General features: G+C 34.7%; 8 protein-coding genes, 1 long non-coding RNA gene and 8 pseudogenes across 10 annotated transcripts; 13 read left to right on the top strand and 4 right to left on the bottom strand.

Moving 5' to 3' along the window:
- Positions 1-25,393: 25,393 nt before the first annotated feature.
- On the bottom strand, positions 25,394-32,047 carry LOC145605495 (GTP-binding protein BRASSINAZOLE INSENSITIVE PALE GREEN 2, chloroplastic-like). Its single transcript, XM_081661558.1, has 3 exons — positions 30,591-32,047; positions 26,409-26,576; positions 25,394-25,881 (listed from the first exon to the last, which is right to left on the bottom strand). Exons 1-3 carry the CDS (start codon positions 31,848-31,850, stop codon positions 25,537-25,539), a joined length of 1,773 nt encoding a protein of 590 aa, XP_081517684.1. The 5' UTR covers positions 31,851-32,047; the 3' UTR covers positions 25,394-25,536.
- A 1,348-nt stretch (positions 32,048-33,395) lies between these two features.
- On the top strand, positions 33,396-37,561 carry LOC145604441 (sodium/hydrogen exchanger 4-like). Its single transcript, XM_081660331.1, has 14 exons — positions 33,396-33,578; positions 34,402-34,520; positions 34,596-34,693; positions 34,780-34,839; positions 34,939-34,985; positions 35,080-35,268; positions 35,419-35,465; positions 35,555-35,621; positions 35,863-35,963; positions 36,120-36,221; positions 36,542-36,695; positions 36,785-36,847; positions 36,962-37,045; positions 37,231-37,561. Exons 1-14 carry the CDS (start codon positions 33,396-33,398, stop codon positions 37,492-37,494), a joined length of 1,578 nt encoding a protein of 525 aa, XP_081516457.1. The 3' UTR covers positions 37,495-37,561.
- Positions 37,562-38,037: 476 nt separating this feature from the next.
- Positions 38,038-45,707, bottom strand: LOC145605402 (uncharacterized). Its single transcript, XM_081661445.1, has 6 exons — positions 45,032-45,707; positions 42,323-42,434; positions 42,070-42,241; positions 41,580-41,986; positions 39,551-39,682; positions 38,038-38,378 (listed from the first exon to the last, which is right to left on the bottom strand). The coding sequence occupies exons 1-5, from the start codon at positions 45,508-45,510 to the stop codon at positions 39,560-39,562; spliced, it is 1,293 nt and encodes a 430-aa protein (XP_081517571.1). The 5' UTR covers positions 45,511-45,707; the 3' UTR covers positions 38,038-38,378; positions 39,551-39,559.
- A 2,517-nt stretch (positions 45,708-48,224) lies between these two features.
- Positions 48,225-50,429, top strand: LOC145604440 (rho GDP-dissociation inhibitor 1-like). The gene is made up of 5 exons (XM_081660330.1): positions 48,225-48,413; positions 48,707-48,773; positions 49,016-49,234; positions 49,985-50,109; positions 50,352-50,429. Exons 1-5 carry the CDS (start codon positions 48,225-48,227, stop codon positions 50,427-50,429), a joined length of 678 nt encoding a protein of 225 aa, XP_081516456.1.
- Positions 50,430-52,416: 1,987 nt separating this feature from the next.
- LOC145604962 (putative mitochondrial adenine nucleotide transporter BTL3) lies at positions 52,417-59,954 on the top strand. The gene is made up of 4 exons (XM_081660956.1): positions 52,417-52,939; positions 54,177-54,480; positions 55,023-55,490; positions 59,370-59,954. The coding sequence occupies exons 1-4, from the start codon at positions 52,536-52,538 to the stop codon at positions 59,436-59,438; spliced, it is 1,245 nt and encodes a 414-aa protein (XP_081517082.1). The 5' UTR covers positions 52,417-52,535; the 3' UTR covers positions 59,439-59,954.
- Positions 59,955-62,857: 2,903 nt separating this feature from the next.
- LOC145603586 (fimbrin-1-like) lies at positions 62,858-69,429 on the top strand. 2 transcript variants are annotated; one of them, XM_081659515.1, is made up of 15 exons: positions 62,858-63,138; positions 63,417-63,585; positions 63,872-64,042; positions 64,311-64,549; positions 64,651-64,822; positions 64,912-64,950; positions 65,071-65,139; positions 65,229-65,345; positions 65,849-66,060; positions 66,217-66,372; positions 66,644-66,843; positions 66,943-67,100; positions 67,204-67,300; positions 67,409-67,500; positions 68,839-69,429. In XM_081659515.1, the coding sequence occupies exons 2-15, from the start codon at positions 63,499-63,501 to the stop codon at positions 69,085-69,087; spliced, it is 2,058 nt and encodes a 685-aa protein (XP_081515641.1). In that variant the 5' UTR covers positions 62,858-63,138; positions 63,417-63,498; the 3' UTR covers positions 69,088-69,429. The 2 variants fall into 2 exon arrangements, with proteins under 2 accessions (XP_081515641.1, XP_081515640.1); XM_081659514.1 differs by having other exon boundaries at positions 63,414-63,585.
- Positions 69,430-70,980: 1,551 nt separating this feature from the next.
- LOC145604563 (protein ENHANCED DOWNY MILDEW 2-like) lies at positions 70,981-88,421 on the top strand. Its single transcript, XM_081660452.1, has 20 exons — positions 70,981-71,044; positions 71,470-71,888; positions 71,968-72,064; positions 73,697-73,750; positions 73,848-74,041; positions 74,746-74,842; positions 74,960-75,058; positions 75,671-75,918; positions 76,002-76,091; positions 76,212-76,652; positions 76,817-76,967; positions 77,104-77,205; positions 79,914-80,006; positions 82,055-82,096; positions 82,817-82,927; positions 85,246-85,317; positions 85,420-85,538; positions 85,625-85,688; positions 85,770-85,927; positions 87,156-88,421. The coding sequence occupies exons 2-20, from the start codon at positions 71,479-71,481 to the stop codon at positions 88,171-88,173; spliced, it is 3,660 nt and encodes a 1,219-aa protein (XP_081516578.1). The 5' UTR covers positions 70,981-71,044; positions 71,470-71,478; the 3' UTR covers positions 88,174-88,421.
- Positions 88,422-88,867: 446 nt separating this feature from the next.
- Positions 88,868-89,980, bottom strand: LOC145604439 (long-chain-alcohol O-fatty-acyltransferase pseudogene; annotated as a pseudogene).
- A 1,972-nt stretch (positions 89,981-91,952) lies between these two features.
- On the bottom strand, positions 91,953-94,539 carry LOC145606159 (uncharacterized). The gene is made up of 2 exons (XR_014105224.1): positions 94,234-94,539; positions 91,953-92,458 (listed from the first exon to the last, which is right to left on the bottom strand). It is a non-coding gene; the product is annotated as an uncharacterized LOC145606159 (long non-coding RNA).
- An 88-nt stretch (positions 94,540-94,627) lies between these two features.
- Positions 94,628-95,629, top strand: LOC145604437 (long-chain-alcohol O-fatty-acyltransferase pseudogene; annotated as a pseudogene).
- A 1,187-nt stretch (positions 95,630-96,816) lies between these two features.
- On the top strand, positions 96,817-98,292 carry LOC145604436 (putative long-chain-alcohol O-fatty-acyltransferase 5 pseudogene; annotated as a pseudogene).
- Positions 98,293-99,022: 730 nt separating this feature from the next.
- Positions 99,023-100,096, top strand: LOC145604435 (long-chain-alcohol O-fatty-acyltransferase pseudogene; annotated as a pseudogene).
- Positions 100,097-101,408: 1,312 nt separating this feature from the next.
- Positions 101,409-102,527, top strand: LOC145604434 (putative long-chain-alcohol O-fatty-acyltransferase 5 pseudogene; annotated as a pseudogene).
- Positions 102,528-107,153: 4,626 nt separating this feature from the next.
- Positions 107,154-109,308, top strand: LOC145604433 (cytochrome P450 71A1 pseudogene; annotated as a pseudogene).
- Positions 109,309-111,844: 2,536 nt separating this feature from the next.
- On the top strand, positions 111,845-112,462 carry LOC145604432 (uncharacterized). Its single transcript, XM_081660329.1, has one exon. It carries the CDS (start codon positions 111,845-111,847, stop codon positions 112,460-112,462), a length of 618 nt encoding a protein of 205 aa, XP_081516455.1.
- Positions 112,463-121,026: 8,564 nt separating this feature from the next.
- On the top strand, positions 121,027-124,784 carry LOC145604431 (cytochrome P450 71A1 pseudogene; annotated as a pseudogene).
- Positions 124,785-129,009: 4,225 nt separating this feature from the next.
- LOC145604430 (putative long-chain-alcohol O-fatty-acyltransferase 5 pseudogene) lies at positions 129,010-130,040 on the top strand (annotated as a pseudogene).
- The last annotated feature ends 2,595 nt before the right edge of the window (positions 130,041-132,635 follow it).

Here is a 132,635-nt window from a genome sequence, read left to right as displayed (position 1 = left end):
CTTATCCTTAAACATATCAATGTCACACCGCCCTTCACAATACTTATAACGCAGCACTCTCGACCAAAGAGCTTCTGGCTCCGCAAGAACCCTCCATCCTAGCTTAGACAAGAAGGCTGCGTTTGCTTGCCTCATTGATCGGATTCCCAAACCACCTGCATTCTTCGGTTTTGTGACATTCTCCCACGCCACAAGATGACACTTCCTCTGCTGAACCACCCCAAAGAAATCTCCTTGAAATGCGGTCGATTTCATCACACGTTGACCTTGGCAGCTTCGTAGTTTGCATTGCATAATATGGCATTGAACTAATGCAAGATTGAGCCAATGTAGCTCTCCCCGCCATTGAGATTAATTTTGCTTTCCAACCAGCTAATTTCCCATTGATTTGGTCAACCATGAATTGATATTCTTTCTTTGAGGACCTACCATTGATGGTTGGGACCCCAAGGTAGGTACCCAGGTCCTCCGTTTCCGCAATATTCAACGCCTCTTAAATGCTATTTCTCTCCCCTGTTTCTGTATTTTTAGAAAAAATACACGGGACTTAGCACAGCTCACTTTGCTACCTGACATGTCACAGAATTGGTCCAAAAAAGCAGCAATAATCTTAGCTTGATCCGAGGAAGCTTCCGCAAACAAAATTAGATCATCCGCGAAGGCAAGATTCGAAATCATGGGCCATTTCTACTAGCTCTCACCGGTTTCCACGCTCCTAACTCAATAGCTTGTTCAACTAAATGTGCAAAACGTTCCATACAAACAACATAGGGAAATTCTACATGGTGGCCTCATGGTTTTCATTTTTCTACGTGGAAGACGAAGTTTTTTCTAACTCTCTAAAGTGGCCCCAAGGTTTTGAAGTATTATGCATAGTGCCTATTTTTTGATTTTTTGGCTAACTTTTTTAGCTTTTGGTTAGCCATAAGTAAAAATAAAATAAAAAAAAAATATTTAAAAAGAAAAAAATAAAGAAAACCACCAACCACCAGCGAGCCACCCACGGTAGCCGGTGCGCCACCACCCCCTTCCCCCCACCTCACCGCACCCCTCCCCGAAACCACCAGCCGCGTCGCACCACCACCCCCTACCCACCGGAACCCTTCCCCTCCCTTTCCCGCAGCCGCCTCGCCCCCAAAAACCACCAAACCCAAAAACGCACCACCACCCCCTACCCAAAAACGACCACGAATTTGGCCTTAAAAGGCCGAAATCGGCCGATCAAGGCCACTGAGCCCCAAAATCGGCCGATTTTGGCCAATTTCGGCCAAATTCGTGGTCGTTTTTGGGTAGGGGGTGGTGGTGCGTTTTTGGGTTTGGTGGTTTTTGGGGGCGAGGCGGCTGCGGGAAAGGGAGGGGAAGGGTTCCGGTGGGTAGGGGGTGGTGGTGCGACGCGACTGGTGGTTTCGGGGAGGGGTGCGGTGAGGTGGGGGGAAGGGGGTGGTGGCGCGCCGGCTACCGTGGGTGGCTCGCTGGTGGTTGGTGGTTTTCTTTATTTTTTTCTTTTTAAATATTTTTTTTTTATTTTATTTTTACTTATGGCTAACCAAAAGCTAAAAAAGTTAGCCAAAAAATCAAAAAATAGGCACTATGCATAATACTTCAAAACCTTGGGGCCACTTTAGAGAGTTGGAAAAAACTTCGTCTTCCACGTAGAAAAATGAAAACCATGAGGCCACCATGTAGAATTTCCCAACAACATATAAATACGGCGAAAGGGGATCCCCTTGCCGTATTCCTCTAGTGGGTTTGAAGCTCTCCGTCGGTTCACCATTCCACAAAACTTGGAGACTAGCCGAAGTCACACAATTCATGATTAATTCTATCATTACTTGCGGTAGTCGAAGTTCCATAAGTGCATTCCGAATGAAACTCCATCTCAATCTATCGTAAGCCTTCTCAAAATCGATCTTAATAGCCATGTACCCCACTTTTCCTTGTTTCTTGCGCATCGTATGTAGCATCTCTTGGACGATAATAATATTGTCCGTAATTTGTCTCCGCGGAACAAAGCTGCACTGAGTAGGAGAAATAACCATTGGCAGCATATTTTTCAACCAATTAACCACCACCTTCGTGACCAATTTGTAAACAATATTACACAATCCTATCGGGTTTGTTTCCTTAGGAATTAACACTAGGAAAGCCTTGTTCAAATTTTCTGGAAAGTCCCTGCCCTCAAGGATATCAATGACTGTTCTAGTAACCGACGGCTCGACTAGCTTCCAAAAATGTTGATAGAAAACCGGTTGAAAACCATCGGGACCCGGAGCCTTATAGGGCTTCATAGTCATAAGAGCTCTGTAAATTTCGCAAGAAGCATATGGTTTTATCAAACTCTGCCACTCCTCATCAGGGATATGGGGAAAACGATTTGGCATGAAGTCTACCACTCTCAAATGCGGGGTTTCTTCTTGAAAAAGACTCTCCCAATAGCTCTCAACCATATTCTTTACTTGAGTTGAATCAGACACCCAATGACCATCATTATTTTGAAGCATATCAATCCTATTTCTCCTCCTACGAATAACCGTGCATAGGTGGAAGAATTTAGTATTGCGATCACCGTCTCGAATGGCTTCTAATCTGGATTTCTGGAACCAAAGGAGCTCCTCTTGCTGGAGAACTTGTTCCATCTCCTTCCGAAGCTCCTTCTCCAGCTCTATTAGCCTATCTACTCTTCTCACAGCTAACACCTTTTGAATACCTTCTAACTGAGCCCATAATTGAGATTTTCTCCGAAAGATGTTCCAAAAAATCTCTTTATTCCACATGTTTAACTTTTCAGCAAAATAGCCTTGAAAAGGCACCAGGGGCTCTGTATTATTCCAATTATCTTGCATGAATTCCTCGAATTTATCATGAGTAAGCCAAGCCGCTTGAAACCGAAAAGGTTTTAAGGACATTGGGATTGGAGCAAAACCACAAGTACTTAAGATGATGGGGCAATGATCCGAGTTTGCTTTAGGGAGATGCCTAACAACCCCTTCTTCAAATTTTAGTCTCCACTCTTGATTAGCAAGAAATCGATCCAGACGAGCGGATATAAAGGTGGCTGCACTCTCACCTCTAAACCAAGTATGATTCGGCCCTGAGAAGCCTAAATCAATTAGATCATTATTCTCAATCCAATTGCTAAAATTCATACACCTTCGCTGCATTTCCGAACCACCAACACCGTGCCTCTCATTCATTGAACTAGTCTCATTAAAATCGCCCGCAAGCAACCATGGACCCGAGAAGTTATTCTTTATGTTCTCCAATTCACTCCATAAATTCCTTCTAAGAGTAGAGTCGGGGCTAGCATAAATAGCCTTAAAAATCCAAGGGACCTCTCCTCTTCTTGAAATTTCTACAGTTAAGTGTTGGCTATGAAATTCAATAGGGTTAACATCAATTTCTTCCCTTCTCCAAAAGAACCAAATTCCCCCACTGAATCCAAGGGCATCAACTAGTGTTTGCCCCGAGAAACCTATCCTATCGCAAATGGTTTGAGCTCTCTCTCCACTGATATGAGTCTCAACAAGCGCCAAAACATTAGGTTTATTAATTCTAATAATCTCTTTAAGAGTAGTCAAGAACGACAGCTTCCCTGCTCCTTGAACATTCCAAATCATAATCTTAATAGACATATTAAACATTGGAAAAAGAGGGTACCGATCATAAACGTTCAAAGGAATGTTAGGCGTGAAGGCCCTTGAGAGGTCCCTCAGAGGATGCACCAGCTCCATTGGAATCTTGATTGTTGCCAACAAGTCCTTGGGAACATGTACTAGAGGTAGAAACGAACTCACATTGAGATCCACCCTGTGAAGCAAAGGGTGAACTGTCACCATAGTTGGACCCTCGGTCTGGTAATCCAGAAAGGTTGTGTAATCCGGGGGTAATTTCACCTCTAGAGTAATCGGGGGATGAAGAGGGTTCATTGCTGCTCAAAATTGCTCCAGGATCCGGCGGAATATTTTGATGGAACTCAGGAAATTCTGAAGTACGAGACAAGAAATTCTCTTTACCCATTATACCAAGAGCATTAGCATGTGGGAAAGGAACTTTCCTAAATTCTTGAGTTTTATTTCTAGTTTTATTCCATTCTGTTGACTCGAATGAACAATACAAGAGGGGGGGTGAATTGTATTGTGGAGGAACTGGGGTAATTTTTTGCGTGGTTCTAAAAGAAACTTGAACAAAAACTTTAAAGTGCAAGAGAGATTTTACGTGGAAAACTTCTTGGCCCTAATCAAGAAGAAAAACCACGACCACAAGGGATTTTAAACTCAATTCTTAATAATAATAGGGCAAACAACCTATTACAAATTAAGACTCTAAACTCAAGTTCCTCTACGAACTTAAGTTCCCCCTCAACTGATCCCTCAATCAGTTGAGCTCTCAAACCTCTCTCTTTCTCCTTGCTTCACTCAAAGCAATCTACACACTCTAGAGTTTACCCAAACTCTTCCCAATACAACTCGAATTAAAACTCTAAGATGCTAAGTACAAAGACACTCAAGGACTTAAGTGGATTTTGACTCTTTTCGAAAAGCTTAGAATATTGTAATGCTCAAGTGTGTTCTTCAAAATAGAAAACCAATTCTATTTATACTAGAGGAAATCAGTTGAAAGACTCCCACGTCTGCCTTGACTTCCACTTCACCACAACTTCCATGAAACTAGGAAGTGCAGTTCGTGGAGGCTTGGGCAGCAAGCTGAAGTATTCTTGAGGAAGTGGTTTACTGCTTCCTTGAATTTCTCAACTTCCTTGACCAAGTAAAAGAACCGTTAAAAAGAGTTTCAAAGAAGATTTTACCAAGTCAGATTTTCCAAAACAATAGGATAAGGTTAAAACAGAAAATCTTTTAAAATAAATAGAATAAAAGATAATTTTCCGAAAATAAAATAAAATCTTTTTAAACAAGGAAAATAAAATCTTTATAAACTGAAATTAAATCCACTTATCATCCTATCAATAATCAACGTACTTAACATATATACAAGAAGCCTAAAATAAATATTAAAGATACAGTAGACTCCTTGGAACCTAGTGAAGCTTCGACTCTGGAGCTTCAGTTCCTCACTCAAGGAACTTAGCTTCTGATTGTCTTCTATCCTTGTCCAAAGCTCTTCTTTTGACCTTGTTCCAAGCTCCATTCTGACTCTAGAACTTCGTAGCATTTAAAACCTGTCAACACATCAAAGCTAATAGACAAATGTTAAAGCCCTTATGGGTTTGCTTAGGTTCCTTGAGTCATCATCAAAACTTAAGATCAACAATATTCCCCCTTTTTGATGAATGACAAACCTAAGCAAACTCATGAATAAAATTGAAAGACAATCAGAAAAGAAAGAACTACTTTAAAATAAAAATGAACTAGCTTTAAAAATTAACAAGGAACTGAAATTATACCTTCTAGTTTTAGATGGATGGAGAGCTTGTCAACAATTGAGTTTGCCTTCTTTTCCCCCTTTTGGCGTTCATCAAAATTAATGCACACAAATATATATATCTAAACACAGCACCATGATAATGGTTTGTGTCCAAAGCATAGAACAAAGCACATATAGGCAGAAATAGTATGCAAATAGTCATAAAGCAAGCATGCAACATCCATATAAACAAGCTGATGCTCCTCCAGAACATCCAAAAGCAAACAAAATACCCTGTTTTAAGTGTTTACAGACCAAAAGAAGCAGAATTAAACAAAGTTCAAACAAGACCAAGTTCAAAAGTCAAGCAAATTTGGAAACAGAACAGAAGAAAAATAATATTAGGCTTCAGGGGCAGTGGATTGGTGCTCTTCTCCTGCATCTTCAATAGGCACCTTTTCCAGCACCAAGTCTTCCAGCTTCTTCAGAAGATCAGCCTGCCCTTGGGAAATGGTATCAGTGCTCTGCTGAACTGTTGTAGATAGCTCTGTAGAAGCTTTTGTCAGATCAGACACCATCTTCTCCAGAGTCTCAATTTTTTGAACCATAGCAGCCTGTGCATCCACCAGTTTTTGCACTGTTCCCTTGAGATTTTTCATTTCTAAAGCAGCACTGACATAACTGAACCCTGCAAAGCCTACACTTTCTCTTGCAGGAACTGACTGACTTTCTCCTGTTTCCTGCACAAAAGTCCCCTGTTCCCCCTGAACTAGTACTTTCTCCTCACTTAAATCAACAAAAGTAGGAGCTCCAACTTTCATTTTTGGCTTAACAGCCAGTCTTGTGCTCTTTCTTTTCCCTGTAGTAGGAGCACTACTTTTCTTCTTCTCAGAACCCGAACCTTCTTCCTTTTCTTTCATTTTTCCTTTCTTCTCTCCCTCTTCCTCACTGTTCTCTCCTTCCAGCCACTTATCCAACTCCTCATCTTCAGTCATGACCTTCACCTCTTCCTTGGCTTTAGATTGTTTTGGGATGAACTGAGTAACACCATCAACCACATGTAGGTTTCTGCTTTCAAGGGTTCTAGGTTGGACAAAGTGATTTGTTTGGAGTTTGAGGCTCTCACAGTTTTCTACGGAAATCCCAAAACTTTCTATGAGAGTGATGATCAGGTTTGCATAGCCAACTTTCAGGTGATTTGTGATGCAATGAGTGAGGTGTTTAATCATGATGGATGGAAAATTTATCTGAATTTTGTTTTCTAGACAATACATAAGCACAGCATCTAGGTGATTTGCTTCATGCCTATGCTGGGTTCTAGGGACAATGGCTTGATGGACAAAGACAAACAGGACTTTCTGAAGGGGAGAAAATAGATTATGATTGGTTTGGACTTTGGACACTTTCCCACCAATTGATTCCACAATTTCTTTTATAGACACATCACCTACACCAATTTCAGTGGCTCCTTTAAAGTATTCTTCAAACCCCTCATTCGGAGTACCAAATATAGCAGTCAAATAATCAGCATCAAAACTAATTTTCTTGTTTTTGACTTTAGAAACACACACACCATCAACATTCTTGAAATTTGCACAGAATTCTTTTAAAGGAGCATGAGCAAGCACATTATTATAGCTTTCACTAAACAGTTGAATCCAATTTTGAGCTTCTAAAATCTCAAGTAGTTCAGTATACTTACAGACTTCACACCAATTTAAATTGATGCAAAAACCATGAATGAAGCGATCAGAACTTGCTTCGATTCTCTTGACAGTGGGTGGTTTCTCCAGTTGAATCCGTTCTCCCATCTCTACCCATCCTCGTTCCTCTGGTTCCTCTTCCTCCAGCTTGCGTTTCTTTGTTTCACTTCTTTCTCCAGGCAAGTTCTTTGGCTTTTCAGGGGTTGCTTTGGGTTGAGTTTCTTGCTCAATATCCATGGGTGAGTCCTTTTGTGAGGTAAATTGTGTTTTAGGTGAAATATCCATGGGTGAGTAAGATGAATCGTTGAAATGCAGTATGTATTTTACGGATTGAGGAGGTGAGGAATAGTGATTAGGGTTTGGTGAGTTTGGCTTCATTTTATAGTGGAGGTAATTTCTAGGAAAATTGTGAGACGGTGGAAGAGTGTGGAAGGTTAATTGCATGGGGTATGTGTCGTTTGAGGAAGGATTTGAGAAATTACTTTCACTTGGTCAGTTTAAAAAGAAAGATTCAATTAATGTGATTTGACATGAAGGGTCTTGATTAAATAGAAAGGTTTTGATCAGAAACTCGGATTTAATGTCGAAAAGACTAGGGTATTTTAATTTAAGATAACTTTGAATTTCAAAAGATAAGCTTGAGAGAGTAATTCAAAAATAAGATTTTTCAGAAGATAAAATTAATTAACTGACTAGCTAATTAATTCAAGAAAAGATAAGACGAAATCTCATGACAATATTTGGAGGAACTTGGAACAAGTCAACATAGCTTGTTAGTAATATAGATAAGCAAGTGCAATTTGATTTCTTCACATACAGCCACAATCCCATATGTATTGCCATACATTCTAATGCTCAGGACTATGTTTTCACATATACAGATTGTGTAAGACACATATAATGCATGCATGATTGACTTATACCTTGGGGAAACTTGAGGTCTTCTAACTCAATTGTATCATACCAAGTTCCATGCGCATCTTTTCAAATTTGTCCCTGCTCAAAGGCTTAGTAAGAATGTCAGCAATTTGATTTTCAGTCTCACAAAAATCTAATTTAATTAAGCCTTTTTCCACATTATCCTTAAGGAAATGATGCCTTATATGAATATGCTTTACACGAGAATGATGAACTGGATCTTTTGAAATGCATATGGCACTAGTATTATCACAATAAATAGGAATGCAATTATACTTCATACCATAGTCTCTTAGTTGTTGTTTTATCCAGAGTACTTGAGAACAACAGGCAGCAGCTGCCACATATTCAGCTTCAGCAGTTGACAAGGCCACTGTGTTCTGTTTCTTGGATCCCCAAGAAACTAGACATGGCCCAAGAAACTGAATCATCCCTGAAGTACTTTTTCTGTTCACCAGATCCCCTGCATAGTCAGCATCTGCAAAACCTTTTAACTCAAAAGTATCACTTCTAGGATATAAGAGACAAAGATTGTCAGTTCCTTTGAGGTACCGTAGGATCCTTTTTACTGCTATAAGATGTGATTCTTTAGGAATATATTGAAACCTTGCACATAAGCCAACACTAAATGCTATATCAGGTCTACTAGCAGTTAAGTATAAAAGAGATCCAATCATACCTCTGTATCCAGTTTGATCTACACTAGTTCCTTGTAGATCTTCATCTAACCTTGTGCCTGTTCCCATAGGTGTATGGTAGGTCTTTGCTTGGTCAAGATTATATTTCTTCAGTAGTTCCTTGACATACTTTTGTTGGTGAATTGCAATACCTCTTTCTGTTTGTTTGATTTGTAGTCCAAGGAAGAAGTTGAGTTCCCCCATCATGCTCATCTCGAATTCACCACTCATTAGTTCAGCAAAGTACTTGCACAAGTTTTCGTTAGTTGCTCCAAAAATAATATCATCAACATATATTTGAACAACTAGTAAATCAGTTCCTTCAGATTTTAAAAACAGAGTTTTATCTACTTTTCCTCTTTTAAAATCATTTTGAAGAAGGAACTTAGAGAGCCTTTCATACCAAGCTCTAGGTGCTTGTTTCAGCCCGTAAAGAGCTTTATCAAGCTTAAAGACATGATTAGGAAATTGGGGATTTTCAAAACCAGGAGGTTGTTCTACATACACCTCCTCTTCAAGAAAACCATTTAGAAAAGCACATTTAACATCCATTTGATACAGTTTGAAACCCATAAAAGAAGCAAATGCAATTAATATTCTAATAGCTTCTAATCTAGCAACAGGAGCAAAAGTTTCTTCGAAATCAATACCTTCTTGCTGATTGTATCCTTTCACAACAAGTCTGGCTTTGTTTCTTACGATTGTTCCGTATTCATCCAGCTTGTTCCTGAATACCCACTTGAGCCCTATCACCTTTTTGTGTTCTGGTTTCTCTTCAAGATGCCAGACCTTGTTCCTTTCAAACTCATTGAGTTCATCTTGCATGGCAATTATCCAGTCAGCATCCTTCAGAGCTTCTTCATGATTCCTTGGCTCAATTATGGATAAAAAGGCTTGGAAGGCACAGAAGTTCCTCATCTGTGATCTGGTCTGAGTTCCTCTACCAATATCACTTATAATAAGATCTGTTGGATGAGAGCCTTGATATTTGAATGGCTTTGGATGAAACTCTCTGGCAGGAACTCCAATTTGAGGCACTTCTTCTTCAGTTTCTTCTGCATTTTCCTCGTTGTCTGTCTCTTCATGATCTTGTTCCTCCGTGGTTTCTTGATCAGGAATTTCAGCATTTTCTTGATGTTCTTGCTCAGGTTCCTCTCTAGCTTCCTTGGTTTGCTTGGATGATTCTTCTTCTTCTTCCCTGTCTCTAATCATTCCAATTTCATAATCATTATTGTCTTGTTCCTGTACATTCATAAACATGTTAGATTCATCAAATATCACATGAATGCTTTCTTCTACACACATTGTATTTTTATTGTAAACTCTGTAAGCCTTGCTATTTGATGCATAGCCAAGGAACACAGCTTCATCACTTCTTTCATCAAATTTTCCTATGTTCCTTTTTCCATTATTATGGACAAAACACCTGCATCCAAAAGCTCGAAAGTGAGAAATATTGGGTTTTCTGCCCTTAAACAGTTCATAAGGAGTCTTATTGATGATTGGTCTCATCATAACTCTATTAATAATATAACAAGCAGTGTTTATAGCTTCAGCCCAGAAGTTCCTTGGAAGACCACTTGCTATGAGCATAGTTCTTGCCATGTCTTCTAATGTCCTGTTCTTCCTTTCAACAACTCCATTCTGTTGAGGAGTTCTAGGGGCTGAAAAGTTATGATCCATGCCATTTTCTTTGCAAAAGTCATCAAATCTTGAATTTTCAAACTCTGTTCCATGATCTGAACGAATATGGACAATTTGATTTCCACTTGTCTTTTGGACTCTTTTGGCAAATGATACAAATTCATCAAAAGTTTCATCCTTGCTAGACAGAAAAATCACCCAAGTAAATCTAGAAAAATCATCAATTATAACTAAGACATATTTCTTTCCACTTCTACTTTGAACACGCATGGGGCCACACAAATCCATATGGATTAGTTCCAATGGCTTTGTGGTGCTTACCATGTTTTTGCTTTTGAAAGAAGACATGACTTGCTTGCCTCTTACACATGCATCACAGATATGTTGTATGAGGAACTTGACTAACGGGAAGCCCTATAACCAAGTTCCTTGCTCTAAGTTTATCCATGAGTGAGAAGCTAGCATGTCCAAAACGTCTATGCCATAATAAAGGATCATCATTAATGGCACTCAGGCAGGTAAGGTTGTTCCTTGGAACAGAATTCAGATCCACAATATATGTGTTCCCTTTTCTAGTTCCTTCAAGAACAACCCTTCCAGTTTTATCATTAATGATGTTACATGAATCAGATGTAAAACTTACAGAGTTTCCTTTATCACAAAATTGTGATATGCTCAGCAGATTGTGCATTAAACCCTCGACCAAAAGTACATTTTCTATAGAATGAGAACTGGACCTTCCTACTCTTCCTTTAGCAATTACTTCACCCTTCTTGTTATCTCCAAAGGTCACAGTTCCTCCTGGATAGGCCTCTAGTGAGAGAAACTTCGATTTATCTCCTGTCATATGCTTTGAACAACCACTGTCGAGGTACCATGTGTTGTTCCCCCTCACTAGGACCTGCAAAAGAACTTACTGGTTAGTTTCAGGAACCCAGGTTTCCTTGGGTTCCTTGGACGTTGAAGCAATATCAGATTTCTTTACCCAAACTTGCCTAACATTTTCGTTAACAGATTGTTCCTTCTTGTTGCAAGTGGCAACAAGATGGCCAGTTTTACCACAGAAGGTACAAACTTTATGACTAGGCAGGTCTACATATTTTTTCTTGCACTTATGCTTAGAACGTATGAATCCTAGACCTTCAGTTCTTTTGGTTTGAGCATTTTCAATCCACTTAGGAATTCCAACATGACTAATGCATCTTTCTTTTCGAAGCTCAAGTTCCTTCTCCAATCTTGCCTTTTCAATTCTTAACTCATCAAGATCAAATTTTAATTTTTCAAAATCCTCATTAAATTTAGGCAAAGATTCTGAGGAGGAACTTGGAGATATTTCAGCATTAGCTAGTTTATATTGAGTCAATTCAACATTAACCATAATATTTTCAAACTTGAGTTTCTCATTCATTTCTTTTAAGAGAAGATTTTTGTCAAAAAGTTCAAAAAATCTGCTTTGCACATCAGTTCGTTGATTTTCAATCCACGTACTGTGTTCCTTGCAGACTTTGAGAGCTCTTTGACACTCACCTAGACGAATACTAGTGTGAGTCCATTCATCTTCCATTTCAAACACTAAATCAATGAGAGCATCTTTAGTATAAGTTTTAAGTACATTAGGATCAAGGAATACCTCTTTAGCAAGCTCATCATTGTAAGCCCTGTCATCACGTTTGGCCATCAAACACAGATGAGCTAATTCTTCTTCAGGTTGTTCCTCTTCATCCTCACTTTCAGAATCTCCCCATGCAGCTATCATAGCCTTCCTTATGTCTGTTTTGTTGAAAGGAGTTTTGTTGTGGTTGCTCTTAACTTGTTCCTTTGCCTTCCCTTTACCTTTCTCTGTTTCCCAAAGTGGACACTCACGAATGAAGTGTTCCAGTGATCCACATTTGTGACAACCAGAGTTAGCCTTTGAAGTAGAGGGTTTCTTGGTGAAGTTCCTTGACCTGTTGTTTCTGTTGAACATTCTTTTGAACCTTCTCACCAGCATAACTGCCTCTTCTTCATCAACTTCAGATTCTTCTTGATCTCCAGCTTTGAGAGCCAAGCCTTTTCCTCGGTTTCCTTCACTGTTGCTTGTTCCCATGTGCAACTCATGAGTCATGAGGGAACCAGCAAGTTGCTCAATGTTGAACTTTGTGAAGTCCTTTGTTTCTTGTAAGGCTGTTACCTTGGCTCTCCATCTCTCATCTTGAGGGAGGCTTCTTAGAACTTTTCTGACCTGCTCATCAATAGGGATTTGCTTTCCAAGAGAAACAAGCTCATTAATAATGTTAGTGAATCTGGTTAACATTTCCTGAATTGATTCTTTTGGTTGCATTTCAAACCGTTCATATTTTGACATGAGCAAGTCAATTTTAGAGCGTTTCACTTCGTTAGTTCCTTCATGAGTTACTTGAAGTAAATCCCAAATTTCTTTAGCATTTTTACAGCCCATAACACGATTGTGTTCATGGGGTCCAAGACCACAATGAAGTAATTTAACAGCAAGTGCATTAATTTCCATTTTCTCAAAATCTTCCTTATCAAACTCAGACATAGGTTTAGGTACTACCTCATTTTCACTGTTGGTTTTGGTAATTTCAAAATCACCAACTTCGATAACTCTCCAAACTTGGTAGTTGTCAGCTTTGATAAAGATTTCCATCCTGTTCTTCCAATAGGTGTAGAATTTCCCATTGAACATAGGAGGACGCTGCGTAGAGTAACCTTCTTCCAGTTTCTCGTGATTGTTCATCTTGATTCCAGGAACTTAACTCGTCAGGGTTTCCTGATTTCTTCGAGGAACCTGCTCTGATACCAATTGTTGACTCGAATGAACAATACAAGAGGGGGGGTGAATTGTATTGTGGAGGAACTGGGGTAATTTTTTGCGTGGTTCTAAAAGAAACTTGAACAAAAACTTTAAAGTGCAAGAGAGATTTTACGTGGAAAACTTCTTGGCCCTAATTAAGAAGAAAAACCACGACCACAAGGGATTTTAAACTCAATTCTTAATAATAATAGGGCAAACAACCTATTACAAATTAAGACTCTAAACTCAAGTTCCTCTACGAACTTAAGTTCCCCCTCAACTGATCCCTCAATCAGTTGAGCTCTCAAACCTCTCTCTTTCTCCTTGCTTCACTCAAAGCAATCTACACACTCTAGAGTTTACCCAAACTCTTCCCAATACAACTCGAATTAAAACTCTAAGATGCTAAGTACAAAGACACTCAAGGACTTAAGTGGATTTTGACTCTTTTCGAAAAGCTTAGAATATTGTAATGCTCAAGTGTGTTCTTCAAAATAGAAAACCAATTCTATTTATACTAGAGGAAATCAGTTGAAAGACTCCCACGTCTGCCTTGACTTCCACTTCACCACAACTTCCATGAAACTAGGAAGTGCAGTTCGTGGAGGCTTGGGCAGCAAGCTGAAGTATTCTTGAGGAAGTGGTTTACTGCTTCCTTGAATTTCTCAACTTCCTTGACCAAGTAAAAGAACCGTTAAAAAGAGTTTCAAAGAAGATTTTACCAAGTCAGATTTTCCAAAACAATAGGATAAGGTTAAAACAGAAAATCTTTTAAAATAAATAGAATAAAAGATAATTTTCCGAAAATAAAATAAAATCTTTTTAAACAAGGAAAATAAAATCTTTATAAACTGAAATTAAATCCACTTATCATCCTATCAATAATCAACGTACTTAACATATATACAAGAAGCCTAAAATAAATATTAAAGATACAGTAGACTCCTTGGAACCTAGTGAAGCTTCGACTCTGGAGCTTCAGTTCCTCACTCAAGGAACTTAGCTTCTGATTGTCTTCTATCCTTGTCCAAAGCTCTTCTTTTGACCTTGTTCCAAGCTCCATTCTGACTCTAGAACTTCGTAGCATTTAAAACCTGTCAACACATCAAAGCTAATAGACAAATGTTAAAGCCCTTATGGGTTTGCTTAGGTTCCTTGAGTCATCATCAAAACTTAAGATCAACACATTCTTTAAAAGGGTAGTACTTAGGAGAAATATTCTTCTTTCCTAAATTATCCAGTGAAGAAGATCTTCGAAGAGGACCACCGCTCTTCAAATTTTTCTTTTCCTTATTTGAAGGGTTAGCTTGTGAATTTAAATTCACAGTATCTTGACTAATTTCCATCATTCCATCAATCAATTGATTACTATCCTTCTGAGTATTCCAATCCAAGCTGTCATTGCCTAGCTCAATCGTAGCTTTTTCTTTAGGAAAAGTTCCCAAACTATTATCTTGCCCCAAATCCATCTCTCTGGTATTATTTCTTTCCAAAATCTCACCCTGAGAGTCAACACTATCCTTATTTCCAGCATGAAAATTCTCTCTGACTATTCCCATATCCTCTTCATTACCTAAAGCAGAAAACCTTGACCCTTGAATTGGTCTTTCCTTATTTATATTTCCACTAGCCAATTGTTTGTCCTTCAAAATTGTGTTACCCTTTTAGAATCCGACTTAGGCCCCGAACCATTGACCACTCTTCCTTTACCAGGAATAACTTTTCCTTTGGGATTCCTCCGATTTGGACGTTGAACTAACATCCAAGCTCCGTATTGCTCCTTCAAGTCATGTTGCTTTTCTTTCGTTGCAGGCATCCCTTGTACTTTATTGACTTCTCCAGAACCGCTGCTTTTAAAGAATAAAGGAGGACAAGCTTGATAAAATTGAATAGGGGAGTCACCTTGTGTTGGGACTTGGGAGGTCATAAGTTCGATTCCCACCAATTATATCACTTGGTAATGGAGAAATTTCCTATATTTCCGCTGATGTTAGTTTAGTGTGATCCTTCATCTTATAAAAAAAATAGGTATTAATAATTTAAATTAGGAAAATTAGTAAGGGGTCGTTCGGTTCACACGAGGGAATCGGAATGGAATGAACAAAGGGAAAAGAGAAGAATGGGATGAAAATACCCTTTTTTTGCTTTGTTATTTGTTTTTAAAACAAAGGGAATCAATCCCACCACTACACCACCACACCACCACCATCACAACCACCACACCACCACACATTTCATCTTTCTCAGCCACCAAACTCCTCGTCGGCCTTCCCCTGCCCCTCGCCGACTCTCTCCCTCCCCTCGCTGCCCTTCCCCTCCCCTCGCCGCCGCTAGCCGCGTGAGCCACGACCTCCCCTCCCCCGAAAAAACCTCCCCTAGCCCCGCAAAACTCTAGCCCCGATCTTCCTTGACCCCGAAAACCGCCGCCCACCACCCTCGAAACCCTAGCCGCTAGGGAAGGTTTTTTCGGGGGAGGGGAGGTCGACGAGGCTCGGGGGAGGGGAGGGCGGTGGTCTGGGTAGGGGCGGCGCTGGTCTGGGATGGTTTTCCGGTGGTGATGTAGTGGTGTGAAGGTGGGTAGGGAAAGGGAATGGGAAAGTCTAGGTGGGGTGGGGAATGAAGTTGGAAGGATTTGGGGTAATGGGGAGGGTAAAGGGAATGATTAAAAATGCTAAACAAACATCAACAAAGGGAATCGAGCCAGTTGATTCCCATTCCCTTTCCTGATTACCCCAAACCAAACAACCCCTAATTATTAATCCCAACTTTCGCCATTTACTTTCATTAATCCCAACTTTTCATTATTATTGAATAATCCTAACTTTGAAGGTATGTAGACCTAGTTAAGGATATGTATCGGGATGTGTCAACAAATGTGAGGACATGCGGAGGGTTGACAAAAGATTTCCCTATTACAATCGGATTGCATCAAGGGTCTGCATTAAGCCCTTTTCTTTTTGCAACGGTTCTAGATGAATTAACTAGACCAATTCAAGATGAGGTTCCATGGTGTATGCTGTTCGCAGATGATATCGTTTTGGTGGATGAGACTAAGGATGGGGTTAATGTCAAGTTGGAGCAATGGAGGCAAAGGTTGGAATCTAGAGGGTTTAAGCTAAGTCGGAGTAAGACTGAATATTTGGTATGTCGTTTTGGCACTCAGAGGGGGACACGCAATGAAGTGGTGAGTTTGGATGGAAAGGATTTGACCATGAGTGAATGTTTTAAGTACCTAGGGTCGATCATCCAGAAGAATGGTGACATTGATCAAGACGTGACCCACAGGATTAAGTCAGGGTGGCTTAAATGGAGAGCGGCCACGGGAGTGTTATGCGACCGCAGCATTCCCTTAAAGTTGAAGGGAAAATTCTACAGGACTGCCATACGACCAGTGTTGCTCTATGGTACAGAATGTTGGGCTTCTAAGAAAGAGCATATTAAAAAGATGGAGGTTACGGAAATGCGCATGTTAAGGTGGATGTGTGGAAACACTTTAAGAGATAGAATCAGAAATGAGGTTATTCGCAAGAAAGTAGGTGTGGCGGGCATTGTAGATAAACTAAGGGAAAATCGTCTGCGTTGGTTTGGACATGTAAGACGGAGACCCGAGGGTGCACCGGTGCGAAGAGTGGAAGAGTGGGACCATGGAGGGATTAAACGAGGAAGAGGGAGACCAAAGATGACTTGGTTGGAAGGAGTGAGGAAGGATATGAAGTGCATGGATTTACGTGAGGATGAAGTTTTGGATCGTAAGGGATGGAGGAGAAAGATTTATGTTGATGACTACACGGAATAATCAAATTTGGTTCATGTTAGCCGACCCCACTTTTGGGATTAAGGCTTTGATTGATTGATTGATTGATTGAATCCTAACTTTGAAGGGCATTTTCTTTTATCAGGTCAAATGACCGGTGACCTGTTTAAAAGGTAACTATTTTTTTTTTCTTACACAGAATCACGCCATACCATTCCAAAATGAGTCAAATATTTCTATCCTACGTAGTATATTGGACAATTTCACTTTAAGAATCATAAGTGGGCAACAAAGATTCCTAGCTACTAAATTGAGGTAAAGATGTTCACTGTGATTTGAAAAGTGACATACACAAATTAGACATACCCAAATTGTCTTGGGACTTGGGAGTGAAAAGTGACATACACAAATTAGACATACCCAAATTGTCTTGGGACTTGGGAGGTCACAAGTTCGATTCCCACCAATTATATCACTTGGTAATAGAGAAATTTCTTATATTTCCGCTAATGCTAGTTTAGTGTGATTCTTCATCTTATAAAAAAATAGGTATTCATATTTTAAATTATCATCATGAACAAGAACAATGGTTGTCTAAGCTAAGTCTCTACATAAACGAATGTACAAGTAGTCTAGTATATAAGAGACATACATTAAGAATACTTTGTTTTGAAGAACATATAATACTCTCATAGTCTCATTATTAAAATTATGGATGAGCAACGCAGGGTTTCTTGTCAAAAGCCTTTGAATAGTACGGGTAACTAGAACATACTACACGAAGTTCTTGAAAATATGAGAATTGGAACCTTTTAAGGTCGTTTTACCCCCTAATTTATCTTCCAATAGATCAAGTTGGTTGAAATCTCCTAAGGGAAGACTACTAGGGAAAGTATGTAAGTTGTTGAGCATGGTACTCCAAAAAACAACTCTATCTTCTAACAAAGGCGGTCCACACACAATAAAAATACATTTCATACTGTAAATATTAGAGAATAATATACTCGCACATATTCAAGTGATCATATGGGTCACACTTACTTTAAAGTGGAGGAACTATAATTGAAGTCAGAAATTTGACGTGGAGAATGATATTGGGTTACTATATATAGTCAAAAGTTAATAAGGTAAACTTTCCAAAATTATATCACGATTAGGGAAAGGGCACAGGAGCCCAATACCTTTCTTTACTTTACTAAAATCTCAACTTGTTGCTGTACAATTGTACATGATTTTTGTGCATCTAGGCGCATAGCACCTATATGTTTAGCATGCATATAGGAGGGTAGTATGGGGTTTTTATTATATTTTTTCATTTGATATTTTTCTACAGTGGTACATTTTTGTGTATTATAATGTACCATTAAGGTATAAATTGTATTAATAGTACTTTTTCTGTACTATTATACATGTGGTGGTACTTTTTGTTATCTTATGTCGTTGATTATTTTCTCCTAAAATACCTACCACCTATCACTTATTAGGCTATAGTGGTACATTTTGTCATCCTATATATTTCTAAAACATATAGGTGTTATGCGCCAATACTTAACCATCATGGTCCCACTTCCATTCCTAAATTAAAATGTTAGTCCTTTAGGTTAAAATGACAGCAAATATGGATACTACGAGTTATAATGTTGATGATATTTATGTTCTCAAGTCGGAGTAAAGCATTAGATTAATTGGTTGAATTACTGGACACTTAATGTGTAGTACTAATTAAATGTCAGTCATAAATTTGCTGGAGAATTGGGAGCGTTGTAATTTTTATGTAGGATGTACCACACTACCACTTGTATAGTTGTATGTGTTGTTAGTTGTACATTTGTACCCAAAGTAATGAACTTTTTCAAAGTAAAACTTATTAAATTTTATAAAATTTGTAGTTTTCTTGCAAATAAAATAGAGAATTCACAACATACTTTACTCTTTTATCAATTTGTGCATGCTATGTTGCCAACTTGTGTTGTAATGATTATTGTCTAAAATATCAAAAGTTTTGGAAAAATGCATTTATAAAGTTTTATCAATTTTGGAAAAAATTTAACTACTTCACCACCTTACATCAAGTTGCCACTATCACGTCCCCTGTCCAATCTCTCGTAACAGCCCCCAAGCCCACTCCACCATCACTAAAGTAAGCAGCATCAGCATTAACCTTGTACAAATCCCACCATCGAATTTGTGGTAGTGATTAGCCACATTCCCAATTTTTTTTTTTTAAACTACAAATTCCAAATTTCTTTATACTTAAAAAAAATGGCGGAAGTAAAATTAGTGGCTTTCCTTTTTTTCATCTTATTCGGGCTTGTGGCATCTAGCCCACAAGCCGACCCACTACAAGAATTCTATTTTCAACAAACATTAGATCACTTTGGTAGTGGCAATTTGAGTACTGATTGGACTGGCCCAGAATCCAAAAAGCCTCTCATTGTTTTTTTATTTGGGGGCAAAAGCCCAATTGATCTAATTTTACAACAGCCAGGAATTCCTAATGAAGCAGCTTCCACTTTTGAAGCTTTAGTTTTGTATATCGAGGTAACTTATTTATTTATAGTTTAAGTATTTATGAATTATAAACTTAACCTAAAATAATTATATATATATATAAATAATACATAATATATAATATATAATATAATACATAATATATAATATATAATACATAACACATTACTGTCGGGGCACTAGCCTCCTCTGCTCCCATTTTCTATTTCGATATAGAAAAGCCGTGGGAGTACGAGTATTGCTCGGTAGTTAGCCGTGATTACAAGGTATGTAACACAATTTTTATTTTGTTTTTTTTTTGACGATAATATGGATCACTTTGATGGGTAATATAATATAATAGAACTTATTTTATTTTTTTAAAATTTTTTTTTTTACAAATTGTCAATGAAAAATGTTACGAGCGGATAAGAAAGTCTTAGGACATCATCGACAATATCGGCTCACAACGAGCTATCGACCATTCTTACCTCTCCACGCTTTTCAAAACATGCAGGTTAGTTATTTTTATTATACAACTAATTATTATGGAACATTAATTGAATATGAGTATGTATTTTTGACGCAAGGTTTAATTAATTATGGAATATATAAAAATACTAAGATAGTAACATACGAAATATAAATAATTACATCAATGTACACAGAAAATGAGATGTAAAGCAGAAACCAAAAGGTAAAAATCAGGAGCACCGTACCCTACCAGCTGTAAAAAAAAAAAAAAAAAAAAAAAAAAAAAAAAAAAAAAAAAAGGTAGTGATTCCAATATATAAGAACTAAAGTGTCTTTCAAAAACAAAATTCATAAGAACTAGTTAGTCCAAAAAATGTGAATCTAATACTCATCATAGTATGAAATAGATATTCCCATGATCCCCACTACTAATAACGTAGTCTGAATTAGTTAAACATCTATGCCTTACTCCGTATTAATAACTAAGTAAACATAACTACTCGTTATGATTAACCACTGCGTACTATTTTTTTTAATTTTTATTTGATACTATGTATTATTTATATTTTGTATCACAAATTGTAGCTTATTTTATTGATAAAATAAATGGAATAATTTATAACAAAAAATAGGTCTTGGCCCGTCCTAAGTTGGGTACAAGAAGTCCAACCTAGGCAGGCTTGTTTGAATCCACTTACGGTAAAATAGTCTTGGACAAATGACTTACGTTTCTTGTTCTTTGTTTTCAAGAATTCACAAGACTTTACTTAACCTAAAACTATTGTATTATTCGTTTTAAACTTTTAATAAAATTAAAACTGGACAATTTTCTTTATTTTTTTGTGCAGTCCATTATTATCGGTTGATGAGTTAAAATCAACCTTGGTTGGTATTTTCTCATACACAGCACAATATAACGGACGTTTTGACGGTGGAATCAATTTGATTTGCGACGAGATTGTTCGAGCTGCCGATGATGACATTTTAGGAGGGGTAGCTCGTTCCATTAATAAGGTATCGATGTGCCTCAACGTAAATTATTTTATGGATTCCAACTCAACTGGAAGTCTTCCCAATTCAAATAATACATTAAAGGCGTGGAACTGGCAGGTTTGATGACGTAAATTTAGTATTGTCTATTTTTTACTTTAATTTTTCATACATTTATATAGAGGAGTAAATATATTTATTTGAACTGCATGCTGCAGCTTTGTGACGAGTTCATTTCCCGCCAAGGTTGCGGAAATGACACTATGTTTCAACCATTTCCGTTCAATCTAACCAAGAAAATTGAATCATGCACTTCAAAGTATCATGTTTCACCTCGCCTCAAATGGGTATCAACCTATTATGGCGGATATGTAAGTATATATTATCTTTATTAACTGATTTTAATTCTTTTTTATTTATAAATTATATTTTGAATAATCATTATTTCTTTTCAACTAATAGGAGGACTTGCGATCAACACTCAAGCATTTCGGAAGCTTATGGACCCTATAGTTCTTTCGGGTAATTTAAACCTAATTTAAATTAACTCATTTTATATTTAGTTTATTTTGATTTTAATTTATTTTTTGTTGGAGTAATAACTCATTATTTTTGGTTGATTTTATAGAGTGTTAGAAGATCTGTCGAAAACTGTGATGGCTTTGACGACAAAAAAAGGTATTTTTGTTGGCAATTTTTTATTTTTACGATACAAATAATATCTAATAAGCCAATAAAAATTAATTTCTTTTGTGAAACATACTTTATATTTATCTAATTTTTTCTTCTGTTTATTAATGAATATATTTTTGATTCAAGGGTCTCATTGCTTAGATTACGGCAGGCCCGTATCTGAGCCGGGGCAACCGGGGCGGCTTGCCAGGGCCCCCAAACAGAGAATCCTTAATAGGTATAAATAATATTGGATCCTCACATTACTATTACATGTTAGTGTAGCTTAGTGGTAAAAACATTTTGTGAATCCACACATTCCCCTGATGGCACGGGTTCGAGCTTCAAATTGCCACTTTTTTTTTTTTTTTTTTTTTTTTTTTTTCCTTTTTCTCTCTTTATTACTTTAAACCCATCTCTAAGTAAGACCCATAAAAATTAGATACGGACTACTACAACATATTTTCTAAATATTTGAACTTTATAACTTAAGCCATAAATTAATTGTAGTTCTTTTCATATACTAATTTGGTAAGTTAATTATTTTACTATCGTATATTTTTTTTTGAAAGACATTTTACTATCGTAGCTAGTATACTTAACTTTCTTTATTTTTAATACAGTTGGTCAGTTGCACCCAAATATTGGTAATATAGTAAATTTAAAAAAGATTCTCGTAATAGATTCTCAACATAATCTATTAACGTATCTACATAGAGTGAATGATTTCTTCTATTTCATGAATTCATGTATTATATTCCATTTACACCAATGATATAGTACAGACCTTCGTTTCCGAAAGTTTTGTACACTTACTATTTAACAGACTCTATAGTGATATTAAACCATTAATTATCTAATTTTATACGTGAAAAAATTATTATAATTCAATATTTGAAAAATATAAATCGAGACACGTCTAACAAGATGCCACATTATTATATTTAAAAGTATACAATAATGAGAATTTATGGTAAATAATTTTTAACCAAATTGGAAACATATTCTAAAGTGTCAAAATTTTTTAGTAATTTAATTCAATGGAGGTAGTAATTGGATTTTTATAAGGTTTTCTTTCTAAATAGATAAACTAATTAAATTAGACAATTTGTTCAAAATACTCGTGTTAAGAAGAATTTTTCTTTATATACAAGTATTAAACAAAATTATTGTTATGCACTTATGTTTATAGGGCCCCAATATATTAGTTCGCCCTGGGCCTCCGAAATCTCAGAAACGGCCCTGAGATTACCACAACAAATTTGATGATGACCCGAAATGGCTAATACACCAGCGGGCAAAGAAGTTGAAGATAATGTCATGGTGGATAAAAAATAACCGTTCTTCGTCTAACACTCCCCCAAATTTGTTTTTATGGTTTGTTTTTAATTTTTGAGTTGTTACCGATGTAAATAAATTAATTTTCAACTTGAATTGTACTTAATGATGTTTGAGAATATGTTGTGTAATTAATTTAGCAAAACTTAGATAAATTTTGTTCTTAGTTAATCACCATTTACGCTATATATTTTACTACCTTCGCTTCTTATTACTCGCAACAAAGTATAAGAATGCGGAGGCCGAGGCAAAAGATTGAAGGGGGATTAATTGAGGGGAGGGGTAAAGTATTAGGGGAGTTAAAAGGGAGGGAAAGGGAAGTGGTCCATGTGCATGAGAGAGAAAGTGAGGGAAGGAATCTTTTTGAGTGGGGATTTCCCACTCTATTTTTCTGATTTATTCCAAAAGGCTCCAAATTTTTTGGCTCCTTTTTTTTTCCATCCTTCCCCTTTCCACGAAAATTCAAACTTATCCCCAACTTCAAATTTGTCATTGATTTCAAACAAAAAGACCTCATTATATAAAGAGGTCTCCCATCCAACTTACCCCATATTTTTAAGCAAACTGTTTTGAGAATGGGATAAGTAGGGGGGGGGGGGATATTTTCAGTATCACAGTATTGTTAAAACACCAACAATTAGTTAGCAAAATACAGGCAGCCCTACAAATTACATCTTCCTACATAATCAAATTAATCCTAATTTCCAAAAGCTGTGTTAATTCCATCAGCAGCATCATATGTACAGAAATCAAGCTCCATTGAAGATCGCAAAAAAAAAGCCACAGCCGCCATATCATCACCTTCACCTAATCTGAAAAAAAAGGACTCATGGATGATTTCTTTGATGATGATTTCTTTCACATGCATCATCTTTATGCACAAGAACAGCAGCAGACAAAGTTTTACAATGAGGGACTCCTGTCCTTCTAGAAGCCCAGATCTGACCCTCTTGACCCCGGAACTAGGCTCAGCCCCAGACCTACCCATCATAGAATGGGATGGAGGTGGCCTAAGGACCTCCTCAACAGTTAGCTCCACAGATCTAGAATCTCCAGTATCAGATCTAGCATCAGGAGCCACATCAGTAGGGGTAGGAAGTACCGCAACCATGGGACGGTTCCTTTTAGGGGGTGAATCAACCAGATCTATCACCGGAAGACTGGGAGAAGGGGCTTTTGATGCAGAAGGCTTAGGGTTCTCCTCCTCGTCATCACTAGAAATGTACTCAACAAGCTTGGCTCCTCGAATCCTTCGTCTAGCAATTATAGAAGCACGGTGAACGGGCTTCAGCATCCCACATCCTCTCCGAGGAATATATCGAGTCACACCAGGAGCAGGAGAAGAACCTTTGCTGTTTGAAGAAAGGGACTCGTTGCAGCGTAGATCTGGGGACTCAGCAGTCGACGAACCCATTTTTGAAGGTGAAAACATAGGATTAGTGAAGCAAAGACGAGGAAACGAAGAGAGAGAAAGAGTAAAACCAGAGAGTGAAGACAGAGGAGAAAGACGATTGATGAGAGAGAGAGAGAGGGAGATAGAGAGAGAGAGAGAGGGAGATAGAGAGCGAGAGAGAGAGAGAGAGAGAATATGAACGAATAGGGTTCATAGGGGGATTTTTCTGGAAAATTCAAGAACCCCCATTCAATGCCTTCAACCACAATTGAATGTAGATTCATTGAAGGTAGTTGGGTTGTGGTTAATTTAAAAGAATGGGGTTAAATTTGGTGGGAATTGTTAAGTTAAGTAAGTAGAGTTAAATTAAACAAAATTAGATTAGGAGTACTAATGTTGTGAGTTATAAAATAAGTAAGGGTGAAATGGTAAATTTATAAGAAAAAACCTACCATAAAAGGAAAGAAAGTAAGTTGTTGCGAGTAATGTGAACCTTCCAAAAAAGGAATTTGTTGCGAGTAATAAGAAGCGGAGGTAGTATATTACTTGTACCATGTGCATCAGGATTCATGCGTGAAATTTCAGGAAGCATATACATTTGACATTTTGTATTATATTTGATTTGAACTGAAACAAAGTTAGGGAAATGACTTTTTAGGAAATTAAAATTCCTATATTGTCCAACAAACAAATTTAGCCCAATGTTTAATTTGGACCCCACTAATTGGATGGGAAAGAGAAGAAGTGGACCCCACTAATGTTTAATTTGGACGGAAAACATTATTGGTTAGTGCTGGATAAACGTATGCCAACTTACGGATAGTTCTAAACAAATTTTTAAAAATGGGTACTTTTTCACAAAACAACCTATCTTTAAGGTAGTTTTACACAAATTTTTCTACTCGTATTAAAAATTTCTCATGTAAATAGGGGTGGTAATACTGCAGCGGAGTGTAGCCTACTTGGTTGCTAGGCAGGAATGTGGGATACATGGGGTTGTTTGGAATTTGTTTGTATCGACTCTTTTTCTCAATTATAACTCACGCGGAATTCGATCTTTAATGTAATGCCTATCTAATTTTCCATCAAAAACAAAAAAAAGTATGAAAGATAGGTCCAAATTTAATGAGTAATATACTAATAATTTATAAACGCGTTATATTAAACCAAATAACCTTATTTACTTTCCCTAAAAAAAAAATAACCTTTATTATTTATATTCATAAGCATGGATAAAGGAAAGGGGATAAGGAATGGAGTCAATAGACATCAAGTCACAATAATTCTCAATTTGTTTACTCCTAATTTTTTCAAAAAATTATACAATTTTAGGATTTGAGATTAGAGCAGGCTTTTTTTCTTTTCCCCTCTTTCACTTGATTTTTCAGTTTGTTGGAAGTTTTGTCTGCCTCGGCAACAAGTTTTGAGACACTAAAGCCGGCAACTTCAAACTGTTGTGCTCTATGAGGAAGAAGGGAATTTCGGAGAACAACATCAACTCCATCGTAAGTCCAAGCGCTGATGGTTGCCTCCCCTTTGATGCAAATGGCAAACCAGCCCACACCAGCAACTGCAATATCAACAGCACTTGAATCCCAACTATTTCCTCTTATTTGAAAATCCCGTTTCACCCAGCTACCAAGCTCTTTATAACGATCCTCTCCTATTGGTGGCTGAAGCAAGGGCACACGTAGAAGGTATAAAGATCTCACGCAGAAGCATAACACAGAAATAATTGGAAAACAGATGACAGGTTTGAAAATAAAGTTTATGGTACAAAAATGGACTATACCAGAAACTAAGCATAGATTTATGCTGTGAAGAAGTAGGATGTTTAAACTTTAAAGTATCTTAAGAGCTAACATGCAAAAGCAAAAATTGATGGTATATTGGTATGTTAAGTCGCGCTTGTATTCTCCTAGCATTGCATTTGATATGAAATTAGATGACTTCAAATAGACAACTTCCAGCACAACAAGTACCCAATGCCAAAACCCAAGGATGCACTTATAATTTATTTAGCTCGGATCCTACAGTCTGCTAAATATATTTTCCGTCGCGTCAGATAAAGTTAAAAGTTTGCTTCATTTTTACACTGTTAATAGCTTAAGGCTATCAATCATAGACTAATAAATAATTTAATTACCAATCATAGACTAATATACTACAACATTATGCATAAAGAAATAAGCATATGTACCTGTAACTGTCGACCAAAATGATCTGTTAGCATTCTATCAGCATTTTCTGTTTTTCCCATATGCAATGGTAAAAGAGGGGAAGCCCATACAGTAACATAAACAGAGTCCGCAGCCAATTCTTCAACATCTAGCCTTGCAATCCCAGCTATGTGAATTGTATGACCAACCTGCAGAGACAAAAAAATATTATTAAATGAGGCACATAGACTTGCACATGACTCATGACACTCGCATACTTATTATGCATTTTTTTTATATATTTGTAATGGAATGAGTTCGGTCACCCAGTAGAAATCAATATAACAGCACAAATTTCTGATTTTAACTAGCAAATTAATAAAGGTGAAAGCTTTAAATTGATTGATAATGGTAGAAGGGTTACAAACGATAATTTAATAGCTTAAGGCTATCAATCTTCGATAGTGAGTTTAGCTCACAACTCTCCAATAATGGCTTTAGGCCATAACTCTCCAAAAGGTTCTCACCAAATTTCTGCCTGCCTTTCTTCTACTCCTCTCTAACTATTTATACTAAGGACAATCAACCTAGCAAACTAATATTACTAAAATACCCATACTGCATTTGATGGCTACTAACATACTAAAACTACCCATAATACCCTCCCCTAAGTTAGTTCATTACAATATTCCTTGGTTTACAAGACATAACAGACTAACAGTCAGCCATTTACAGCATCATATGGCAGTGCGTGCAATGAAAGATCAACAAAATAGATATAAGTGACACAAATCCAATAGCAGCGATAAGTTTGTTACAAATTGATATCCCATCATTTGTGCATTCATAGAATTCGTAGTAATTATGTTACACTGTAATAAATCAGTAATGCTTGTACGTGTCAATCATACAACACTTCCTTCGTTTCATTTGTGATCTACTTTTGCTTCTACTCTTCTACATCACAGGTATACAACTCCTGAGCTACAAGACAATTTTACATTTGTATAAATGGAGAAAAAATATACAACAAAATGTAGCTAAGAATTCACTCATATTTTACAGCCAAAAATAATAAATGGGAAGAAAAGTACTAGACACTACAGGAACCAAAATCAACAATATTTGCTTTCTTGGTGGCATGCTAAGACAATAACACACCCCATTTACTTCCTATGTAAACATAGCCGCATCAAGAAAGACTATGAAGAGCAATCTGTCATAATGAATGACTCAGAATTAAATGGTTATCAATCCACTGCAAGGTGCAACCCAAAACTGAACTCTGATTTAGGGTCCATATTGAATCAAAGAAGATTGCTAGCTTAATCTGAGATGGAAATGCTTCAAGTGCAGAAGAAATTGGACATTCCAAAAAAAAAAACACTCTCCTGAGAAGAGGAAGTTAATTATGGGGTAGTTTGGAAGGTATAACCCATCTGACATATAAAAACCCAAAGAATGGCTTTTCAAAAAATAATGCACATGTATACATCATCAAAAAACCCATTTGCTTTTCTATCTCATACTCTTTTGACACCATCACAACGAGTAGGTCATCATCCTTTGATGAGCAGGCAATCAGTTTTTTTGGTGATACCCCAAACAAAGTGCAGATTTTAAGGATGGGATAGCCCCTTCACAAATGACCCTTAAAGGATGTAAGATTGTAACCTGTAACTAGAATGCTGATTGCTGAAGAGTTTTGATGACAGATGAGATCTTTTGCGTTCTTGAATTTCAATCAAAGCCTTATGGGATTAAGGCTTTGATTATTTGATTGATTGATTGATGCATTAGTTGTAAAATAATAGGAATTGTGCAGAGAGCAAAGTAAAAAAAAAAATAATAAACGAATCTTATATGTATGAATCAAACGAGTCTACTCTTTAGTGCATGTATTAAATACTGGTAAATGGCTGTAAAATTGCTATTAAAGCCCAAGTATATGAATGAAAATTCAGGGCGATTTACAGCTCCTAAAAGATTAGTATACATCTCAAAACATATTCTTTAACTGCCTTCCACACTTATTCCCATAGTTCCAACAGACCACCTTGCAAGTATCTCAGGGGATTGAGTTAATGAACTGGCTGAAGAACACTTATACAAAGTATATCCCAGAGAAGCTATCCATGAAGTAACTCACGCTCCCATGTCTCAGACTAGGTTTGTGATGGTTTGACACATAATAGTAAAAAGTGCATAAAATTCTACTCCTCCAGGATTGGCATTGATGCTCAAGTACAGCTAGATGATTCATCTCCTCTTAGACTCCAAATGTTTTGATGAAGATCATTTTTCGATTTTCCATGAGAAAACTTTCAGAAAATAGGAAAAATAGGAGTGGAAGGGAGAAGATGGATGGGAGGAAGTCTAACATATCCTTTCAGAAAATTATACTCAGCAAACTGCAGAAAATCTATAAAGCGGTGTGCTTAATATATAGCTAACAGTTTATATGGTTCTGACTCAAAGTCAGTAGGGTCATTCGCTTGTACAATTTTCTATATATCTTTTCGTGTCCAGAGCAGCTCAGGGATTTAGTATAATGTGTAGTATATCAATAATAATAAATCATGTGACCTAGATAACAATTTCCTTTCTTATTGATCGATTTTTCCTTCTGTATTACAAGAATACCACCAATATTAAGGCAGAAATAGTTTCCTCATAAGAAGAAATTAGTAAGAAACATTGCAGCAAAAACACTGATTTCAGCTGGTATAAACTCCTTTCTGGAGGACATGCTAAAATGCACCAACAATGACAGTCAAAGAAGTAAGAGCACCAACCAAGGCTTGACAGAAGAGGATTTTGTTCAGTGAACTAAGAATAATTGTAAGGAGAAATTTGACTGGATGAATTAGAATAAGAAGGTTAATCATACAAACCATTAAGACTACAAACCATTAAGACTGCAATTTACTCAGAATGTGAACTCCAAATAAGATTATCAAATATGGAATACCTAGCTCACAAATTGAAGGTCAGGCATTATGCGCCTACAAGATCTAGAAGGAGATGCTGTTGAGGAAATAGGATGTGCAATTGCTAGAGTAAGAAAAACTCTTCCTATCACGAAGGGATTCATGAAAATCACTCCTAAACCCTTGAGAGGAGATCAATATTAGGATTACCAGGAGGAAAAGGAGTTCAACATACGGACATCGACACTTTATTTCTCAACAGAGCTGGTCAAAAGCTGAGATTTGTGAAGGCTGAAATAAAGGATGGGTTATAGGAGAAATTTTGATAGGATGGTGCTTAGCCTGAATATTATTCTATCTACACCCTAGATTCCTTCACAACCATATACTATAAAGCCAAAAAGTCACAAGCTTCTCTATTTCTCTATCATGGGGTGGTCTTCAAATATCTAAATCCTAAGCACTGCTGCACCATCAACTAGACACAAGAGCACTATGTAGAGTAGACAAATGGAATTTTACAAGGTATAAATTACTTAATGAAGATCTATGAAATGGTTTGAAGGTCTTTCATGTTTTGAGCTAATTAGATATGGTTTACATACTTTGAACTTGACAAAAAGAGATAACATAAGAAAAGGAGATTTCTCTATGTTGGTGGCACTTGCTGAGTTGCTGCATCTAAGATCTACAAATATATTCACTTTGATGAGTAATATGTTTTGGGTACTGTCCCTACAAAACAAAAATTTCAAAGCAGTAGAATTTTCAAAATACTTGGCATTCTTATATCAACAATGCCATGTCTTTGGGTTAATCTGTTTCTGAGTTAATAGTATAACACATAAATCACAAGCATTTCATTAACATGGCCAATCAGCACAACACTACTTTATATAATTTTATTTTTATTTTTTTTAAAAAATATGCCATATTATTCTACTAACAGTTTGTCCTACCATAATCACTTCCTATTTTAATTGTTTTGTTTTAACTTTTAACATTAGTTGCATAAACTAGCCTGGTCATTAAGTATGGATACTAGTCACACTACCAACTTGTATCTAAACAAACCGGAAAAAAATGTCAAAGTCAGCTTTCTACCTTTCTTGTTATAAAGTTTGTGCAAGGCAGATGTACACTATAAAAATAACCCATTCACCATCATCACCAAATTTATGCAAGACATAGAAAATACATGCTCAGTGGCCACTATATTTATCATTGATGCTGTAAAATGGAAATAACACACAACAAATGATTAACTGCATAAGTTTTACAGCAAAAACTCACCTTAATCCTGTAAGTCCTCGGCTTCAGCTCCTTGTTGATCTGCACGAGCTTCTGTTCTTCCCTTGTCAGCCTAGTAGCTATATGATGCGGATGAAGAAGCCCCGGTGTATCAAGCAACTTTGCCTTCCCAGAAAAGATTCCTTCCAATCTTATAATCCCCAATGTAGTCCCAGGTACAGGTGCCTCAGTTATAGGTGCTACCTTCCCAGTTACATGCTTTCCTATTGCATTGATCAATGTAGATTTCCCAGCATTTTGAGCTCCTATTGCCCATACATTTCCTCTTGGCCCAACCAATCTCACCACATCATCTATCAAATTCTTTACACCCCAATCTCTCACTGCACTAACCATATGCACACTAGTCAACTTATTTGCCCCACCCTCCCGAGCCCGTTGCCTAATCCAATGCTCCAACCGAGTAGGGGACAACGAGCTCGGTAACAAATCAAGCTTAGACAACACCAACACCATTCTAGGAACATTCCCTGACTTCCCTTCCTTCCATGCCATTAAATTCTCCTCAATAGTAGCTGAAACCAGCTTAGCAACCTTTTTCGGGAACGTCCCGTCAAAATCACCAGCATCAACTACCATTAAAACTACAGACCTACCCCCTGAGGCAGTAGCCAGCTTCCTACCAACAGTATGATCAAAATCAAAATCTGGCAGTAAGTTTTCCAAACTAACATCCTTAACCTTACCATAATGTCTTAAAGAATGACACCTAGCACAAACAACAGGTTTTTCACATAAATTAGGGTTTAAGGGAGGGTTTTGGGTCTCTTCAAACTCATTAAGAACACCCCTTTTGAGGGAATCGGATGCCTCAGGTTCATCAAGGACAAATTTTCGATTAATTGGCAATTTGTAATCAGGGTTTTTCGTAGCAGGCGTAACATAAAATCCAGGCAAATTAGGGTCTAAATTCTGCATATGAACACCACAACCAGGGCAAATTTGCAGCGTTTGAGATGCAATTTCATCAAAATTACCTTCTCTAATCAATTTCAGAGATGGGTTTTGCACAGAACTTGACGAATAAAGTTTTACAATCTGCAATGCAAATGAAGAACATGGCAGAAATTGAAGAACAGGGTTTTTAAAACAGGGGTTTGTTCTATGAACTGCTACACTTGCTACAGAATTACATGAACAACAAGATGAAAACTTTGAAATAAATTGGTGAGATGAATTGAAGAGATAAACAGAAATCAAACGTTTAAGCTTTTTTGATGGACAGTAATTTCGAGCTAACATTTTGCTGCAAATGAAGATACAAAGTAGCAACTAAAAAAATCAGACCTTTTTCTTTGTAATAATCTAAGTTTTCATGGCAGAAATTTTACTCTTTGTAGAAGAGTAATGCTTGTGTTTGTGTTGGGTGGTTGCAGGCGGCGTTGGTGACTTGGTGGCTGATGCTGTGGAGTGTGGGTAACATGTAATGCAGGTTAGGAGTCTTAGGACTGTTGCAAAATGGAATTTTTGGGGTCAAAACTCAAAATAGCCGAATGGGTCAGTGGTTCAAATTTAATTTTTTTTTGGGTGTTGTCGGATGTGTCAATTTGAATGTTTCAGTCGGGTTTGGTGAACTCGGGTCGAGTATAATTTCAAACTTTAGTTATACTAATTTATTGTGTTCGTGCAAGTTGAAATCTAAATCGGATATTTTTCGATTCAATTTCAAATCGGGTCAGATTTTGACATTTCTAGTCATGACTCAAAAGCCACGAGACCATGTAGGTAATAGGCAAGTAAAACACGATTGTTTTTTTTTTTTGTTAGTTGTGTCTAATTGTGGGCTTATTTATGTAAAATATGATGAACAGATTGAACACGTCTTAACACTATAGATAGTTAGGCAAAAGTGACATGAGGGCATGACACTTCCTAATAATGTGACTATGTGAGCATATGAGTCTTGTTATGTTTAGAGAGCTCTCTCATTTTTAGTTTGTTGCACGATTTGTGCCAAACGAGCCTAGACAACCATGTGGACTCAACACCATGCAAATATCATCCATAAAAATTTTATGATAGTATTTGATTAAGTAGTATTAAAAATCAAATTATATTTGTTGAGTATATATATATATATACTTTTTGTAAGATTCTCATGCAAATTCGGATGAAGATGCATTATGTGTCCATGTGGTATTAATTTCCTTAAGTTGAGATCATTTTTTTTTTTTTTTGGTGCAAAAGTTGAGGTCATTTATAACTTAGAATCAATTATCAAAATGAATACATAAATATTTCTGTAGTATTAATTTTCTCCTTATTTTATTTTTACTTATTAGAGGTCTAAAGATAAGAAATGAGTAAATTCTAATAACATATAATAATTTTATGTAGGTAACTCACTTTTTGATAAGTGAATAAGTTTGGATAAATTCAAATAAGATAAGTTCAATCAATAAGATAAGTGAAGTTCAGATGAACCACTATATTAAACCGAACCCGAGTAAATCTTTTCGAATTCAATGGATTGGGCCTACCCTCTTGGTAACCTTGACCTAAACCATAAACAAAGATAAACATTGAAAATTGGAACATGAAATTTAGGATTACATCCAAGAGATCAATAAAAACCTACAAAAGTAGGCAAATGAAACCAGAAAATGACAATAAACACCTCTCATAGAAATACCACGTAACACAATATCACACGGTCCAAAGTCCAGATGTCATTATAGTGCTTGAATTTCGCTCTTCTCTACCTTTAACAATACACTATTATCTCCTATATTTTTTGCACACATACATTCAATTAATCTAAAAAAAATCTCCAAATAATAGGAAAAAATGGTGTTTTTAATGGATGTGTTATGGGAAAAAGGAGTGGAAATAGCAAATATGGGTGAAAGTGGGCATGCACAAGTAGTGCCCATATCAGTTTTTGTGGCTGTTCTTTGCTTTTGTTTGGTGATTGGTCATTTGCTTGAAGAAAATCGTTGGCTCAATGAATCTATCACTGCCATTGTCATTGTAATATAATTACTCCTATATTCATTTTGTTATTTGTTACAATTTTTTTAAATCATCATAAAAACTTATTTGGTATATACTTTGTACATATTATAAGTAAAATTTGTTATTTGTTGGGTAGGAGTAGAAAATGGGTCGTTTTGATCATCCTTGACAAATTTGTATGTATGTGGGTATGTAGTTGTTATGTTTCACTATTGTTTCGGACATGGGTACCCGAGTCCGAGTAATATAGGGTAAAAGAATGAACATTTGAATGTTTCATATTTACACTAGCTTATGTATGTTAGGAACTAGAAAGTGGAATGTTGTGAATGTATATTTGTGTATGGTGCTCAAAATGAATACGACTAAATTTGAATGAAATAGAAATGAACCAACATGCTATGTACACATAAAGAAAACATTATTATTATGGTATTTATTATGTAGATACATTATATGTTAGGAACTAGGAAGTGGAATGTGGTGAATGTAAATTTGTGTATGGTGATTTTAATAAGTATGACTAAATATGAACAAGAAGTGAACCGAACATGTTATATACACGTAACAATACATTATTATATGTGATAACAATCGTGTTCGTGTTATATGGTATATATTCATTTGGAGCAACAATGTAACATACATGACTCCTAGGAGTAGTAAACCTTTTGTTCCAATGACTATCTTAAGTTTGTTAGATTGATGTTTATATTGTCATTTGTTAGTTGATTTGTTTTAATACACCAAAACATTATATAGGTACATTCTTTGCAATTTTTCATATAATCAAGCATGTTTTTCAAGTATATTTATGAATTTTTTTGCTTCGATTTAGGGATGCTTGACTGGAATGATTATATTGTTCATAAGCAAGGGAACTAACTCTCACATTTTACGGTTTGATGAAGAACTATTCTTCATCTATCTCCTTCCGCCGATCATCTTCAATGCAGGGTATGTAATCATTCAGTCAGTGCACTTGACTTCATCGATAATATAGATAACTACATTCACTTGTACTTGACTCAGGTTTCAAGTCAAGAAGAAACAGTTTTTCCAAAACTTCTTGACAATTATGCTTTTCGGTGTAATTGGTGTGTTTATCTCAACGACCATCATTTCTCTTGGTAATATGCAGACCCTCTTATGCCTTTGCATTTGGCCTGAAAATGAATTTTTCATTAAGTCATTCCTGCATGTTTTCGTCTGTTAGGTAGCTGGTGGCTGCTTCCTAAAGTTGGATTTGCTGGGCTAACAGCACGAGACTATCTCGGTTAGCTTTCTGTTCCTTTTTAGTCCGTGACATGCTTAATTTCCAGTGATCTTTTACGTTAACTCACTTATCATTTTGTTTTTTGTACCTTAAATTCAGCTATTGGGACTATTTTCTCGTCTACTGACACTGTGTGCACACTTCAGGTCAGTACTTACATTGATCAATGTAGCGCCTTTCAAGTGTGATGGATGTAAATTTTCATAAACATCAGTTCTAATAAGTTTTTATTGTTTGAAGGTTCTTAATCAAGACGATACTCCTCTGCTGTACAGCTTAGTTTTTGGGGAAGGGGTTGTAAACGATGCAACATCAGTTGTTCTCTTCAATGCAATTCAAAAGCTCAATGTGAAAAAAGTTGGTGATTGGACACATGTTCTTGGAAGTTTTCTCTATCTTTTCTTCTCGAGCACTGCATTGGGGATTGGTGTAAGTTTAAACAACTAGAAACACTTTCTTAAATATCTCCTTTGTTTTTGTATTCGAACATTAAGGTTCAACCTATAGTACTCACTCTCAAAGTAGACAACTCTAGCTACTCGATCATTTCAATTCAGAAATTTTCTTCTATTCTTGCAGACAGGGCTTCTGACTGCATATGCTCTTAAAGCATTGTATTTCGGTAGGTAAGTGTTCTGAGCTAAAAACCATTTCATACCATAATTTAAGTCTGGTGGACTGTCGAGTTAAAAGTATGTCATTCATCTCTTTACAGACACTCCACAGATCGTGAAATTGCCCTAATGACTTTGATGGCATATCTTTCCTACACATTGGCAGAGGCAAGTGTATATTTTTGTTCAAAGTTGCGAGTTTGTTGGTTATTATGCATGATTCTACAGCAATTGCTCATGTCTTGTTAATCGTTTTATAACTTGTTCCTTTCCATTTCACTACTAAACATGCATATATCATATTATGCTAATCTGTTTTCTTTAGTTACTAGCTTACTACCTTATAAATGTATATCATTAAAGCTTTATGCTCAATCTTCTGTGTTTCATTTTGGCTTTTAATTTGCAGCTAGCAGAGCTGAGTGGAATTCTGACTGTCTTCTTCTGTGGTATCGTAATGTCACATTATGCGTGGTATAATATTACAGAAAATTCAAGAATTACAACAAGGTAGACAGAACAAATTTCAGCTAAATAGTATTGCATTCGATATGATTATGTGCTTAAGTTCCTTCCCCCCTAAAAGTTCCGCACTTAAGAGAAAATCGAAAGAGAATTCTACGTGATTGTGTTGGTGTTACTGTCACTTTTCTCAAACTTTTGCAGGCACATATTTGCAACCATGTCATTCATTGCCGAGACCTTCATTTTCCTTTACGTGGGTATGGATGTTTTTGATATGGAGAAATGGAAAATGACCAAGCTGAGGTACATACGACAACTTCTTTATCTAATGCAACTCAAACTAATAAACTCGATTGATACTGCTACCAAATACATCTGGTTCTAGCTTGTTTTGATCATGTACATGAGCTATATGATTCCTTGTTTTAGTTTGCTCATGAAATTAATGCATCAATTATTCTGCTTGGACAATGTTATTCGATGTTTTTGAGTAATGATATATCACTCTCAATAATCAGAATATTTATGCATTGGATATATAATCGTATTTTGGAATAGTTTATGATCCAATCCCAAGTATCAACTAGGAGTTCCTGATTCCAATATATCATTGTTACCTGCAGCATTTGGACATTGTTGGGCATCTACGGTACCATCATATTTCTCATATTACTTGCTCGTGCTGCTTTTGTGTTTCCTCTATCCGCTTTGTCAAATCGCATGAATCGAGAGAAAGAGATATCCGGAAGAAGATCATCCATTACATTTAAAAAGCAGGTAATTCAGATACTTGTTAAGTAGCTAGATTCTTAGTTTGTATTTAAAAACTTGTTCAGGCTTTATTAGTTCACCTCCCTGCTGTGTAGGTAATTATATGGTGGGCTGGACTTATGAGAGGCGCTGTTTCAATTGCTTTAGCATTTAAACAGGTTCGTGTTTATCCTATGCTTGTTCAGTTCGTATCCTTACTAACTTAAGCACTCATATTCAATTGCTTTCTGATAAACTTTGCTGATTACTGTAAACTTTTATTATGTTTGAAGTTTACATACTCCGGTGTAACAATGGATACAATCAATGCTACAATGGTTACCACCACCGTGATTGTTGTACTCTTTACTACACTGGTAAGCCATATTCTTTGATTGACTTTTACCACAATTTGCATTGTGCTTCAGTAACTTTCGTTATGAATTCTACATGTCAATTTTTTCTCTTGCAAATTCTATTTGGGAAACCGCGGGGAAAAAAATTATAAAACATAACGGGGAAGAAAAATATATCTTAATCAAGTTTTTCTTTGCGTACGCAGGTCTTTGGATTTCTAACAAAGCCGCTCGTAATTTATCTAGTCCCGCATTCTCCCATACAAGAGCCTAAATCTCCCAAAGATGATCTCACCCTACCGATGCTTTCAATGGACGAATCTACTGCTACAAATCTGAGTCGGGCTAAGGACAGTCTATCAATGCTGTTTGAAAGACCCATTCACACTATACATTCATACTGGAGAAAGTTTGATGATGCTTATATGAGACCATTCTTTGGCGGGCCAAGTAACAACCAGCGAAGGTGAGAGGAAACAGCATCTTCGCTGATTTACAATTGGAAGCTAGTCCGAGCTTCAGATTCTGATCGAGCAATTGCAGTCAAGATAGTCGTGTGAGAAACATGTCTTTATTTCCTTCAGGCTTTTGATGAACCTGCATTGCGGCTGAGGTGAGGTGAGGTGAGGTGAGAGTATTTTGCCTTGTCCAGTGAAACGATTTCGGGTGGACATGGTGCGTGGGGCAAATACAGTCCTAAGAACAAAGGTTAACCCGTTGATTGCTTGCCCTTGGTGGGCTAGTTAACCAAAGTTTAACAATGATTAATAAATGTTTTTTTCATTCTTCTACATCACTGCCATAAATCATATGTATATATTCATATGGGAGTACTGAGTTATAATGTTTTTTCGAATATGATAAAGGTCTCAATATGATGCTTAACTTTCACAAACCAACGTTTTGATTTTATTTCCGAATTTTGATTACCTTCCGCAATACACGACAACACACAAGGACATAACTATATAAATGTAAAGATCCTGCAAACTATATAAGAAAAAGCGTTACACTTTGCAACATTAAAAGCCTAGCATTAATAAATAAAATGTTCATAAGACAGGCAAGTAATCACTACTATCTTGTACAAAGCTTTCTAAGTCATAAGATCTATGAATCCCTACTGGTTAGAGAACTTCATCATAGTCGAAGTGCATCTCTACAGAATAACAAATAAACAGCGGATTTTGAGTCCCAGCCCTAACTTTGGATTTACTTACCTACATCATACCCTGCACCTAATTACAGTCATCTTCCTACGCATAACTTACATACTGTCCAGATAGATCGCTCAGACTACTATTTGCCTAGAACACATCCAACCATGTCAGTTAGATGGCCATTAAATCAACACCTGCAAGCAACAACATCATTATGTAAATGGCATTCATATGTAAGTGAAAATGAAGTAAGATGCACAGAAGACCAAACTACAGTAACACTTCAGAAACTACAAATTTTATAACAGCAAATAAAAATCCTGTTAAACCAACTCGTTCTTGTGTTAAACAGATTAAACTGAGTCTTTCAAGTCTGTGCGGCTGTCAGCGTAACAGTGTGGCACACATTGCTTTTACATCATATACCAATCCCAACTCGTCATTTTATCTATAACACCCGTATCCAACACTTTATCTAAATCTAACATTTCAATTTTGGGTTGGATATGTCAAGGTTTTTGAGCCACACATTACTAACAGAGAATATAAAGATTCACAAAAGTAAACAGAAATATGTGAATAAACACATTCAATTATACTCCCTCCGTGTTTTAATAAATGTAACATTTTAACCAAACACGCATGCCGAGACACGACTTTGACCATTAATTTATCTCATCATATGTTACTAAAATTATATGAAAATTGATATTATGAAAGTATACATTATAATGAATCCAATAATGTATTATACAATAACATTTGTTTTTTAATACTATTTTCAGTTCAATTTACTTGCAACAAAGGAATATTTTATGTCTCACAAATAATACCCCTTTGTTGCGAGTAAAATGGACCGGAGGTAGTATATTAGTTTAACACTTGTTAAAATTTAAATTTTGTTTCATAAATGAACTGTCTTTTGGCCACATATTCAATTTAAAGGATGGATAGTCCTTTATGTAGAAAATTTTAAAGAATACCATAATATTAAAAAAAAAAAAAAAAAAAATTTAAAAAAAAGGTTAATAAAACCTGATAAATAGTTATATGAAAAAGATGATTATCATAGCCAATGAAATGTGTTGTATAATTCATCTCAGGTATTACATGCCAAACAAAAGACATAACAGGAGACTCGTTGCTCATAAAAGTTACCCAGTAATCATGCAAATGCTAGCTAGCGAACCATAAAGATGAACTAATTTTTAAAGATAGTTATGAATAGAATATTTAGCTTGATCCAGATACATATAAGTCGTTATCAATTTCATATCAAACAACACCCAGTATCATAAACATTCAGATCAATGTTTGCTTTTACTTAAAACATACCCCAAATAAGAAAGTAGTAATTGATACTAACCATTTTACATCATGCTCGCTGGAAAAGATGATTACGAGCCAAAGCTTCACGAATCCCAGGAGCAGGAATGCTCTCACATCCCAACAGTTCTTGAAGTTTTGTATCACATATGACCATCGAATTTAAAGGATCCTGGAAAAATAATAAAATCACAACAGAGTGAGTAATCCCAAATATGATCTCGTCCTAAAAAAAATTAAAATATAAAAAAATAAGAAGAAAAAAAATCCAACATGCAAATAGATCTAATTCATAGAAACTCCTAATCATCATCAAAAAAAGTGAAATGCATTATAAAGGTGAGGCTGTGAGGATGCAAGAAGATCAAGTAGTCCTGTACTTAGGGAAAACAGGCACTTAAGCTGCACAATGCAGAATACCTACAGAGATAGGAATCTAGGTTGGATGTTAGATGAACTGAATCCATCTTTCTTCGCTATCACTACATTCCAATCCATTCTGTCCATCCTTAATTTGATTCATCTAGACATAGGCACTGTGAAGCACACAGTTTATGCTCTATAACAACACATAAAAGGCCATTGCCTCCATACAGAAACTATTTACCAATACCACAACCAAAAACTCAAAACGAAAACCCCATAAAATGCAATGCAAAACAGCAACTACTCCAACAGCAGTAAAACTCCAAAAAAAGGACCATAGTTTAAATCTACAGGGAAAAGGCAAGTCATATGCATAAGAAAATAGCAGCCAGAACCAAGAAAACACAGGCTGCACAGAATTTACAACAACCAAATAGAAAATGGCAACACAACCAGATAAGCCTCTAAACCGGAAATTTAAACATATATATATATATATATATATATATATATATATAACCTTGTGCCATTCATGGCTCAACCACAGTATGAAAAGACAAGTTGTGCTATGAATTGATTATAATTCCCATGCTAGGAGGCACCAAAAGTCACCACACCACTTCCTTTGAGATATAAAACCTTAAACCTTCCCTTTCCCCCAAAACCTCTTTCTACACTTAGGCCATCATCACTAACTCACTATCAACTTTTTTCTCCTGCTTCATACTCCCCAATGACTCCATGAGCCATGAAAAACTCCCTTTACCCTTAATTCTCAACAACAGACCTTTAAACACTTCCACCTTTACAATACAGGCTCTTAAATTAGGGTTTACTGCAACATGATCAGCAGTTACCCAGATCATGAAATCCCCTGCCACAAGGTCCACAACATTCCTGAAATAATGTCACCCATCACAGGTTTACAGTGCACTGCTGTCCTAAACAGCGTTGCCCCCTGCAATTGAATAAAATAATTGACAATCAGCATGGGCAAAGTAAGATCCATGATCATTAGAGCCAACTAAGCTCCATGACATCAGACTTAAATGGTCATCTTCACTGTAAAAAATGCAGTCTTGGCAGCCTCACTGTCCTTAGTTCCTTGCACATGGTCACCATAAAAAGAACTCACACTAATCAGGAATCAACCTATCCATGGCCATTCTGGCAACATGAATCCATAAGTGAAGATTATGTGGGGTCAGTCTCATTTGAAAAGCAACCACAAATTAGGATATTACTAAGAACTCAGGCAAACAAGATCAAGTTCAACAAAAGACCTATTAGCAGAGAACATGAAAGCCCTACTCGTCAGTGTCACTAATTAAAAATCAGAACTAGCTACTTAGCTAGGGCACTTTGGTAGGACCTCGTCAGTGGGATTTGAAGATTTTATCCAACTATCCTTTTTTTTAGCTAATACACCGTGTAAGTACACTATCCAATCCAATATCTTAAGCAATGTCATCAAGGACATGAGAATATTCCACAAGTAAAAAAGCACTTCACAGGACAGACTTGTCAGCACATTCAATTACTAAGTCATACCTCTTCAATATATTTTTCACTTATCCCAAACCAACAACAGTGATCAAAACATTTCAAGAAGTACAGAACCACCAAAAGCTTTCAGGAATTTTACCAAGCATAAATTGTACATATAATTAGACAAAAGCAGTCTAAAACAAATGTTCACCCACCTCCAAGCCTTGTGCCTTGATGTACTCTTCAATACGCTTATACACCTCAGATTGAGGCATCTCCTTCTCACTCGTACTGAAGAATTTTGCCAGTGCCTCAGAGATCACAATAGGAGCAGGAGGAACAGTTGCAGCAGGAGGAGCAATGGCAGCAGGGGTAACATGAGCGGCAGAGACAGCGGGGGTAACCGAGGCAGCAGAGACATCGGGGGTAACAGGGGCAGCAGAGACAGCGGGGGTAACAGGGGCAGCAGAGACAGCAGGGGTAACAGGGGCAGCAGAGACAGCGGGGGTAACAGGAGCGGCAGAGACAGCAGGAGCAGCAGCTGTATCAGGGGCAGCAGGATCAGTGCTCGGAACTTCAGCTTCTTCAACCTTTGCTTTCTTGGATGGTTGTTCTGGAACCTCTGCAGCCATCAAAACATAGGCTCAAAAGGCAACATAGAAAGCAGATATGAGAGTTTTTTTTTTTATACAAAACTATTCATACTTGTTGGGTCAAGAGGAACAATATGTTTTGACAGCAGTTTGTTCATCTGAAACATATCTGTACAGTCAACTTCAAATACCAACCGTAGCTCATCATTGCAAATTATCTTTCTTTTATTACTTGGATCTTGGAGATTATTCTTCCTTATATAGGCCCAGAGCTGCTTCACAATCTGCACCAGATACATAAATTGAATAACCGAGGAAGAATAGATATAGAGAGAAGAAAGAAAGAGCAAATAAAGGAGCTAAACCTCTGTCCTAGGCAAGGCTGGTTGGCCAACAATTGCCTGAAGCTGAGGTGAAACACCACAAAGTTTATTCAGCCCTCCTGGGCCTCCTCTTCGTTTTGGTCGACTTTGGGTACTACAATAGAGGTGAAATTATAACACATGTTAGTTCAAATCCCAGCAATAGAAAAGTAAAAAATATTTCCATAACAAAAAAAGAGAAGCATAGAGGTGGCAAACAATATAAAAGGGACAGATTGATATCTTAAATAGGGTTATTCACTGGTACAAACCCAGACCAGACCAGAACGAAACAGGCCAAAGACCGAATATTTGAAAATACAAGACCCGGAGACCGGATGTCTTGCCAGAATAACTGTGTAATTTTCAAAAAAAATTAAAACAAAATTATAAATTTAGTAAATGGAAATACAACATATCACTTTCAGAAATAAGGTGTTAAACTTGCATTAGCCTGTGTATACTTTGGTGAAACACGCAAAGCCACAGTGGCAAAGACAAATTGCAGTTGAAAGGTACTCTAATAGATAACCTGATAGGAGTAGATAATATCCATAATTGCCAAATGTCATATAAAGCGGCCAATCACAATAAAAAAGATGAACAAATAACGGAATCAAACCGTAGGATTCCTGACATTCAAAGCATTCATGACAAGTTAAAAGGAAGAAATAAATACAGAAGGTATGGGATTTGAGCTTGATTCTTAATACCATGTGTTTGGGTTATGTATAGAAATGAACACAAACTTTTATTTCCATACCTAGATGATTGGCATGAGTCATACCAACGTCCCCCCCCCCCCCCCCACACACACACACCCAAACAAAGGTCCCAAAAGGTTCCTAAACCCATTGGGTTTGAAGTATAAATTTTAATCATTCTAAAAGCATACTTGATACCAATATGGTATCATACCAACTATTTGCCCCCTAATATGGTAGTTTCCTATTCACACTAAGGCATCAATCTATGCCAATAATCATATTATACAAGAAAAGATATACACTTTCGAGCCATTCGGCTTATCTTAGATCACGGAGATTCACCACCTATGTTACGTGGACACCAGAAAGAATATCCGATATGGGTACTGATCCGAGTGTCCGATATATCATTTTCAAAAAATTAGGATACGCAAACACTATCTTAACTTTGGACATGGGTATGGTAAACGGTATATGGCAATACAATTAGGAGAATCTTCAATCAAAGGTTTATAAAATCTTGCTAGGAAGGCAAAATTAAATTTAATTTTACATCAAATATTACACTACTAAAACAACCCACAACACATGCCTTTCAAGTTCTTGTTGACTTACATATGAAAAAAAAAGAAATATACATATATATATACATATATACATATACATATATATACATATAGAAAACCCTTCTTCCCCCACCCCCCTCTCCAAGCTTCATTCATGGCCACCATGATAACCTTGACTCCTCTTCTTCGACAAACATCGCCATACCCAACAACCAAATGGCGTATCAGTCATAAAGTTGGATTTCATACCCGGGTCCGTGTCGGTCAAGTTATGATGGCATAAATGTCGTGTCCATATAACATAGGTCACCACATACACACCCAAATGCCCCTAATTTGGTAAATTCCTAATCACTATTAAAACAAAATCTATGCCAATAGTCATATTATACAAGAAAAGATATTAATTATCGAGTCATTTGATTTATCTTAGATCACAAGATGACAAGAGTAGGAGATTCACCATACACAACCAAATGCCCCTTGATTTGGTAGTATCCTAATAACGATTAAAACATCAAACAAAATCTATGCCAATATTCATATTAGATAAAAAAAAAAGATACACATTCAAGTCATTCAGATTCTGTATATTTTAGATCACAAAAGTATAAGGTTCGTTACATAGCACATACGCACCCTACACTGAGGTTTCTTCACCTCTCACCATCATTAATCCCAACTGATGAAACCTTTATCTTCCTATACATTCAGATTCTGTATGTTTTTCATTGCAATCTTAACAAACAGCCCAACTACCCAAAATAGGCCTTCGCCATGACACTTGGACAGGTACTATGACCTAACTACTAAGCATACTACATAACTCAATTCTATACACTCTGGTCCTATTTAAACCTCACAAAGCTTCACAGAATGTCATGACTCCAAAGCACCACACATGTAACCTAAACGAGTAAATAAAAAGCCATAAGTCCCAAACTTTAAAGTTCTCTTGCATATCTCTTTGTCATCCATTCGATTTCTACTCTCCAACATTCCCCAATGACTAAATAAGTAAATAGTATGCAATCAAGGACCAAAAATATCTCAAAACCGTTCATTTCATCAACTAAATCTAGCTACAACGATCAAGATCAAAACTTTACCAAAAACGCAACAACACAAGAAATCCCCCATTCACCCTAAAGGCAGAATTCTTCATAAGCCATACACAGCAACATATTGCTACAAGACCCATCACACAAGATATCAAACTTACTTCAAAATACTTGCCTAAAGTAAAGAAGCAGAAAAACAACTAATTAACTGCAAAAGATGTAAAAACTAACCCTACAAATTTCAAACACTCAGCTCTTTTCAAATTTTTAACACATTTCCAAAGTGACCCACGTTCCAAAAACCCCCAAATTGTAAAATGCCCTAAATATTAAATCATTAATTTTAGATAAATAAATAAAAAATAAATAAAAACAAACCTCTCTTTAGCAGTTGGTGAGGAGAGAGACTCAGAAACAACAGTCCCACTTCCAGGCTGAGCAAAACTGATTTCAGTGGGGCCCCTTGGGAAGTACGACTGAGCAGAAGGAGGAGGAGGGTGATGAAAAACCCGATGTTGAGGATGAACAACATTCACATTAATTTGAGGATGAACAACATTAGGGTTACTATTATTAGGGTTAGGGTTAGGGTTTACATTCAAATTCTGGGGATGAGGCCGAGAAATGACGACCGGAGAAACCGTCGCCGGCGCCGACGACGGCGGCGGAATCGCCGATTGAGGAGTACTAAAAAGGAAGCTAATATGAGCACGAATGAAATCGATTTTGGAGGAAAGATCAAACCCTAATTTTGATTGCAATCGATGAATAACTTCATTTAGGGAAGTGAAGGAATTAGGGTTAGTTTCACGAAACAAAGCTTCTAAACCTTCTGCTATTTCTTGGTCAGACACCATTGTTTTTTGTATTTTTGGATAATAATTTTTTTGGGGAAAATAATAATTAAAATTAAAATTGTTTTCTCTCTCTAACAGAAAAAAACGGACAGAATCCACTCACTCACACAGTCTGAAAGTTGGTTTTCTGGTATGAAAGTGTCTTTCTCTCTCTTCTGTTGGTTTTCTGTGAGAGGGGAAGGGAGAGGAGAGAGAGAGAAGGGTAGCACTTTATTCGATTTTTATTTGTTGAAAATGACAAAATTGCCCCTTTTTTTTGGTTTATGACATTATCTAAGATTTGGTTGTGAAAAAGTCAAACCCGCTACTAGTTGACATGTCAATATCCCACTTTTTTATTTTTTAAAATTTTTGAATAGTTTTATTTTTATTATTTTAGAAAAAACTAAATAGTTATGATTTATTTTATTACTAGTAATAAGGTGATTTGTTTTGATTTTTATAATTTTTGTAATTTAGTGCACAAAGTTTCATATGTGGCTGTTTACACCGTATGACCGAGGTTATATGGTCAATTGGTCAATTAAGGGTTACTCGGTTAGGGATTATCCAGTCACTCCGTCATTGTTTTGGATGTGTGTCAACCGGCCATACTGAAAATGCGCTGAATCTTATGAGATTGGCTAGAGAGTGAAAAAAAAATGTTGTAAAATAGAAACTTATTCATGCTTGTCAATTAGTCCACATTTGGTATCAATAATATATATTTATTACTATGTATATTTAAATTATAAAAAGATAATACTTTTTAAGTATATATATTGAGATGAGAAGGATAATAATAAGACCTTGTTTAGTTCACCTTATTGTTTACTTATTTCAAAAAAAAAAAAAAAGTTCAGATCATCGTTTTATGTGCAGTTTTTTATCGCTAAATATCTTTAATTTTGGAATTAAAAAAAATGTGCAAATTACATATTAATAAAATATACATTATACGAATCTAACAAGATCCCACTTGATAGATTTTTTCCTTATAGATTATCGTACATTTAAGGTCAAAGTATCAGACCAGATTAGATAAGTTCAGATAAGCAAAATAAGGTGAACCAAACAAGCCCTGAGACTTCACTATATTATGTATTCATCTAAAAACAAAATCTTAAGGAGTGTGTGAGTATAGTGTAAAATCTCCAATATTGTGATTTTCGGTTGTGATTAAATAAATGAACAAAGGAAGTATATTATTAGTTAAATTTAAATCAAACATAAAAGTACTAAGGTTGACCCCACTAGGCCACTAGCATTGGGTTGGATTATAAATTCGAAGGAAGACATGGGCTGAAAAAGGAAGGGAGGTGGGGATTGGTTTGAGTTGGAAAGAAGACTAAAGAGGTTGATAGTTTAGGGGCTTTGCTATGTTATTATCAACCAAAATGTTGGTTGTTTAAAAGAGAAATGGTTTGAGTTGGAAAGAGGACTAAAGAGGTTGATACTTAAGTTTGATGCTAGTAAACCAAAAGCTATACTTCGTATGCTCTAATTTTCTTGTTGCGAATTGATATTTGTAATTATTATTAGTAAGACTGTAAGAGTAACTCAGTAATATAATATTGGATGTTGATTTTTTTGTTGTTGATAACATATTAGAAAAAATATATATTTATAACTTGGGATGGGACTTTGCATTGCTTTCATATAATCGTATGAATGATTGATCCCTATTTACTCCCTACGAACCAAAAAAAAAAAATTAAAAAAACACCTATGAACCAAACACGATTTAAAACTATAAAATATATGCTCATATATATGAGGCTAAAATAAGAGTAGAAGAACACTTGCGCTATGTTCTGCAATATTATACTCATAAATTAGCTTTTGTACAATATCAAATGCGTTATAAATCATAAAATATGGTCAAAGTTTTATGTAAGTTATAATTTTGAATTTAACATTAGAAATATCTTACATGATCTCACATTTTCTGCTTTTGGTTAAGATTTTAAATCCTTTGAATAGTATGTGGGAATATGTGTATATATACACAAATAGTCACGTACATAAATAAAGAAATAAATAAAAAATTAATTAAGGATACAACCTTGAAGAATAAAGTCACAATCATTATCCATGAAGGCATGAAGCAACACATACTATTGCATAGGCCTAAAAACTAGCTATTTTCTTATTCCAAAATTGTCGAGTTAAATAAATTCGTGCATATTATATATTATTTGTGCAAAAAATAGTAAATTGTTATAATTTTTTCACAAATCTCGGATCATCACAAGACTTAATTTACCCTTTATCCTTTTACTTGTTTTTCACCACTAATGTATAAAGGAATTCACCACTAATTAAAAGTACATGATCCCAAAATTAACCTTTAATATTACCATTTCTAAATTAGTATGATCAACTTAGCCTCTAATTGTTGTGATCTGTTTTCTCCCTTGTTTTTCTCTAATTTCTTTTGAGGATAAGTCATACTTCTAGAATCTAAAACTCTTTCATAATTAATTAGCTCCCTTAATTTCCATCAAAATTTGTCCTTTTATCAATTTTACCTCTTTCATATCCCTCATTATATTAAACCTAATATTATGATTTTTTGTGATACTTCAAATTGTTTGATGATGAAAACTAGTTGTGCTTTTGTACACAATTAAATTTTCAGATAGGCTATGCTCAATTTAGGGTAGAATTTTTACAAATTATCTAAAAATTATATATATACTTCAAATAAAATAAAGGGGTTTCAAAGAAAGAAAATGGGAGAAACAATTGATTCAATATCATCTTCAACCCATGGAAGTGGAATTGAAGGAGATCCAAATCCATCTTTTAATAGATTACCTAGTGAATCTTCATTAGGTCATACTGAGGAAGAAGAGGAAGAGTTAAATAATATACAACTGGGTCCAAAATGCAGTATTAGGCAACACCTTGAGAAAGATAAGGTGATATTACATTTTTAACCAATCTCTATTCATCAATCTCTCTTGTAAAAATAAATAACATCTATCTCTCTTTTGTTGTTTCGACATTAGTGAAATGCTATGAAATACTCACTCCAGCACATAATATAATGCGTGTACTCTTTTTAATTTGGATGTTCCAAAAAATGAATGAAAAAACGTCCCTCATTTATTTTCCCTTTCCTTTAATCCAAACTAAGTGATTTTTTTTTAAAGAGATTTAATGTGTTAATTGTCCTGTATCGATCTTTATGAATTTTTGTAAAATGTTACAGGATGACGAGAGTTTAAGGAAATGGAAGGAGCAACTCCTTGGACAAGTTGATATTAACTCAGGAGAAGGTAGGGAAAATACGGGGTTGTAAATCTTCTTGATTTAATGATTTTGGTGATGCTAATCTAGCTATGATAAGATTGATAACATTAATTAAAGAACTAAGAGCTAATGTATTATAGGTTGTATGTTCAAATATCCCACCCCCATTTACAGATTGTATTGCCATTGTGTTTTATTCAAACAAAGATAAATACAATGGTATTTCAATAATTTTGTATGAACTTTTTACACTAAATAAATATCGTAGAAACTCTGGAACCTGAGGTGAAGATATTGAGTTTGACAATACTATCTCCTGGTAGAGAGGATATTGTTCTTCCATTACCAGAGTCAGGGGACCCAAAAGGCTTATGGTTCACTTTGAAGGAAGGTAGCCCTTATAATCTTCGCTTTTGCTTTCAAGTTACCAACAACATTGTCTCTGGCCTTAGGTACACCAACACAGTATGGAAAACTGGTCTCAAAGGTACATTATATTATCTCAAATACACATTACTAGACCTTTCGCATAAATTATTCCAGGGTTAATGCTTAATTAAAACATATCATGTTGGGATTAAATCACGTTATCAATGTCTTATGAACTCCCTCTATATATGCTAGCCGGCCTAGAGCATAATGGTGGCTTGGGCATTGTGCTACTTGGATTCAAGGAGAATGTGTAACATGCATGTTCACTTATTTTTCATCATTTTGATCAAAACACATATCCATCGTGTCATCGTGAGACAACAACGAACTTGTACATACTTGCACTAGTACACAATCTCAAACTACTTGCAAATTTTTTACTTTTATTTATGCACATAAATGTAATACCTCATATAATATTGATAAGAATATCCTTACCTATTTCTTATAGAGTAAGTAATAAAATCCATACATATAAGTACATCACATAGGCAAACTATACATTCATATTTGCGTATTCAAAAAGTTTTGTGTGAGACCGGACTCACGTGAGACCGAGCTCAATAACAAAAGTCCAATAAAAAGGCGCGGGCTAACTAAACCCGATCGCGAGGCCCGCAACACCAAAAACATGATAGTGGACTCACGTGAATTCGTCTCACCCAAAACTTTACCTTGCGCATTATATTAGACTGATTGTTTTTGTTACTTTTTATATTGACATGCATCATACTTACTAATAAGTTTTTCAAGAAAATATCTTATAACATTTGATTAATTCTTCACTCGATATATCATTATGTAGTTGACAGTACCAAAGAAATGATTGGAACATTTAGCCCTCAATTAGAACCTTATACACATGAGATGCCAGAAGAAACTACGCCTTCGGGTTTTTTTGCAAGAGGCTCATACAGTGCTAAGTCTAAGGTGAATGAAAATCCTCAAGTTTTCAAATCGACTCTTATATAGTACTCCCTCTGTCTTTTTATTATTGTCCACTTTCTCTCTATTATGTGAGTAATAAATGATAGAAAGTGGATATTAATAAAGAGACGGAGGGAGTACCTGTTTGCACTGTGATTATTTCTTGATACTTTGGTTGATTAATGTCTCGGTAATGGTAATGATCTTATGACTAATTTGATGTATATGTATTTTGATTGTTTCAGTTTCTTGACGATGACAACAAATGTTACTTGGAGATAAAATACACGTTCGATATTCAGAAAGAATGGCCATCCGACTAATTATATGTTTTTTTTTTCATTTTAATCTTGTTTGTAGCAACAATGCATTGAGTAAGTTAAACTAAAGAAAGTGTTACTAGAAAATTCAAAAAAAAAAAAAAATTGAAGAACTAATATGTGTGAGATATGTAGGTGCACCTTTCTAACTAATAAATGTTTGGTATTCACAACAATGTACTGGTTATTATGTAATGCTTGTATTTGACAATTTTGATATTTTTGTATTTTATTTTTACATTCTTGATATAACTATTTTGATACATCTACATGCAATGCAACTCTATCTACTAGCTAACTTTTTTCTTACAATTATCTTTCTTCTAAATTTGTTGAGCAATTATTGTATAGGAAATCAAAATATTAAAAGCACTATAATTGTACAATCGTATAGGAAATCAAAATATTAATAAGCATTTGATAGAGTTTCTATGTTGGTTGTGAATCTTGTGATATTTGCCAAATTATACATGTCGAATTCATCTTCTTGTGTTTTATTATAATTTTATACAGATTATGTTGAAGCACTTGTTTTGCACATGTGGGTTGTCTTGTATTTGAGAAGACACATTACGAAAATTAAAGAATTTATAAGTTCAAAAATTATACATTTACTTTCATTGTTAATGCGTCTTGAGATGTAGCTTACTTTAAGTTTGTTGGTATGAGTACTAAGTTACTAACTAAGTAATCGTCTAAATGACCTATTTCTCTATAAGTTACTCATACTACTAACATTGTCTTGTAGCAGACACTTGCCTATTTAAGAGGTAAATGTTAAGAACAGATGAAGTAAATGTTAAATATTAGCATGCATGTTAAGCATATAGAAAACAACTAAAAAAAGAACAAATTAAATGAAGTAAATGTTAAATACCACTTGGCATGTATGTGAAGTTCGATTGTGTCAATTATGCAAGAACTGATGAAGTAAATGTTAACTATTAGCTACTTTTGAGTATGTAACAACTAAAAAAGAAAAACTTAATGTTTAATAAACCAATTGTAAATACTCGATCTCTTTTAGCCATAAAGCTCTTTCAATAATAAACTAATATTTACCAAACACTTACATAGGGTTTAATTAGCTAAAAATACTTCAAAAATTATTTACTCGTACCAAACAAGGACATAATGAACAAAGTACGAAATTACGGAGTGCTCCTTTAAGTGTCAAAAACTAACCAACCCGATTACACTCTTTAACCGAACCCAACTCAGTGACCTATATTGACTAGAGAAGGAAATATCCAGTGGGCCACCCGCTCACCTGTTTCACCCGCCTTATTGGACCAGTGAATTCCCCTGTTTAAACGAATGATAGGCGGGTGACGGGTCAACGGATGTGGATGATGGATCGGATTCGGGTGGACAATATTCACCCATCACCCGATCCGTTAACCTGACCCATCACCCTAATATTTCAAAATACATACATACATTGATACATATATATTCAATATTGTTTCCTTAAAAAAAAAAACATTAAATATTGTAATTCTTAAGCTAATGTCTTAAATGATAAAATATAATTACCAAAGCTCCTTAAGATTGATAAATGGCAATTTTTTATTTTTTTTTTTGGTACTGTTTTCATCAATTTCCCCTCTTTTTCTTCCCAAAAGCAATTGTATAAAGAAAAAAAAAAAAATTTAAATTGTAAATACTAATGTTCTCATAAGATTATTTTCAGTTCAGTTTAACTCTAATAAGTTCAGTTCAGCTCCTAATTTCTTTATCTTATAAAATATTCAATTTAGCTCATTTCAGTCAATGCGAGCAGGCCCTAATATTGTATATTCGATTATCACCCGAACCATCTATTTCACCCGTGAGTGATGGATGGATTCGGGTGAATATTTTGGCGGGTGATGGATGGATCGAGTGGGGGTGCCCCGAACCCGATCCATTTCCATCTCTAGTATTGACACCTCAAAGCGAGTAAGCAAAACCCCACACGGCCACACCACTCCGTTTGCAAACCCCCCCATTCGTCTTCCTCTAGCTACCCCCACTTTCAAAATCTGAAAATCTGCAAATTTCAGATTTTCATTTTCCTTCGTTCTCTCTCAAAAAAACCTTCAATTTCACCTCAACAAATCTCACTCAATGCCCACCTCCGATGCCATAGTTCTACTAGAACACAACCCTTCTCACTCCTCACCTTTTCTCTTTGCCGGCGGTCTCTTCCTCGACCCCACTATCCCACCTTCTTTCCTCAATTGCATTCCATCCCCTTCTTCAATCAACAATGGCATTTCAAAATCATGTTCTCGAAATTCTGGGGTTTCAATTAAAGGGAAAAGGGTAGTTTCTGTTTCTTTTAAAGGGGTTTTTTCATCAATTAGTTTGAAGGATTGTAGTACTGGTTTTGCTAATGGGGGAGAAGGGGATTTGGGTATTAAGAATGTGGTGTTGGAGAAGGAAAAGGTTGTGTCTTCGGGTCGCGGTGCCGCTGCTATGAACTCTAGTAAACATTTCTGGGCTGGTGCTGTTGCTGCCATGGTTGCCAGGTGCCTCCCTACATTTTGTTGTAATTCTTGTTAATTTGGTATTTTAATTGGTGTTATTTATGTTGATGATTGTTAATTAGTCAATGCTGTTGATTTTTGGATCTTGTTTTGTTGTTGATTGAAAATTTATGCAGGTTATTTAGGCATATTGGGTTTGTTTTGATCAAACTGTTATTGTGAATTTGGGGGCAAAGTTTTGTTTAGAATTATGGGTTATCTATTGACATGGTGCTGAAAAATATAGCTTCTGGACAATGTTTTGGTTCCTTGAATTTTCGAATTGATGTTTTGCATTCTTGCAAATGCTGTGATCCCTGGCTGTATGGTGTGGCAATACAATGTAGGATTATTGAAGTATAACAGTTAGCAATCAAGAATGGGCCGTAATTACCTCGTTTTTTCGAACAAGCCCAAAAATGGGTTTGCTGAGAATTATGGCTTTTCGATAATTTGTTCCGGTTTTAGTAAGCATCGTTCATAGATAGTTCTAATACTCATATCCTGCAGCTATTTCATCCTGTATATGGAATTTATAGCTAATAAGAGAGCAATAGAAGTCTTTAATTTCATTTCAGGAATTCAGGGTGTTTATTTGGTCAGATATTACTTCTTTTTAATACATCATGGAAGAGCTTTTCGTGTTTCTCGTAGCTTGTTGGTTTCATTCCAATGCCATTTTAAACTCATTAGATTAAATAAGCACAAGTTTCTAGATTTTTCATTGAATCTTTTATGACACCGGGTCACCAGTCACACTCACCTCACCTCCCCCTTTTTGTGCTGATTGCATGATACATGTGATAGTGCAATGTGCAATATTAAAATAGAAGAAGGTCCAGCAAATTGTTAAATGCTAGTTGGTGTGGTCCACATAATGTGGTTGTTGTAAGGTTTTGTTGTTTCATTTACCTTTTAGGACAGTGTCATGGTTGTGTAAGTCACCTTCTTCTTGCTTTTTTATTTTGTGTTATGTTAGCTTTTTAAGGTATCATTCCTCTTCAATCCTACCCCTTTAGTAAAAGTTAATCTAATTATGTCATTTATCCGTAAGATGATGAGTTGCTGATCTCACATACTGTTGAGAGTTTGAGAATATCAGCTGCATTAGATCCTTTCTAGATTGCGTCCCTTTGCTGAAAACAAAATTAGGTTCAGATTTTAACTCTTAACTGTGCCTTTTTCTTTGGGTCTACAGTTTCTCGACTTCATCAGTTTATGAGTGATTTCACTTTTTCAGAACTGTTGTTGCCCCACTTGAGAGACTGAAGCTAGAATATATAGTTCGTGGTGAGCAGAAAAACATCTCAGAGCTCGTTAAGACAATTGCTGCCACTCAGGGCTTGAGGGGCTTTTGGAAAGGGAACTTGCTTAATATTCTACGGACAGCTCCATTTAAGGCAATCAATTTTTGTGCTTATGATACATATAGAAAGCAACTGCGCAAGTTACATCTCACGGATAAAACAGCAAATTCTGAAAGGTTCATTGCTGGAGCTGCTGCTGGAATTACTGCCTCTGTTCTCTGCTTACCTTTAGACACAGTATGTTACTAACTGGAACTGCCTGTTCTTTAATCATTCTAGAGTTCAGTTACAAAGTAAAAGTATATAAGATATTTTAAGATTGTTACTCTAGTAGGGAAGTGGTGTCTGGTGTGCATTAAAATTTTGTGGTAGTATGTTTGCAAGAGAGAAATGTTAGTTGATGGGGTGTCTTATGGTTTGCAACGTAACCTAATTTGCAGTAGACTTTGTTATGTGGAATGGGCAGGAGCACATTTCCCTACCTAATTTTCTGTTAAATTAGTCCCAATTGCTCTTTTGAACCACATCTGACATCACATGATTCTGATTGTAATGTTTTGTGGGATTAGTAAATTTGATAACACTGAATGAACATGTTTAATTTATTTTGTGAAATACAAATTTTAAACTTCTAATGAAGGGTTCAGAATCAATTTAGAAGGGCATTGCAATTATTCGGTTGGATTCATTAATTCATCTATTCAATTGTACTTTGTGTTTATTTTTCAACACTTTTGATGAGGTTCTGCCTTTTAATATCTGCTGCTTTTTTGTTTCAGATTCGAACCAGAATAGTTGCACATGGTGGGGAAAACTTGGGTGGTATCGTTGGTGCTTTCCGCTATATGATCCAAACAGAAGGATTTTTTTCCCTTTACAAGGGCTTCCTTCCATCAATTCTTAGCATCGCACCTTCCAGTGCAGTTTTTTATGGGGTGTATGATATACTCAAAACATCCTATCTGAATTCACCTGAAGGAAGGGAAAGGATACAAAAAACAAAGTCACAGGGGCAAGATATAACTGCCTTGGGTCAACTGGAATTGGGACCCCTAAGAACCTTACTGTATGGGGCTATTTCCGGTGCTTGTGCCGAAACTGCTACTTATCCGCTTGAAGTCATCAGGAGACAGCTTCAATTGCAAGCTCATGGAGCAAGATTGAGTACTCCAGCAACTTTTATGAAGATAGTTGAACAAGGAGGGATTCCAGCTCTCTATGCTGGACTGCTTCCCAGCGTACTTCAGGTATATTTATGTTCTTTACTGTTGATTGGATATTGCAAATAGGCATTTGATTTCATTTTAAGCTTTGAAGCCAGAATGAAATTTTTGGAATATGTTCATAGATTCCCTTACCTAAATCAAATAATTATAATGGCTTGGATAAAAAATTATTAGGGACTTTTACTCTTCTCCACAACTTATCATTAGAAAAGGGGAAGGTGGAACTCTTTTTTTAATTAATTGAATAGTGTTGCAGTATGATGTAGCATTGTAGCTTAAAGACTGTTTACACGTTTTTTTTTGCCTGTGAAGTGCTGAGTTACCCATGGCAGAGGTTTAGTTTGCTTGACAATTGTGAGTTTTCCCTTTAGAGATTTATGAGTGGGCGAGTGGCTACATATTTGTATTACAGGATATGGTAGAGTAGGGAGAAGTCGTGACAATGCTTTCATGGCAATTTCGTGGTTGTAACGAGAATCCCGGGTATATTCACGGGTTCCTTTGGCTTTCATTTTGTTGTTAAACAGAATGTCTTATTTGGCGTTGTTATGGGAGAAGGGCACAAAACGGTGGGGGCTTTGATAGATTACATAGTTTGGGAGGTTCTAAGTATTATTTATCTGTTATTTGTGTTTTTCTGTTTTAAAGGACAGTTTGCCCTTTTTTGCTTGTACTCCTTTTTCTGTGCTGTTTACATTTTTTTCGTATATATATATATATATATATATATATATATATATATATATATATATATATATATATAAAAAAAAAACCCCGTCCCTTGTGACATTTCAGTTAGCTGACTCCAAATCATTTTGGGACTAAGGCTTTGTTGTAATTTTTTATTTATATCTTTTTATTATACTTCTTTCCTTTGTTAAAGTTTTCTCAAACCTTTATGTCTTTTACTGACATGTTTTCCTCTCCTTTTTATCCTTTTACCTCTATCCTCTATTTTGCACAAACCCTGACTTATATAGTAAATATGAGTTCAGCTAACCCATAGCTTATCCAGTTTAAAGCAAAGTGCATGTAAAATTTGGTAGCTTAATTAAACTCTGTAAGTAATGACATTGAGGCTACTTGCTAGCCTTGGCTATCATTTTTTGCCAATCAACCAGAGTTCATGAATGGAATCATGAATCATCAGGATTTGAAGGTCCACATGAAAACATACATCTTGGAGACAAAATTTTCCTACTACCATGCTAGATCTATTTATGGGTTCAATCTATCTTGTTAATGATGAGCTTCTTAGCTATAAAAGTCGAGACGTATCGTATCTACAACCAAATTATGACCTGAAACATTCTACCAGCTAAAACTTGTTGATAAAAATTATTGCAGCAAGGAAGTGGTCTGAAGGCTTCATCCCTGACTGGCAGATAAAAAATATTAGTAATCGGGGTTAAGGTTATACATAATACTTCCATTCCTTTTTGTTGGTTAGGCTTCCTACTTTCATCTGTTCCTTAAAGTTGGTAACACTTTTGCTCTTTTTCTATTATCCCTTTTACAACACTCTCTTTCTTACCTAAATCCTACTCACAACTTTTGCTCTGTTTTCTTACTAATGCCCCATATTCTTCACTCTCTCTCCTATTCTCCTTGATTAATGGTGCAGTAACTGTAACCATTATTTAACAACAAAGTTAGCTCAATCTAGGCTATGTTCAGTTCAGTTGATGTGATTTGATCTGATTTCCAGATAGGGCTACTCTACCGTATTTGTATTCTGATCCTTGAGAAATCAAATCATCAAATGAGATGTCATTAGATTTGTTTTAATGTGCATTTTCTAATTATGTAATTTTTGTAATGATATTTTCTTACGGAAATAATATATTTAGCAATAAACACAAGCAAATAAAAAGATATGGTCTCATCTGGTCTGAAACTTGGTTTTAAAATGGGCTTTAGCTAGTCGAGGCTCAGTCACCTACGGAAGGCGCGCGCCTCGTGCGCCTCAAAGCGCCTTGGGTAAGGTGCGCCTTTGCGCCTCAAGGAAAATAACTAAGGTTTATGTTATAAATTGAAGAATAGTGGATAATTTTTCAAATTCAGACTACCTTAGCTTTACATATATCATTATTTAATTTATTATGAATCTTTTTAATTGGTATTAAGTACTATCAAAGTAAAAAATAATTTGAAATAAATGTATAAATTCACGCGCCTTGCATACAAAAGGCGCACGCCTTGCATACAAAAGGCGCACGCCTTTGCCTTGCGCCTCGCGCCTAGGCTGCAAGGACCATTTGCACCTTGGTGTGCCTTTTAAAACTAAGGTCTGAAATAAGTGGACTATGCAGCATCTTATTCATAGCTTGACTCAAACATTCTCCTATTTTCATAAATGGAAGATCACTAGCAGGTAGTACGTGGGCTACAGATTCCCACAACTTGTTGCATTAAGTATTAAGTTTTGATTGAATACAATAGGATCGTTTGAGTTTGCTGCCTTGATTGTTATTTGGGATGCAACTTCTAACCTGTTTCCATTTTGGAATTACTAAGCTTTAGCCAATCAACCCGCATCACATTATTAGTTTCAGACTGCATCTTTGCCCTATATGTTATGGAAATTAGTCCTGGCTTCCTCAGCTCTAATATGAGTATTGAGGGATGGTTTAGGCCCCTGAATTCAGTCTTTTAAATTGCACCGTTTGTCTTTTATTGCACAATCTGGTACCGAGTTTTGATGACAATACTGAGGAAATATGGCTATTGGCCTGTTGCACACTTGCACCTTGAAATTCAAGATCTTAAAAGGCTTTCGCTTTTCTGTCTGTTGAGTACTAGTGATTAGAATGAAAAATAGTGGGATTGTTAAGTTTAGGAAATCAGCTCCAACACCTTTAAATTCTTGGAAAATTTAGAAATAATAATCCCAACTTTGCTCCGTTTTGTTTTAATAATCCCAATTTTGGATTATTCTACAATAATCCCAACTTTGGGGGGTGTTTTGTTTCTTCAATCCCAATGACCGGTTTCCGATTGAAGAAACAAAACACCCCCCAAAGTTGGGATTATTGTAGAATAATCCAAAGTTGGGATTATTAAAACAAAACGGAGCAAAGTTGGGATTAATATTTCTAAATTTTCCTAAATTCTTTCGTTTATTATGTTGTTGTGAATAATCTATCAATCTTGCTGTAGATCAAAGTTTCTTTCATGCTTTCCAGGCATGACCATCCCGTACTCTTAAGCTCAGTGGCCTCATTGAATTGCAGTATATGTCAAAAGACTGGAAAACTTTTAAATAATCCAAATCTTCAATATTGAAATTCCTGCTTAAGGCACTCTCTGCTTAGAGTTAGTTCAATTGCTCACAATTTATTTTAGTCTTATGTTCATCCTTATATTATTGGAGCCCTGTTAATCCATCTCCAATTTAAGAGCACAGATGTGAAAATTCTGTTCAGGCACTCTCTGATCAGGGTTAGTTCAATTCCTCAAGATCTTTATAGTTCTATGTTATTCCTTCTATAGTTGAGGCTAAATGCGTCAGTTAACAAAACCTGAGTTGGAGGCCCTAGACTGAATTTAACAATGTGAATTATCTATCTCCTCAAGTTTTCTGTCAATTCATGCTTAAGCCTCTACCAATACTGCATTAGGATTCTAATACATCCATGACCAAAATTTAACTATTTTCTGGCTTTGATTTAATTAAATTGAACCGATATGACTTGCTACACTGTACTATAAGTTATAATTAAGGTTTCCTGTTAAGGGTCTAATGTACTCTATTGGAAACATCCTCTGTTCCCCAACCGCTTTACCTTGCCTTGACCAGGAGCCTCTTTAGAGGTATCTAAAATTAGTTGATGTTTCCTATCAATATTGTGTATGATGTATGTCTAACATATTGTGGGGCTATGCTCTGAATATCTTCAGGTACTCCCATCAGCGGCAATAAGTTATTTTGTGTATGAGTGTATGAAGATAGTCCTCAAAGCAGAATGAAAGAACGCGACAGCTGAATTGAAGCCAGTTGGTGCTACAGCCATGAGCAAGCATGTCATATATTGAGATTGGCAAAGCCACTCCATTTTGACAACTTCCGGTAACTTTTTCTACAAATTTGGTCAGCTGGTGTCCTGTCAACTTTCTGGGAAAGTATATTTGGTTGATCCATACTATTGGGAATCTGGTAATCCTTTCCTGTCGATCCATGTGCGTTTTGTCAGTTTGCAGTAGCCGGCATGATCACGATTCTCACAAATGCCCTGACTTAACTGCTGATTGGGGGACAGGGGGGTATCTGGTGAAGCACAGGAGTGTAGCAAGACACCTAGATTGCCTTCAGAACCTTAGAAGAGGCTTTTTAGTACATTCATGACCTATTATTGGTAAAATACACCTTGTTGTTTGCATTGTTGTACTTATTACTATTCCTTTTAGCCCAAGGAAACTTAGGCCTAATTCATTATGGTAAAAGGCAATCAGCAAGAAAGCCTTTCATTTTCGATCGTAACATAACTATTAGCAATTTGTGTGAATTGTGTCTATGTTGTCATCTTGACAATGAGAAGTAGATCTCAAAACAAACTACTTTAAGTTCATCGTCACACATGCTATCTTAAGATGGTTGAAAAAGGTGTCACCAACTTTCAACACGGCCTTAGATTGAGATGGTGTGTAACATCTAATTCTACATTTCTATGTAACAGTATAGTCAACGATGAAAAATAATTGTGAATAGAGAGAATATAAGTTGTAAATAGTACGCCATAATGGATATCTCGGGTACGTATTTAAAATCCAAAATAATTTATAATAAAACTAGAAGATTAGAAGAATTCACACATATTTGGAGTACTAAGATAAAATGAATATAGCACGAAATACGGGTTGGGGAAGGTGCAAAAAGTGTTGTTGCTTTGTTTTGTTGGAGTATAGGGAATATTTTGGTCGGTTTAGGCCGGTGTGCCGTGTGCGTTAGCTTAGGAAAAGATGTCCTCCTCCACCCAAAAATAAAATGAAAAATAAAATAAAAGCATATATTATTAATTTTAATAAATAAAAAAATGACGTAATAAAATCTAATTTGTGTGGTTGCTTTTTGCAAAAACTTGGGAAGTTGGGCTGGGCCCTAAACTAATACTATTAATTTATTTATTTATTTGATAAAAAAATACACTATGATTAATTAATATTTTTATTTTGACAAATATCATTAATTATAATTTATAACTAGCATATGGTCATATGTTTATGTTTTGACCAGTCTTTATCAGAAAAAAGGAGTAACAACTAACAAGTTAGCTAAGTTTAGTCCCACAATTCCTATAACAATAATAATAAGCTACTGTATGTGATTTGTGGGGGCCTAAACGAATCATTTACTAATGAATCTACTCTTCCCTTTTCTCATTGCATCAAACTTGGATTGATATAAAAGTTTGTCTGCAAAAAGTGTCTAAAGGTTAAAATAACATAAAGTAGGCTAAATGATATAAAATTCTAAATCATATGCGAATGTCAATTAGTTTAATGGGTAAGTTTCTGTATGGTGATTATACAATTTAAGTTTGGATTTTATCTACGTTTTTTTTAATTAATTTAATACAACAAAAAAAAATGAAAATTAAAATAATGAAATAAACATACAATATAATTTTTGTGGATGCTTGATTTTAAAATTATGTTTTATTATTATAGAAATATACTTGCTAACTTGCATCATTAATTCATTATGAATCATGATGCATGGAGATGTAGAGCATAATCAGCATTTATACATCTTTCAAGGGTAGTTGGATCTAGCATGATGAAAAGGACAATATTTATATCTGTATAGTATAACTACATCCCTACATATACTAGTGACATGCATTTTTAACTCCCTATAAGATACATCCCTACATACTTAATTAGTTATGTATGACGATTGACAAATCTAGTCGGTGACATGGTGTATTAAGAATTTTAGAGAGGGATAATAAGAATTATTTACGAATAAAATAACGACGAAATGAAAGTTAAATCGTTTTGGGACATGTATTAAAGGTTAAAGCTTAATTGACATCCTAAAGCTTATACTTCGTATATGCTTGTCATAATTAAATACAATAAATTCCATTGAGTCTATAAATAGGACAAGCATATTTAACTTTATTTATGAAATAATTTTCTTAAATACACATATCATCAAGTATTCACATGGTTGCATAATGTGTCTAATTAAAATGCGTACAATCATTACACAATAGGTTAATCTAAGGGTGCATTTTATTCACCTGATTTTCACTTATCTGAACCTACCTGAACTTATCTAAATTTATTAAAACTTATTTTAATTGTAATTTGTAGTTGGGTAACTCTTATCATAACTGACTGAACTTATCTGAACTTATTACACCTGAAATAAGTGAAAATAAGGTGAACAAAACATACCCTAACCTAGGAAGCACGTGAATTTGGAAGAAATGATATAAATGAAAACGCAACTATACTTTAATTTACAAATTACATATGGTATTTAAGTTAACTAATTTTCACTTTCATTTCTATTTTGAGAAGCTTAAGTGATGTAGATTTCTTCTTATTACCCTACCGAACAATAATATACCAGAATACTCTACTACCAAAATAATACACTTTCTGAGTAGAGCAAGTAAGATGAAAGTAACAAGCGAAATCACCAATTCACCACAGTTCAACCTCAAGTGTGTTACAATAAAAAAAAAAAAAAAAAAAAAAAAAACACTCCTCAAAACCATTGCCATTAACTACAAATACCACTATGTTGATGGCAATGGTTTTGAGGAGTGACATAACTAAGCTAAGCCACCAACCCATTGCAAATCACAATTATCACAAAACACAATGAAAGTTAAAATAAAGTAAAATAACATATTTAATTAATTTAGTTCAAAGTCTAATCATGTTAATGAGATTTAATCTCAAGATCTCAAGTTTTAGGTATCACCTCTAAGACTTTACCAACTAAACTATTTTTTTAACAGTACCAACTAAACTAGTTAAAAAAGCGATAACATAACATTCTCGATAGCCACTACTCGTACCGGTTTTACGCAACTAGAATGTGAAAAAAAAATCTCCCAAGATAAGATACTCTCAATCGAGCACCAAGAACTTACCAAACCTAACAATATCGAAGATTCCAAAAATAGCAAGAAATACCAAGAAAGGCGATGACTACTAGAGAAAATGAAAAGGTAAATCAAGAATAGTGTCAAATTTCTGGCATCACCACAATCCAGGTGGACAAAGAAAGCCTTAAATAAAGACAAATCATAATCGGTGACTTGGATTGGTGGGCCATCTTTATGTCATAAAAATAAGCCAGAAAAAATACCAACATTTTTTTTAATTAATTTAATTTATTTTTTGTAAAAAAACCTCAAAAAACTCAAATAATTCTCTTTTTTTCTGCCGGCCACTAAACTAAAACCACAAACCCATTTTTTAATTTTGTTTTCTTTCTTTTTGGGTTTTTTAGATTTCAATTTTTAGTTTCTAAAAATAAAAAAGATTTCATTTTTTTAATCTTTTTGGTTACCTTTGCTCTTTTGCTACGCATTCTTCTTGCCCTTCCCAAAATCTGTGATAATTTTGGAGAAAAGAGTCAAACTTTAAGACCAAAACAGGATTTTTGCTGGGTTATTTTTTTCTGCAAGAACAAAGATTTTGTTAATTGGTATGTTCATTTTTATTCATTTTAGTTCAAAATCTTGTTTTTCTTTCTGGGTTTTCATTTTACAAGTTTATCTTCTCATAATCTGATAATAATACATATAGTAGTTGACAATTTTGTTTAATTTATTGGATCAATGGAACAGTGCAATTTTCTTGAATAAATGTATGAAATTAACTTATATTATTATACTATATGATTAAAATACCAATAATTTGCCCTCATTTCTCTATTAATTCCAATAATTAATGTATTGATATTGATTTTGTTTGATTTAGTAGGAAATTATTACTATATTTGGACGATTTCAATCGGTTTTCCAATCAGATTGTCTGATTGGAGGAAGAAGAAAGGATTAGCAAGATGTCTGGTTATGCGGGTGTTGTTGTTTCTGATCCTTTGCTTCATAGTCAGTTTACTCAGGTTGAACTTCGCAGCCTCAAATCCAAAGTAATTACCCTTTAAACCCTCTTTATTGCAATTTCTGGGTTTTGTTTATTTTTTGGTCATTGCAAATTAGATGGTGCACAATATTGTATTGGTATAGTTCTTGATTTGAGTATTATTTCATAATTATTAATTTATTACCACTGTTCGAATTTAGTTGTCACATTACTAATCCAAATTGCTACTGAGGGCGAACATTAAGTCCGGATGGAGGGAATAGTTATTAAACAAAATGATGTAGATGATGATTAATGGGTGTTTTTTGTTTTGTTTTGCTTTCTGGTTATAGTATACTTCGTTGAAGAATAACAATGGTAAGGTTACCATTGGAGACATGCCACCAGTTTTGGCTAAGTTAAAAGCGTTTAATCAGTCTTTTAAAGAGGAGGATATTAAGGATATTTTGATTGAGTCAGCCTCAGATATGAATCAAGAGGTCGAGTTCGAGGATTTCTTGAAGGTAATGACTTGGTGAATCTCTTATTCTTAATCTATCTGTATTGTGTAGTTGTATGATTGTGTATTAATGCATTAAGAATTGAGAAGTAGAATTTATTGTTGAAAATGATGAGCTCAAGTTATAATTAATTATCGTCGGTTTTTAATGCTATAATTAATATCTTATCTGTATGTAGAAGTTACAACTTGCTTTATGACATTGGAGGTTATAATGTAGTAGTATGTATAAGCATAAGTAACATGTAGGTCAATTTTATCGACATTGGCAGGTTCATCTAAGCTTCCAAGTTCGAGCCTCAGCTCAGGTTGGTGGTACAAAGGACTCCTCTGCCTTTCTCAAGGCCTCGACAACTACACTACTTCATACAATTAGTCAATCTGAGAAGGGATGTTATGTTCACCACATCAACACATACCTTGGTGATGACCCTTTCCTGATGCAATTTCTTCCTATGGATCCTAATAGTGACGATCTTTTCAATATTGCAAAAGATGGAGTTCTTCTCTGGTAATTCATTCAATCAGGTTGATTTAGAAGATTATTTTCTCCTTGTGGCAACTTTCTCATGTATGTATGAGATCATGACATGTTCTGTATGGTTAATGCAGTAAGCTTATAAATGTTGCCGTTCCTGGCACAATAGATGAAAGAACAATAAACACCAAAAGGGTACTTAATCCTTGGGAGAGAAATGAGAATCATACTCTGTGTCTGAACTCCGCAAAAGCCATTGGATGCACCGTGGTTAACATTGGACCTCATGACTTGGTTGAAGGAAGGGTAAGTAGAATTTAACTAGCTAGGGACTTTTTGTTTTTGAAAATTTCTCTCTGTATTTTTATAACTGAAGCCGTCCTTTCCTTTTACAGCCACATTTGGTGCTTGGATTAATCTCTCAAATTATAAAGGTATAGCTTTATATTTCAAGTTTGAGACCTTTGATTTTCTTATTTACTGGTGGTCAAACTTAGAAAATAGGGTAATGATTGTACGTGGCACTAATTAAGCTGACAACCATATTGGTTCAGATTCAACTCCTTGCCGATCTCAACCTTAGGAAGACACCACAGCTTGTGGAATTGGCTGATGATGCTGATGTAATGTCCTGTTCATCCTTTTTTTGCTCATAATACTGATTGAGCTTAAGAGAAGTTGTTTTGTGATGACATTGTATCTATGTTGGCAGGACATTGAGGAGCTCATGGGTTTATCCCCGGAAAAAGTCTTGTTGAAATGGATGAATTTTCATCTCCAGAGAGCCGGTTATGAGAAAATTGTCACAAACTTTTCATCTGATATGAAGGTATGTCTGAATTGGTAAATTTGCTTTTTGAGGAAGCTCTTTCCAGAAAGGTATCTTGTAATATTGTTGGTAATAATGTTGGTTACATGTTCATGTATAGCATCTACTAGTTATGATCATGATTAACTTGCAATCATGGATGCCAATTGTTGGAAAGCTTTTGGGCTTAGAAGTATGTCATTGCTATTTCAGGAAATGGATAAATCTTTTCCTTGACAGATTGCTTATCCAATGGCAGATGTGATATTGCACAAAGTTGAAACTATTTTTGCCTTAAGCTTTACTTTCCCATCTTGTTTTAATTAAACTCACAGTTAAGCATGCTAATCTACTCATCATGTCCATGCTAATGTTAGAAATTCAATAGATTCTCGTTTCATTGAGTATTATGCTAGGAGTTAAACAATCTTGTCAAGTATCTCCCTAGAATCCCTACACTTCAATTATCTTATCATTCAAGTTATTGTGCTGGTGGCTGAATGATCGTGTCTGCTGTTTAATAGGATGCAAAGGCATATACTTACCTGCTCAATGTTCTCGCACCAGAACATTGTGATCCAGCCACATTAGATGCAAAGGACCCTACTGAGAGAGCAAAGTTGGCACTTGACCATGCAGAGAGAATGGGCTGCAAGAGATACTTAGATTCTAAGGACATTGTTGAAGGCTCATCAAACCTAAATCTCGCTTTTGTGGCTCAGGTGTTTAAGATGAGGTGAGATATTAGTATTTAGAAGATATACACATTTTGTAATCATAAGTGGCAATTAATATGTCAGTCTTTGTTCTTAATATTCTGTTTCGTGGACTGAACAATTGTTATTTTCCATTTCCTACATGTAAATTATTAGAATGTGAATTTTCTTTGCAGGAATGGTTTGTCATTAGATGGAAAAAAGGTTTCTTTTGCAGAGATGATGACAGACGATGTACAGACATCTAGGGAAGGAAGGTGCTTCAGATTTTGGATGAATAGTCTTGGTATTGCCACCTATGTCAACAATGTGTTCGAGGATGTTCGAAATGGGTGAGCATGTTCTGACCTTCTATTCTTCTTTCTCCATCATTAGGGTGGGGAAATGGGGGTGATGGAACCTCTAAATTGATATAATGTCACTTCTTAATCAGACCTGCGAAGATCATTTCCTCTTCATTGAGATTAAACATCGCTTAGCTAGGGTTTTTGTTGATTAAAATTAATATATCAATGATTCTTGGGGTTAACTATCTGGCTATATGTAAAGGATATTGACTATATTGTTACTGTGTTTCTTACAATCTAATCTTATGTCTTGCAGCTGGGTACTCTTGGAAGCTTTGGACAAGGTATCTCCTGGATCAGTCAACTGGAAGCACGCTACAAAGCCTCCTATCAAAATGCCTTTCAGAAAAGTGGAGAATTGCAATCAAGTTATAAAAATCGGGAAGCAATTGAAGTTTTCCCTTGTGAATGTAGCTGGAAATGATATTGTTCAAGGAAACAAGAAGCTAATACTCGGTATAAACACTGCAAATGTTCTGAGATTGAGACTCTTTGAATGCACATTGATTTATTTAATATATGTGATCGCCATAACACATTTCTATTTTCATATAGCTTTACTGTGGCAGTTAATGAGGTATAACATGCTCCAACTATTGAAAAACTTAAGATCTTTCTCCCACGGGAAGGAGATATCTGATTCAGACATCCTTAATTGGGCAAATTATAAGGTGAAATGCTCTGGGAGAAAGTCTCGAATTTCGAGCTACAAGGTAAGTGGCTAGCAAAGTATTTATTAATACCTTTTCTATTTTTTGAATGCTTAGCCTTTTTTCCAGATATTCGGATCTGATTGGACTATGATGTTATACTCAGGACAAAAGCCTTTCTACTGGCCTATTCTTCCTTGAACTTTTGAGTGCGGTGGAGCCTAGGGTTGTCAATTGGAACCTTGTCACCAAGGGTGATAATGGTAAAGACTTTAGTTTCTATGTTTACTTACAACAGACTACTTTATTATCCATAATTCCATATGTGAAAATGTAGTGATATTCATTGTTATCTTATTTTGGTGCTGTAGATGACGAAAAAAGGTTGAATGCTATATACATTATCAGTGTTGCAAGAAAGCTTGGATGCTCTGTCTTTTTATTACCCGAGGACATTATGGAGGTAATTTATGAAACATCGTGAAATTCCTATTGCATCTCGAGTTTGACTTACCACACACCATTGCTATATTATTGTCATAGTACCAAGCATGAGAAAATAATCTTGTATATTTTGATGCAAAAGCGGGGAGTTTTAACTACAAAACAAGAGCTAGATATTCCAAGGTTACAGACTCAGGAGGATTGAATAATAATTTGTTTGATTTGAAGACAAAAGATTCCTGACATTCTACAACTTTATGCTTGTCCATCCACACCCTAGGTTGTTTGTCTTTTGCAAGGTTCAATCTTCATGCCAGTATAGCTCAACAAATGATCCCTGTATTGTATTACAATATTATGAGAATCATTCTTTGCAAATTGGTTGTCAGTACATTCCACCACTTATTTTGCTAATAATGAGATTCCTCCAGCCTAATTTAGCTATCAGCTCTGCCCTTAGGATATTTACCACAATTGCATGTCTTTGAAAACTCAAATTTAAGCTGCCATTTGAGTCTCTAAAGACCTTTTCAATTCCTGCATGTACTATAAGATTGATTAGGAAAACATGTATTCTCGGAGGTAAAGAACTCCTAGGAAAGTAATTTTGTGGGATGAAGGATTGAAGGCAGGCTTCAGGTGACTGTAATTTGGGGAAGTATGGCTGAGTACCGTTATTTTCAAGCCGACCAGACTATGTAGGAGGTAGTGTGCTCCAATAGAACTTAGAAGAAGCTGTCAGGCACATCAAACATTTCTTAATCTCTGGCTTGAGGACAATCTCTAAGGATGAGTATAGTTGAGCAATGTTTCTATTGACCTGAAACTTTTTAATGAGGAATCCTCTCAAGGTTGTTAGCCAGAGAACAGCTTTTTTCTTGAGGAATGAATTTAAGTTCAATATCTAGATGGGATCAGATTTTTATCCTCAAGATTTGTGATTAATTGGTTGTAAAATCTTTTGGAAATCAAATATATTGACTTTTTGAAAATGAAGATTTTAAAAAATTATCTTAGAAAGAATGAGATTAGGGGCCCCTTTCCAGTTGAGTTGCTAAATCTTCAGGGAGAGGGAAGGAAAGGGTCTTCTACTGGATTTTCAACAATGGCTGATAAGAGAAGGGCTATGCTACATGACCCTTGTTTTGTCTCGATTACTTTTGTTGGATCCTCGACACCCTAACATGTGTATAGACCAAATGAAACTTTATAAAAGAGCTGAACTCCTTTGGACATAAAGGTTGAGGTGAACTCGAAAGAAAAACATATATAAATCTTAAGTTTCTTGATAGATGAAACAATCATGTGACGCTGCTTCTTGTCAAAAGTTGATGTTTCTTCGCTTTGGTTCTTGCAGGTAAATCCGAAGATGATCTTGACCTTGATGGCCAGCATCATGTACTGGTGCTTACAGCAGGAGGATCTAGAATCTTCCCCGTCCCTCTCAGAATCTGCTACCGTCACAGATATATCCTCTACTGCTCCCTCAGTTCAAAGCGAAGATGAGAGTTCCATTTGTGGAGAGATCTCATCATTTAATATCGATGATGCTGCATCTGACTCAACTGCTTCTTCAGTAATTGACAACATTGAAGATGATCAATGAGGGTAGTTCTTAAAAGCTGCATTCCTGGTGCACAAGCTAAATAAAATCCATCAACACATTAGGAGTTGTACAGAGAACAATGTTTATATTATACAACGTTATGGAAGTAGCGCAAAGGTTAAAGAGGTTGGCTAGGGGGAGAGCCAGAAAAGTTTAGTTATTGTAATACGAGCATTTTCGTGTAGAGATGAGCTTGTATTTCTTGTGCTCATCTGTGATATATGTTCTGCTTTCTCAAATATGCGCATCTGTGCTTTGTGCATTTTCATTTCCATAGCACTTTTTTGGTGTCAGTCCTAATTAATCATGATATGATCTCTATTATACAAGGCCTTCCTTTAATTTGATGATGTTCATAAATTTTCTCCTTGTGATTTGACTACATAAGTTGCATGTATCATAACTTCACCCTCAATAAAATGTTGATCCCTGACCTAGGCTATAGCCATTTGCACACGATTTATCATGACACATTTTAAACAAGGAAAATGAGACAAGTAAATTGGGATGGAACTAGCGGGGGTAATTTTTTCATTATTTATTCCATTATAAATACTTTTCTTAATTTCTATATAATTGATTAGGGAAAACTTAAACATGTAGTGATTCACTTGGTGTGTTTGACAAAATTAGTTGATAGGTGTCAAATTATCCGTACTCGTATGTAGTGAATAATTATTTAATAGCATAGAAATAATAGAATCAAAACTCCATGCAACGAATAAGGTAAACGTTTATAATGGATATTAATAAAATCTTGATTTGTAAAATGGAGAAGTTTAACTATTATACCAAAACAAAGGTGGTAAGTTTTATTCTAACGCAAGAGGAAAGTTTTTCATTCTGAGTAGCTTAAAGATTTGCGAATACCATACAATATGATTATCGAAAGGAGAAAAACAAGTTTATGATATTCATAAACATTAATTCATAAACATTAATTGTTTATCAAATGACAATCTTGTCGATATAAATGGGCTAAATTTTCATAGTTTACGGGTAAACCCGCAAATTTTTTGTCCTAAAATGTGCTACTTTTGTCCGTTAGTAGATATACACATTTTGTTTATCAAGATGATTTCGGGACTTATTTCTATGAAAAGTGTATTTGTGTATATAGGTAGTAAGTTTTTATTCTAATGCATAATAAATTGAAAAGATTCATAAATTATAAAATTGTCATATTTGTGGATCATCAACTAGCTTGGTTAAAACTTATTCCCCTAAAAAAAAAAAAAAAAAAAAAAAATAGCTTAGTTAAAATTTTCAGGGGAAGGGAAGTACTCAAGACTTAGGGCTTGTTCACATTTACTGAACTGAGTTGAACTGATTGGAGCTGAATTGAACTGAACTAAACTAAAATGCATATTTTATGAGAGACGAAAATTAGGAGCTGAAGTGAACAGAATTGATTGAAGCTGAACTGAATTGAATTGAACTGATTAGAGCTGAGCTGAACTTAATTGAAGTTAAGTTGAAGTGAACATGCCCTTAGAATCGAATTTCGTCTATATCACTTTACCCTTGCGCCCCTCTTAAAATTTTCATCATTCGTCCGATAATTTATGTAGGTGGACAAGGGCCTGTTCTCATTGACCGAACTCAGCTGAACTGAACCGAAATGAACTGAACTTATTAGAGCTGCACTGAACTGAAATTAATATTTTATAAGAGAAGAAAATTAGAAACTGAATTGAACTGAACTGAACTTAACTTATTAGAGCTGAGCTGAATTGAAAATAATCGTATGAGAACAGACCCAAAGTATTGCCGAGTTGGGTCATATAATAGAAATAATTCTGCCCATCGATATTATTTAGATCCGACGATTGACATTTACTTCTGTTTTCATATTTTTTCCTTCAAAAGTAACTTCTCACTACTCGTAGTAGTCTGCACCGCTTTCTATTCCATTGAAGCGTGCTCTTAATTTTCCATTGAAGCTGCTACTTTCGAGGTATTTTTTTTTTATTTATTATTTTCTTTCGTTTAATAATCGAATTTCAATTCCACATTTTAGGGTTTATCGTTAATTTATAGTCCATTTAGGGTTCTTCTACGGCATTTTTTTGATTTATTGCTTAAAATTAACAAAGTTATGGATTTTTTTTGAAGCGATTTTGTTGCAAGAATTTTATTAATTGATTTATTCCTAAGAATTTTGTTGCAATTTACCTTGATAGCAGAACTTCTATATATTGTTAATTGTTTTAATCTTTTTTTTTTTTTTTTAATTAATCATGAATTTTATTGCTCCGTATTATTTGATTTTTGATGCTAAATTATCTTGTCAATTTCTTTAATGGTTTACTGGAAGGTGTTTTTGGATTTTTAAATTTTTTTTTTAGGTATTTGATTTTAATAAATTGTTAATTATCAAAGGTAGAGAATATGGCAATTTCCGATGATGAGATGGAGGAGTTGCCGGAGTCTGTCACAAATTATTACTTTGTTGATGATGGTGAGGAACCGATTTCATTTTCGGTCCTGCCTGTGAATTGGAATTCAAGTGAGACCGAACCGGGGCCGGAAAGCCCGATATACGTGCGTGGTAATGCTGATGGTGGGCTGGATAAAATCTTTAAGCCTGTGAAAGCTTGGAAGTTTGATTGCTCTGGAGTAAAACCGGAGATATCGGTTCTTTCTAAGGACAATAACTGGATCAAACTTCAAAAGCCTAGACAAAGTTATGAGGAATATATTAGGACGGTGTTGATAACTGTGAATTTTCTTCATGTTGTAAAACGAAAACCAGAGTGGGCTTGGAGTCGCGTTAGGAACAAGTTATCGGATATTTTCAGGTACTTAATGGTAAATAGGACATTCCTTTTGCTTGTATTTATAGAAGTATAGTTTCTCACCCTCTTTTCGGATTTGTAGCTTGTATGATAGCATCCCTTCTACAAAAGACCTCACTCATAATAGGGCTTTGATCGAGCAAGCTGTGAAGCACGACAAATCATTAAAAACATCAAAGGTATGTCATTCTCATGACACTCTCATCTGCTGTATCAACCTTATTTATGTATTTGACAATAGACATTTTTTTGCTGTTTGATAGTTTGATTTAACATTCCTTTGATCAGCACATGTTCCTTGTCTGCAACACATGTTCCTTTGTTTATGCTTTGGTTAAAGATTTAGTGTATTTCATAGAAGTAAAATCTTCTAATGATGTGAAACTCATGTTAAGCTTATACATCAGTTCAGTTTTCTATCATTACATAGGGATTCTACCAATAACATTCACCTGATGCAAAGCTCTTGATAGAAAAAAGATACCAATTTGTTCTTTTTGTTGAATTGTGTAAATTGTTTGCTTCATCATTATTGTTTGGGTTTTCTTTATTTCATAGTGGATTTTCTTGATAGAAAAAGATACCAAAATGTTCTCTTAGATGATGGTAAACGAGGGTTAATCCTTTAGTGATAGTAGCATTAGTAATTAATGATCTCAACAAAGCCAAAATCTAGGTAACCTGTGGAAGACTGGAAGGTATCGCTGTACTTGTGATGACAAGGAGTTATTGCAGGTTGTGCCGGTGGGTATTTTTTGGGGAGGGGTTTGAAAAGAGGGAGGGCGGTGGTGGTGGATTGGTTTAGGCTGAGGCAAAAGAAAGTGAAGGGTGGTAGTGGGGCAAGCATTGGGGTAAGGTTGTCAAGTAAGAGTAAGGGCAAGGGAGTGTCAATTGTATCACTGGTGCATATATGGGATTTTTGAAACAACAAAAAAGTTGCAGGAGGTCAAAGAAAGTCGAGGAATCTGGTGACTGTGGGCCTGTGGCTGGGAAATGTTTGACTTATATGGATTTGGGAAATTAAGCAAGGAAAAAAATTTGTATTTTGGATGAATCCTTGGGGATTGCGGTTTGTGAAGAAAATGGATGTTTGTGGGAGGGGTAAGGGCTGAGTTGGCTGGTGAGTGAGGGAGAAAGTCAAAAGGGAGTGTAACTGTGGGCTAGGGGAGGGAGTAGTGGGGTTTATGGAAGAAGGGAGGTGTCAATGGGTGATTTTGTCTGATTGAGGGGAGATAAAGATGGTTTGAAAGTGGTGAGTATAGGGAAGCAATGATTTATCTTAAGGTTAATGCATTGTGGAAGGATTGTGAAAGAAAGCGTGAAGCAATGGATTATCAGTGAGGAGAAATTGAGCTAACAAAGTTGAAGAAAAAATTGCATATCTTGGAATTTTGTGACCAAACAACTTAATTAATATATTTCCTTATCCCTGAGCTAAAAAAATATTCATTTGAATTTGTTGAAAACTGGCTATATTTTGTTACATTTCAGTTGTTCTTTCTATATATTGCTACTAATCATCTGCAATACTTTTTTCTGTTTGCCTCCTTTCATTCTTGTAGGCCACTAACTAGTTGTAACACCATTTAATTTTTTGCTAGTTTCTCGAGGACCCGGGGCTTCTATTATATGACTTGTGAAAATTATACTATGGATGTGCTTTGCAGTATTTCTCTATTCACATTGTCTATAAGCTAATTTTTTATCTGCCTTGATGATCAAATACATGTATTATGGTTCTAGTTTATGCTGTTTGTTATTATTTTTGTCATGTATTCTTTAGTCTAATATCAAAGAATGGCTCTGGACAGTGCTTAATGGCATTTCTTGAGAAAAACCTGCAGAAGAAGCATAAAACTGATGAGGTTTGTTTATTTACTATCTAGCACTTCGTATATATTTTTCTTTCTATTGAAGTGGCATCATAGCACGTTATGCTTATGCGGGCCCGTTGGTACACAGGATGTTTTAGCTAAAGGAAAAAGTGAGTTTGTGGTTAGTGATGATGATTGTTTGTCAGATGATCTCGAGGATGGTTCTGGTGATGACGATGCTGGCTCTAGTGAAGAAGGTGGTTCGTCTGATGAGGAAAGCGATGAGGATGAGCCTTTTGATTCAGTTTGTTCCTTATGTGATGAGGGAGGTCCCTTATTGTGGTATGTATATCATCTTGTATTATTGATCTTGGACTATGTTTTGGGTGTCATATCCAAGTAGGGATCAGAGGATCCAATCCTCCAATTCAAAAAATAGCTGATACGAGGATACGGTCAAAAGAGTGTCTTGACTAATTTTTTGGACACTGCTTGTATATAAAGTGTCGGAAATTTTTTAGATAATTTAATAATTGTCAAAAAAAAAAAAAAAAAAAAAAAATCATTGGTACCAAAAATAGAAGGCCCAAAGCCAAAATGATATACTTTGTACATGACACATTGACATGTGATATTAAGTTTATTCACGTGCTTTATGCACCTTTCCAAAGAAAATACTCTAAAGCAAAAGTAAAACATAAAAAAAACAGAATTAGCACAGACAGAAAGCTGTCCCACCCACTTTTACCTTCCCAAATCAACAGTCCCACCCTTACCCCTGATGCATCATTTCTTCCAGGAGGCCTTATTTCACTTTCTTTTTATATATAGCTTTTTTTTGGTTTCTGTTCTTTTCTGTGAAAATCATATGGCAGATTAGCAGTAGGAAGTGATTCAATTTGATTTTAGTGTATAGCTGCTTACATGTTATTTCACTATGTAACTTATGTGAATTACAGCTTATGGATTGGGACACGATATACTTGAAACAGTATACTACGTTGATATGTCTATGGTTAGTTTATATTTTGTTTGTTCAAATGCAGCTGTGAAGGAAGTTGCATGAGATCCTTTCATGCTACTCGAAGAGCCGGTAAACCGTCAAAATGCGTCTCTCTTGGTTTTACTGAGATGGAAGTGCAGGTGTGTTGCTTTTCATTTTATTCACATTGTCAAATGAATTACTAGCTTCTGCTTATCAAAATTAATTTCTGCACTTTTGTTTTTTTGTGGAACTTGATATGAAGTGTTACCTTGCAGGCTTTGCCTTATTTCAAGTGTCAAAATTGTCAATATAAGCAGCATCAATGCTTCGCCTGTGGGCAGTTAGGGTCTTCTGATAAACAGACTGGTGCCAAGGTATCAGCTCGATAAATTAAGATTTTGCTTCTTGCTCACCCTTTTCTGTTTATATGCTCATTTATTACTTTTCTATCTCTGGCTGTCCGTACACATCTTTCATAGTTTTTGTGACATAAATATATTGATGTACATTGCATAAGAAGGCTACTCTATTTTACAATGTAGTATAAGGAACTGGAAAGGTTGTGAGCAATTAAACAAGCTGTTTTGATATCTTTTCTTATGCAATGTGGCCATTGAGTGATTTCAGATTGAATTTGTTGGAAAGCTTGACTTTGTTGGATGTGTACAGTTCAGTTTTCTTTATTTTCTAATATTTTTAGATGAACAAGTCTGGTCTGAGTGCAACAAGAACCTTAAAATTTGGATGACTGGTCTCTGTTTTTATTTTACTCTTTTATCTTTTCTTCCATGTCTCTAGAAACTTTTCTTCTGTATCTCAGAAACTTGAATACATGGTTGAGCTACATCTATCAACTATATGTAGAGTTGAGATATGCTGCATCAAAGTATACATGGTCTGTCTATATGATTATATGAATTCTCCAAATGTGCAAAATGTCTCTACTGTGGTGCCTCTATGAGTGTCAACTATTTTATTTTCCCCAGGTGTATCAATGTATTAATGCAACCTGTGGATACTTCTATCATCCCCATTGTGTTGCAAATCGGCTACATGGGAATAATGAAGATGCTGCTAAAGAGTTTGCAGATAAGATCCGTTTGGGAGAGTCATTTACATGCCCCCTTCATACTTGCTGCGTCTGTAAACAAGCGGAGGATAAGAGCAACCCTCAACTGCAGATGGCTGTTTGTAGACGTTGTCCAAAGGCATATCACAAAAAATGTTTACCCAGGTAAAATCTATTTTAAATTTTAGGGTTTTTAGCACCGGTCCTTTCAGATTGTCACTTGATCTGTTTATGTTACCTCTCACCAGGAAGATAGCTTTTGAAGAAGATGAAGATGCAGGCATTGAACAAAGGGCTTGGGAAGGCCTATTGGTAGACCGCGTTTTGATATATTGCTTGTGAGTGAATTTAAAATTCTGCTGCAAAGCTTTTTTTGGATTGTATATATATGTCACATTGTTGTGGTATAATTCTTCAAACAGTGACTTTTTTTTTTCCAATGTTCTGTTTTACACCAGGAAGCATAAGATTAGGGATGATTTAGGGACTCCCTCAAGGGACCATATTATCTTTCCTGGTGTTACAAAAAAGGAGACAGGGTCCTCTGTAGGAGTTTTGCAGGAAGATAAAGTTGCAGTAAAAAAGGAAATGGCTTCTTTGAAGGCATCTTCTCCGGCTTTACCTGCCATTGAGTCTAAGAAAAAGGCTGTTGAAGACATTGATTCCGATAAAAAGATTGATAGAAGAGTTCCTAAATTGCAAAAAAGTAATTTATCCAAGAAGATACCATCTGAAAAGAAGTCTGGTTTGACAAACAATGATGGATCTTTTGCAGTTGAAGAACGCAAGTGTTTCAAGCCTTGCCAGACTGAGAAACTCGCAGTGGTTGAATCTTATGAAACAAGTAAATCTGCCGTGAACAGTTTTGTGCCAAAATTAGATTCCGAGTCTGAAAGATGGTAATGTTTATTCCTGGTGTGAGGTTTCTGAGTTTGCTTTCTCTAAATGTTTTTATTTATATTCTTTGTGCCGAGGAGTTTACAAGTTCTATAACCAGCAGCTTAGCTAATTAAAATTCTGCTATGTGTTTATTTTGGTGATAATGTATGGTTTCGTAATGCAGGATTCTCAATTTGATGAGTGAAGCTTCGTCTATAATCACTTTGGATGATATCATTGCAAAACACGAGAGTTTAATTTCTAGCCGTGATTATAAGCGAAAAATGGAACCCTGTAAGAGTATTACAGAGGGGAAAGTGCTAAAGTCATGTGATGTATAATTCTTGACCTATTTGAGAAGATTAAATTGACATTTGTTGTTGCTTTTTCCAGTGTGCCATTACATCCTAGCAGTTGGGTTGTGCTATTGACTGTTTGACACTGTATGTTTCAATTTTGTGTTGTATGTAGGCTGTTCGTGATGCAATTAAGAAACTAGATGGAGGAAGCAGTGTTGTAGATGTAAAAAAAGCCTGTGACCCATCAGTTTTTAACAATATGATCAATTGGAAGGTAGTTTCTGTACATTGCTGTGTTAAGCACTGCTTTTCTGCTATGCTATTTGATTTCATAGTTAATGAGGTTTTTGAGAGCTATTAAATATTTTTTTTTGCCGTTCTACCCAACCACAATTCCACAAGTATGGAGTGGTGGTTGTTGTATTTTGGTTGTGGGAAGTTAAAGTAGTTTCTTCTAGTGATCAATTTACTCTTAAGCTCTATTCGCCACAACTTTCTGCAATATTTTACATCCTTGGTTATATTTAAAGTCTAGGTAGTCCAGCAAGAGTCTCTTCTGTCATATAACTCCTTTGTTCCCATAAAAAGTTTCATCCCAACAATTTCTTCGTAGACTTTGTGGGATTTTGCATTACTTTTATACTTCCTCTGTTTTTTTTACTTGACTTGTTTCTTTTATCACGCTTGTCAATGCAAAACTTTAACGATCAATAACTTTAATTCTTTTTAAGTAAAAATTATAAAAGTTATATATTATGATAGTTATTATTGAGACGAATTTAAAAAGACCCAAGATGTGTATTTTTTTTCCTTACATATTATTAACAAAAGACAGTCAAAAGAGAAGTAGCGGATAGTGTGTAAGTCAAAGCGGGTCAAGTAAAAAAGAAAGGAGGAAGTATGTCTTCTGACTTCTACTTTCTGCATCATTTCTCTGTTGGGTTAATTACTTAATACCTCCATCTATGTTGCACAGATTCGAGTTTGGGTGTCGTATCCAAGTAGGGATTGGAGGATCCTCTGATTCATAAAATAACCGATATGGGGATATGGTCAAAAAGTGTCTTGACTAATTTTTTAGATCCTTATATCAGGCAAAGTGTTGGAAAATTTTAAGATACTTGTATATTTTTATAAAGAAAATCTGACTTACAGCCTTACGGGTAAATAACTTAAAAAAATAATGAAAAATTTTAAAGTTACCCATTTACGGCTGTACAACATTAACTCATTAAGGGTTTTTTAAAAAAAAAAGATAAGAAATAGAAGGGGGCAACGGGGTCCACAAATTTTTGTGGCATTCCCTATGTGACTATATTGGCTATCCCATTACTCTACCAGTTTGATTCATCTTACTTCTTCAACATTTTATCATGTTCTTCCATTAAAGAAGCCGTAAAAGCTTCAATTGTTTTAAGTATATTTATTTAGGTCTTATTTTCATAGCCTAGTCAACAAGCTTGAGTAGTGACTAGTGAGCAACTGAGCATTGTGTAAAAGAGCTTTTTATTGGAACCTGTGGCCCCTTAAGCTGGTTGGCAAACACTCAAAAGTCAAATTCAGGATTTTAAACTGATCGAAGGTCTAAGCTCTTCCAAAAAGTTACTTTCTTTGTTTCTTTTTACTTGATACACAACTCATTTCACGCTTGTTATTTCTATCACCTGTAAGTTAAATTATTAATAAATATAAATTTGTATTTTACGAAAGTAAAAATTGAGGCAGGTCTTAAGTGTAACAAGATCTCTAATGACTATATGTTTCCTTAACTATAAATTATCAATGCTAGTTTAATGATATGGAGTGCGGTTAGTAAAGCCACCGGGGCCAATGAGCCTTCCTATGCTACTAGAGGGGCATCAAGGGTTAGAAACAATGCTCTATCATCATCTAGAGGGAATAAAGGGAAGGGACCAAAGGAGGAGTGGGAGGAGAACATTGGTGAAGATGTGGATAATGAAGATGTTGAAGACTTTGATGTTGATTCAGAGACTCTTTAGTGCTTTAAGAGACCATCCACTACACTTTGTTTGCTTTTCTTTCTATCTTTTAATTAAATTATGCTAATTATGTCTTACTCTAACTAGTCTCTAAGTACTTGTCTAATACTTCTGCGTTTTAATGAGTTAGCGATGGTTTTTGTCAAATTATGCCTCCCTTTATGCATTTATAATAGATGTGATATGTAGCTTTAAGTACAATATTAGTCTAGAAATCATTTTGGAGAGGTTTTAGGGTCTTAAGGTGCGCCTCGCCTACGAAAGGCGCGCGCCTGAGCCTTGCCAAGGCTCCAGGGACCTTTTGTGCCTTGGTGCGCCTAGGTGTTGCAAGTAAAGAGACGGAGGAAGTATTATTTTTGAAACCTTGTAACCAAAATATAAGGGCTTGTTCTGTATTGCTGTAGTTTTCTGATGTTTGGCTTTTTGTTTTTTAAAACCATATGATATATGTCTTATAATGAATTGAAGATTGGTCAAACTTATTAATATCATGAATTTTTTTTTAAAATTGACAACAATTATGTGGAAACAACTTTTTCCTGTTTCTGTTTTTTATTTTTTTTATTTTTTTATTTATTTTTTATTTTTTTTAAAAAAACTAAAAACAAAAAATGGTCACAAACAAGCCCTAAACTGGCTGATTGTGTTTTAGATGCAAGGTTCTTTATCCTTATAAAGTTTAGGGACTATTTCCACTTTCTCAAATATACATTCAGTTTGACCCCCCCTCCCCAAAGGGTCTAGTCATCACATGGGCTATATGGCTTCATGTTGCAGTTATTGAAGACCGAAGTATTTAGGAAGCTTATATCAGTTATATCGGGAAATAATAAATCTTTTGATTTGTGATTAGATTGCATAATTGTTTTGCTTTTGAGTTTTGACTGTAGTTTAGTGCTTTAGTTGGCTACATATTGTCAGCTGCTCTGGTAACAAAATTTTTTTTAACATTGATTGTATGCTGCATCCTTCTTGTTTGCAGGGCAAGCTTAGAGTTCACCTTGCTCCTTTCCTCTATGGTATGCGCTATACTTCGTATGGTCGTCATTTTACCAAGGTTGAAAAGCTAAAGGAGGTAAGCTGTTTTCTGATATTATTTACTCGGTGAGTGAGAATTATCTAGCTCTTTAATTCTGAATGTTTTTTTTTATTGTGATTGTAGTTCTACCACTTGATATAGATGTATTTTAATTGCATGCCTTTATTGGTAAAAAGTCATATTGGTGCTGGTGAATTGCCTTTCTACAAATTTTCTTGATTTAATATGAAAATTTGCTAGAACCGAACTGGAACAGTAGGAAATTATGAGAATTATGCTGTAACTCAAGGAAGCAGTAAAAACAGTGGAAAAGTGAACTACTTTTATTGAAGATCAGTATAATTAACACTTACAAAGTTATCACTCTTCAAGGGGTGATAATTCCTTCTATGCTCTGTCTCTACATTTCACATGCCTCTCCGGTATTACAGCTTTCTATAATAGACTAACTTTAGGAAGGGCACTGTAGGAAGTCTAGTATTATTAGTTTAATATTATTTAGCCTTAGTATAAATAACAGAGAGAGGAGAAAGGAAAAAAAGTAGGCAGAGATTTGGGAGTGAATCCTTCCATGAGAGTTGTGACCTCAAGTCACTATTTGGAGAGTTGTGACCTCAAGTCATTATAGAGCTTGATAGGCTAAACCTATCGATTGTGTAAACTGTTGTTTTGTTAATCAAAGCCTCAATCTTTCTTCTCTATTTTACTGGTCTATTGCTTTTTTTCTGTTATTTGGTTGTTCTTGGCTGATCTATCACACTTTCCTTTATTATTATTACTTATTACTGGCGTAGCAAAGCTTTTTTCTAACAAATTCATACAAAAAGACCTTGATGCCACTACTAAACTTTGCTATGAGCTAACATTATCCTTATCATATATATCTAGTATTACCCCATGGAGTTCTCCTGCTCCATGTAAAAAGCTCTGGAGGTGTAGGGTGAGCCATAGCATATTCAAATAAGCTCTTGCTTAATTTTCAGTTGTATAAGCTGCGTTCAAATAAGCTCTTGCTTAATTTTCAGTTGCATAAGCTGCTTAATTTTCATAAAAGAAAAGAAAGACATTGCCTTTAAAGCTGCTAAAATATCATGTTTGGTTGCAGAAAAGATGCAAGGAAAAGTTTATGGGATTGTTAAGAGATACCTACCTCTTAATTTAATTTGCTTACCCTTGCCTCCTATCTAGTTTGATGAATTTGGAACTTTGGAAGAATGAAAGTGTAAATAATGATTTGCAATGGAGTCAAAAAGTTGTAGTTGAAGTTGCTTTCCCATCCAGTACGTTGGAGTGTTGTTTCCTCATAAACAAATCTGGGTTGGATGCAGGAGAAATTGAGAGTTTATCTGATTATTTATCGAGGATATATGTGTTCAGAAATTACATTTTTAATTATCGGGATTCTCTTGAACAGGAAATGCCATCTTTATTATTACAAATAAAACTTTATGTTTTATACGAAGTCTGATCCTACTAGTCATGCAAGAATGTCGAAATAAAACCTTAGTTATTGACAGTGTTTATGTTTTACGGTTTTACCTGGGGGGGTCAAGCAAATGTGGAATAGATTGGGATAGATATGTTTTTGGCTCAGGTTTTGGGGTATTAGCTCTCTGATCTCTAATACTTTTTCCAAGGGGCCTAAAGCAAAAGCCTGTGGGCTGTAGCCCTGGACTCTTTAAACCCTTAATTCCTGCCTGCTTGACTATTACTTCTTCTTTATTTATTTTTGGGTAATCCTGGCTTTGTATTGCTCAAGCTTCTAGTCAACTTTTGCCTTTTCTGGCAAAGTCTTCTGGTTTGTCATTGAAACCTTGTTCTGTATGAATGAGCTTACTTCCTTGGAAATAATATGTACCATACCCTTGAAATGAGCTTCTTATTATGTTGATGTGCACATCTATGCATCCAAGTTATCCTTGTTAGAAGGTAAATAAGGTTATCCAAAGGATGTGCAATGTTATAGCGCTGCCTTGGATTATTTTATTTATTTATTTATGTATCTATTTATTTATTTATTTTTCTGTAATTTATACAAGCAAAATCTCTGAAAGGTTTTCTGAATGCATCATTTCTGTATGCAGATTGCTGAATTACTTCATTGGTATGTTAATGACGATGACATGGTATGAGTTTCTGTTGCTATGTACTCTTCCACTATGTTTATTATATACTTAAATCATTAATTTTATTTTTTATATAAAAGTATTAGTTAGTAGCAGTTTCTTTAAGTGCAACCTACATTTGATAAGTGAGGTCAGCTTTATATTATTAGTTATAGTAGGTCCTGTAAAAATCATTCTAATAGGTGATAGATCTTTTATGCTTACTTCCATTCCCGAAAATTCAATATTGGGTATTAAGTGGTATTGAACTTTTGGTGATTCTCTGTTTTGACTTTTGAGGGTACTGATTTAGCTGTGGAAATGTTAGTATTTGGTGCCTTCAGATTCAGTGACTTTGCTGACTTGGCCTCAATTATTTCATGGTCATTCTGAGAAAAAAAAAAGCTCGCATCACTTACACCTGTTGGTAGTTACTGATGGAAGGTGTTACTTGGATTTGTAATGTGCAATTTTCTTTTCAAATCAATTGCAATAGTTTGTAAAGATCTTGCATATAAGGTAGATAATATATGAATTATAATTATTCTCTTGCAATTTTAGTGCTAAAACTGTATTTGTAGTATGCAGTATTTGCATGTTTAAGCTAGTTGATTTTTACGCTTGTTCTTCTATGTGCTGTAGGTAGTGAGTATTTTTGGCTTTCCGTTACTTATTAAAACTCTCGATGTAGTTCTTTCTTATATTACTAATGCTTTGCTGTATGTTAAACACTTTGAACAGATAGTTGATTTCTGTTGTGGAGCTAATGATTTCAGCCAGCTTATGAAGGAAAAGCTTGAAACTAGGGGGAGAAAATGCAATTATAAAAATTATGATCTTTTCAGGCCAAAGGTATTCTAATTACATATTTTTTTCCTTGGCTATCTTAACTTGTACCAAGTGTTGGGATCGTGAGAGGTATGGGAAGACCTAAGAAAACTTGGAAGAGGGGATTGAGAGTGACATGAGTGCTTTGGGGATTGAGGAAAATATGGTATTGGATAGGGCATTGTGGAGGGAGAAAATTCACGACGACAATGTGTCATGATTATATATTTAATATTTTATCCCACTAATGTTTTATGAATTGTATTGATTTCCTTTTCTAAAGTTTTCCCAAACCTTCATGTTTTTTGTTTACTCCAATGTTTTAACCACCACTTTAAATCTTTCTCAAATTTTATTCTTGGTTCTCTTTTAAAACTCTCTTAATATTTTTGGATGCTCTTTCTTTTGTTTGCTTTAGTCACCATTTTTTGGAACTCTTTCAAATGATACTCTTGTTATGTCCGTCCTTTATATCATACGGTTTCTTATGACCATTCATGTTAGCAGACCCAAATTATTTTGGGACTAAGGCTTTGTTGTTGTTGTTGTTGTTGTATGACAAGGTTTTTCCTAAACCCATAATAACATGCTCTCCACTTGCCAAACTTCTTATTCGAGGTTTACCCCTGTGGCTGATTCATTAATCCCGATCCAGAGCTGAACTTTGCTACCTTGATCTAGAGTGACCTGTGTTTTCAATATTTTTATTTTTGTGAATGAATGTATTGTCACTTTGGTGATGTATTGTTGTCGCTGTTAACCCCAATGTTATGTGACAAAAGCACTTCTTGAATTACTTAGTATAAGTGACACGTGTCTGGGGATCAAATTTGACAAACTTACCCTCTGAATCCCTAAACAGTTGCTAAAGTGCCGAATCTCGCTTCAAACCCCACAAAACATCCCTTAACACATGTTTTGTTGGATTTTGAAGACAGAGTGAAAATAATTGGCAAACTAGGAAATATTTTGTCGGATTTTGGAGATTCAAGTTGGTGATTTTCATACTTATATTTAATGTACTGATGTGCTTGTGCCTTGTCAATTATTTTGTAGACTTGAGCAAATCACCCCCTTTGTCCCCAAATAGTTGATCATTTCATAGTGCACAAAATTTTTGGAGATGAGTTGGCTTCCCAATTGTTGTTTGAGACGTGATAGGAGATTAAGGAGTATTTGAAGCGAGATTTGATTGTAATAGTTTTTAGAGTACAGTTGAAGATTTTGAAAATGAGACATGATTGTTAATAAGTGTTTTGAGAATTGCTTTAGCCTGTATTTTCATCTTTTACATAACTCCTAAACTTTTCCAGCAATTTGGCTATATTTGAAAATTTGAGTGTAAGCAGAATATTCAAGGGTAGAGACTTATCCTTTGTCATTCCATGTGTATTCTGTAGGACTTATGCTTATTGTTTCACCCCTGTTTCCCAAGAGGATAATCTGTTAGATACTTAATTTTGCACCTAATCACCAACAATCAAATTGCCCACCACCTTGGATTAAAACTTATGTGTAAATATTCTCAAAGCCATTTATCTGTTGTAGGGAAGAAATGGTATTACTACTGTGGTACCACCTTGATGCTTAGGATTGGGATTTGGTTGTGATGATCGATAAAGATTTGAAGAGCCTCCAAGATTTTCGTACCAAAAATCATGTATTCCATAGTTTCTTTCATGGATTTGTTATGAAGTATAGCTCAAGTGGACATGTAAATCACAGAGTAATATTTGGTGAGAATGAGAGGTATTACATATTTTCTGTGTGTAATTAGAATTCAAGAAAATCAAATAATATTATAATAATGAAAGCAAGCAAAGAGTGGAGTGAGCAATGGAGATATGAGAGGGGGATGCAGAAGAATTATTGTGAGGTAAATGCAGTGAAGAGAGGGTGAAACAACAGGATGGACCATATTTGCCTTTTGGTTTTTTATGTTTTGAACTGGAATCCTTTCCCATCTCCTGGTGTGAGCAGAATGTTGCTTTTGGCCAGTGGCATTAGTATGATAAATTAGCTTTACAAAGCTGGAGGTAAAGCATGTGTACTTCCCAGAGATGCTGTTTGGTTGGACCCTCTAATTTTTCAGCCTGTGGTCCACTTGCAACTTCATTGCACCTTTCAGCCTTCCCCCTTCATCATCAGTTTCCCTCCCTCAGTCTCCTTTTTGATGATCCCTATGCCTTGAAAAAAAATTTCATGAATTTTCAACGTCTCTCTTGCTCATAATCTTATCTTCAGCTTATTGAATTGACCAAGGCTGTTATATTTCCTCTTATAGCTCGTCTTGTTCTCTGATTTTTATCATGTTAAAGTGATTGTAATGAATACTTCTACAGAATGATTTCTGCTTTGAGACAAGAGATTGGATGGATGTTCAACCTAATGAATTGCCAACGGGGTCGAAGTTGGTGAGAAATATTTTCATGAAAATTTATCAGTTTGATACTTTGAGTCAATTATTTATTAATCTTGGAAAATTTTCTCCTGCTTTGTTGTTATCGCTGGATCAGATCATGGGGCTAAATCCTCCTTTTGGGGTTAAAGCAAGCAAGGCAAACCAGTTCATAAACAAGGCCCTTCAATTTAAGCCAAAGCTCCTTATTCTTATTGTCCCCCCTGAAACAGAAAGGTATTTCTCTCTCCCCCCCCCCCCCCCCCCTGTCTCTCTCTCTCTCTGGTGTGTGCGTGTACTTAGCTGTGTTTTTGTGTGTTTAGGCTAGATAAAAAGAAACCTCCTTATGATTTGGTCTGGGAGAATAAAGATAAACTCTCTGGAAAGGTAATCTGAAATTTGTATGAATTACCTATCTATTTACAGTTTTTTGTTGCATATCTTTCTTGATGCCCCTTTTCCTTGCAGTCTTTCTATCTTCCTGGATCGGTTGACATTAATGACAAACAATTGGAAGATTGGAACGTTGTAGCACCTGTCCTCTATCTCTGGAGTCGCCAAGATTGGACTGCTAAACATATGGAAATTGCAAAGAAGCATAATCATCCGCATGGACAGAAAATAGAGTGAGCTGCAGTTATCCCATTTTTGTTTCAGCTCATTATCTGCCATTCCTACTTAGATTTGTATGCTCACTGGATATCAGATATTGTGAAGGGGTTTTGTGGGTATGGGGATTTTTAGTAGCTTGAGCTGTGCACCTGTGCGAATAATACCCAGTTTTGGTAAGCTGGTCAAATTGCATAAAAGTAGTACAAATGAGAAGTTGTGGTATGCTCCTTGCCTTATTCTTTAAACCTAAATGGGTTACCTTTTTTTTTTCTTCCTCTATTTCCGTCTTCAATGTTTTAACCACACTTTTAAAACCTTATTGAATTTTTTTTTCTTGGTTCCTCCTTTAAAACTCCCTTAATTTTTCTTAATAGCTCTTTCGTTTACACACTTTACTCATCTTTTTTCACACTCTTTAAATGATGATTTTGTTATGTCCTTTTCTTTATATCGTAGAATTCCTTATGACGTTTCATGTTAGCCCCCCAAATCATTTTGGGAATAAGGCTTTGTTGTTGTTGTTGTTCTTGTTCTCTTTCCTTCTTGCCCTGTAACCTGGTAGGCCTCTTCAGTAGCAAAAAAAATTTCTTTTGCTCTTACTATTAATATACTGTGGCAAATGGGAATTTTTTTCCTGGTGAGAGCCAGGCAGCCAGCCCATCAGTCTAAAAACTGTCCTTGCATCTTGAGGGTGTGGGAGGGTAAGAAAACCCTCTATTTGTATCCTGCCAGTGCATTTTGTGGTGTTTTGGGTGGTGCAAAAAACTTTAGGCCCTGTTTGCTTCACCTTTTTTTTTTTTTTACTTCACTGAATTTACTTTTACTTTTTAAACTGGTTTCTACAGATTGTCAAGTGTTTCTTCAATTTTATTGATTAAAACCTGTTTTTAGTGTATAGGGCCTCTGTGTAATTTATTAATAAGCTAGATGTCTTGGAATTTTGTCTTGAGCTAACAAATACTCCCTCTATCCAATAGAGCTGTAAAATTTTGAAGACATAAAGAAATGTTCTTATATTGATACTCCCTCCGTTTTTTTTAGTGCCCCCTAGTGACATACTGACATGACACGCTGCCGATGCAAAACTACGATTTGAAACTCTTCCCAGTTCCCACCAATAGAATGTATTAAAAAATATTGCAAACTTGACTGTGACAAGTTGAATACTTTGTTTTCTCTGATAATCTTGAAGGATGGAGAATGTTTCTGTGTTTCACTTTCCTATGTCATTTTGTTTGTTAGGAACAACCCGACAAATAGGCTAGATCATGATTTGTCATTCAAGAATCACGGTCAGAGTTCTATAGCAAAGGAGGCTGACAATGCTTCCCCACAAACTCATCCACCGGAAAGTCCGAAGGACAGAGCTGTAGGTGAAAATGAAGATCTTAAGAAGCAATCTGCTCACAAGGATCATAGTATAGACAAACAAGTAAAGGCTACCCCAGTGAATAGTAAAAGTAAGAAGAAGAAGACTGAAAAGAAAAAGAGGCGTCGTGAAATGATGCGTGTAGCTGGACGGCCTGTTGAGTCCTCTCAAGACTACAAACGTCAACGTTTTACTCCAGATAATACTCGTCATGAAGTGCCCCATCACTCTCCTTTTGATAAAAGAGGCAGAAGGGAACCTCACAACTTAAGGCATCATCCAGGATCTCCAAACTTCGAGCCTATCCATCACGAAGAGAGACGATTTTCTGTGGAGAATCCAACTTCTATGTACGAGTCCCCTTTGAATGTAATGAGTGGAGGCCCAGTTCATGGTCATGGTCATGATCACCCAGGGGCTACAAATTACAGAATTGGGAATCCTCACTATGACACAGTAGCAAAGTACCATCCACAAGGTGATGTTTATCCCAACGGGAGAGAGATATGGGCTGAAGTTGCAGGACCCATTCCCAATCATCACCACCCTCGTGGATATGGAATAAACCAGTCTTACAGTGAAACCCCTGAACGGTTTGCAGCACCAACATACATGCCAGAACCATCTCTTTTCCATAACAGAGTGGATCATATGTCAGCTATAAATAAATATAGTGCTAGATTGGATGAACCGAGCCTTATGATGGGTGGTGGTGCTGGATTTGTTCATGGTCCTCCTGATATAGGCCCCAGGCCCATTGATCCTCGATTCTACAACCATCATCCGGGTCCGAGGCATGAACATCCTGGCATTCCAATGGGGGGCTTCATCCCAGGTCCTGCCAATCCTTACCATCCTCATTCTTCATCTGGAGGCTGGATCAATGATTAGATATTGACAGTGTATTCAACTGAAGTGTGCTGTGCACTGACCCTCTAATATATAACTTCGGTTTAGGGGCCTTGGTTTTGTCTGCTGGGATTGTCATAATTGTTTATCGGGTGTATATAATCATCGTTTCTTTTTATTTAGTAGCATGTTTAAGGTAGGGGATGTCGATGGTAGTGTCCTGGATAAAGTTTTACCATGACATGTCTCATAATTAACGTTTGCTAATAATAAGTTTTCTTTAGATTTTAGTAATAATGTAATTCTTCTAAATCTGGTTGTCTTTGTTAAGGTTATCAACAAAATTTCAGGCTTAGTGATTGGGTTGAATAATACAAATAAAATTATAAAGGAGATTGATGGTAATGTAAGATGCAAGATTAATTAATTAGTATTTGGCAAAATTGGCTGCGAAATAAGTTGAGTTCAATGCAACGCTCCTCTGATCAACCTTGAATCTTTTCATGCATGACTAGGCTCTATAATATGAATGCGCAACATTGTTGTCAAGCCTATATGTTAGTTATTTAGCCTTACTTTATATATTCTCAGTAAGATAAATCCTATATTAAGTACATAATAGTATGTGTGGTTTAAATATATGTAACGCGATTACTATTCGTAACAGCAAAAGAATGAAAGGTAGGTATGAGACATGAACAGAAGTTGAAAAATGAAATTATAGGATTAAATCACACTACACAATTAGGTACTTCAAATTTTGATGAACCAAAAATCTTAAAACCCTAATCATTCATCCTCTAATCACAACCTCTTTTATATACTTGCCACAATCAATAATGTCTTGAGTTGCTTTGACATCTACCTCATTCCTCATTAACTGTGGGAAGAACAACCAAATGCCTGTTACCATCACAAACCCAACTGTTAATGGGCCGGATACAGCCCAATGCAACTTCCACTTCTGGCCCAAACTTATCTTCACACCCATCTCCAACACAACACATACACCATGCAAAACAAAGAACCACGTGACTTCCCACGTGGGAGTCACTCGTGTTGCATAGTAATAAACCAACTCATGCATCAACCCCGAAACAACAAATGAAGCCACGACACCTGTCACTTGGGCCCACTTTTGACCCACAAACTTCACAACCGTTGACCTAACGGGTTTGTATACAGTGTGACGTAGTATTTCTGTTACTCTGAGGTTCCATCTCCGACCCCAAAAATCTTGTAGCGATGTTGACAAGTAAGGCTCATTGGACGGTGGTTCGAGCTCGATCCCAAGTGTGACCCGTACTAAAAAATCACACACCCCCAATGCAATATCAATAGCCAAATACATCAAACCACAAAAAGCCACCATATTTTTATTGTAAGAGTACACCACTTCTAAAATGACAAAAATAACCACCTTTGACCAAAAATTCAAGGGTAATACCACCTCCCTTTTGTTGGGTGAAATTACTAAATTACCCTCTTGACCTTTTGTTGAGGGGTTGACTTTCTTAATCTTGATGGGAAAAGCTGCAAGAAAAATGAATCTAAGAAGAGATGATGATTGATCATCATTATCATCATCATATGATAAAGGGCCAAGATTGAAGGCGTACAATAAGAGTTTGAAGTTTGCGAGCCACACGATAAAACCCCCAAAGAGGATATTTGGAAGAGGTCTAGAGAGAGAAAGAGGGAGAAGAGTGAAGAGAGAGAAAATTGGTAAAAGAGAGATGAATCTAAGAATACCCTTTGGAAATTTAGAGGCTATGAAATAAGAGTAACAAAGTGATGCAAAGATTATTATCCATGCTTTTATGAATTTCTTGCCTTCATCTTCTTCCATTTTTATGAAACAAAAAATTTATGGGTTTTTAGAAGGATTTTAATTTGGAATATGTTAGTTTTATACAAGTAACTAAGCTTGTGAGCTAATGATCTAATTAAAAAAGAAATATAATTTTTTAAGTTGTTGGAGATTGTAATTATTAGATTAAATAGTGCTGCTACAAGCTGGCTCTCAACGTGCAAGCATATTGAGAATGATATTAATAAAACCCTTGTGTCAAATTATTTAAAAACTTTTTTGGTTATTTCGCGAGTCAAATATTGCATTTAAAAAACGAATAGAGTGTAAATATATTCTTGAACTTACTTTCATCTCGGTTTTTGGTTCGTTGCAGGGTTATATGGTATTCCCTTCGTCTCATTAGTAGTAGGTATCACTTACACGAATTAATACAAGCCCAGTAATGTAGTTACTCCTTATTTTGTAATTCAACTTTGAAAGTTCATAATGAGAGTAGAGTACCATATACTCATTGAGCAAAATGAAAATGCAATAAAAGAAGATAAAGTTCTTCTAACTCATAATCAATAATTTTGCCAAACTTATGCATTTCATATTTAAACTTAAATTTAAGACAAAGTGGTAGACAACTTTAAAATGGACCGAATCCTCGATAAGAAAGCAAGAATGATCATTTAGCTAGATTTCATGATCCACACACAACCGATTCGATCCGAGATCTTGGAATTGCTTTTCAAGATCGATTTATAAAACCAATCACAAATTTAATGAATCAATCTCTAGAGAATAAATCAATTTGCATATGTTCAACTTAAATCCATCATCACTTGTTACTAAAAATAAAAATGGACCAAAAAAAGGCATTTATATCAAACAGGCAACGATGCTACCAATGTACTTAAATTCTGTTCCATTGAATGCGATTTAAAAACAAATAAATACTTCTGTTAAGTAGATCAGACAAAGCAGCCAAAAAAGTGGTAAAATTGAATAGGGTTTTATGACTAGTCTATATCAAGTATTAGTTACCCTCTCTTATCTTTTCCATCTACCAAACAACTAATCACCAGTAAAAAAAACTGTAGTGAAATGTCAGTATGTCACTAGTTGAAGACATAAATTCTAAACTAAACGCATTTAAGAAAAATAAGACCATAACTAAAGCCACATTTTAGCTTAGTTCACTTTATTTTCGCTTAATTTGAAAAAAAAATGATTTACGTGTTTAGATAAGAATAGTTTTAATAAGGAAATAAAAAGGTTAACTTTGAGGTTCATTATTTTACAACTAAAATAATTTTAAATTAGCTCTTATAAGCAAATTTAGATTAAAAATAAGGTAAATAGAATGTATCATATGTCATCATCCGTTTTTATGAAAGAACTCGTTTTACATGCAACTCTATGGTTTTACGTATTATACTATACTATTAGAAAATTTATACGAATTACGCATCAACCAATGTTACTCCGTATTGGCAATAAAGATAAAGGTATGATAAAAACAAAAATGAAGGATTTTCATTCTTAAAAGTATTACACTTAAAACTTAATAAGAGTAATCGATTTAAAAATGTTTTGCACTTAATTAGATAGAATTAATTATTAGGTAGATTTTCAATAACATATGAATGGTGGTTGGGTTGTATATCACTATACCTAGGGAGGTCCTTTATTTATAAGCTACTAGGTCTATGACTATGACTTGTTCTAAGAGTTTATGACATATACATCCTTTGTTACACTATAAAACCAAACACATTGTAACAAGAATTTATAAACTAAGGGGGCGTTTGGTATGAAATTAATAAAGGTAACGGAATGGAAACAAATTAGGGGGGGAAAGGGAATTATTTAGTGTTACCCTTACTAGTTGTTTGGTAGCACTAAGGAAACGTAAACAATTACAACCAATCCGTTTCCTCTTGTTTGGCATAGATAACTTGAAAGAAATTGTTTTCCTTTCTTTTTTTTGTTGTCTTTGCTAATTTTTGCTACACATTATACAATGTAGAAGAGCAACAATAATTGCCATAATAGATATATGCAAAGTCACATAAATTACTGATTATGAAAGAATTGAAATTCTTGTAAAAAAAGAAAGAAAGAAAAAAAAACTTTCAAAGTTAACATTGACATATACAAATATTTTCCCAAAAGAGTCGGATACATCATGCAGGGAGGCAATCATATCATCATCATCATTCCTACACAAGCTCTTCAGCCCTCTTATACTTTCCTTCTACCTTAGCCTCCTTCGCCTTTATAGAGCATTTTCTGGATTGAGTAATGAGTAGTAGAATTAGTTGCGAAAGAATGAGTAGAATTCACATCATCTTCTTCATCACTGTCGACATTCAATGGTTGCTTATCAATCTCTAGATCCCATATCTTCTATAGCATCAACGAACAATTAACTTGCATCTTCGGTAGCTTTGTCTTTTGCGTATATTTTCGCAAGAGTATCATAGTCAATGAATGAAACTCCAACCACCCCTTAGCTTTCTTGTGAATCTGCCACATAATAGAGGATGCACAATTTAATGAGATAGTGTAAGTTTAATATAAGCAAGCACTAAGCTACCGAGCTGCTACACAAAGTATCATATTCATCTTTCATTTATAAATACTTTAATTTTATGCAACGAACTAGCGTGGTGTTGATAAATAAAATGGACGGAAGGTTGAGTTGGATAAATAAAGCTCGAAGCTTTCGTACAATCGTCAATGGCTTTAGGCCATCACTCTCCAAGACTATCTAACTTAATACTTTCTGCCTGCCTTCTCTACTCTAAGCTACAACTATTTACTACTACTACAAAGCATAAGTGGCACAAAGCCTTAATTACTACATGTACTACTCTTGTCCTCTTACTATTTTAGTGCAATAACAAACAAACAAATAAAGGTGCTTTGTCCCCTGCTCAGTCCCCTGTTTCCTTCTGCTGCTGCTGCCATGGTAAGTTGTTGTTGGTGCAAAGCCCCTGCTGCCCTCTCTGTCCTCTAAGGTAGGTGGGTGTCACGGGTGGTGGTGGGAGTGGGTTCATTGCCTTTTAACACATGATCTATATGTCCTTAACTATACTTTCCCTAAAACAAGTTTGTTATTACAATAATACTTTAAATTTTTTGTAATTTTGCAGCAGATTGTACTACCAAATCACAATTAGAAAAGACTAACAGACCTAGAACATTATCTCTATATTATTATACAGTCACAACACTTGTACATAATTCACCCAAAAGTATCCTAAATAAGAATGAGAAAACCAAGCTGGAACAATACATTTAAGACCAAGTGGAATATGTTGCGAATTCAACCTAAATTATTACTATATACTTGTAAATTTCATAACTAAGTAGATCAATATTAATTAAGATTCAATTCACTATGTTTGATCAAGTTTTTGAAAAGCCAATAATTGTTTGATCAAGTTTGATCAACCACCTCCTCACCATGGAACCACCACCACCACCTCCACAACCACTGCAGACTCTAACAACCTCCCTCCCAACCCCACAATGCTTCAAATGCGGCGCACCCACCAACCTCCCACCCCCACCCCCACCACCACTACCCGACTCAGCCTCAGCTCCTTCCTACATCCATCTCTGCCTCCTCGCCAAACCAATCCAAATAAAAATTCTAAATTAGCAACTTCCTAAGGCACTTCAAATCCAAAAACAATCCCCAACTATACAATCACCCCACCAAAATCATGGGTCACCCCACCAAAATCATGGAAAAAATTAGAGGAAAATCACAAAATAACCAGCAAATAAAACACAACAGTCTGCTTATTACCAAAAGAAGCATTGTGACTGTTCACAGGAGCAAAATTCTTAACATGAGAAATTCTTCTAGCCAAGACTTAATCCAAGTTCAAATTCAAGCTCGTAATAATCATCAGAAACCTTATAATTAACATTCTAATGATGATGATGATGGTAGTTGGTATGGAGTTGAGTATGGTGGTTTAGGTTTGCTCAGCCCTAACTAATTAACTAAATTTGGCCCTAGGAAAACCCTAATTTCTAATAAGAAGCAGTGTAGATCGAAATAATAGTAAACTCAAACCAAAATTCACCAACACCATGGATCGAAAATAGCAATCAACAAAAAGATCGAAAATAGCAATCAACAAATAGATCGAAAACATAAATCAAATTGAAATCATCAAAATACAAATAATCATGTAAACATACAAATTCAACTCAAAATTCTACCCAAAATTTACACAAATTCAAAAACTAGGGTTTCTTTAACAAAAATTTGATAGATAACAAACCTATAATTGTTAGGATTGCTGATTTCCGGAAATTCGATGTAGGAAAACTGATCATCTTGAGCGAAATCTGAAGATTGGATCGATCAAAGTTGAGAATTTTCTGGAGAATTATGGAATGAGAGGAGAAAGAAAAAGGGTAAAGTTGTGTATTTTGGGTTAGAGGAGAGTAACGTGATTTGTTTCCCCAGATTTTTCACCGGAAACAAAGTGGTGGAATGGGTTACCACCAAGAAACGGATTCTGTTACTTTATTCATTAACCAAACATATTCTAACGGAAACGGTTTCTTGATTCCGTTTCCACACCTATAAAAAATCCATACCAAACACCCCCTAAGTGTATTGGCAACCAAAACAACAAAAACCATCACAAACTTCAAACAAATCCCAAAAAAATGGGAGAAGCCCAAAAATTCTTCCAATCTTGCTTAATAATTTTAGCATCACTTTGCTACTCTTTCTTGATACCTTCAAAGCTTCCAAAAGGCAAAATTAGGTTTTTTTCACTCCTCCCAATTTTCTCACTATTCACAATTCTCCCACTTTCTCTTTCTAGACCAATTCCTATCACAATAATTAGTTGGTTCATTACATGGCTTGCAAACTCAAAGCTTCTTCTTTTTGCTTTCAATCTCGGCCCATTATCGGCCCAAAACTCTTTAATTAATTTTATTTTAATTGCTGCATTACCCATTAAAATTATGGAAAAAGATCCTTTATATCACACCCAACACACTAGAATATTACCCCCTGATAATTGGTTAAGATCTTTCTTTTTTACCCTTTTTGTAATAATTTATGACCGTACAAAAAGTTGGGTTATGTTTGGATGTGCATTATTTCTTTTTATTGATTTATGTTTTGCATTTTGTGCTTTCATTGTGGGGCCCCTAGGGTTAGACCTCGAAGAGCCGTCCGATGAGCCTTACGCGTCATCATCTCTTCAAGATTTTTGGGGCCGGAGGTGGAACCGCATGGTATCAGATATACTGCGTCACACTGTGTATAAACCTGTCAGGTCAACTTTTGTTGATTTAGTGGGCCTTAAATGGGCCCAAGTGATGGGTACAATCGCGACGTTTTTTGTATCTGGGCTTGTCCATGAAGTTATGATCTTTTATGTGACCCGGGTTTGGCCCACTTGGGAGGTCACGTGCTACTTTTTGTTGCATGGGGTGTGTGTGGTTTTGGAGATGGCTGTTAAGAGGGAATTGGGCTGGAAGTTGAATTTGCATTGGGCCGTTTCAGGCCCATTAACAGTTGGGTTTGTGTTGATTACGGGTTATTGGTTGTTCTTTCCTACACTTTGGAGGAGCCATGTTGATTCTGAGTCTATTGAGGATATCAAAGTATTTGCCAAGAATTTGAAGGATATTATTATACGAAGTATAAGTTAATTACTACGTAGAAGAATTTATATTATAAGTGAAAGAATTAGAACGCCAATTTTTCTTTACGGTTGAATTGGTATTAGATCTTATATTATTAAAGTGATAATTAAATGACGGATTTATAAATTAGTATAGATATGTAGTTACTATATTCGAAGATGTATTATTTATCAACAAGGTTTACTAGTTGAGTGTATTTGTAGCACTTTTTCACTTGTATTGTTTCTTATGGTTCTCTATTTATTGCTTCCATTAACCAACTACAAAGTACAACTAGTAGTTCAGTACAAAGTAAAAGTAGGGTTGTTCATTTAGTAAAAGGTTAAGAGTTAAGAAAAGTTGTATATTTCGGTCCCTTAATATTTGGTCCATTTTTATTTAGCCTTTGAGAAACTTGAATTTAGCCTTAAAAAATTGCTCCCTACTAATTTTGGTTGTAGAGGACTATAACTTGCGTTCATAACTATTACATTTAAACCCAACCACTTTTACCCCTTGTCATTTTAGGGCCTGTTCTGTTCTGCTTAATTTCAGTTCATTTTATTTCAGCTCCAATCAGTTTATTTCTTAATTTTCTTCTCTCATAAACAATTCATTTCAGCTTTATTTAGTTCAGCTCCAATCAGTCCAGTTCAATGTATCGGAACATGCCCTTACTTCAACCAAAACTTAAAAAAAAATAACTTAATTTAACCTCTGAAATTGGTCAAGACAAATGCCGTCAAGCTTTATTCATTGACTTTAGCAAGAGTAACTTGAGAGTTTTCAATCAGACATATCAAAGATTTAAAAATGCATAGGACAATTCATGCCATCAAAACATTCAGAATAAAGGGTTGATTGGATCAAATTCAATGGTACTAATAACAAATTTTGATGCACAGAAACTCTGTTTAGGGTCAACATTTTTGTTTTCGGTGCCTTTTAATTCCTATAAAAAAGGCAAATCAAAATTTATAAAGGCAAACAACACTTTATTCCACTAAAAAAAAAAAAGTTAACGTTATAAGAATGCCCTACATAATAAATTAATAATGTACCAACGTGGTCAACTAGATGGTGATTCAATTAGATATCACAACTGTACAGAATATAATTTTACAGATTGAACTAATCAAACATTTCATTCCAATAAAGATCTGAAACTCCTACATTTTTGAAGTCAAAAAATTTCTCAAATTTGATTCAAAAAAATGGAAGAACAAGAAAACGGGGAAATTAAGGCATTAATTAAGGTATGGTTTAAGGTATTAATCTCTCTAATTTATACATATTTCATAGTTTCTAAGCTTCCAAAAGGTAAAATAAGATTAATTTCTTTATTACCAGTTTTCTCTGTTTTTACTATTCTCCCATATTCTTTATCTACCCCAACAACAGCAGGATTAACCGGGTTTTTCATTACTTGTGATAGAGTATAAAACATATTCCTGGGCCTCAACCATCAGCTTAAGCTTTTGGTTGAGATGGTCCTTTAACATGGTATCAGAGCCAGCGTGACACAAAGGTCACGGGTTCGAATCTCATCCACCCCTCCTTCAAAGTGATAGAGTATAAAACATATTCGTGGGCCTCAACCATTAGCTTAAGCTTTTGGTTGAATTGGTCCTCTAACATGGTATCAAGAGCCAGCGTGACACAAAGGTCACGGGTTCGAATCTCATCCACCCCTCCTTCAAAGTGGAATTAATTCGCACCAGGTATGGGTGGGCCTGTGTTGCATCCACATTTCAAGCCCAAAGGGCCTTTCATGTGAGGGGGAGTGATAGAGTATAAAACATATTCCTGGGCCTCAACCATCAGCTTAAGCTTTTGGTTGAGATGGTCCTTTAACAACTTGGCTTGCTAATTTCAAGTTAATCTTATTTTCCTTTAATCTTGGTCCATTAACCCATGATTTACCATCTAAATCATTCTTTAATTTCATCTTAATTGCTGCTTTTCCTATCAAGATTAAGAAGATTGGAAAAGACCCTTTTACCCCTACTCAAAAATTACCACTTAGTTTGCCGTCAAAGATTTTGATTTATTCTTTGATTATTGTCGCGGGGTATTATAGTAACTACAACAAGAGTTTGCACCCTAATGTTCTTTTGGGGGTGTATTGTTGTATAGTGTACTTGAATTTGGAGATTGTTATGGGTGTTTGTAATAAAATGGTGGGGTCCATTTTAGGGTTGCAGCTATCTCCACCGTTTGATGAGCCTTACTTATCGACATCGTTGCAAGATTTTTGGGGGCGAAGGTGGAACCTTATGGTATCAGATATATTACGCCACACTGTATATGTTCCTATAAGGGCATTTTGGGAAAATCATATCGGGAAGAGGTGGGCCCAAGTAGTGGCTACTATGGCTGCTTTTGTGGTGTCCGGGTTGATGCATGAGTTGTTGTTCTTCTACATTACGCGTGCGAGTCCCACGTGGGAAGTCACGTGCTTCTTCTTGCTTCATGGGCTGTGCTTGGTTGTTGAGATTGGGCTGAAAAGAGGATTGGGCTTCGGTGAGTTACATTGGGCCTTGGCCGGTCCATTAACTGTTGGTTTTGTGATGGTAACTGGATTTTGGTTGTTCTTTCCACAATTTGTTAGGAATAAAATTGATGTTAGATCTCTTGAGGAAGTGAATGCTGTTTGTAAGTTTCTTAAAGGAATGTCACCATTAGCTTAATTGTTATTTATTTATTTATTTTTTGGGAGAAACGTTAGCTTAATTGTTTGTATGAATATTTTCACCAAGATCTTAAAATTTTGGCAGATTTGGATTTGAATTTATAATATTCCGGCCTGCAAAAAAAAAATTGTTTTTGGTTTTGGAAAATACAATATTACTCCGTAGTGGTTTGTTTTTCTCATCTAAAAGTGAAATTTGCTTTTTATATTTCCCCACATGTTCGTTTTCTCTAGTTACCTTACACTAAATGAACATATTACTCCCTCACACATCTTGTATATAACGAGTAGGTACTTAAATACTTAATTAACTTTTAATTAAAAATATAGTAATTAAATTACTTTCATTGGTTCAACACACAATAACAAATCTTCACTCAATAGTTAATCTTATAATTGCATTCTTAACTTTAGAAAGATGTTTGTTAAGAACACATATATGGTTTATGCATGGAAAACACGTTTCCTTTGCTTATAAGATGATCTACCCTAGCACTCACTTTACATGACCAAGTAAAAAGACAACTCTCATTTGTAAAGTCAGAAATCCAACTTACGTGATTTTTTAGCATTTAATTGATTCTAACAAGAACCATCACTAGATTAACCAATTAGATTATCATAATTGATAATTTATAGGAGTATTTTAAGCTAAATCATTACCAAAAATCCAAAAACAAGGGTGGAAACAAAACCAAGCAATCAACTATAATCCAAACAAACATTGAATGGAGGGTGAAATCAAGTCATTTCTCCGGGCATGGTCATTACTATTAGCATCTCTATGCTATTGCTACTTTATAGCTTTCAAGACCCCAAAGGGAAAAATAAGGTTTATCTTTTTACTTCCATGTTTCTTTCTATTCACCATTTTCCCCCTATCTTTTTCCTCCATAATTCTTAAAGGAATAATATCGTACTTCATCACATACGTAGGAAATTTTAAACTGCTTTTACTTTCCTATGACCTCGGCCCATTGTCTGATTGTCTATATAATCCTACCACTAAATCTGACAAACAGAAAGGTGATCCACCCATAAAACTAACCTCTCTGGTTAGGTTTATATTGGTTGCTATCTTTCCCATGAAAATCAAAGATCCAATTTCCAAAAAACAAAAAACCAAAAAAGTAATACCCCTAACTATATGGCATGAGGCCTTGCTTTTCTCAATCCTCTCAACATATTATTATGCCTACAAAAGAAGACTACACTCATGTGTTATTTGGATAAGTTATTGTGGCATAATGTACTTATTCCTTGATGTAATTGTGGTAATATGCAACAAGTTAGCAAAGGCCATCTTAGACGTGGAGCTACATCCACCGTTCGATGAGCCTTACTTATCAACTTCGCTCCAAGATTTTTGGAGTCGAAGGTGGAACCTCATGGTAACAGATGTACTACGACGCACCATATATGTACCCATGAAGGTATTTTTGTCCAAAAATAATGCACGTCAACAAAAGGTCTTAATTCCTTGTGTTATGACTGTTTTTCTAGTATCTGGCCTAATACATGAACTAATCTTTTACTACTTAACATTTGTGAACCCCACGTGGGAGGTCACGTGCTTTTTTGGGCTAAATGGGATTTTAGTGATTTTGGAAAGCTATTTGAAGAGGAATTTGGGCCGTAAGATAAGGTTGCATTGGGCTTTAAGTGGCCCATTAAGCCTTGGTTTGGTAATGGGTACAGGATATCTATTGTTCTTTCCACCATTTTTAAGGAATCAAGTTGATGTAAGAATTGCTGAGGAGGCTCAGGCATTGTTTAAGTTTATTGGATCACAATTATTTTAAATGAAATCTTGTAATTATTATTTGTTTAGTTTTATTATTTGTTTACTCAATTGAATTTAATATGGATTATGTCTTTGTTAGATCTCATATTATTTGTAACTTTATTATATTATCTCTACGATTTATATAAATTGAGTCAATGATAGTTACTTTGACATATCTCTGTACGGGATTTGAATATATGGATAACTTTGTAATATACAATAATATAGGATAAACCATTGAGACAATTAAAACTAGGTAACTTTAGGAGCAGATCGAGTGAGTACAATAAATTATTATTGTTCAGTATTACTCCCTCCAGTATGTTTTAATTTCTTCTACTCAATTATACTTCCTCTGTTCCTTTTTACTTTACCTGTTTCCTTTATCACGTTTGCCAATGCAAAACTATAACGATCAATAACTTTAATTCTACATAAGGAAATATTATAAAAATTATATATTATGATAGTGCTTATTGAGATGAACTCAAAAAAATCCTACATGAATATATTTTTCCTCACATATTAAAGTTCATCTCAATAAGCATTATAACATGAACTCGTAGCTATTAATATTCAACTTGTTCAATTTTTACCTTGAAGCAATTGTGATTTGTCATTTGTGCGTGTTATATTAATAACAACTTCATATTCCTTACCTCTCTAAGCCTTCAAATATTTACTAATAAATCACATTATACTATATCTATATTGTATATTGCAATCATATCACAATATATAAAATACAACTAGTAAGTATTAATCTATTAAAAAATACACATTATCAAAGCTAAAGTTTTAACTAGGACGCCATGTAGGTAACTTTTTTTATTTTTACGTGTTCTTAACCTACTTGCTACACACTAACCGATCAAGGTTATGCAACAAATTTTTTATAAGTTGCAACTTGTAAGATCATCTTATCTTTTACGAAGCCATGAAGGTATATGCATACTTTGAAGTGTCAATTCTTCATTTGCTAGTTAGATTCTTATCTCAACGTCAAGTTTACATGATCAAACTACTTACATGGATAATCTATCTCTCTCTCTCTCTCTCTCTCTCTCTCTCTCTCTCTCTCTTTCTCAATTGAAGTAACCTAAAAAAGAAAAGCACATACAAACACACGCCTCCATAGACACCTTTTGCAAGGCCAACATTTCATGCGTGGGTGAAACCGATTCTAAGGAAGAAATAGGAGTAGGAACACACATACAATAACGTAACACATAAACTAAATCAATGATGAATTACATGTACATTTTTTGACGTCTAACTTTGTCATGCAATATTAAATTAATACATACTAATCATAAAAAAAAATTAAGATGGCAAACAAGCTAATAAACCCAAAATTCAAAAGAAAAGAAAAAAAGAACTCAATGATGGTAGAAAGTGAAGCAAAAGCATTGCTCCAATTATGGTCAATAGTATTAGCTTCTCTTTGTTATTGCTATTTTATTGTATCCAAAATTCCTAAAGGTAAACTTAGGTTTTGTTCTCTTCTTCCAATCTTCACCCTTTTTACCATATTACCACTTACTCTCTCCTCTATCCTCCCTGCCGGAATCACTGTTTTCTTCATTACATGGCTCGCTAACTTCAAGCTTATCTTATACTCTTTCAATCTCGGCCCTTTATCATCTGCTCACTTATCATTGGTTAATTTTATACTAGTTTCCTCTTTTCCCATTAAAATTAAAAATAAATACCCATCGTCTCAAATTAGAAAACCCATTATATTTTTCCTATCAAACTCCCGGTGGAAGTTGATAATTTCCACAATTATGGTGGCTATTTGCGACATTTACAAAGAGATATTAAATCGAGGTTTGCTCTTTGTGATGCATGGTTGCATGCTATATTTACTTATTGATGTTTTCATGGGGATCATCAATAAAATTGTGGGGTCTATCATGGGTGAGGAGCTACTTCCACCGTCCGATGAGCCTTACTTGTCAACATCTCTTGGTAATTTTTGGGGGAAGAGGTGGAACCTTGTCGTAACAGATATACTGCGTCACACTGTATATTTTCCAACCAGAGCATTTTTGACTAACTATTTGGGCCTGTATTGGGCCTCTCTATCTGGTGTGATGGCGGCGTTTTTGGTGTCTGGGCTAATGCATGAGCTAATATTTTGTTATTTGGCACGTGTGAGTCCCTCGTGGGAGGTTACATGGTTTTTTGTGTTGCATGGTCTTAGTGTGTTGTTGGAGTTTTCATTGAAGGATATTTTGGGCCAAAAGTTGGGCTTACATTGGGCTGTAACTGGGCCGCCGACGGTTGGGTTTGTTATGGTTACTGGATATTGGTGGTTCTTCCCACCACTTGCAAGGAACCAACTTGATACTAGAGCTATTGAAGAAGTTATGACATTGTATGAGTTTATTAAACAATCATTCAAAAAAGTATTATTGCATGACCATCACAAGTCCACCTTATAGACCATGTTATGATATACAAGTATATTTTGTTCGCGAGTCATGCTCTTATTCTTCTTTAGATCTAACTAACCTATGATTTTTTCAAGATTTTAAAAAATACCACCTTATTATCATAAACAAGATCAGGCCACCTTATAGGTGAAGGAGAGAAAGAAATTGGAATAGGGTTCCATATATATAGTAACTTATAAATGTGGTTTTATAATGATAAGACATCTTACACAAATGTTTTTCATTAACTACTACGTAATATGTCCAGTGTAAATCGTCTAAGTTGTATAAGGGTATAGTTGGGTGTAGGCTTTCGAGTTAGTTAGTCCAGGCCAGTTGATTTGTACATGGTTCTTATTAGTATAGGTCAGTCAATTTTGCTTAATTATTAGGATTTTTTTGTGAAAAACTACCTTACATACATCAAATTTAATGAAAACTTATAAAAAAATTGTCGTAAGAAACTACCTTATAAAAACTAAATGTTGTAAGTTACTACTATGTGCATAATATATATAACAATGAAAGAGAAGAGGAATTAGGGGTTATAAGGGGGTTGTGGAGAAATTGGGTGGAAAAAGAAGAAAAAATGATTGAAAATGAGTCACTAAAAGTCTCTTGTTATATGAAATTAATAATTCGGCAAAAGGTAGTTTCTAACAACATGTATTGTTTAAAAAGGTGGTTTGTTACAACATTTTTGTAACAAGGTAATTTTTCACAAAACTGACTTGTATAAGGTAATTTTTCACAAATAGTCCTAATTATTAATTATTATGATGTTAAGATTGTGACAACTCCTCAACACAGAGTTAATTTCCACCGATAAAAATTGTAAGGTTTACAATGATGGTAGTTCTAATGATGTTAAGATATCTATATTTTACACACAGTAATATTCTAAATTTACGAGGAGAAACTATCTAATATACTCCATCTGATCTACGCATACACCTGTTCTTAGGCCCCGTTCTCTTCATCTTATTTTTGCTGAACTGAAATTATTTTTACTGAAATAAAATTATATTTGCTAAACTTAAATTATTTTTACTGAACTTAAATTAATTTTACTGAACTGGAATTATTTTTATTGATTTCTATTATAATTCTTCGTTAAGAAAACTGAATTTTACTAAACTGAACTTATTTTTACTGAACTGAAATTATTTTTACTGAACTGAATTTAATTTTACTGAACTGAAATTATTTTTACTTAATATTATTTTTTAAGGTGAAGAGAATAGGGCCTTAATCAGCAAAATCTTATTACCCGTAAGATAATTTAAGCGTTGTTAGCTTAGTATATATATCAAAATTCATGATTATCAAAGATAATAAGTTTTTCTTACAATTCACCAAAGAAAAAAATTAAAAGTGAAGTGTTATCAAAGAGAATTTTCCAAATATTATTTGTAAAAAATACATCTTAAATCTACTCGATACAAATAAAATTATACACTATATTATTATGAGACAAAGAAAGTGCAATATTATATAATTTTATTTGAGATCAGATGGCCGGTGAATTCAGAGAGTAGATGTAGTCAACGAGTCATGCATAGTTAATACAAGTAATTTAATACTTTTGCTAATACAAGTAATTTAATACTTTGCTATGACAATGATTTTATTTTGGGACAAAAAGTGTAGCCCATGGTCTAATAGTGACATTGTGACAACATAATTGATAGGAGTATTATTGGAGAATTATAATGTAGATCGTAACCAATACCATGCATGCATGATGATGATGCTGGATGTAGACACGTAGTGGTTCAAATTATGATTATTTGAAGATAATAATTTCTTATTTTTAGAATCTTACATTCATTTATAAACAAAAGGTTTTGTGTGAGACCGGACTCACGTGAGATCGGGCTCAATAACAAAAGTCCAATAAAAAGGCGCGGGCTAACTAAATCCGATCGCGAGGCCCGCAACACCACAAACATGATAGTGGACTCACGTGAGTCCGTCTCACCCAAAACTTTACCTTTTACAAATTATCTAACCAATTGCTAGTGATGTTTTTAGGACTTATAGATTAATACAACCATTATTATTTTTGGGACAAGATGTGTTGTCCAAAGGCCTAATAGTGAATGATGTATTATACGATCTGGAGTATTATTGATTTATTGTGGATTTGAATAATAATGTAGATTGGAACTGTTTATCGTGAATGTGAATAAATGACGTAGATTGAAATTATATATGATAATATTGGATGTAGTTCAAATCATGGTTGTTAATGGAAGATAATACTTACTATGTACTGATACTTAATTAGTTATTAATTACGATCTTTACAAGTTTGCATTGTGGATAGCTCAATTCCTCCCATAATATGTACTGTTATTTTCGACCAATGCAAGCTCAAATTAAAGCTCCCCAAGAACTTGAGTGATTGGAGATTTTGTTTATACACACAATCTACGTAATCTAGTATCTTTCTTTGGGCCTGTTCTGATTGACTGAATTGAGCTGAACTAAACTGAATTGAACTGAACTGAACTTATTAGAGTTGAACTGAACTAAATATTTTATGAGAGTAGGAAATTAAAAACTGAATTGAACTGAAATTATTGGAAAATAATTAAACTAAACTGAGAAAATCTGAAGAGAACAGGCCCGTTGTGTCACTCTTTTGTGATTTTATATCCTATTTTTCACATAATGAATTTTTTGATGCTCATCATTAGTGGGGTTTTTAATCTCTATTTTGAGGGTTTTCCCACGTTAAGTTAAATTGTGTTTTCCTTTTATTTTATTCATGCCTTTTTTTTTATTATTCGATCTCTATGTATATACTGTCAGTACTACGCGCTCATAACCCTAACATTTTGTCAACGAACCTTGACGTATACAAGCAAATATCAACAGTGAAAGGCACATACGTCATCATACAAAAAGAGACAACAGTATCCTTCAATCATTCATTAATAACTACTCCGATGTACGAGTAGAACAAATTTTTTTAAGGAATAATTACGTAGAACATGATTGATGTGTGAATTGGTGATGTTTGATCATACTACGTAGTATGGAGTATTATATTAATACAGTTATACAGCAATTCAACTTATTTTCAATTTTTTTTTATAAATTTTCTTAATCCAACTTGCACTTAAAGTGGCATGCATAGTTTTTCCTATAAAATTTGTGCACGTATAATTTTGAAAAACAAGTATTTGGCTATTAATAAAATTTTTCTTCATATTTAAATTTACACTAAAATAATTATTCTTAAAATTTGAGAAATAGGAATACACATCATACAAATCTAATTAAATACTCTCTCTGTTTCATTTTGTTGGTTAATTACGGTTTATTTCTAGAACTCATAAGTGAATAATCTATTAATTTATTTGAATATATAATACCTACCTAATATGTCATGCAGGGTTTTGTTGATTCGTTTCAATGAGTAATTCATTTACATTCAATCATTATAGTTTTTACAATATACAATGAAAGGTATTATGTTAATCATTAAACTAGTGCATTCACAAAACAGAGTCAAAATATAACCAAGAATAAAAGGAATAGAGGGAGTAAGATCTAATATCATACGAGTAATATATATTTTTCTTTAAAACTCTCTCATCAATAACTTGTTTCAATATTCCACTTAATCATGTTTTAAAATTTTAATTTATTTTTATTTAATTTTTTTATGCAATAGGGAAGAGTTGACGTTATATTAAAATCAACACAAATAAAATTCTCCGTAATTTCTAAGTCTAATAGTTCTCAGGATTTGGAAAATGAGTAATTTCTTTTGTTAAATTGGGCCAGGGAAGTGAAAGGAACTTCCTAGAAATTTTTACTTCTCATAAATTATAGGAATTTAATTACTTACCTAATTCCTAACTATCTTTTTTTTTGAAACATAATCCTAACTATCTAGATAATGTGAAATTCCTACCTAATACGAGTATTTTTTTTTTATCTCAAAAACTTATTTATCCAAAATTCCAAACACCAAAGTGCATAATTAGATTTTGTTTGTTTATTTTTTTTACGTGTCCCATGAATAATCCAGTGCATGAATCATCACAACTTCACAAGTACAACCTTAATAAAGAATTTTGAATATATAACAAGGTTAAATTTATTTCCTTTAGTCAACTACCCTATTCCGCATCTAAACACCGACCTTTTAGACATTTTTTTATATATTGGTGTAACAAATATGATCACCTTACAAAAAAAGTTCACTCATTCGTAATAAGTAAGATCTAATTACGGAAAACATGTTACTCCGTACATTTTACTAGAAATAGTATTATAAATAGTCTTGCTTAGTTGCATAGTAAAGACATCAACGACGTAAGTAGAAAACCCCCACACCCCACACCCCCCAAAAAAAAAAACACACACACGCACACACAAATTAGTACAATCATAATGATAGTAATTTTCCTCCTTTTTTTGGCAGCTCTTTCTGTCATCTTTCTTGCAATTGTTACCAAAAATAGTAAGAAACAACCATATTGCCTTCCTCCTGGACCAAAAGGGCTTCCCTTAATAGGAAACCTCCATCAGTTTGAACACTCAAATACTCACGTTTACTATTCCAATTTAGGCAAAACCTACGGCCCGATTTTCGGGCTCTGGTGGATGAGGAGACCTATGGTTGTGATTCAATCGGCGAAGTTGGCCCAAGAGGTCTTCCAAACACAAGATAAGTACTTCTGTAATAGACCAATGTTGGCCGGGACGAAACGGTTGAGTTACAATGGGTTAGACATAGCTTTTTGCCCATACAGTGATTATGTAAGAGAAATTAAGAAGGTAGTAACGATTCATCTCCTAGGTTCTAAGAAAGTCGAGTCGTTCGCTCCAATACGACAGGAAGAAGTCTCTAGGTTGATTCAAGAGGTTTCTTCTCTGTCTTCGGCTTCCAAAATCGTTAATTTGAGCCGATTGATTCTTGCTTTTGCAAGCTCAACTTCCGGGAGGATCACTTTCGGCAAGAGGTACGTATGTATGCATGAAACTATGCATTTTAATTTTGCAAGTCCTTTTTTTTTTTTTTTTTTCTTTTTTTTGACATATAAGATCACTATTATTAGAATGTCTTATTAGTCATAAAACTCATACGTGGTACTGTATAAATTATTCACTTGGTATTACTTATAATGACATAAATATAGCGATGACTTTAATTTCCCGATATATAGGTTATTTGTCTCGTTGACTTTTTGGGTCAACCTTGAAAACTTTGATCCTTTTTGGGTTAACCTTCAAAATTTTGATCGTTTATATATATATATGCTCATTAATAAGCAGAAATTAAAAGTCATATAAGATCTGGTTATATGCTTAAAACCCCACCTAATATCCTGGAAACCACCTATACCCACCTTTGAGACCACCCAAATTTCTAGTTTGAAAGGTGATTTCGGACAAATTTTCCTATTTCTATTACATTTCAATTCCTGTATGTTTTTATGGAGTCTTATGATGCAGAGTTTGCTATTGTTTGGATTATGCACAGATACAACGATGGCAGTGAGTTAGGAAGCAGATATTATGGCCTTCTACGCGAAGCTGAAACAATGTTCACGGCCATGTTCTATACTGATTATGTTCCTTTTTTTGGAGGATTTCTTGATATGGTCACTGGACAATCCCATAAGCTTGAGAGAACTTTTAAAGACTTAGACGCACTCTATGAGAAAATCATTAACGAACATCTTCACAAAAACAAGCTTGAATCGGAGCGAGATGATGATATAGTTGACGTTCTCCTCCGCCTTATGAATGATACTTCATTTCCGTTTAAGCTTACAATGAACCACATCAAAGCAATTATGATGGTACGTTTTTCATGATACTATATGGTTTAGTGAATTCATTTGTAACTATTTAGTGAGAAATTTATCATGGATTTTAGTTATATACAAGTAATTAATTTGTTTTAAGAAATCTAAATCAAGTATGTAGGTTTTAGTCCGTTTTTAAGTTCTTTCTAATCAGTTTTGAAATTAATAATACGATTATAATGAACATAAATGATTATTTCAAACATTGGGCATACTCCATGATATGTGTCGAATTATTTTTAACCTATTTTATATTTATATTTTGACATTTACCAAAGGTTATAGCCTTATAGGAGACTTTTATTTTCGCAAGATGAATGATGATATGTGCAAACTTATATGTGCAGAATCTTTTTGTTGGAGGTGCAAATACAAGTACAGCGGGAGTAATTTGGGTACTAGTGGAGCTAATTAAGAACCCTATTCCAATGAAAAAGGTACAAGAAGAGCTAAGGAACACGGCACAAAATAAATGTTGTATATTGGAAGGTGATCTCCCAAAACTTGAATATTTCAAGGCAGTGGTGAAAGAAACATTTAGGCTACATCCATTAGCCCCATTACTTGTGCCACGCGAAACACTCCAAAAAACCATGATAGAAGGATATGATATTTTGCCCAATACAATGGTCGTTATAAATGCATGGGCTATTGGACGAGATCCAGAATACTGGAAGGACCCAGAAGAATTTATGCTGGAAAGGTTTATTGGGAGTTCAGTGGAGTTAAAAGGGCGCGATGTGATGTCAATGATTCCTTTCGGGGGTGGCAGAAGAATATGCCCTGGCTACAACTTTAGTCTTGTAAGCCTTGAACTTGTGCTAGCCAATTTGTTATATTCTTTCAATTGGGAATTGCCTGATGGTTTAAGCAAGGAAGACATTGACAGCAATGTTCTCCCTGGTATCGTCATGCATAAAGAAAAACATCTTTGCTTAGTAGCAAAGAAATTCTATTAGCAACCTGATTTCAAAAATCCAAATTCTAGCAACTGGTTTAATTGGATGAATGCGCAAAGCATTAATACCTTTTAAAAAGTATAATTCCACAAGAAAAATAATGTTCAGTTCTAATAAGAGTCATATATGAATCACTCATGCTTGCTATCCTGTCATCTTAGTTGTAATTCTCCGATCAAGGTTGATCAATGTATTATGTAAAATACTTTATATAATAACGATTATGTAATTTTTCAATATTTGTGTTAATTGTAATAAATTAAAAACTCGATCTATTTCAATTCGTATGCACTATATCATTTTTTTAAAGGACATTTTGTGAAAAACTACTTTATAAAACACTTTTTTTGCGAGAAACTACCTAATAAAAAAATTGTTGTAAGAAACTACCTTATAAAAGAGTAAATGTTGTAAGAGACTACCATTGGTCGGAAAGTCACCGTTGACTTTCATTTTCCATCGTTGACCACATCACGTGCCGATCACGTGATTTTTAATTCACCCTTTCCCTCCTTTTTTTCTTAATTGGCGCGTCACGTGATCAAAGCCGGAAAATAAAAGTCAACGATGACCTTTTTGACCATGGGTAGTCTCTTACAACATTTACCCTTTTATAAGGTAGTTTCTTACAACATTTTTTTTATTAGGTAGTTTCTCATAAAAAAAAAATTTTTTTAAGGTAGTTTTTCGCAAAATGTCCTTTTTTAAATGTGTAACGCATTAAAGACCTTAAGCTTATCAATAATATACGGAGTATATATAAAGGAACTATTGCATGATCATTTATAGTATTAGCTTAAGCCGTTAAGCCATCAGAAGACTCCTTTTATATACCTATTGTTTTTTTCCATTAAAGTGAAAAGCGCTTTTGAATCCCTCACTTGTGATCCAAGAATGTCACAGTGATTATGATCTTACAACAAATGTTTGAAAATTATCATTGAATTTGTATCACCTTTAAACTCAAGTGTTTCAAGTCATTGTTTTTTGTTTTTTGTTTTTTTTTTTTTAAATTTTAATTAATTACTCCTCCATTGATCCATTAACCCCAGACTGGTGACGACATGGGGTATGCAAATGCACTTAATTAGGGCAGAACTGATTATGGGCTGGATTTTCCTGGGCCATAATAACTGGGTTGATTACATGATTCTTGGACAATTCAGACTGGATCACCCCCAAATAAGCGAATCAAGTTGTTGGTCCAAATAACCTGTTCTTTGAACTAGTATATTAACATGGACTAATCTTGATTTTAGATAATAAACAGATAATACTGACACTACCTCAAATAAGACTACGTAATAAGTTGAGGGAAAGGATACTTTGAGGGTAATAAGACTAGAATAAGTAATCAAGGGGAAGGAAAGATAATACTACGTAATACGGAGTAAACAAAGAAAATCACAAGCAAGCCAACAATGGAATTTGTGAATGTATTTTTTTCACAAAATTTCCAAAAGTAAATTACACACAAAATTTTATAACAAAAATTCTTATAGGTGCTGGTCACATGGTGTGGCCAACCACCACGGGGTTACTTTGTTAGTATTATAGAGAAAACTCGTTTAATGTTACTTATAAGGGTTGCTTTGTCAGAGTTATAGGAAAAACTCGATCAATATTATTGGGGTTACTCAATTAATGTTATAAAGGTTACTTTGTTTTTATTTATTTTTTTAATTTTTAATTTTTTTTCTTTTTTGTTTTTTTAATTATTTATTTATTTTTACTTTTTTGTTTTTTTTATTTTTTATTATTTTTTTTTATAAATGACTACATGGTGTGGCCAGCCGCACATACGGCCGCTGAAATCTTATAAGTTTCACAATGTACTTGTTTTTTGAACACATGCTTTTGTTTAAAAAATAATAATAATAATAATAATAATAATAATAATAATAATAATAATAATAATAATAATAATAATAATAATAATAATAATAATAATAATAATTAAATAAATAAAAAAACAGACTTTGAAAAGTCAAAATAGTAACACATTCACGCATAAATATTTTAAGTTTCACAATTTTGTTCTATGTATCTTTAACAGATATCCCGTATTTTGGAAGGAGAAAAAAAAAATACATCAATAACTATATACTAAAAGACACACCAGCAATGACACGTGTCATTTCCTGGTGTGTCTCTTAGTTTTTTTTTTTTTTTTTTAAAAAAAAAATCAAATTAGGAAACAAATCTTAAACATAAATAAAATGTTAGAAAAGATTTAATATATCCTTCCAAATATATTAATACCATAAACATAAGAAAAAAAAAATTTAACATAATTTGTGGGGAGAGTCTACAGTACATGACATACATTGCTATGTACTACTAACGATATGTACTGCTATGTACTACTAAATTATACTACCTCCGTTTTTATTTAGTTGACACGTTTTGACTTTAGCACTATTCACACACCTCCCTTTGACCGTGTTTTCTCGCTAAATTATACTATTCACGTTTTTAATTTAATTTTTATTATACTATTCACGTTTTTAATTTAATTTTTTTTCTCTAATCAAAGATGGCCGGTGATGATGTTCCACCACCGCCACCACCACCACCAATTAAAATCGAACCAAATTCCCCCTATTATCTTGGCCCTCAAGATCGTCCCGGAGATTACATTACACCCACTCGGCTTAAAGGAGACAACTATGACGAGTGGGCGGCTGACATAAAAACGGCCTTGGAAGCTAGGAGAAAATTCGAGTTCCTGGATGGAACGATTACAGCACCAAAACCCCCATGTACTAAGTCCGATTGGACTGCCCTTAATGCAATGTTGATTTCTTGGTTGTCTAACACCATTGATCCAGAGGTTAAATCCTCAATTTCGAAATTCAGAGAAATTAAACCCTTTTGGGATCATCTCAAGAAACGCTACGCTCAAACCAATGGGCCTCGTATTCAGCAATTACGTGCATCTCTAGCCAAGTGCGAACAGACCAAGTCGATGCCAGTGTCGGTTTACTTTGGCAAATTACACGCAATTTGGCAGGAACTTGATCATCACGAGCCCTTAATCTCTTGTTCGTGTTGTACTTCTTGTACAGCAGGACGGCTTCATGAGCAGCAACGAGAGCAATCTCGTCTCCATGATTTTTTAATGGGGTTGTGCTCTGATACCATGATAAATTAGAGAGAAGTAGAAAATAATTGGAATAGAATTGCTTCCTTCTCATTGATCATAATCAGGAATATATAGAGTTACAAAGATATCGGGAAATTAACTAAAATAGAGAAGATAAATATAAGGAAATATTCTATCAAATCTTCCTAGAATAAGATAATATCTCAATAATACGTAATGAAAAATATAGTCATGTGAGATCTTGTTAGATTCGTCACGTTATATACTTTCAAAATATCAAATTTCATAATTTTTATTTTATCGATAATTAAAGATATTAGTGATTGAATGAGTGCATTGGCAAACGTGACTAAAGAAACGTGTCAACTAAAAAGAAACGGAGGAAGTATATATATTACAAATTAAAATAAAAATTTCATTAAAAAAAAAAATCAAATCAAAAGTCAGATTCATTCTCCTCTCGCATCCTTTTTTTCTCTATTATTGAAGCAAATTATAATTAGAAGGAACAAAATCACTCAATATAAATTGAAGATTCAATTGAGGTGACTAATTTGATTTTTGTCAATTTTAATCCCCTTACTTCCACCCTCATCTTCAGTCAGCCATACTAGTGACCAGACCCGACCCTGATCCAAACCTTGACCACCCCGCGCAGTGGCGGATCTAGGATTTTCGAACTTATGAGTCACCATCAATAATTGATCACTTGTTTCAATCCAAAAATTATATTAAAAAATTAAATTTCACCAAAATGATTTCAATCCAAAAATAGGATTTAAAAATACATACTATAAAACTATTACATTAAACTAACTTTATAATTTTTCACTTAAAAACAAGAATTATATATATATAAAAAAAAGTTAGATAACTTAAGAGACCGGTTATTTTATATAATAGGTCTCTTTAATGAAATGTGAAAGCACCGCCAAAAATTATTCGTGATGGCAATAGCAGCAACAAAGAGACCTCTTATCTGATATTTTAATAGGAGGTTTCTTTGATATTTTAAAAAACTGACAGTGGCTAATCTCAAAATAGAAGCAGCAAAGAGACCGCCTATCTGTAATAGGCGGTCTCTTAGTTTTTTTTTTTTTTTTTTTTTTTTTTTTTTTTTTTTTTTTTGCTGGTGAGTCACGTGACTCACTGTGCACCTTAATAGATCCGCCCCTGACCCCGCGCCCCGAACCCTTCGACCTTGACCACCATGCGCTGGAACCATCTGACCTCGACCATTGGGAATTTGGGGGTTTTGATTTTGGAGCTTTGGACGGCTGGGGGAAGATTGGGCGCCAGTGGAGAAGCTTTACCGGACGCCGGCGGCGAAGGGGGAGGGTGAAAGGTTGGCTGACTGGTGGGGGTTGTGGTGTGGGGTGGCTGGTTGGTGGTTGTGTTTTTTTTTTTTTTTTTTTTTTTTTTTTTTTCTTTTTTGAAGTGTTAAATCTAACTATAGTTAATTTTAATTAACTATTTTATCATATTTTTGGCAATTAGAAAAGGAAAAAAGAATATAAATCTAAAAAAAAAAGGAAAAAAAAACTAAGTGTTGGTATTCAAATTAAATAATATGTCCAAAAAAAAAAAATGTCCGTTCAAAAAAATTAGATTTATAAAAGAATCGATCATGATACCTTAAAGTAATAAAAGAAAACACTCCACCAACTTAGCTAGATTTGAAATTTGTTTAAAAATACAAAAATTAAATATTTAATAATTAAAATTAGTGGTACATAGAAGTACATTACTTTAGTAGTACATAGCAGTACATGTCATTTACTGTAGAATTTTCGATTTAATTATGTATGATTAGCTTGCCAAGAAAGATATGAAAAAATGTTTTAAATCGATTGATTATTCAGACAAAAATAATATGTAAGAAAGAATGAGTAATAGTGTCCAAAAAAGAAACCTATTTTCGGGTTAAATACATATTGTTAAGATATTTATTTGGTAAACAAAAAGAAAATTATATAAATTGTTGGTGAAATATATATAAGCATACTTACATATGTATTTTAAAATATCGTATTTTGCTAAAGATAAGCTTTCATAATAAATCCATTTTACGAATTGATAACTTAGTCAAATTTATTTTTTATAATTAAATATAATGTTAATTAAAAAAATACTTCGTATTTATTGCAAGTTACCGTGCATGGCACGGGACCTAACCTAGTTAGCTAAGAAACTAGACATTAGAATTATGCTAGTGAGCCCATACATTTGTGTAATAAGAGTTTGCCCTTTCTATAGCCTCAAGAGTTTTCCCTTTCCAATGCCATGCAGAGCAAAGTAAAAGTATAATATATAAAATATACAAGTATAGACATATTGCGTATCAATCAGTAGATCATGCAGGCGCCAGTACGCTGTATAGTACAGTCGTTTTGCATGAAAGAATATAATGTAGAAAGTGAAGAACATATAATTATAATGAAAAGAACATAATATTAATATGTAATGAACCTATACCCTTCAGTGAAAAGAACAAATTTACACCAAAAAAGAGTGAAAACAACATATGTTCATATTCTTTGATTATCTGTATAATGTGCTTTTATTTGTGACATAATACTCATTGCTTATTGTTAAATGTTCTTTGAATTTTATCTCCAAATTATGGTGGGTATACATAAATAATGTTCATTACATAATATTATCATGTTCTTTATTAATATTACACATGTTCTTTTGATTAAAATAAAAAACATAAAACTGGATAATGTTCTTTACAAAACATTTGTATGTTCTTTACAAAATATTTGTATGTTCTTTACAAAACATATACATGTTCATTCCGCGTTTTTTGTCGGTACCAAGCATGGTACAGTTGCCTGTACCTTAAAATTTTCAATTACGTATAGTGGTGATGTCTAGAACTAACATCACATATAATTGACTGATTATTTGCTTATTGATGAAGATTGAGGGTCTGTGTTAGGGGTGATAATGAGACTGAGCTATTCGTGAACTATTCGAGCTCGATTCGGTCAAAGCTCGGTCAAAGCTCGATTCGTGGTGGCTCGACTCGGGTTTGAGCTCGGCTCGAGACCTTAACGAGCCAAGCTGAGTTATGCCAAGTTCGGTTCGAAAGTTCGTGAACAAGCTCGATTATTTTTTTCATATAAAGAAATCATGTATATAAATATAAATATATTTATCAATAGATATTACACAATAATAAGTTAGTGTTTTCATTATTAAAAAAATAAACTTGTTGTAAAATAAAAAAAAATTAATAATAAACAATAAAGAAGACAAGTAAACTAGGGATAAGAATAAATCAAGTTTGTTCGTGAACAGTTCGAGTTCGGCTCGGTCAACGCTTAGTCAAAGCTCGGCTCGGTCAAAGCTCGACCCTTAAAGGTTTGAACTCGGTTCAAGTTCGAACAAATTTAAACGATCACGAGCCGAGCTGACCATAGTTCGGGCTCGGCTCGCCCGATTAGCACCCCTAGTCTGTGTATAAGAAATTACAAATTTGAATTTTTTCGTATCAGTTGTAATTAATTGTAATATGTAAAGCAGTAAAGTAATACCTCTATGCCTCACTTAGACTATAAAGAACGATACTTTTTTTTCTAGCTGGAGATATAACACCCAAGCACCTAAACCTAATAATGCTGTTAAGTGAAAAATCTATATCTATGACTTAGGATTTAATTTTTCTCAAATAAAAACATAGAAAATGTGATTTAAATACATATGATATATACTAGGGTGTTAGTCTAGTTATTAATTAGTTTAGGAAAATAACTCCGTTTGATTGAATTGGTAGGTGGTTTAATTTTCTCTTTAATTTCAAAATTGATCACACTATAAATTATGTATATATATTTTTCCATTTGAAAGATCAAGGTACAATTGCTCCAAAAACAAGAAGAAAGATCAAGGTACAAATAAAGTTTTTATCTGACAAATAAGACGAGCGAGTAGTTCTATATATATACCCCAGTATAGTTGTGCAACCTTAAATTTCAATAATATGTTGGTTTTCTAATTATTTATTTTTAGATAGATTAGGGTATGGTCTTGCGAGAAGATGTTCCTAATTTACAAATCCCATATATCTTACTTCCAAAAAAAAAAAAAAAAAAAAAAAGAATATATATAATACCATAATAGTCTTATGACACTATTAGATATCACATTTGTATATAACATATGATGAACTCTTTATATATTCATTGAACTATAAAAAAGATTGTATAATAATACCATGTTACCACCTTTTAATGATATTATCGATGTAACTCAAGGATGGATCTAGAAGATTATTATAGGGTGAGCCAAATTAGTTTTGTTAAAAAACTAATCAATAGAAAAGGGGTCAAATTAGTTTTATCAATATGATTAATTGAAAAAAAAAAAGAGGAATAAGGGATTTGAATCCACAACCTCAACAACATACTAATCATGCATGCATAAGCACCTAAGCTATCTTATATTTTTATTACTTAATACAGTAGTATATATATATTTGTACATAAGTTGATCCATGTTGGGTGGGGGGGTGGAGGCCCGGGTAAACCCCCCTTGGATCTGTCTATCATGTAACTGGTGGTACCTAATACATCATATCAGTGCATTTTAAGTGTGTCACTGTGTGGCTAGCTAACACACATCAAAAACACTCACCATTTCACTGTGTAACTTGACCAAGTAATCCCTGACCAAGTACTACCGGTCATGGGGAGTGACCAACCATATAAACTTTATGTTAGCCTATTTTCTTTAAAAACAAGTAAATAGCCAGGTGACTAAAAGCCCTACCCAACAGTCCTGAACGAGCCAAAACTTACCACCTTTTTAAGAAAATATAGTATTTTTCTGTGACTCACACGACAAGATACCAAATGACGTCAGCGTGGCAACATAAACAGTCAATGAAATCAGGAATTACATTAGCGACTCCATCATAACTGGTTAGCGATTACATCATCAATCGAAACTATCAACTATTATTATATAAGTAATTAATGAATAAAACATGCCTTTATATTAATAATCTTTGTAAAAAAAAAGAATCATAATTTTAAACTCTTTTAATGTCTTGTTGATGATGTTTTTGTTTTGAATGTGGAAGTTTTCTATATTGCACATATATGCCTATTAGTAATTTAGTTATACGTAGTAACTCTTATTATATTAAAAAAAATTTAAAAATTTTGATTTTTGATTTTCTTAAATTACTCATTGAGATGAATTATACTAGTCCACAGGACAATGTTTAGGTTAGTTTATAGATTCTTTTAAATTGAATATAATTCAAGATCCATATCAAGAATGTCTTAAAAAAGAGATCCTATCAAAAACAAATAATAAAATAAATCATACTGCATAGTTATTTATTTATTAATAAGTGTGAAGTGGGATAAATAACAATTAAATGTAAGTAGTATCCCCGGTCTAATATTTGCTGAGAGATCAACATTCACCCAATTAGTAAGATGTGTTTTATTAGCTAGCTTAGGTTGAATTCCTAATAAATTAGAGTCTAGCAGACTTTAATTTTATAATTGATGAATGCATCATCAGAAATAAAAAAATAATAAAAAACATATTTTGAGTTACTATACTACTAGCTTGATATAATACAAGTATATATTTTTAAAATCAACTACCTCATAGCCAATTAAACCCCACAAAATCGAATATAAAAGTAAATGTGATATTCTTATTCAAAAATATGGCAAGGGATTAAAAAATATGTTGCATAAGTCCCCTTGAAACTATCTATGCTACTTTTTATAATTTATTTATTACTCGAGTTCCAGGCATGTCTTTAAAAACCTTTTTCTAAGCTAATTGTGTTCTCTTAAGCTAATTGCCCTATGTTTCTTAAGTAATATTTCTTAAATAGTCTTTCTCTCTTCAAAGCAAATTATCCTAATTTTTCTTAAGTGAAAATTTTTAAGTAGTCTTTCTCTCTTCCTTTTATAGGATAAGGAAATCATTATTAAAATGGTCTATATATATATATATATATATATATATATATATATATATATATATATATATATATATATATATATATTTTTAAAAAGGAATCAATCCAACACAGGTGATCTTAGACAAATGATAAACTGACTACTTTACTTTATGTGGTAGGACCCAATGTTGCACACAGTACGGAGTACTATACATATTTCACTTGTGACACAATTTTAACCGCTTTTGTTTGTCTATAATTGATACAATTCTTGACTAAATCTATATATCGATGCGAAAATGTGTGCCATTTAATTCTAGAACGTAGTAGATTAAAGACCACTACTTCAGGGTAGGGTTGAGCAAAACTGAAAACCCGAAAAACCGATCCGTAATAACCATAACGGTCCGGGTACGTACCCGTTCCAATAATTTGTTATCGGGTATGGTTATGTGTATCATTTTAAAATTAGCGGTTACCCGATCTGATCCGATAAGCATTTTTTTTTGCTTTTTTTCTCCACTTAAATCTATTAATATAAATCTAAACTTTTACTTTACTTCATAATCACTTTATAATATCAATGATTAGTAATATTATTAATAATTTGGTCAAGATCATATGATACTGTTGTTAATTAGTTGTAAATTATATTATAATAACTACATATTAAGTTTAATTATCATTATTGGATATCTTATTGGGTATCCGATAATCGATCCAAAAATCCGGGTATCCGAAGTTCGGGTACCCGAACTTATCGATTCCGGTTATGGGTATCACTTTTAGTGATTTTGGTTATTGGGTACCCGTCCCAAGCTCACCCCTACTTCAGGGATACAACCTTATTACATATGATTTTCACTAATTACATATTAAAATGATAAAACATATGTATATATCACGAGTGGTTACAAAACTTCCTTTATTTAACACATACTCTTGAAATCTAAATAAAAAACAATGGTTCCCCAAATTAAGCTAATTAATTTTAAGACGATGCTAAAATAGAATGAACTTCATAATAAAAGAATATTTAATAAGTATGTTTTTTAGTGTGGCCAGTTCGACCAATACTAATTATACGTGTTAAACATTATTTCATTCAATTTGAATATGGAATTGAAAAAGGGTAAATTTTTTCTTCGTACCTTCATTCCAATTTGTTTCTAATTAAACGAATGTAATTAAAAAATGCTGTAATAATTAACATGTAACAACACCACCATTTACATAATTTACGGACAATTATCATTGTGGTTGGGAGACCGCGTGCTACACAACTAGTTATTAATAAGTGTGAATTGGGATAAACAACAATTACATGTAAGTTATATCCCAAAAACAAAAAATTTGGTCTAACATTTGCTGAGAGATCAACTTTCACCCAATTAGATGTGTATGATTAGCTAGGTTGAAACCCTAATTAATTAGAGTCTACCAGACTTTAATTGTATAATTGATGAATGCATCATCACAGGTAAAAAAGAGTAATTTTAAGTCACTATAATACTAGTTTGATATATACAAGTTGTTTTTTTTGTTGATTAACTAACTCATAGCCAATAATTAGAATCCACACAAATTAAAATCGAATATAAAAGCAAACGTGATAGTGGCAATTGTGTTTAAAAATTTACAAATTTTTGTATGCGACTAGCTATATGGTGTGGCGTGGGTTACTTGTAGAATGTTTCTGGTTTGGTATTGGGGTTTGGTATGGGGTTACTCGTTCGATCAGAAGTTACTTGTTCGGTCAGATGGTTAATTATTTTGGTGTTACTCGGTCCAGTGGGTTAATCATTTGGTCAGGGATTACTTATTTTTGAATTACTTATTCTAGGGTTACTTGTTTGGTCAAGGGTAAATTATTTGTCATTTATTCAAGAGTTACTCGGTCCGACAGGGATTCCTCTCATACGGTCGCGCTAAGCGACTGAGTAACTCCTACCAGTAACTCCTGAATAAGTAACATCTAAAAGTAATCCTTGAATAAGTAACTTATACAAGTAATCCCTGAAGTAACCCATACAAGTAACCCCTGAATAAGTAATCCATACAAGTAATCCCTGAAAAAAATACAAGTAATCCCTGAATGAATAACCCATACAAGTAACTCCGGACAAAACCAGTAACCCTCACAAGTAACCCCTGCCACACAGTGTATGTGGCTTGCCGCATTAAAAAAAACCCCCTTAAAAAATATGTTTACATCTCACTATAAATAGTCTTGCTTAGTTGCATGGTAAACACATGAACAATTAGCCAAAAAAATTAAAAGTTTACTACAATTACAAAACAAATGTTAGTCCTTTTACTTCTTTTGGCAGCTCTTTCTATCATCTTTCTTGTAATACTTTCCAAAAATGGTAAAAGACAACGATTTCGCCCTCCACCTGGACCAAAAGGGCTTCCCTTAATTGGAAACCTCCACCAATTTGAACCCTTAAACACTCACGTATACTATTCCAAATTAGGCAAGACCTATGGCCCAATCATCGCGCTCCGGCTAATGAGTAAACCTATGGTTGTCATACAATCGGCAAAGTTAGCCCAAGAGGTCTTTCAAACGCAAGATAAGAATTTTTGTAATAGACCATTCACGGTCGGAAGAAAAAGGTTAAGTTACGGTGGGTTAGACGTAGCCCTTAGTCCATATAGTGATTATTCAAAAGAGATGAAGAAGGTACTAATTTTCCATCTCCTAAGCTCGAAGAAGGTCCATTTGTTCGCTTCAATACGCCATGATGAAGTCTCAAGGCTGATTCAAGAGGTTTCTTCTCTATCTTCTGCTTCTAAAGTCGTCAATTTGAGTCAATTGGTTCTCAATTATGCAAGCTCAACTTCTAGCAGGATCATGTTTGGTAAGAGGTACGTATGACCCTAATGCGTATATGCATTTAATTAGAGTGCGAAAATATTTAAGTCAAACTGTTGCAATTTATTTCATGATTTGAGGACTAATTAACCAGTCTCTCTTAGCACATCTAAGTGATCAAACTGTTGCAATTTATATCATGATTTGAGGACTAATTAACCAGTCTCTCTTAATACATCTAAGTGATCAAACTGTTGCAATTTAATTTATATCATGATTTGAGGACTAATTAACAAATCCCTGGCTAATGTATAAAACACAAACCACTTGACATATAACACCTTTAGCTTTATTTCAATACAAGTATACAACTATAAGTCTATAACTCCGTAATGTTTTTTAGTTCAAACACCCCACCCCCACCCCCCCCCCCCCCACCCCCCCCCCCCTCAAAGTAAATTTCTTCTACAAGTACATTCAATCCACAGACCGAAATGACTAATTGGAAATTTTGACAATTACCACCTTCTGTTATGTTCATTTTATCAATTACCACCTTCTATTTTTTTTTTGAAAATTACCACCTTCTATTTTCAAAAACATCAAAAGTTACCACCTTCTTGCCCCCCAACTACCACGTGACGTCATTTTGGGCCCATTCTTTCCCTTTCCTCCCTATTTCCCTCACATTTCTCATTCATATTTGGATTCTCATCTCCCCTTTCACTCTTTTTCCCCCAAACCACCAATAAGTGTTCGTTAATTTTGATTTGGAGGAGTGAATTGAAGTGTTTTTGATTGTTTGGGGGAAAAGAAGTGAAAGGGGGGATGAGAATCGAGTTAGGAATGAGAAATGTGAGGGAAATAGGGAGGAAAGGGAAAGAATGATCCCAAAATGACGTCACGTGGTAGTTGAGGGGCAAGAAGGTGGTAACTTTTGATATTTTTGAAAATAGAAGGTGGTAATTTAAAAAAAAAAAATACAAGGTGGTAATTGCTAAAATGGACATAACAGAAGGTGGTAATTGTCAAATTATTCTTGCTAATTTATATCAAAATACGTCCAAAATAAGTCTAGGTGTTACATGTTACTCTTCCTTTGGCTAATGATTTCTTGACCTCACCATTACACACTAAAATCTTAACTAGCAAACCATGAAATATAATAGTAACAAGTGAAAACATATTAATATAATTCAATTTGATAAATAAACAACCCTTTTTCATTTACTCCCATCCATTCAGCTTAGTTACATAATACATACTCCATAAGATCAATGAATAATATTTGGTGCTTTTGTTGTTTGATATTGCACAAATACACCGACAAAGAAGAGTACTAATTAACCAATCTCTGGCTAATGTATAAAAACACAAACTACTTGACATATAAGACCTTTAGCTTTATTTCAATACAAGTATACAACTATAATTCCATAAAATCTATGAATAATATTGGTGCATTTGTTGTTTGAAAATGCACAGATACAACGACAAAGAAGAGTTAGGAAGCAGATACCATAGCCTTCTATCCGAAATCCAAACAATGTTCGCAGCCTTCTTCTATAGTGATCATTTTCCTCTTGGGGGTGTGCTTGATAAACTAAGTGGACAATCCTCTAAGCTTGAGAAGACCTTTAATGGCTTAGATGCGGTTTATGAAAAAATTATTAATGACCATCTTAACAAAAACAAGCTTGAATCGGAGCAAGAAGATATAGTTGATGTTCTTCTCCGCCTCATGAACGATACTTCATTTGCATATAAGCTCACAATGAACCATATTAAAGCAATTCTAATGGTAAGTGTTTCATGAATATTTATACTTTGTATATACATAATCAAGTGAAAAGGATGAAAAGAATTTTAAATGCATACATAATTTTTTAACTAAATGTGCAAATTTTTAATTATTTTTTGGAAATTTTGATTTTTACCACCTTGAAATAACGACTTTATTGAATTTACCACCTCCAAAAAAAAAAGATTTACTTTAACACCTCATAAAAAATTAAAACATCAATTTTCCCACCAATCATCTCTAACTAACGGATTCCGTCCATAAATCCGTTAGTGGGGCCTACCTTGCACACGTGTCGCCATATTATTGGGTAAGTTTTAAACAAAAATTAAAAAACAAAACAAAATTTTTTTTTAAAATCCTCATCCATCAACCGGTGGTTGCTGCCACCTTCGGGACCCCACCACCGGACCGGCTACGACCAGCCCCGCCACCTAACCGCTACGACCAGCCCCCACCACCTAACCGCTACCAGCCCACCACCTAACAGCTACCACCGCACCGCACAGCCACAACCACCGCGCCAATTTCGACCCCTTTTCACCAACTTCCGACCTCAAAACCCTAGCCACCACCTAACCGCTACGACCAACCCACCACCTAACCACTACCAGCGTACCGCACCTGACGAAGGACCCCCCAACCGCACCACACAGCCACAGCCACCGCATCGATTTCAATTCGACCCCACTCTCCACCAATTTCCGACCTCAAAACCCTAGCCACCAAATTCCGACCACCCATATAGCCCCCCCCCCCCCCCAATTCCAACAACTCTTAAAACCCTAGCCACCACCAATCCGCACACCTAAAACCCTAACCACTCCCTAATTCCGACCACCTCCTTAGTCTACACCAAATTCCGACCCCTCCCTTGCCCCCACACGAAATTCCGACCAGCCACGATTAGTTAATTTCGTTGCCGGCTGGGTTGATATGGAAATCGGGGAAGATGAAGAAGAAACATCAAAAAGGTGGGCCCTACTAACGGATTCATGGACGGAATCCGTTAGTTGGTGGTAAAATCAAAGTTTTGGAATTTTTGTTGGTGGTAAAGTAAATCTTTTTTTTTGGAGGTGGTAAATTCAATTAAGTGTTTATTTGAAGGTGGTGAAAGTCAAAATTCCCTTATTTTTTTAACTTTTAATTTTTGAACCATTGTTCAATTATTAGGTGATACCAATAAAATCTGATGTACTTGTAGAATCTTTTTAGTGGAGGAGCAAATACCACAACAGCTGGGGTAATTTGGGCACTTACAGAGCTAATAAAGAACCCCGTTTCAATGAAAAAAGTACAAGAAGAGCTAAGAAGCAAGGTACAAAATAAAGGTTTTATATTGGAAGGCGATCTCTCAAAACTTGAATACTTCAAAGCAGTAGTGAAAGAAACATGTAGGCTACACCCACCGTCCCCATTACTCATTCCACGTGAAACGGTTTGTAAAAGCGTCATTGAAGGATATGACATTTTACCCAAAACTATAGTAATTCTTAATGCATGGGCTGTTGGACGAGACCCAAAATATTGGAAAGACCCGGAAATATTTATGCCAGAGAGGTTTATAGGCAGTTCAATGGATTTGAAAGGGAAAGTAACAATGTCAATGATTCATTTTGGGGGTGGAAGAAGAATGTGCCCTGCCGCGAATTTTGGTCTAGCAAGCCTTGAGCTTGTGTTAGCCAATTTGTTATATTCTTTTGATTGGGAATTGCCTGATGGTTTAAACATGGAAGACATTGACGACACCAATGTGCTCCCTGGTCTTATTATGCATAAGAAACAACAACTTTGCTTGATAGCAAAGAAATTCTAAGGGCAAAGATATTGAAATCATACATGCATGTTTCATTCAATCTCTTTTCTCTCATCTATCATCTTCCCTTCTTTTGACTGTTGTAAAATAAAAAAAAAAAATAAAAAAAATTCCATCATCTTAGATTTAATTCTGTGATTAAGGCTATGTAACGTACTATTTTTGATGCAAATGTAACGTACTGTGGACAAAGTATTATGTAAAATATCTTACGCAAGTTTGTGGCTGTGGTTTAATTCTTTGATTAAGGCTATGTACTATGGTCTATGGCAAAGTATTATGTAAAAATCCATCATCTTAGTTTTAATTATTTGATTAAGGCTATGTACTATGGTCTATGGCAAAGTATTATTATGTAACATATCTTACGCAAGTTTGTGGCTGTGGTTACTGATAATATATGCAAGTAAATGAAGTAATGAGTTGGTGACCAATAAACATTATTATAATTAATAATATATAATGAATATATATGGAGGACGATCGAATTAATATTCCACTTTTTAAAAAAGGGTTGTTAAAGTCATACAAAGTCTATTGGAAAAGTTATAGCTCTCTATCAAAAACAATAGAAATGCGACACATCATCATATGAGAATGTGACACTGTACACCGTACAAAAGATGAAATGACTTTTGAAATTGACAAAACCTTTTTTGAAACTTTAATATGCATTTTTTTTGGCCCTTAATATGAATATTGAATATTAAGATTAAATTTAAAAAGTTGAGGTATAAATTGTAAGGTCTTCCACATATACAATATGTATATAATGATAGATGTACTATTTTAACCTTTTATTTTTCAACACATCAATTTACAAATAATTCAATAAAAATATTATTTGGAAATTTTACTGAGATCAACTAGCGATGCTATGAAACTTAAGTAATTTTACAATTTACAAATACACAACAAATTAATTCAAATAAGTGTTCCTTTATCAATCTTAAGTTATTTCTTGCATGCACATTATTTCACTAGAAATCTTGAATATGTTATATTATATATACATATATGTATATGTTTATATACATATATGTACTACCTCCGTTAACAATTATTTGCAACATTTACTAAAAAAAGATGCTACCTATTATTTGCAACAAACTTATTTCTTTCCTATTTCAGTAACTTTTTCAGTCAAAATGACTAAAATACCCTCACTTAAAAATTATTAGCACATAATACTACATATAATTATAAAATTATCATCTCTACGATTTATATAAATTGAGTCAATGATAGTTACTTTGACATATTTGTACGGGATTTGAATATATGGATAACTTTGTAATATACAATAATATAGGAAAAACCATTGAGACAATTAAAACTAGGTAACTTTAGGAGCAGATCGAGTGAGTACAATATATTATTATTGTTTAGTTGACGTCGTGACAAAGTTTGACAAACCCGACTAAATATTACTCCCTCCATTATGTTTTAATTTGTTCTACTCAATTATACTTCGTATATCCTTAAAAAATTGAAATACATTCTAACGAAATCTCACGTCTAATCTCATGTTATAATGCTTTTATAGTTATGTAAATTTCATAGTGCCATGAACCTAAAATATAGGCCTAAAACTCCAATGTTAAGGGACTCAAGTGTAAAACTTAGAAAATTTAAATGCCTTTTTTTTTTACCAATGGCTAAGCTAGTTAGGTACTCGTAGCTATTAGTATTCAACTTGTTCAAATTTTACCTTGAAGCAATTGTGATTTGTCATTTGTGCGTGTTACATTAATAACAACTTCATATTCCTTACCTCTCTAAGCCTTCAAATATTTACTAATAAATAACATTATACTATATCTATATTGTATTTTGCAATCATATCACAATATATAAAATACAACTAGTAAGTATTAATCTATTAAAAAATACACATTATCAAAGCTAAAGTTTTAACTAGGACGCCAAGTAGGTAACCTTTTTTATTTTTACGTGTTCTTAACCTACTTGCTACACACTAACCGATCAAGGTTATGCAACAAATTTTTTATAAGTTGCAACTTGTAAGATCATCTTATCTTTTACGAAGCCATGAAGGTATATGCATACTTTGAAGTGTCAATTCTTTATTTGCTAGTTAGGTTCTTATCTCAACATCAAGTTTACATGATCAAACTACTTACATGGATAATCTCTCTCTCTTTCTCTCTCTCTCTCTCTCTCTCTCTCTCTCTCTCTCCCCCCCCCCCCCCCCCTCTGAATTAAATTAACCTAAAAAAGAAAAGCACATACAAACACACGCCTTCATAGACACCTTTTGCAAGGCCAACATTTCATGCGTGGATGAAACCGATTTTAAGGAAGAAATAGGAGTAGGAACACACATACAATAACGTAACACATAAACTCACTACACGAAAATGTGAATTGGCCACCGGTTCAAAACCCCCCAAGGCCACCGGTTTTGAACCGGTGGTCATTTGGGGGGTGGCAATAAACCGAAGAAAAGGCCACCGGTTCAAAACCGGTGGCAAAAAGACTTATTGCCACCGGTTAACCGGTACCGGTGGCAATAAGACTTCCCGCATTTTTTTTTTTTTTTGGTATTAATAAGTATTGCCACCGGTTTGTCGGTGGAACCGATGGCAATAATGCCCAAAAAAAACAAATTTTTTTTTTTTTCAATTTTTTCACTTAAAAATCTAGAGACAATTACATATAATCATAATAAACATCTTTTTTTTAATAAATAGTCAATTTACAATTTTTTTTTTAAAAAAAAAACCACTTTGAATTAATCTTAAATCTGCAATAGATCTGCAAAAAATAACAAAAAATTTAAACACAATTAAAAATCAAAATCTGCAAAAAAAAATCTGCCAAAATATATTGAACCCAGAAATATATTATAATCACTTGAAATATATTATTACATGCAAAAGAACAAAAATTACAATATAAAAATAAAAAGAAAAAAAATCACAAAATCAAAAAAAGAAAATTACAACATCAACATCTTCAATCTTCACAATCATAAACTAATACCTGCATGAATAAATACACCAAATTAAAATTAATAAAATCACATAAGAAACTGCAAAGAAAATTAAAAAAAAAAGAACACTTAACCTAGAAATTAAACCCATAACGTAACCCACGACCCTCAACCTACCACCCACGACCCACAACCCAACACCCACAACCCAACACCCACAACCCACGACTTTACCACCTAAAACCACCCACCTCCCACAAACCTCCCACCTAATACCACCAACCCTGACCGTACCCCCACCAAACCCATTCAAATCTAGATCTACCAACCTGAACAACCAACCTTGACCGAACCCAAACTCCTCCAACCCACCCACCTAAAACCCTCAACACGTACGACCACCACCACCAAACCGACAATCAAACCCGCCAACCTAATACCAAAAATTTAATAAAAAAATCAAAAGCAAAAATATTAAAACGAACCTTAAAAGTAAAAAAAGCCTCGAAATTCCCTCGAACTTGGTCTAATAAGGTCAAATTCGACCATGAAAATGCTAGATCTAGCATTTTCATGGTGGAATTTGACCCTGAAAACCATTAATTTGCCTAAAACCATCACCACAAATGCGTGAGAAAAGAGGGATGTTGTTGATGAATGTCTTCGGCGGTGGTTGGTGGCGGTGGTGGTAGTGGCCGTTGAGGGGAAAGAAGAGGAGGGCAGCGAGAGAGAAGGAGAGGGGGGGTGAGTTTGCAGGAGAGATAGAGAAGGAGAGGAGAGAGAAAGATAAAGGAGGAAGGAGGAGAGGAGGATCGCAGGAGAGAGGAGAGGAGAGGAGAGAGAAAGAGACAGGAGAGAGAAGGAGGAGAGGGGAGAGTGAAGGAGAGAGGCTGAGTGAGGGGAGAGTGTTAGGGTTAGGGGTTTATAAAGGGGGGCGGTTTTTTTAAAAAAAAATTAAGCCACCGGTTTTGAACCGGTGGGTTTAATATTTTTCCCACCGGTTCAAACCGAACCGGTGGCAATACTAATCCCCCAAAATCCCGCCCATTTTCCCCTTACTTTTTCCCACCGGTTTTCGAAAACCGGTGGCCATTGAGCGGTGCCTTTTTGCATTTTTCTACTAGTGACTAAATCAATGATGAATTACATGTACATTTTTTGACGTCTAACTTTGTCATGCAATATTAAATTAATACATACTAATCATAAAAAAAATTAAGATGGCAAACAAGCTAAACACAAAATTCAAAAGAAAAAAAGAACTCAATGATGGTAGAAAGTGAAGCAAAGGCATTGCTCCAATTATGGTCAATAGTATTAGCTTCTCTTTGTTATTGCTATTTTATTGTATCCAAAATTCCTAAAGGTAAACTTAGGTTTTGTTCTCTTCTTCCAATCTTCACCCTTTTTACCATATTACCACTTACTCTCTCCTCTATCCTCCCTGTCGGAATCACTGTTTTCTTCATTATATGGCTCGCTAATTTCAAGCTTATCTTATACTCTTTCAATCTCGGCCCTTTATCATCTGCTCACTTATCATTGGTTAATTTTATACTAATTTCCGCTTTTCCCATTAAAATTAAAAATAAATACCCATCGTCTCAAATTAGAAAACCCATTATCTTTTTCCTATCAAACTCCTGGTGGAAGATGGTAATTTCCACCATTATGGTGGCTATTTGCGACATTTACAAAGAGATATTAAATCGAGGTTTGCTCTTTGTGATGCATGGTTGCATGCTATATTTACTTATTGATGTTTTCATGGGGATCATCAATAAAATTGTGGGGTCTATCATGGGTGAGGAGCTACTTCCACCGTCCGATGAGCCTTACTTGTCAACATCTCTTGGTGATTTTTGGGGGAAGAGGTGGAACCTTGTCGTAACAGATATACTGCGTCACACTGTATATTTTCCAACCAGAGCATTTTTTACTAACTATTTGGGCCTGTATTGGGCCTCTCTATCTGGTGTGATGGCGGCGTTTTGGTGTCTGGACTAATGCATGAGCTAATTTTTTGTTATTTGGCACGTGTGAGTCCCTCGTGGGAGGTTACATGGTTTTTTGTGTTGCATGGTCTTTGTGTGTTGTTGGAGTTTTCATTGAAGGATATTTTGGGCCAAAAGTTGGGCTTACATTGGGCTGTAACTGGGCCGTTGACGGTTGGGTTTGTTATGGTTACTGGATATTGGTGGTTCTTCCCACCACTTGCAAGGAACCAACTTGATACTAGAGCTATAGAGGAAGTAATGACATTGTATAAGTTTATTAAGGGATCATTCAAAATTTGCTAGGATTATTTATTATTTTTTTTCCTTTCCACTTAATAGAGTTGAGGGTTCAAAAATGTTGAACATTGGTAGTGGTGGGTTTACATAGCTTGAAGGATATTTTTTACAGTTTAGATGAAGGGTTATATCGGGCCAAAATCTTTCACGGGTTAACCTAGCATGGATTGACGAGCTACACAATTTGGGGGGGGGGGGAGAGGGGAGGTAAGTGAATACCCTCCCTCTAATATAATTGTCATTACGGAGTAGATTGGGCGATGTAGCACAATGAGGGGACTATGTGACGCATGGATGTTCTTAGCATTTTTTTAAAAAATATATTAGCATAGATAGTATAGATAGAAAGGTGAAGTTGAGGGAGAAAGATACTTCTAGGGGGATAAAACTAAAGTATATATGTACGAGAACCAAGAAAGTTGTAAATTTTTTAAAACTAATGATTAAAAGTAAATATGTGCTTGTGGGGTTAGATAGAGATAGAGAAAGAAACAATAATTGAAAATAATTTAACAGACAGAGAGATAAAGTGTTGAGAATTGATGTTAAAAGTATAATAAAGATGACAACTCATAAAAAAAAAGTAATAATGTTAAAAAATATGCAATATTTAAATAGAAAGAGTTATTGTATTTATATTTACTCAAAAAGAAAATGAGACATTGTATTAAGAGACGGAGGGAGTAGTATGAGTTTATTCTTTCTATGACTCCAAGAGTTTGCCTTTTCCAATGCCACGCGGAGCACAATTAAAGATAATGTAAAAAATATACCAGTATGTAGTACGGAGTAATGTCAAATCAACACCGACATCACCCATAATTATCGATGTAATACTTGCTCGTTTTTTATATTTACAATACACGTTTTTTTTCTTTTCGTAACATTTAAGAAAAATAGCCTTCATATAATTTTATATCATATTTAATATGGGAGTATGACTTTAGTGAGCCATGTCCCGTGTGCCCATGAGTAACGAGGAAAATAATATATGACAACACTATACTTTCTCCGTTTTTATTTAGTTGACGCGTTTGATTTAGGCACATATATTAAGGAGAGGAGAGAGAGTGAGAGAGAGTGAAAAGGTTAGTAAAGTACCTTGTAAATGCAAGGTAAAAAATTTACCCCAAAAGGAAATGTGTCAACTAAAAAAAAACTTCCTAAAAAGGAATACGTGTCAACTACTACCTCCGTTACATATTAGTTGCAACTTTGGGGATTATTTGTGAGATATAAAATATTCCAAAGTTGCAACTAATATGTAACGGAGGTAGTAAAAAGAAACGGAGATAGTAACTTTTAACAAAAAAAACTTTTTAATTATAATGTGTTGTAAATTACATTATTATTACATTTCTATTTTAAAGAAGCGTTGTGTATTACAAAACAGAGGAAGTAAATTACAAGCGAAGTTTTCTTTCCAATTTTAATTTATTTTAATTGATAATACCTTTGTGGCTCACTCTAATTATAACAAAAGACATCTTTTTTTCTAATTGAATATCAGAGGTTTTTTTAGTGCGACAAGAGTTATTTGTAGGGTGTTACTGATTTTGTTAGGGGTTACTTGTATTTTGGGGTTACTTATAGGTGTTACTTGTATTCTGAGTAACCCCTACAAGTAACCCCAGACCAAACCCCCATGCCAAACCAGTAACTCCCTACTCCTGAGCAAAACCAAAAACACCATACAAGTAGCCCCTGAATACAAGTAATACCCTGACCAAAATCAATAACACCCTACAAGCAAGTAATCCCAGAATACAAATAATACCTACAAGTAGCCCCAGCCGCACAATGTGGCCAGACGCATACACAAATTTATGATTGAATACACAACACCTAAATGTTAATTGAAAAATCCGTATATGAATTAGGATATGATTTAGTTCATCTCAAATAGAAAAAACATGTAAAAGGTGAATAACATATCATACTAGGGTGGTAGTCTATATGTCAATTAATTAATCAATCAATTATTTTAGGAATAGCACTTTATTTGATTGAATTGGTAGGTACTCCATCCATTTTTAAATACTTGCTTCACTTTTTTTTTTATTATTTTTTTTTTTTGGCCGTTTTTAAAAACTTGCTCTATTTCTTTATTTGGAAAGCTTTTATAAGATTTATTTCATTTCTCTCAACTAATGGACCCAACATAAATTATATTTTATTAATTTCTTATTCTATCTCCTCTAATTCTCTCACCTACTTTTGCTTTTTTATAATTTTTATTCTTCCATTAACCCCACTACCTTCATATTTTATTATTTTCTCCAATTTCTCCTAAAACTCCGCGCATGGAGAAATAGAGCAAGTATTTTAAAAAGGAGGGAGTATTCAAATTCTCTCTTTCAATATTGATCAATATTATATATGTATATATTTATTTTGCCTGGCCATTTGAAAGATTAAGGTACAAATAAGGTTTTAATTGTAGATGAGTCTTTTACCAAAATGGCTAATTTTACAAAAGTATTTACCAAAACAATTAATTATAAATTTTAATTCCAAAAACTAGTTAAATTATTGACTTGGAATAAAATTACTTATTTCTTATTTTCCTTTGAACCGGTTTGGTTCACTTTAAGGTGTTTT

The sequence above is a fragment of the Chenopodium album genome, chromosome 22 (assembly GCF_948465745.1).
Source record: "Chenopodium album chromosome 22, dcCheAlbu1.1, whole genome shotgun sequence".
NCBI classification, from domain to species: Eukaryota; Viridiplantae; Streptophyta; class Magnoliopsida; order Caryophyllales; family Amaranthaceae; genus Chenopodium; species Chenopodium album.
This window is presented reverse-complemented; position numbering and strand designations above follow the sequence as displayed.

What these genes read in the sequence shown, in the direction of transcription:
- LOC145605495 (XM_081661558.1), bottom strand. Translation starts at nt 31,850, where the DNA reads ATGTTAGCTCGAAATTACTGTCCATCAAAAAAGCTTAAACGTTTGATT. An exon ending in CGAGGACTTACAGGATTAAG is followed by an intron (nt 26,577 to 30,590) that starts GTGAGTTTTTGC and finishes TTGTCTCTGCAG; the next exon opens with GTTGGTCATACAATTCACAT. An exon ending in ATTTTGGTCGACAGTTACAG is followed by an intron (nt 25,882 to 26,408) that starts GTACATATGCTT and finishes CCCTTGCTTCAG; the next exon opens with CCACCAATAGGAGAGGATCG.
- LOC145604441 (XM_081660331.1), top strand. Translation starts at nt 33,396, where the DNA reads ATGGTGTTTTTAATGGATGTGTTATGGGAAAAAGGAGTGGAAATAGCA. An exon ending in AAAGCATTGTATTTCGGTAG is followed by an intron (nt 35,466 to 35,554) that starts GTAAGTGTTCTG and finishes ATCTCTTTACAG; the next exon opens with ACACTCCACAGATCGTGAAA. An exon ending in TTGTACTCTTTACTACACTG is followed by an intron (nt 37,046 to 37,230) that starts GTAAGCCATATT and finishes TTGCGTACGCAG; the next exon opens with GTCTTTGGATTTCTAACAAA.
- LOC145605402 (XM_081661445.1), bottom strand. Translation starts at nt 45,510, where the DNA reads ATGGTGTCTGACCAAGAAATAGCAGAAGGTTTAGAAGCTTTGTTTCGT. An exon ending in TGTTCCTCTTGACCCAACAA is followed by an intron (nt 41,987 to 42,069) that starts GTATGAATAGTT and finishes TGATGGCTGCAG; the next exon opens with AGGTTCCAGAACAACCATCC. An exon ending in TCAAGGCACAAGGCTTGGAG is followed by an intron (nt 39,683 to 41,579) that starts GTGGGTGAACAT and finishes TTATTTTTCCAG; the next exon opens with GATCCTTTAAATTCGATGGT.
- LOC145604440 (XM_081660330.1), top strand. Translation starts at nt 48,225, where the DNA reads ATGGGAGAAACAATTGATTCAATATCATCTTCAACCCATGGAAGTGGA. An exon ending in ATGGAAAACTGGTCTCAAAG is followed by an intron (nt 49,235 to 49,984) that starts GTACATTATATT and finishes ATCATTATGTAG; the next exon opens with TTGACAGTACCAAAGAAATG. An exon ending in CATACAGTGCTAAGTCTAAG is followed by an intron (nt 50,110 to 50,351) that starts GTGAATGAAAAT and finishes TGATTGTTTCAG; the next exon opens with TTTCTTGACGATGACAACAA.
- LOC145604962 (XM_081660956.1), top strand. Translation starts at nt 52,536, where the DNA reads ATGCCCACCTCCGATGCCATAGTTCTACTAGAACACAACCCTTCTCAC. An exon ending in GTTGCTGCCATGGTTGCCAG is followed by an intron (nt 52,940 to 54,176) that starts GTGCCTCCCTAC and finishes TCACTTTTTCAG; the next exon opens with AACTGTTGTTGCCCCACTTG. An exon ending in TCTGCTTACCTTTAGACACA is followed by an intron (nt 54,481 to 55,022) that starts GTATGTTACTAA and finishes TTTTTGTTTCAG; the next exon opens with ATTCGAACCAGAATAGTTGC.
- LOC145603586 (XM_081659515.1), top strand. Translation starts at nt 63,499, where the DNA reads ATGTCTGGTTATGCGGGTGTTGTTGTTTCTGATCCTTTGCTTCATAGT. An exon ending in AAAGATGGAGTTCTTCTCTG is followed by an intron (nt 64,550 to 64,650) that starts GTAATTCATTCA and finishes TGGTTAATGCAG; the next exon opens with TAAGCTTATAAATGTTGCCG. An exon ending in TGTCACCAAGGGTGATAATG is followed by an intron (nt 67,301 to 67,408) that starts GTAAAGACTTTA and finishes TTGGTGCTGTAG; the next exon opens with ATGACGAAAAAAGGTTGAAT.
- LOC145604563 (XM_081660452.1), top strand. Translation starts at nt 71,479, where the DNA reads ATGGCAATTTCCGATGATGAGATGGAGGAGTTGCCGGAGTCTGTCACA. An exon ending in CACAAAAAATGTTTACCCAG is followed by an intron (nt 75,919 to 76,001) that starts GTAAAATCTATT and finishes ACCTCTCACCAG; the next exon opens with GAAGATAGCTTTTGAAGAAG. An exon ending in AAGTGCTAAAGTCATGTGAT is followed by an intron (nt 76,968 to 77,103) that starts GTATAATTCTTG and finishes TGTTGTATGTAG; the next exon opens with GCTGTTCGTGATGCAATTAA.
- LOC145604432 (XM_081660329.1), top strand. Translation starts at nt 111,845, where the DNA reads ATGGCCGGTGATGATGTTCCACCACCGCCACCACCACCACCAATTAAA.